Genomic DNA, 144,179 nt, shown 5'->3' on the forward strand with positions numbered 1-144,179 from the left:
AAATGTTTCAAATTTCTTTCGTTACTTTCAATGTTTCAATGTAAATTTTCAAACAAGTCAAAGGATTCTATTCTACGAGGGGTGTATTATATTGTTTTACACTTTAATTTTTGTACGTCCGGATATGGTTCACATTTCACTTTTGAAGGTGGTGACGTGTAACTAGTGTCTTATTCCACCCTTTTGTAACAGCACACGCACAGGGGCCAACGATTGCACTCGTCATAGCAATTTCGTAACAACACTGTCAGCGTGGGTGCGGACAACATGGAAAGCAACCTTCAGGGACAGACCCAATTAATACTGAGGTGATGATAATTGTACTAATGAAAATATTTATTTCAGTATATACGACTTGGTTCCTATGGAAAGCAGGCGTGACCACTGCAGAAATTCATCGGCGCTTGGTGGCAGTCTGTGGAGAATATGCACCGTCACGGAAAACAGTTTACAACTGGGTGGAAGATTGGAGTACAGGGCTAATGGTAATGGAGCCATGTCTCATCACCAGTCACAAGCCTAGCCATGAAGTCGGCTGGATCTTGATCATGGCGTTATAAAAGTTCCCTGCACACGTCCACACGCCTCTTCTTTTCGTTTGCAGACACGAGTGTAGGCGCCCACGTGGATCACACCTTCGCCAACTGTACGTAAGTGGCCGTGAACGATACGCTGCAGAGTGTTTCGGCTAATTCCTGTGGCTGCCTCCATTTCCGTTAATGTGATGCATTTGTTTCCTTGAGTGGCCTGTTCGACCCGGGCAATGTCATTCAACTTGGTATTGGGGTGACTATGATTTCGTAAAATTGATCTCTTTTGTGGAACATGATATTTTTCTCAATCTAGTCACCTCTGTAGTATAGGCTTAGCCTCTTTAACTTCGGTCCATAAGCCCAGATAGGGTTTTTAAGAGCTTTCGAGCGTATTTTCAAAGGAGCAAGTGTTCACATCCTGGCATTTTTATTTACGGCCAATAATTTTACCTTTTATATTTTACTGAGGCAATTATTGCTTGTTTAACTATTCTTAGACTGTCGAGCGAGTAAGACCGTGTAAACTGTTTGTATTTGATCAAACGTAAAACTTAGGTTGTGCCTTGGAGAGGCTTCCTTGTAATAAGTTTGGAGAGTAGTCTTCTAGAGAGTTAGTTGTGTGGAGCAAAGACGCTCTTTGGAAATTTGTAACTTGCGAGCTTCAAGCTCATTCTGTAAAATCACTGTATGCCTAATTGTGCTAGGCTAATCTAATATTCTTACTAGATCTCACGAGCTAACCTTTATCTATCCAATTGTTATTTGATGCTGTCCATCTAAGTATCAATTCATAGGAAAAAGGAAAGAATTACAATTTCAAATTTTAGAGTTTTAAATTATACTTTGATCTTTTCTCTGTCCACCCATCATGCCCGTACATTCTTACACCTCTGTGCTCCACGGTATTATCGTAACAACATTTAAAAAAATATGAATTATTGTAAAGAATTCTAACTTTTCGTATTGTAATCTTACTAATCTAACCTCCAATTACTTAAGCATACGTATATTTGAAGCCACTACAGTGTCAATACTTTGTCTTTTAGGACTTCTTTGACATGCCGAAACGACATCGATTTGCTGCATTCATATATTATCAATCTCAGTTGAGATTGAAACTACTAGAAGGACAACTACGCCCGTGATTGTTTCATTGAAGATGGTTATTGTAATCTTCTGGGTGGTATTAGAGACAACGATAATGATGTTTATGTTCATTTATATCTTGTAAATGGTTTACGTCGTCAAATTTACTAGACTTCCCACGTACGATACAAAAGTACTAACAATGAATCTACAGCGAGTTTCTTATAACGGTCGGCCGGCGGGCGCGCGGTTCCTGCCTGCCGTTGACTCGACACTCCCGGCATAGCAAAAAGCACAGCACTTTCCTCAATAATAGTTCTGTGCACGACATGAGAACTAAAATTATGAAAACTAAGTAACTACTTTAAGACAGCAGATGTTGGAAATATTCTCCTATATCTACACATTTTGGGCATCGTGTTAACATTTTCCTAGCTTGTCATGCTGAGTCCTTTGAAACATCGTTTTCTTATCCACGTCTTCATAGGGATTTTGTATGAGTATATTCCAATCTTTCTGCGATTTTGTTTATCTTCATTAAGATCGCTTTTTTATTCTTCGCTTCTTATCGAGTCAAATTCTCCTTCTTCTCAATTCGTTAACGAGTTTCTGCACGGGATCTCTATGTGGAGGGCGTACACCTGGAAATTATGTTATGAACTGTCTAACGACTTCCCTGAAGGACTTTATGTACACATAACTACCGTACATAAATACCTTTCCCGGTACATTGTACACATGAGGAGGCATAATGAGAATTATAACCGGAACTAACACTTCATAAACCAACAACATTTGGAGCGAAAGATTAACACCTGTTAAACGTTCTAATCACGGAGCACAAGTGTGAATGTGAGGGAATGTATATGTAGGAAGAATATGCAGTTTAAGATTCATTAATTATTTTGGACATATACACTTATGTCAGGAGCCTCCGTGGCTCAGACGGCAGCGCGTCGGCCTCTCACCGCTGGATACCGTGGTTCAAATCCCGGTCACTCCATGTGAGATTTGTGCTGGACAAAGCGGAGGCGGGACAGGTTTTTCTCCGGGTACTCCGGTTTTCCCTGTCATCTTTCATTCCAGCAACACTCTCCATTCTCATTTCATAGCATCTATCAGTCATTAATATATCACTTTGGGAGTGGCGACCCCATCGTACTAACAGCCTATATATGCTTCATTCATTACATCCCTGACCCGGTCAATGACTGGAAAACAGGTTGCAGGTTTTCTTCACACTTATGTCACCGCAAGCTTAATAAATATGGGTATGTAATATCCTGATAATATTTATAATTTCCCATGGTAGTTGTATGTGTATTGCCGGAAAAACCGCAACATCTTCAAGGACTGTATTCAGTGGCACCACTGCATATTGAGGGGTTGTTGTATTAGCGATTCACTTGTCACGATAAAAGGCGATCAGGAGGCCTGTCCGTGCGCACTTTGTTTTGACTCTGCAGGCAGTAACTCTGGTGAGGTTAGAAGTGAACAGTGTTTGCAACATTTATTCTAGGGTACAGCCATGCCCCGCCGATGACTACGTGCAGCTATTTAAAAGGGGTAGCGTTGTGGGCCTGCGAGAAGCTGGATGGACGTACCGACGGATTGCTGCAGATGTTGGGCACAAAGTATCGGTGGCGTGCCACTGCTTTCTGTGGAACATTCCCACATCCGTAGACCAGGTTCCGGACGTCCACCTGGTACAGCTCACGGTAGCTAGAAGAGAGACGGTAGGTGTCACGCGCAGCCGGCCAGGAGCCTGTGACGTCAGCGGACCGTGGATCGTCTGCCAGGCGCTGTAACTACAAATCAGTGTGCGGAGCGCCCGGCTTATCTTCCTTATCACAAATACGTTTACGTCGTAATATAATTTTTTTCACACGAAAACCACTAAGATATTGCAAAAACTATTATTTTTATTATTTTGTATGTGTGCTTTCGTAAATATTTCAGACCTAATTTAAAACCCAGAATAGTTTAAAAATGATGTTTAAATGCGTCATTACACCGGAAATGTTAGTATTGACAGTTCCCAATTACTGTACTTGAAGGAACTTAACATAAGTACCCTATACACGTACAGATAAAATAAACCAAAGCTTAACAATCAAGAAATTATATTAACCGAAAAAGTCTAAATTAAATACACAAGATTAAATACTGCATGTTGTTACTTTCCTGAAAATAGTAAATACTGCACTAACGTTATTGCTTTTTTCTTACTGTTACGGGGTTACCCGTGGACGCAGAGGTGAAGGAAGGTGCCGGGGTGAATGGGTCTAACTACAAAGTCAAGAATGGAATTTAAAACTTTAAGAAAGGTTAAATTTTCTTTATTAGAATTTAAAAAAATCAACAAATAACAATATAACAGGTCCCATAGGCAAGTTGGAAATGAGTCAAGTAAAACACAAGGTAGTGAATTCTACAAGTCCTGGGCTTCAAACCCCTCGCTTACATTTCCTGAGCTACACGGTCGAATTTACAAAGATCACAACTTTACTTAAGGGCAGAAATCCCCTAATACATGGAGGCCTTTCTCCAGCAATTACAAAATCCGGCCTCCCAGAGGCACTTTTACAACAATTGAAAAAGGGCTAACGTGCTCTCAGTTCTCAAGCCTACACAAAGCAATATCAGAAAATTTTAATTATTTGCCATCAGGGCACAACTTACATAATTTGAAACAGGGGTATCTAGTACCCAACCTATTGGGCCGTAGCAGAAAAGAACAGGTTAAGTAAATGGCCCGAAACACAAATTGAATGGAGGCGAGTACTTGCACTCCTAGATATGATTTCTTAAAACCTAAGGGGCACTAGGCCGATGAAACAAGGGCTATTCCCAAACTACTGAGGTGACTCGTATAAGAATAAATTAAGACATTACGGAAAGGAAGAAAACCAATTACAAAACGTAGTCACCTCAAACTAATGTGAAGGGGAGCTCGAGAGGGTACATCACTCTCTATCCCCGAGTTACAGTTAGAGATTTTATGAAATTTTTACATTAGTAGGCAAAACTTACATTTCAGAGAAGTTGGTTACATAGTTACAGTTTCGGACCTTTCCCTCAGGTTAAACTGCGGAGCTAGCAAATGTAAGATGTTAGATGGCCATTATCTTGCTGAAGAACTGCTGCCTGATGGAAGAGGCGCCTCCCACCTCCTGCTTGACACACACACACAGTTAGACGATGATGAAATGGCCAAGACGCGAGAAAATCCGCAGTTTATAAACCCTCGGGGAAAGTTCGAGACCTTTCACGATAAACCAGCCACACCCTCTCAATTTTATTGGATAACATCAAATGTGACACTCAGAATCGAGGAAGACGCCTGTGGTAGGCAGAAAATTGATTACAGAAATTCATGATTGGCTAAATTCAAAACTTGCGGAGAGAAAAGATCAATATTGCCAACCCAAAAATGAATGAACATAATTTAGTAAAAAAAACTAACTTATGAATACAACAGTTCTTCAAATCAAGGTTCTTCCACTTCGCACCAGTGTGCATGATAGTTTTTTAGCAGTGACCTCTTTTGAAGAAGGTCCAAACTTCTTGATGACTGGTAAACTTAACACGTAGAATTTCATACAGCACATGAAACTTCACAATAAGAAAATTATGTCCAATAACTGTAGTTACACCTTCTCAGTAAAGGTTGAAGTAGGTCTAGTTTCAAGTTCACGATTTCTCCAGTAGAGGAGTTCTTTTAGGCGAAAGATTTAAATGTGCGGCTTATAGGTGTACCTCCCGGTACAATTAATAACAAAATCAGTAATAATAATAATAATAATAATAATAATAATAATAATAATAATAATAATAATAATAATAGTAAATATCTACACAACAAAAATAACATTACTACTAATTTAGACCTTTCAGGACTTAATTTTGTTCATTTTCTTCGATTTTTTCCGTGCAGCGTCAGAATGCGCATCCGTAGTCCAGTTTTCATTCACTGACCTCTTGAGTGCCCTCTTTTTATTCAGTTCTTTCATTCTTTCATTCTAATAAATGAATGAGTTCTCACAAAACACGTAACAGCCAAGTCGTCGACTTCACTATACTTAGGTCTGATGATATTTATCAGTTCATTCATCACTCTTGGGCACTTCCTTAGACCATTTCCAAGGAACCTTTGAAAATATTTTTTCTAGTTCGCAAACAGCGTCGAACCACTGGGGAGTTGGATTCATTAGGCCTCCTCTAGACAAAGCCGAGATCCTGTCAGGGTTCCTAATATTAATGCATTTTCCAGTTTTTCCTCCGTAGATGAAGCTACTGGTGATTCCTTTTTTCGTAACTCGGTATGCAATATACCCCGCCAACATTTTCAATAAACCCTTATCTTCATTATGTAAGCAATCTTCGAGTTTGTGCTGATCAGTAGTAAACTGGTCTATTAATGAGTCAACTATACAACTGAAGTCTTCATACTCTGAATCATAAATTTCCAAGTTAGTTTCGACTGATTCTATGGTGTCATTAGTAACAGCACAGTCTACTTGGTCGAGGACATCTACAGTTAATGTTTCACACTCTTCCCTGTTGCAGTTTGCAGTTTTAATTAAGGCATATACACTTTTGCTCAGTAATAGGGACTTTATTCTCTGGGTAACTGTTGTGGGCAGGGGGTGGTCATATAAAATATACGATATAGCCTTAGCCACAGTGCCAGAGATAAGTTCAGCAGCTTTTCTTACGTTTTGTCATTCACTGCCAGTTACTAGTAAATGTTGTTCTGTTATTTTATGAGTGAATTTTAAGTCCCCAATTTTCTGGTAGTGTAATAAGTCTACAAAGATATCGTGCTTGAGTGAAATCACTGACACCAAAGATATAGACTGGTATTTACGCGCCGAACAATGCGTAGTGTAATGGGAGGGACGGGCCAGTGACGTCACGACCACGACAGTCCATTGCGCATCCGTCTCGTGACACCCACCGTCTCTCTTCTAGCTACCGTGGTACAGCCGCACTTCAAGATCGGTGGCCGACCGAACTTCATCCAGGAACAAAATCCGGTCACATGTTGCACCTGCTGTATCATCACGGACCAATGGCAAGCAGGATTACGATCACGTATGCCTCTGGACAGGCTACCGCCGACACCACGACAACTCCAAGCACGGCTACGCTGGTTTGGTGAAAGAGTTGACTGAAGAGGGGAGTTACGAGAGTAGGATGGTAAATTCTCCCTTTATGATTCATAAATTACATGTAAATTTTCCATTAATATTGCCGTTTTCATTGCCGAAACTATCGTTTATTTTTCCATGTCACTTGTGCCTACTATATCAGTTTCATGCCAACCGAGCACCCCTGGGGTGTCTCTTGCTCTCCGCTGATACTTTCATAATAATTAGAAATCATATAAACCATCATTCGTTAATTCCGCTGGCACAGGAGCTGGGTGTATATGTCGTCTTCATCATCATTTCATCCTCATCACGACGCGCAGGTCGCCTACAGGAGTCAAATCAAAAGACCTACACCTGGAGAGCCTAAATCCCCGGACACCTCCGGGCACTAAAAGCCGTACGCCACTTCATTTCACGTCTTGTAGGTATTATAATTAATTAAAAATTATATCACCTGATGATGCATCGAAGAACCTATATTATTATATTAACATCTGGGAACTAGTTTCTCCTTTGCGGCAATTACTACTTGACTTCGGATATCAATCAACATTACGAAAGTTCATTCCCTAAATTTTAACACCAGCTGGCAGCAAGCAGCTACTACCACAACTGCTTTAACACCACACCATATGCAAAACAAACTACCCACCTCGGCCATTCATAGTCCTGGCTCTTCCCCTGTTAATCATTTCTGAATAGAATTCATACCACATCCATGTCATTTGCAAGTCGTCCCCTTGATAATGTTTCTATTCCTTGAGTCCCTGTAAGCTAATTCTACAAGCTGTCCTCTATCTTTCACGAGTAAATTACTTCAAATTGCGTTCGCTACATTTCCAATTAAGTTCCTTGCTCGAGGAAAGAAGTGAGGAAGTATGAGAACTTGGGGGAGAGGAGTCTGAAAGGAAAGTTGCTCACCGTTATTGAGATTAGTGGCCTCGCTCTTGCCTTACTGGCCTGGAACGCACTCTTAAAGAGAAAATGGTTAAGTCTCCGTGCACAAAATTAATTGGGTTGTAAGCAATTAAGGAGGTTACCCAGGATTTGAGTATAATATATTCTATGTGCAATTATCGTCTGAATTAAAAGCTGTAGAAAACGTCGCTATTTCCACAGGACAATTTGAGAAAGTATATTTTTGACAAGGTTGCCAAATTTTGGGGCTGTTAGTATTTTGGAAGCAATGAGAAAGTAATCACAAGCGACAACTAAAAACTACTGTGTTATTCGCGTAAAGATTATTTATTAACGTTCCTTCAATTGCCACTGAAGGAACGATTGTTAGCCGAATTAATCTTGGAAAATGATACCTGATTCACTAAACAGGAAATGAAATGCTAAGTTTCTCCTTTAGTTTTAAATTCATAAATGCCGACCAACTTACCCAGGAATTGAAACATCATCTTAGGTGGAAGGTTGTGAGCTACACATAAAGCTATTGTGCGCTGAAAACATTGTAGAAGATTTTATGTGTAAGTAAATTTAGTTGCACAGTTCTGTCAGACTTTTGAACAGAAACTGTCTGTACTTCTATACAAAGCAGTAACTTTTAAGACTCAGGTACTGAGTACTTATCCAGTAGCACCAGCGAACTGACTCTTAAAAGCTGTCAATTTGAATATCTGTTAAATAAAATTCCAGGTGAATATCGCTCCACGCTGGAGAGGAATTTCAAATTGTACCTGTAATATGAGTATCTATATATATAAAGCAAGATGTCCTGACTGACTGACTGACTGACTGACTGACTGACTGACTGACTGACAATCAACGCACAGCAAAACCTACTGGAGGTAACTGCATGAAAATTTGAGGACATGTTCCTACCATAGCTTAGATGCGCACTAAGAAAGGATTTTTTAAAATTTCTATTTTAAAGCGGTGAAAAGGGGGTGAAATGTGATTTTAGTTTTTGTTGAATTTTTCCGTTTCTGTGAAAAATATTGTACTTATATTCATTCATATATTTATTTCCATATATCACAAATACTATTTCAAAAGAAATTTTAAAAATTCCGATTTTAAAGGGGTGAAAAGGGGTGATATGTGGTTATATATTTGTGTTCAATATATCCGTTTTTTAACAATATCGTACAAATATATTCATTCAGTCTCTCAGATCGTCTCAATAGTATAGCAAAAAACTTGCATTTCTTGAAAAGTCAACGGAAATATATTTCTTTTCCAGATTATCCAGATTTTCCAGATGAAATACTTCACCTGCGCGCATTAATCTTTGGCTTTTGTCAATTAAAAATGGCCGCGGCACTTTCCAACATATAAGTGTACGCGCCAACTCACTCTGCTGCCGTGTATTTTAAGACTGTAATAAACCAAATCCTTAAAGAAAAGAAATTACAATTAATACATATACGAATGTTTGTGAGTAAATTCATGACAAGCTGCTTTACGGTGTGCTGATAGCGCAACAGTTAAGTCAACGGACTACAGACTGCAATAATTCAGGTTCGAATCTGCCTGTTAACAGCCTTTTTTTAACACAGGAATATTGTTTTATCACGGAGATTTATTACAGTTTCATATTCTGGCAATGACTTATGCAGCCGCTTACAGTTTAAATGAATTGTTTCATCAGTACAACTGGTAAAACAGACTATGCGAAAGCAGTACCAGTTCGGCGCGCGCATGCGTCATTAGCAAAGCTGTCTATGTTTCGAAGATATGTCACTCATATTGACGAAGGAGAGACCGGAGGCAACTTGCATAATATTGTCGACCAGTAATGAAGTGAGTGTGATAGAACTCTTGACCAATAAAGGTTTGAACCTTGGCAATCCTTGCTAAAAACTATTCCTCCTCAGAGGAGTACCAACATATCATATCAGAAGATTCAACGTACTGGTGTATGATATTTCAAGCAGACAGACAGACTGCAGCGAAATAACGTCTTTTTCACGCACACAGCATAATGGCAGTAACTTATCTAAACACTAGCAAATGTACCCGTGCTTCGCTACGGTATTCTACATTGTATTCGAATATCGAAGTAAATACTATACATACCGTAAATAAGATGGTTTTAAAATTGCATGTCTCTTAGCGTTATCCGAGAAACAGCTAGGGAGGTTCCCAATACGGTGTTTCCAATGTAAAGTGCTTGTTACGGATTTGTGATGATAACGGCAGGCTCACTTCCCTACTGCCATTCACAATTGAGTTGGGAAGTTTTCATTATAATTGCAGGCCCCATCGCCTACTGCGCGGTCACAATCGATTTGGGAGTTTTCGTTATAATGGCAGGCCCCCTTTCCTACTTCCAGACAGATTACAGTTTTCATTAGAATGTTTGGCAACTTCCCTACTACCAATCGAAATTGAGTTGTGCAGTTATAATTATAATGACAGGCCCCTTTTCCTTCAGCCAGCCAGATTACTACCAGTCACACCAAGTTGGTGAGTTTCCATCAAAATAGCAGGCCACTGTGCCTAATACCAGTCACATTTTACATGGATACATTTGTTTATAAGGGCAGGTACCCTTGCCTACAGCCAAACACAATCGGGTAGGGGACTTCTAAACAACAATGCATGGTCCCTTGCCTTCTGCAAGAAAAAAATCGAGAAGTGAATTATTCACTACAATGGTAGGCCTTCCTTACTAATGCCAGTTTCACAGGTGTTGGAGAAGGACCCCATTCCTACTACCAGTCAAAGTCGGTGTGGGGAGTACTGATTACAATAGCAGACACACCCTTTCTCGATCGCTACAACACGACATCAGTGAATATATATAGGTCGACATACGAAAGTATATGCATGCTTAAATTATTGCAGACCTTCATTTACAGATTGACTGCTGCAAAACGGTACGTCATATCGACAAAGGGTTGTACCATAAGACGTCAGATTTAGCGGTCTAAATGGCTGGTCGTATGATATCTGATCTATTCATGGGTCAGATTGAGTTAGAAACGTTGAATAGGGTAAAATTTTTGTAAGATTATCTCACATTGCATTACTTTTCAGATAATTATGTGACAGCTACATACATAGCATTTGGCTCACATATAGCTACTGGGTGGGCCAATTTCGTGTAGGGTTTGATGATTCGGTCTTTCTTATAAGTGATTGAAAGTATGAATTATGCATGTGAAAAGTCCAAATTTAATTAACATCAAGAAATAGACAAAAATCAAACGTAAAAGGGATACAGATACAACAAAAAGTCATAAGACCGAGGTTGTACATCACTCCAAATTGAACGGAGATTGTGACTTCCCTTATGTGATAGGACTTCACGAAGATCTGCACCATCATTAAAATTTCCTCCATATTTCGATATTCTTCGGGGGAAAAATGAAAAATTTAAAGCTCTTGCAGGCTAAAACGTATAATTTTGCCAAATTTCTGTTTTCTTGTTCGTTTGGCAGATTATGCCGCAATGTGGATTTTGGGCGAGGAGGGTTAAAATTAGGACTTTCAGGAAACTAAACCAAAAAATTATGCAGATGGTTGTTATTATTACCCCTTAAACGCGTAGCTGTGCGAACATTTCGCCAAAATAGTCAATGTACAGGCACACAGTCGTTAGGATTTTATATAGATAGATAAGGAATCTGCTCCACGTACAACACCTTTTGGTCTATGTCTGCTGGACTTACCCTGCAAAACCGACCATTCATGATATCTCCCTTATTAATCTTTCTGTCGAAAAAATACACATGAAAAAAAGTTTTAGAAATGGATTTCCAACTAATTTGGTCGATTTCCAGTCAGGTTGGTCATGTACTGTATATATTGTGGAAGAGTAAATTCACCATTTCGGTTCCCTATAAACTGCCAGTCTATTCCAGGAACAGGAAATGTTATTGACCTTTAAAATCTACCTTTGGAAAGGTGGATGCTAAATATAAACTTTGGTTCAAATATCTTCAATAGTTTTCAAGTTCTAAGAAATACGCTCAACACGCGCCCGTTCTTAAGTCCGGTTAATGATATCTCCCTTATAAATCCTCTTACCGAAATGATGCACATGAGAAAAAAGGTTTAAGAATTAATTTCCATTAAGGCAGGTAGATTTCTATTAAGTTTGCTTGTGTATATTTTGTGGGAGTGTAAAATCACGGTTTCTGTTTCGTGCAAACCCCCCCAGTCATTTCATGGATTTAGAAACAATATTTGCCCTGAAACCTACCCAAGGACAGGTGGATTCTAAATATGAATTTTTGTGGAAATATATCCAGTAGTTTCCAAGTTATAGACAAACAGAAAAACAGACACCAAAGCTAAAAATATGCAGATGGTCATTATTACACCTGAAACGCATAATTGTACAGAAATGTCGCCAAAATAGTCAATGTACAGACACACTCTAGAAGTGCAGACCTTTATTTCGAGAGTTACTGCTTTAAAACTCTGCGACATATCTGCAAACGGACCTCACCATCAGACGCCTCTTTCAGTGTTCTACATGGTTGGTCCCATGACATCTTCTCGTATCTCCTATATTTATGAGTTAGATTGAGTTAGAATCATTGGGTGTGAAATTTTGTACAGCTTTCGCATACTACTTTATATTTGTGATACTTATGTGACAGATAGAATCATAAAATTTGGCTATGACATTGCCACTGGTCATGCCAATGTGCGTGCCGAATGTCATGTTTCTATCTTTCCTATAATTGTGCCAAATTAATGTTAACATATACGTGTGAAAGTACAAAATGAACTTGAAAACGAGAAATACAGCTCTATTTAACGTATAAGGAATAGAAATACGATAAAAAGTCATAGGACCAAAGTTGTAGATCTCTCCAAAATGAAAGGCGAGTGTGCTTTCTGATTTGTGATAAGACTTACAGATTAGCCACCAATTATCCCGAAACGAAGGTGTGCACCGTCGTTAAAATTACATCCATATTCCGATATTTTCCGAGTCCGAAAGTTATACATTTGCATAGCTTAAAATATTTCCTCAAAGGAAAGAGTGTCAAGCTTTCGGGATTAGCACTCGCATACATACGGTCTAATTAAGGAAAAAAATAATTCAGTAAAGAAAGTTGAAATTAATAGAAAATGGATTAAAACTGAGGACAGCCGGATGACGACAAATATGTAAATACCAAGTTAATGTATTGGAAAATCAAATGCCCCTCAATAAATTATGCTGGTGTGAGTTATGGATATAAGAAAGAGGTAACAGAGGAGAAATTTAGGCGCAGGCATTCTTAGGTCAACAGGTAAGATGACTAATGGTGTTATTACTTAAGATATTCGAGCACGGATATAAACTCCAACGATATTCCGCCAATATCCAGCAGAATGGCCGATTGACGCCCTCTCTTGCCTTCTACCCAAGGAACAACCATGAATTTAAAAGTATGATGAGGAAAATGGCAATACGGTACTTCCCTGCTGGCAAGCAGTCAGAGACGTTGCCATGGTAACCTGTAGGTTCGTTGTCGGTCTGTCGGTCACACACGCAGACCATGATACCCGCAGAAAATAGTAAATTTCTCCGTCATTTGAATAGTAAAGTAAATTAATTAACATAACGAAAGTTGTTTATAATGAAGAGACGTTTCACATACGGTCAACAGAGTTTACAGGAAATCAATAGTATAAGAGAAAATGGAGGAAAACCTTTCTGGTTTTCCTATAAATCCCCGTCTAAGCAAAGATTTTAAAATGAAATGCATATAGAAACCTTCCTCGGGGTGAGTATACTCCAAATATGAAGTTTGGTTGAAAGCTATCCAGCCGTTTTGCCGTGATGCTGGAAAAAACAAACAAACAGGTAGACACGAAAAGTAAAAACCACCGATTCGGTCTTGAGTTGACCTAAAACGGATAAATATCTGAAAAATTGGCAAAACAAACGAAATTACAGACAGCGGACCCCCTACAACTTTATTTATAAGATTAATGGTGAATTGTTGCCACGTAATATTTTTTCTATTGTAGATGACGGTGCGTGTCTATTTAGATCTCTTTCTTACATTTTATATTCTACTCAGCTACGGCATAAAGAAGTTCGTGAAGCTATTGTTTCGTAAGTTGTCTCCACTTTGTCCGAAAATCAACTTGGTAATAACTATTCCTCCTCAGAAGAGTGCCGACTTTTCGTGTCAGGAGATTCAACTTAACGTGCAACATGTGAGTTAACGGCAGCAGGCAAAATATTTCCATTCCGCTTTGAAGTTTATTGTGATCAAAAGTTATACTGGACATTTAGTAATGAAGAAATACCGTAAAAGGATTGCGACTTACTGGTAATATCTCTAACGGACATTTTGAAGTACTGTATTGAGCCGTATCCTGCCGGCCCATAATAATAATTAGAGTATTATTTGACCCAATATGTAAACTTTATTCATAAAAGTTACAGTCTAATATGTTAAAGCATCGTATCCAAAGATAGTTGATACCGGATGTTGAGCAAGACAGTGAGTCGCTGGACATTGCTTCATATTTCCGTATGACCGTGAGAAAGGATGGTGTAACCAAGCGCGGGCCTGGATCGACACGTGTATTAGATGCTGACCAAGCAATATATTTCAGCCAATGGAAATTAAGGACTTGGGAAACGTGGAGGCTACACCGCGCCAAATCTTAATTCCAGAATGACCAACGTGCTCAGCTGCTAAAGTCAGTTTCTGTAGGTAATCGGTTTTCCACAGTTTCAGACGTCAGATATATTTGGAAATGTAATATAAAAATTGGTGGAAGAGATTTGCTAGTGTTTGAGCTGTGTTTTGTAAATATATCACAATAAGTAGTGTGTCATCATATACGACGAATTCTCTGATTGGTGGTTGCTTCAGACACCCGGGAACCCCAGTATTAATGGCGTCACCGAAGCCTCCTCAGTAACCCTGTGTCACTCTGTGTTAAATGCTTGGATAGTGCGGAAGCACAAACTCTGATTGGTGATCGTGGTTAACGTGGTGTTATTCCAGTAACAGTAACTGGTTCTCAATGATACTTTAAATTGTGCAGTTGGAAAATTTTAATGTACTTGAATAAATGGAATAGTATAATTTTAGCAAAGACGGTGTTTAGTGACCGCTGTGTAACAAGTGTAGTGGAAACGTGCTATTGTTTCACTACTTCGCGACGGGCGCGTTTCCGCGTGGAACTTCCGTAACGAACCGTCTGCTGCTTTTCAAACTGTATTTTTACCCTTTAAGTGAAGTGTGTAATATATATGTGAATCAGTGTGTTTAGCTGATCTTTTAAAGAGAAAGGGTATTTCGGCTCGTAGCATTAAGCAGTGAAGTCCTCTGTGTTTCCAGTGAATTATTTTCCAGCAAGATGATGGCCACAACCGTAGAAGAAGGAAGTGCATTCCCACATGTTAATGCTGTGATTAACATGGAATAAATCCCTCAATTAGCGGGGATGTAAGCTGCTATCCTGGTATCTCGAGGGTCGTCGATTCGGTTAAGGCGCATGTGTTATTTATGGCATGATATGTAAATTATGTTAAGGTACTAGGGCAGTGTAGATAGGATTTATAACTTCATGTAAAGTAAGCCTGACGGCATGTGTTTGTTTAATTTTGTTATTATGATAGTTTCGGATACGAGAATAATGCATGTTTATTTTATATTCATTTTGCTTTATGATTAGATGTTTGGGAAAATGAGGGATTGATAGGATTAGTTGTTGTTTATTTACATATGTTACTTAGCGTAGGATATTCCAAGTTTTCCTTAAATATATGCTAGAAGGGCTAGATTGACAGGTTCATCTTTATACAACGTTAAACACGTATTAGTTCATTTTATTTCGGTTATTCAGAGAGACAGGTATAGCTATTCTGCATGATGCATGGTTTTACAGAAGCTGATTGAAAGAGCTGCAAAACGTCGTTGTTAAAATAAGATCTTTGAAGTTAAGTTGGATTCTGTTTGCCTGATGGTCTGCAAAGGACAGGAACTGCGTCTCATAATTTGGAAGGCCAATGGGATTCATGAGAAATAATGAGATAAAGATTGCATGCTGAATTATAATGTATTGGTGCAGGCTGATTGTATGCCTGACAAGATAAAAAGTATTGTGCAGATGTGTGTGCCTGCCTAGTGTCTTCTGAGTGTATATTGTGATCAGAATGGACAGTGTTAATTCCAGACTATTGAGTCTGATGTTGTTAAATGGCCCAAGCATGCTAAGAAGGAATGAATATACGTGAGTTTCCGTGTAGCCGATGAAAGGCGTTATCTCATGGCAAGCTGATTTCTGGCCTGTGTTTATCTGTAGGTGTGAAGGAGACAGTATTTCCTTGTGGCAGCCTCGGGAGACAAAATCCAATCTTTAGCATAGTGGAGTTCAACATTTCTTTTCAGCTCGTAATCTACCCGGAAGTACATGACGGATGACCGCGCTGTTGAGCGCTCAAACGCAGCAGAAGGAGGCAATGTTGCCCATTGCTTTCTTCATGATATCAAGGGTTATTTATATGTTTTTCCCTTACAAGATGATGTTTTACATTGTTATTTGTGATTGTATGCCTTGTCTCGTTGTTTTAAAAGGGAACAGCCCGAGTGCTGAAGTATTGATGGTTTATCTAGTTCTGTCTAGATCTTTCGCAGTGAACCGGGATTCACATTAGAATCAGTGTAGCATTTAAGACTTTACTCGATATCCGATGTAAATAGATGTGTCTAGTTTGATTATTTGAATTGTTGTAAACATAGTGTAGGATTTGCCCCTAGTATTTTGCATAACTTACATAGCGTCCATTGCGTCTTAATTATTTTTCTTTTCGTCGTAACTTTTCTTTATAATGTAACTTTTATTTAATTGTAATTTCGGCGACTCTCGGGATTAACTTAACTTTGAAACCGTATCGTTGGGATGCGACAGTGTGAAACTCCATACGGAAATACCACATGTCAGTGTTTGCGTACACTTGTTGCCATAAATTATAAACATTGGACTATTAGAAGAAACTCAGTCTTGATGTATATAGTGTTCTTTGTTGAACTTGATTTTGATGTCAAATTTGGTATTATCATTCAAGTAACGTTCTAATTTCGACTTATTTCTAATATTTTGAGTTCATTTTTTTACAAATTATTTTTCTTGATTTAATTGTTTTCTTGGGATCTGATCGGGGATATTTATCAATAAATCCATCTTACCCCTTATGATTGTTTCTCATTCGTGTCATACCTCCATGTCCTGTTATTGATTGATATTTTAGAGTAGAAATTCGACTTTTTATCCTGACCCAACCGACAACCAACCCACACTCTGCCCAACCCTGATTTAGTCGGATGTTCATACAGGAATGGAGGCATCGTCCTAGTGGGTATTTACCCCTGGGTACGGTACAGTATATGAATATCTGTGCGAAGAAACAAGTGCTTCATTCGTTGTTACAAAAGTTTCTGAAAAACGTCGTACTCGATATTCAAATGCTACGAGAAAAATACAATTTAAAATAGCAGCAGCCACATTTTTACAGAATAAAATCCTTCCGCACATACCATTGCTGCAATTAAATACCAAAAGAAAAATCCCGAAGTTCATAGAGCAGCAGCGGACACGTACCCGAACAATAACCTCAAGGTTCATAGAGCAGAGGCAGTTGCGTACCAGAAGAATAACCCCAAGGTTCATAGAGCAGCGGCACCGACATACAAGAAAAATATACCGAGTTTCATAGAGCAGCGGCAGCTACACATAAGCAAAATAATCGCGAATATCACAGGACAATTTAAACGCGATATGAGCAACATCACCCTGGGGTCCGAAAACAAAGACGATTGCGTCCATGTAAAATTAAGTTTCGTTCCGGGATGTCTTACGATCCTGAAATTAATTAGGAAGATAACAGCTTGATAACGACTGGTACAATGATCCATAAATGCCAATTCTGTAATACTCTCAAATGGAAAGATGAATCATCAGGCATGTGTTGCGATTCTGGCAAGGTTCAGCTGCCACCACTCTAATCTCCATCTGGACCATTGTACAGTTTTTAATGGGTGCCCATCGAGATCATGGTCATTTTTGATCGAAATAGAAAATATACCAGCTGTTTTCAAATGATATCTTTTGGTGCTAAGCAAGCATCCAACCCGGCTTTATGCCAACATTCGAAGTACAAGGTCAAATTTAGCATTCCATAGGCAGTCTATTGCCAAATGCTCATCAAGATACTGGATTTTTGCAGATTTACTTTAATGAGACGGCTAGTTAAATAAATTAAGCATTGCTTACATATTTTGATGCAGAAGAAATACAGTATAAATCGGTCGGCACGGTATTACAAACGGACGATGCTGTCAATTATCTAGTAGAATTCCTAAATACGCTTAATCCTCCAGGATTCCCATCTCACAAACTAAGTTTGAAAGTAGGAGCACCTGTAATGTTGTTTCGTAACCTCAAACCACCTAAGTTGTGCACTGGCACTAGATTACATGTGAGCGGGTTAAAAAACTAACAGAAGCTACTGTTATTACAGGGTGTTCTCCAGGAGAATTTCATGAAACAGCGAACTCGGAATACACGTGAAACTTTTCAATTCCGGCCAAGGCCGGGACGGGAAGACACATCATTTTCACATAAGGTTGGTTCGGTGGACTTCAAAAGAAAATGGGAAATAAAATAATATAATGGGACATAACTCAACTATGACGCGAGCGAAGCCGCGGGCAAAGCGCTAGTATGAGTAGATTAACAGTATTACTGTTCCCAAATCTTAAGAATCTCACCACCAACCACAAAGGATAGACTCACCTAACTTCCATCATGATACGCAGCTTATCATACTTGAAGTACTGCTCGAATCTTTTTCTCTGGTTACACATGACAATTGTTGGGGTGAAAGTAGAGTCACGGATAGATTATTGTACAAATTTCCTATAATCTATGCTCATATTCGTGAACAGCAGTTGCAAGTTTTCAGCTCTCTTTAGTGACAGTCGTTATTCAGTTAGCTTGGGGCTGTTATTTCTTCTTCCTCTTCTTCTTCTTTTCTAGCCTATTTTAATCCACTGCTAGATATAGGCCTCTTCCATATGCTTCCATCGTCTTCGGTCTTGAGCCACTTGGAACCAGCGTGTTCCAGCCAACAACTTTATGTCGTCGAGCCTTCTCTTCTGGGGTCTTCCAATGCCTCTCTTGTGTTCCCATCTGTTATAACTACATCTTTAATTTATGTATATATCGAAAAGGGTACAGTGTGCTTCTGAAATACTCAAAACATACGTATAGTTGCTACGTAAATATAACCTTTAAAATGTTGGAATTTTTACAACAGTTCATTTATAAAGTTACCATTCAGTAAATATTATGAAAACTATAGCAATTGGATTGATGAACTAGTCAAAACATGTGTGTAACATTTCTTCAAAACCACCGAAATCAACAATATAATATCCTATTTTAGGTACGATTGGTCACATAAAGTCTACTTCGCGGTCTCAAAAAGACAATGTTAGCCGGTGATGGAAAAATTGCGCAGAGAAGGATGATGGAACATTCGGTGGAGAGAAAAGTAACTGTCTATGAATAGGAATATGATGTATTGGAAATACGAGCTGAGTTTCATAAATAGGTCACAACCAGACAACTAGAGGAAGGCAGCACATTTTACTATCGACTAAATTGATCAAACTACTATTTACAATTCTTTACAAATTCATTCACATTCGAGTTTTCCACTTCAAACCGTTTGTACTCGTGAACGTGGTTGAACGAACAGCCCTCCTGTTCTCTAATACGGGCTCTCACAGCGCAGCATTGTTCCTAGAGCAATTCACTTCAAAAACCACAACACTTCCCGTAATCAACATTGTCATACTTGCTGACTAGCGGCCATCTCCTAACTCACTCATGTTCACACGCGATTGACTCGAGGCGGAATCTAAACTCTCGCTGGCTTCACTCTTTACAAAAGCCATTTGAAGGTCCTTGCAGTTTCCATTTCCCGATCATTCTGGGTTCTTTCCTCATTGTTAGCCAGCATTCAGCTTCCTTATCGCAAGCCTCATCAATTCGTCGGGTGTATTGTTTTATTCCTTGCTAGCCTCGCACACTCTATCACCGCTGAGTCGACATTATCACCTCTTGCCACTATTGTAAACTTCCGCCGCCGCCCCCAGTCCCAGCATTCTCTACCTTCATTTTAACATTATTCATTATTTTCAATATTTTCTTTTTCTTTTATTCTCTGTCTTTCTATTCTTCATTTATATCTTTACTTGAGGAACCGGAAAATGTCCATTTTGTTGGACTAAAATTGGCATTCTGAATCAAAATTTAATAACATACTTTATTTCGTCTCATATGCCCTAACACTTCAGTTTTTCTATTACAAATTATTTTGGATTTACCAATTGTAGATATTTTATCACTTTCTACTCCGCAGTCAGTAAAAAACAAACCCCATAGCACTACAGCTCTGATGATCCTTGCGAAGTGTGACGTGCGGTAAGCGTAGTAAACGTGATGAATCCAATAGCTTTATTCTTGACTTTTGAGACCGGGGTCATTATCTCGCCGTCAGATAGCTCCTCAATTATTTCCGCGAAGGCTGAGTTGACCTTAAACTAACCCTTAGATCCACAATTGGGAATCTCGTTTTTAATTGTTTTCAACTTATTGGTGAAATTCAAGTCCAGTATCAATCATACTTTAAACAGTTGTCAATAATAATGTCAATAATAATGTGACTAGTTATAGGTCACACTAATACAGAAATATTAATTTTCTTGAATATGAAACTTATTGCTTAACAATTAAACCACGTATAAATCTTCCCCTCCTTTGCAGGGTATATTATTTAATATTATGTCACCCTCCTATTGGTATTTCTGAAACAATTTCATGCAAACAATATAAATTTTAATTTCACAATAGTTATTTAAATAAACGATGCTGTTAACTATAAATTTGTAAACATCGAGAGTTTCATCCACTGTATTTGTTCATCACAAGGCAAATTTGTAATAAGATATTTTTCAAGTTTTCATACACAAAAAATTCCAAGTTACTGAATTAATTCTTACAAGAAATCACGTAAAATATACCAAGACACAGTCAAACTTATGAAATATTAGGAATGTATGAACAATGAGGAAAGGGTGACATATGATCGCTCAAAAACAAATTTAGTGCATGCATTCAATATTTTATTATACTTCATTTTAATTATTATACATATAAAATTCACATCCCATATATCATAAATACAAAGCATGTGAACTCCCACAGTTGATTCTGAGAAAAGTGTGCATAAGATGAACTTTACCACGCACTCATTCATTTTTTGAGCGATTGCATATTTCGAAATTATCCTCTAAATGTGTTCAGTTTTCAAAACACCATCTCTAATATGAAGATTTGTGTGGTAGGTTCCACTATTGCAAAAATGCTATTTTCGTACTGTTACTTAACAGTATCAATATATGATTTGTTATTTACTGTAAGAGAGAAGTTCGTTCCCAGTTGAAAATATCTTTACATTGGTCTATTTATAGATCAGCTTCGCTGAACAAAGGTCAGGACAGAAGTGAATGACATGGAAGTAGTGAGCATGATTGCAAGAAAAAATAAGTGAGAACAAGGGCAAATGGTACTCACAATTAAGAGATAAAGCCTAAATACGTAATGAACTGGATGGATTAAGTGAAGGGATCAGCGCTCAGATGCCATTCACTTAAACCGCAGCGGTGTATATATAACTTAGGAAATTTTTATAGAAGGGTTATAGAGGGGTACATTCAGGGAAATAGGGTAGTCTAGGGAGCGGTGATAAGAGAACAGGAATCGAGAAGTCAATTAGGGCTGAGATAAAAAGTTAGTGTTGAACTGTAGAAGTATTGTAAAGAAAGGAATAGAATTAAGTAATTTAATAGATATATACTTACCAGATATTGTAACAGGAGTTGAATTATGGCTCAGAAATAATATAATGGATGCAGACATTTTCTCACTGAACTGGAGTGATTATCCCAGAGATAGGATAGGACTGATAGGAGGGGCAGTAATCAATCTGGCGAAAGAATAATTTGTAAGTGACGAAAAATGTAAATATGACAAACTTGAATTCCTAGGTGTAAGGCTCATCTCTAAAGGTAATAGGCAACTTGATGTCTTTGGAGTGTACAGGGAAACGGTAGTTCTGACGCTGATACGGAATAATTTGATAAGATAATCAGCTATGTGTGAAACGATATGGAAAGGAACGTGATAGTAGCGGGTATTCTCAATTTACCAAATGTCAAATGGGAAGGTAATGCGAACAACAGGATGCATGACAAACAAATGGCAAATAAATTAATACGGGAAAGAAAGCTGATTCAGAAAGTGATGGAACCAACTAGAGGGAATAATAAATCTGTACGTGGTGCTGGTAAAACCAGATGATCTCTGTAGAGAAACCTAAGTAATAGATGTATTAGTGATCACGAAGCAGTTTTGGTCGTAGTTAAAAACAAATGCGATAAAAAGAAAGGTATTAAATTAGGACTGTTAGGCAGTACCATATGACTGATAAAATAGGCATGAGGTAGTTCAAAAAAGTAACTATGGTCGGTGGAAAACGGTAAATAAAACTTCAAAAATACTCTGGAGTGGGTTTAAATTAATTGTTAACGAGTGTGAAAACAGGTTTCTACCTTAAAAGGTGGTAAGGAATGGTAAAGACCCACTATATCATAATAGGGAATTAAAGAGACTAAGAAGGAGGTACAGGTTGGAAAGAAATAGAGTTAGAAGTGGCTGTGGATTTAAGGAGAAATTGATGGAACTTGCTAGGAAATTATATCTAGCGAAGAGATCAGCTAAGAATAACACGATGGCAAGCATAATTGGCAGTCATACAAATGTTAGTGAAAATGGTAGGGTATGTATAGGTACTTTAAGCAGAAACAGGTTCAAAGAAGGACATTCCATGAATCATTACTGAACATGGGGAGTGTGTATACGAGAATCATCAAAAGTCAGAAGTATTCAGTCAGCAGTATGTAAATATTGTTGGTTACAGGGATAATGTCCAGATGGAGGAGGTGTCTAATACTAAAGAAGTATTAAAATTTACCTATGATAACAACGACATTTACAATAAGATACAAAAGTTTAAAACTATAAAATGAGATTGAATTGAAAAGATTTCTTGGGATATAGTACAATATCTGAAATACTCATTTGATTATTGTTTGCATGAAGAATACCATATACCAAATGAATGGAGGGTTGCTATTTCAGCCCCTCTGTATAAAGGAAAGTGTGATAGACATAAAGCTGAAAATTACAGGTCAGTCAGCTTGACATTCATTGCATGTAAGCTTTCGGAAAGCATTCTTTCTGATTATATTATACATGTTTGCGAAATTAATAACTGGTTCGATAGTAGGCAGTTCGTGTTTAGGAAAGGTTATTTAAGTGAAACTCATCTTGTAGGATCCCAGCAAGTTATAACAGATATCTTGGATTCACGATGTCAAATGGGCTATAACGCGATTGACCTATCTGAGGCATTTCATAGGGTACATCACGGGAGGCTACTGGAAAAATGAGTGCAATTGGACTAGAAAAAGTAGTGACTGAATGGCTAGCTATAATTCTAGAAAACGGAACTCGGGGAATTAACGTAGCTTTACGTAATTCTGTAATCATTATCAGGGAGATTCATCAAGGCAGTATTATTGAACCATTATGTTTTCCTATATTTTTGATTTAAAAATTATATGAATAAAAGACAGGAATCAGAGATAACGCTTTTTGTGGATGATGATATACTGTATAGAGTATTAAATAAAATACAAAATTGTGATCAACTGCAAAAAGATCTCGACAGCAGGCAATGATATGATGATGAACGGGGTTAAAAGTCAGGTTGTGAGTTTCACAAATAGGAGAAGTCCTCTCGGTTTTAATAGCTGCGTTCATGGGTGAACGTTTCTTATTGAGATCACTGTAAGTACCTAGGTGTTAAAATAAGGGAAAATCTTAATTGGGGTAATCGCGTACATGGCATTTTAAATAAAGGGTGCATGGTATTGAGTGTATTTAAGGATGTAAAAGGGAGGGCACATAAGTCTCTGGTAGGACCACAACTACAGTATGGTTCCGGTGTATGGGACCGTCACCAAGATTACTTGATTCAAGAAATGGAAAAAATCCAAAGAAATGCAGCTCAGTTTGTTCTGGGTGATTTCCGACAAAAGAATAGCGTTAAAAATGTTGAAAATTTGGGCTGGGAAGACTTGGAAAAAAAGAGATGAGCTGCTCGACTAAGTGCTATGTTCCGAGCTGTCAGTACAGGGATGGCTTGGAATGACATTAGTGGACGAATACGTTTGAGCGGGTCTTTAAACTTTGGAAAGATCACAATATGAAGATAATGTTGGAATTGAAGAGGACAAATTGGGGCGAATATCTGTTTATAGGAAGGGAGTTAGAGATAGGAATAACTAAGGGAGATGTTCAATAAATTTCAATGCAGACATTTAGGAAAAGGCTAGGAAAACAACAGATAGGAAATCTGCCACCTGGACGACTGGCCTAAATACAGACTGAAAAATAGTAATGCACGTATGAACCAGCTTGGGTAGTGAGGTCATATGAGGTTGAGTGGAAGAGGGCAGGTTAATAGACTCCTCCTGGAAGATGAGAGAAGCAGAAAGAGACAGATGCTATGATAATAACACCCAGATTTTAATTATTTGAAGACATGATGTGTCGAACTAAACGAAGCCATACAGTTTGTTTCAGCTAGATGATTATAGAGGCGCTATCTTAACTCATAATGGCTTGCAGAATATCTATGTATGACTGCATACATGGTGATTTATGTTGGGTGAGTACAGATATTGACGCACACTGCACAGTGCACGCGTAGGCTCTGTATTCAATGAAGAGGTCGACAATTCGAATCCCTATTGAAAATAGTATGGTTGGTGGAGGTTTCTTGCCAAAATGTGGAATGCGTGCCTATCCCATATCTAAGGATTGACAAAATTTGACGCCCGACAGCGCCCAAACTATGAATTTCCGAACATGAATTCCTGTTTGAAACATTATCTCTTTGCCGTCCCACACAACATACCAACCGCCTTCGGTGTTGCTTTGCATCACGGTAGGTATGTGTTGTACCAGCTAGCTTGGAAGGCGTGTACGGTCCATGCTTAGAATGCATAGAGAGATAGAAGTTTTCGAAATATACTTTTGAAATTGAACTGTTTGGTCATTTATAAAAGAAGACAAGTTACATATCACCTCAGCCAGAGTTGTAAAAGAGGAGCGAATGTCGTTTGTGTTGTGGTAGGCGATGTCCCTCATTTCCCCACACCATAGGTCAGCTCTCTGTATCATGGAACGATGTGATCTCCCACGATGACTAGAACTTCTGGAAGTTCTGGAAGATCGCAGACGGGAGTCTAAGTTGCAGGGTTCATTCATTCGATACGATTGTGTGCACTCCATTGAGTTTTTGTGCAGTTTGAAATTACATTGAACGGTATGAATAATTCCCATGAAGGGAGTAAAGGAAGTTATACCGTGTAGAATGTCAAGAGAATCTGTCACGAACATTTTTTCACTCTAACTGTACAATGAAAGTATAGGGATTATTCTGCGGTTTGAATGATAGTGGGATCAAACGAGCACTCAAGTGCAAAATTCGTTGCACTTGGAACAGTTTTGAAAATATCACTGGGCACAGTTTTAAATACATTTGAAGTAATGATTCACTTGTGCGTTTCACAGCACATGAAGTAAGAGGACACAAATGCGTGAAATGTTTCGTTACGTCCTACTATTGTCAGAATTATTTACAAGTCGGCGAGACTACAACAGGTTAAGTAGACATTTAGTTCCGTTTACACGCTCTTGTGACATGGCACTTGATATTTACAGAATGTGAATTCAGATCCGTTCACACGCTGTGATAACACAATGATCATATGGGGTAATAATTACGAAAGTAAATTGGGTTTTGTTCACAGAGACCATTTTGTTATATCTATTACTACAGATAGTATTGTCATGACCTTCAACTACTTGTACGAGAAAATAATTTCTCTTCACTGATTAAATGTTAATGTTAATCTAAGTTAAATTGCACAGTTCTCATATAACTTGAAAAATGCAAGTCGGACGTACACTACTCAAATTTAAACTGATAGAAAATATTCGGTCAACTTTATATACGATGGATTTCTGTTGAAGTTCACCGGAGCACATTTGTAGAATTTCTCCGTGGACTGTCCTACACTCAGCCAGCAAGGCTACGCTGTGGAATATCACACACTCACTCTTTCTCTCTGTCTATCGTGTCTCCTGGTCCTCGCTTTATACGAAATCAGCTGGTCGCGTCACGAGATTCCCCCATAAATTCACCATACAATAACTTCGTCAAATTTCCATGGATTTACTTGAGCCTTGGTAATTATGCATAGATTATCATTGGCGATACGGTGATGTAGTCCAAATCGTGATGCTAAATTTATTTATTGAGTTATCAAGAATGGAATGTATAGAACTTTCTGTATGACGTAGCCTGTCCTTGACCGGCCAGCACCGAGCTCGCTCCTCGTTGCCAGCTGCGGTCGACTTATCTCGCGCGGAGCGGGTATTTTGAACTTTAAATACTCCGAGACGGGGCGGTGTATCAGCATCCTGGTTCAGTATGTATGTATGTATATTTACTTGTGCATTTTAACAATAGAATTTCCGGGCTTGCAGATCGAGGTGCATTTGGATTTTATACCTCCCAACGTTTAACCGAGTATGGCGTTCTGCATTTTAACCCGCCTCCTATATAGCCGTGACTACGGCCCATAAAGCCTAAATTGTTGTATGACTTGAGTGTTCTGTTCCCATAGCATTGTATGTAATTGTATACACGTTAACATTAATATAATTGTGTTCTCAAAATAACTGGACTTCCTCATTAAATTTCAGAAATAATAAGTTTGGAATTGTCTTGCTTCTGAAAAAAAGAATAATAACTAAAAATTATGTATTTGAAAGAAAAATAACAAATCTCAAAATCATGATCATTTTTTAGAAGTCTATCATTATAAGACAGATTGGTATAACGTTTTTATTGATTCATTCATTCATTAGATTCTTAGAATATTGCATGTAAACTAATTATTATCGCCATAAACAACACTGGTTTTAAATATCTACATGGCTAATAATACAACGCATCAAGACTAATTCTGTATCATCCAGGAATAAAAAGAGTAATTTAAATTTAAATTACGGTATTTATATTATTTTTCACACAGTATATCATGATCATATTTTACAACGTATTTTGTATCTTACAGTACAAAATCAAAATCACTACATTTGATGTTATTAAAATCATAGCAATCATTTTTCTAAAGAAAGCCTTATTTCTAATATTATGCATGCACGTCGCATGTCCTTTAAGCTTGTTTGATAAGGTCACGGTTCAGGAAGATGAACCATGAAATCTCTCGGGAGCAATACAGACATTTCAGCTATCCTGCTGCGTTTGTAGGGCAGTGCGCTGGTTACATCCTGATATAGGCATAGCTAATTACGTGGATGTATTGAGTAGACACCTACGAACATTCTTCTCTTCATATGTCACAGACTGGTATTAGTACTGGTAGCTTCAGAATAAATTATAGACTATAATCATATGAAATTCCCTAACGACTCACCATGAGGAGAGGCTGACATTAAAGACATTCCACGTTTCATTAAAAGATATAGGCTATGTCTTACATATTCTGAAGAAGGACTTTCTCCTTCTGTAGAAATTGTTAAGATATCATATTCCTATTCTTATTCTTCTACGTGCCATGCTCCCTCTCCCAGACGTTGCGGATCACCACAGCTAATGCCGGCTTCCGTAGCGTAATGGTTAGCGCTTTTAGCTTCCGTCCTTGGAGGCCTGGGTTCGATTCTCGGTATTCTCGTCGATTTAAGACTGGCAGGAGGGATGATGTGAGGTCAAATGGCACATGCAGCCCACCTCTACTCTGAGTGTTCCTAAAATGAGTTGAACCAAAATAATTGGACCTCGTGATTAAATTTCCGAAATAACATTTTTGGAACTGTCTTGCTTCTGAAATAAGAATAATAACTAAAATTTATGCCGTATTTAAAGAAAAATAACGACCCTCAAAATCACGATCATTATAAGAAAAGTTTACTTACCACAGGTAATGCTTCCTGGTTCAATGTTCTGTATACAGTCTAGTCTTTGGTACTGCTACGGCAACACAGTCTACTTCTAATTATTCCTTTCTTCGTCGGCTATACCCTTCAAAACAAGCTGTATGGCCTTTTATTTTTCAACACGAAGTACATATCGCCAGTACACTACTTTTCGGTTTTGATAAATAGTAGTTATCTTTTTACAGAAAGCACGTTGTACAACCTGTTGGTTGCTTATTATGTTGAGTCGAGCAAACTGTTGAACCCAAAAATGATGACATTTTGTGTAGCTACATTTCGAAACAACATCATAACTGTGTGCGGTTTCAAAGCCCATGCCTCTATATTTACATATTAACCCACAATTAATCTTATACCACCTATCTTGAAGAATTAACCAAATTATCCTTTGAAACCCATATCTGACAGACGTTATGGAAGATCCTTTTATATGATAGGCTTTTTTAATACTTCATTGTGAAAAAAATGTAATGGGCCATTCAATTCCCTTCAAATAACTGTAGACCACAGTCTTAATCTACTTGAAGTTCTAGTAAATTATTTCCTCAAATATGATGGGAATATTTGTGGAACCGTCCCTTGGAAATTATTATTATTATGAAAGTCCAAATTACAGACATCTTGCTTTTAGACTGTTGAAATATTTCAGTGCACCCCAATAACAACTAGTGCATGAGAGAACGAGAGTCCCCTCGATCAACTGCACAAGTCATTCAGTTTCACCTAATTCTAACATTATGTGAGACTTTCAACACACCGGTGTTTATACTTATCGCAAATAGTATAGGGTTTTAATTTCTCTCTTCAGCTTAGTCATTTTCTAACAACTATTTGAATTTTCACGAAACTAAAAGGGATTGAATTACTGAACACCAATTCATATTTTCAGCTGTACATATTTCAAAAAGGTATTCTTTGGAATACCCACAATCTTGTTTAACTAATCTTTAAAGTTTATATTTTTCCTATACATATGAATCTTTCATGATCTCTTTAATTACAATTGCGTGCTCATCCGGGTTATATTGTATCTAAAAGTTGTCTACGTTTCCAATAAACTTCAAAAGTCTCTCCCAAGGCTCCCAAGCTTGAACTGCATTTTAACTCAGAATAATTGAGACATAATTTTACTAACGAGCCAGATATATCCAACTATGGGAACTAGAGACTAGTTGACTAACATCTTAGAAATATTAAGAATGCCGCAGTTTAACTTCAGAGTCACATATAAAATAATTATATGGTTGGCTAAATAACGAACCAAAGGCCACAGAATGAATAACATTTTAATATAACGATGTTATTTGTTAAACGTCACGTGAACAACTAACGAATTTTACGAAACGTCAAATTATCGGTCTGAATTTTGAAAAATGTTCCTTTCACGCACTACAGAGTCCACTGGCATGAATGTGATTCATTTTAGTAGTCCTAACGGATTCCAATCTTGTAAAACTTCGGTGTAAGAGGAGAGTACGTAACTACCTCGGCTATTTTTTACACAGGGAGTTAGCTTGCTGGTACTGTTGTGTAGGTGTAAGTTTCCATTTGGGGTATGGTAGATACGAAACCCTCTGCTAGCAGCTGCAAAATCGTTTTTCCCTGTTTCCTTATATTCACACAAGAAAAACCCCGTGGCCATGTCCACTTCTTTGTCCGTCACAGCCCCCTTCCTGTTAGATTCAGTTCCAAAAATCAAACGCTATTTGTATTTACGTCGCACCGACTTGAACAGATCTTATGACGACAACTGGATAAGGCAAGGCTAGGACTGGAACGGAACTGAGGTACAGCTCCAGCATTTGGAAGGTGTGAAAATGGGAAGCCACAGAAAACCATCTTCAGGGCTGCCAACTGAGAGGTTGGAATCCACCATCTGCCGAAGGCAAGTTCACAGCTACGTGACGTGAACCACATAGCCAACTAACTCGATATGGCCCCCTTGGTAACAGGCCTGGAACGATATCACTCGGCCATCACTTTCTCAATCTCTTCCCCTATCCCATACAGAGAAAATTGTAAGTGTTCAAAAGGAACAACAAACAGCTTGTTTCAACCTCCAATTTTGACAGCGGATGAGGAGTTGATGCATGTTGAGAAATTGAAGGTGAACAGACAATAGGATGCTGCGTCCGAGAAACGCCCTCTCAACGATCAATAGCTCACACATGCGATTAAAAGGGTTGTTTGCTTTGCGTCGCTAGCGTTATGTTTGGGGAGGAAACCACAGAGCATTGGGGATTTCGTGTCCGGGAGACGTACTGCATTATCTGATTTAGAGAAGATTTCCCTCCTTCCATATCATTGTTTACCAGTATGCACAGTAGCTTAGTATAAGAGATATTTCTACACTGTTTACTCTGAGTTATACGATACGCGAATTCGCTGTATACTTTAAGGTACTATTTCTTCTCAACTCCTTGCAAGGCGTTCTTCTGATCTCAAGTTCCTCAACAGTCATAAAACAACAGGTGTATTGGCCTACACTTCTGGTACGAGATCATTGGGTGGTGATCGTGGTGGTGGAAGTGGTGGTGAAAGTGGTGGTGATTGTTTTAAAAGTAAGTAAAACTAGGCAACCATCCTCTATGTAACACTAATCAAAGATAAAAATGGAAGTGGTCCTGCACTTCGATAAATGAAGGTATCGGCCAAAGAAAGAAGATCCACGAAGGGCGTGAAAATAAAAGACTCTACAGGTTTTCACATGTAATTCTGCGGGTGTAGAAAAAGAACAAGAATTGACCAAGGGAGGTCAGATAGTATAGATTAAATTGAGGAGTTAACACGTGTAAGTGGAAACAAGGCCAAAGCTATGGGCTCCTTGGTCGCCAACCCATGCTCCCAAGTTAAGAGCCACTGAGACCGCTTTTAGTCACCTCTTATGTCAGAAAGTGGATACCGTGGGTGGGGGGGAAAGGCCATATCTCCAAAAATATGGTTTTATTATTATTATTATTATTATTATTATTATTATTATTATTATTATTATTATTTTGCAGAAGCCTTCATGGCTCTGGCGGCAGCGCGTCGGCCTCTCACCGATCGGTTCCGTATTTCAAATTCTGGTCATTCCATGTGAGATTTGTGCTGGACAAATCGGAGGTGGGGCAGGTTTTTCTCTGGGTACTCCGGTTTTCCCTGTCATCTGTCATGCCAGCAACACTCTCCAATATAATTTTATTTCATTAATCATTCATTAATCATTGCCCCATAGGAGCGTGACAGGCCTCGGCAGCCGGCACAATTCCCGTCCTCGCCGCTAGAAGGGGGCTACATTCATTCCATTCCTGACCCGGTCGAATGACTGGAAACAGGCTGTGGATTTTCATCTTTATTATTTTGCGACTTGATTTACGTAGTATTAACACAGTAAAGGTTTCCTGCGACGAAAGGATAGGAAAGGGCTAGATTTGGGAATGTAACGACTGTGGCCTTTATTAAGGTGTGAACATGGGAAATCAACTTCAGAGCTGCCGACAGTGACATTCGAACCCACCATCTACCGGATGCAAGCTTACAGCTGCGCAACCCTAATCGCGCGGCTAAGTCGCTCGATATTCTTACTAGGGCTGGGATTTCTATGTAAATATGCAGGTATTATTTCATTAATTGCAGTAAAAATGTTATCGTTTACTTACAAATAAAGATTTGAAGTAGTTGAAAATGTATTTCAGTTACCATATTTCTTGATATTTCTAGGTATAGTCATACATTTACATAACGCCTGCAGCAGTTAATGGGTGGATTGAGTAGCTCATTAACTGTTGTTACCGGTCCCAAGTCCGGATAAAGGAGGAGGGTTGACGTCAGGAACGGCATCCGGTCGTAAAAACTGGCCCCAAAACCAAAATGATGGACGGATATTTCTCAAAGTAAATGTTCCCGAGTAATAGTCTTCCAATCGGATCTCCGGGGAAGACGTCTTGAGAAATTCAAAGAAATAACAGGAAGGTAAGTAAATTCGTGTCCTCATCACGAGGTGCTGCAGCTCTTTTCAGGCACACCCCCATTGGAGATGAGCTGCATGTACCAAATCCACCACATGCCAGCCCTCCTGCCAGTTTTAAATTTCTGGCAGTACCGGGAATCGAACCCGGGCCCCCGAGGACGGCAGCTAATAACACTAACCGTTACGCTACAGAGGCGGACAACAGGAAGGTAAGAGTAGGAGTGAAGTGCAAAATCAAAATTAGAGGTGGAATTTTAAATATAGGGACTATGAAGGGAAAGAGTAGGGAGTTTGTAGATATGATGTACAGAAGGAAGGTGAATGTCCTGTGCATACAAGAGACTATGTGGAAGGGTGATAGAGCAAAAGTGTTGGCAGAAGGATATAAGTTGTTCTGTAGCAGTGCGGACAAAGAGTCAAGAAATGGAGTGGGGAATATCTTGGATAAAGATTTGAAGGAGGAAGTCTGTGAAGTTAAAAGAATCAATGACAGAATTGTGAGTGTAAAGTTGATTATTGGAGGAGACCTTGTCACAGGTTTGAGTGTACAGTATATGCTCCTCATTCAAGATGTTCTGAGGAGAGACGGACACATTTTGGAAGACCATAGATAGCATAAGAACGGAAATTCCAGACAATGAAAGGATGATAATTGGTGGAGATTTTAATGGACAGGTTGGTGAGAGGAAAAGTGGTGAAGATAGAGTTCATGGTGGATGGAGTTACGGAGAAAGAAATGCAGAAGGGGGCAGGATTGTGGAATATGGAGTAGCCTTCGACCTAACGATTGCTAGTACCAACTTCAGTCAGAGAAGAGAACAACTTGTAACTTATAAGAGTGGAGACCATAAAAGTCAGTTAGATTTCTTCTTGTACAGAAGGAAACACCTAAAGGAAATAAGGAACATGAAGGTCATATAGAATGAAAGTGTGGCAGTGCAAAACAAACTCGTAGTGGCCAATTATGAGATGATAGTGGGAAAAAGACGTAAATATGTCAAGCAAGGAGAACAAAGAAATAAGTGGTGGAAACTGAAAGATGAGGGCCTGCGTGAAGAATTCAAGGAAAAAGTGTTAGGGGAACTGAGATTATCAGAGGATGTTTAGGAGTGGTGGAGTATCAATAGCTGTGTTATAAATAAAGCTGGAGAAAAACTGCAAGGTGTAACATCTGAAAAGGGACCACCGGAAGATAAGGGGGCATGGTGGTGGAATGAGGAGGTTCAGAAGGGGATAGTATTGAAGAAGGGTGCTAAGAAACAATGAGATTTAACGAGAAGACACGTAGACTGGGAAGCCTATAAGACTGCAAAGAAGAAGACCAAAAGAGCTGTGGCAAAAGCGAAGGCTGAGGCAGCGGAGGAAGCGTATGTAGAGCTGGAAAGAAGTCAGGATGACAGGCAACTTATAAGGATTGCTAAGGCAAGAGATAAAGCGTCCAAGGACATAACAACAATAAAGCAGGTGGAGGATGAATTAGGTGTAGTAATACACATTCAGGAGAAAATATTGCAAAGATGCCTGGAGTATTTTGAAAGACTATTGAATGAGGAAAATGGAAGGGAGAATTACGGTGATATAGAGGTAAATGAAGTAAACCAAACTATAAGTAGGGAAGAAGTGAAATACGCCGTAAAGAAAAAAGGCAGTTGGCGCGGATCATATTCCAATAGAAGCAATGAAAAACCTGGGAGAACAGGGCATTGATATTATCTGGGATTCAATGGGGAAGATATGGGAAGGAGAAAGAATGCCACATGAATGGATAAGTAGTATATTTGTTCCCATATTTAAGGAAAAAGGTTATATTCAAAACTGTGCAATTATAGAGGGAGAAAGCTGATGTCCCATACAATGAAGACTTGGGAAAGGATCATTGAGGTGAGATTACGTTTAGAAACCAAAGTTTGTGAAGAACAGTTTGGATTTATGCCAGGAAGAGGAACAACTGACGCAATATTTTCACTAAAGCAACTGATGGAGAGATACAGAGAGGTACAGGCTGATCCACATATGGCTTTCATTGATCTGGGGAAGGCGTATGACAGAGTGCCCATGTAAGAGCTACGGAGAAGTATGAAAAGTAAAGGCCTGCCAGAAAAGAACGCGATAGTGGTGGGAGAGATGTATGAATGTGTGACGACGTTAGGAGTAGTGTAGGTACAACGAAGGAATTTTTAGTGAGAGTAGAACTACATCTTGGGATCTGCTCTCTTTGAACCGGTAATAGATGTGCTGGTTAAAGGATGTAAAGAAGGCTGCGCCATGGAGCATGATGTTTGCCGACGATGTTGTACTCTGCGAACCGATCCGAGAGAAACTACAAGAAAAGCTTGAAGAATGGAGGAAAGCTCTGGAAGAAAGAGGAATGAGGATCAGCAAAGAAAAGCAGCTCGATTTGTTCTGGGTGATTTCCGACAAAAGAGTAGCGTTACAAAAATGTTGCAATGTTTGGGATGGGAAGAATTGAGAGAAAGAAGAAGAGCTGCTCGACTAAGTGGTATGTTCCGAGCTGTCAGCGGAGAGATCGCGTGGAATGACATTAGTAGACGAATAAGTTTGAATGGCGTTTATAAAAGTAGGAAAGATCACAATATGAAGATAAAGTTGGAATTCAAGAGGACAAACTGGAGCAAATATTCATTTATAGGAAGGGGAGTTAGGGATTGGAATAACTTACCAAGGGAGATGTTCAATAAATTTCCAATTTCTTTGAAATCATTTAGGAAAAGGCTAGGAAAGCAATAGATAGGGAATCAGCCACCTGGGCGACTGCCCTAAATGCAGATCAGTATTGATTGATTGATTGATTGATTGATTGATTGATTGATTGATTGATTGATTGATTGATTGATTGATTGATTGATTGATTGATTGATTGATTGATTGATTGATTGATTGATTGATTGATTGATTGATTGGATCACTGTTGGGCAGCAGCCAGTCAAGCAAGTCAAACAATTCACTTACCTCGGTAGCATCTTATCACAAGATGGCAGTGTAGATGTCCACTACAGAACTGACAAAGCCTCAGCAGTCTTTCAGCGTGACCCATCTGGTCTGCTTCAACAGTCGATAAAAAACAAAACTCAAACCTTATAAAACAAGGTCAACACAGAATATATGTGTGGTAAAGAAGCACAAGGTCTATGTGTTAAACTTCAAGAAGAATAACTACCATTGGTCAGGAAGTTTAAATATACGTACAAAGTGATAGAGGTCTGAAGGCTGAAATACAACACAGAGTAAATAATAGATTAATTAATTGGAAGAAATTGAGTGGAGTACTGTGTGATAATAAGGTTATTTGCAGGATGAAAGGAAAGCTGTATAAATCTGTGGTGAGACCTGCGATGCTTTATAGTGCAGAAACGTGGCGGATCACAAAATCCCAAGAGAGAAAAATGGAAGTGGCAGAAATGAGAATGTTAAGATGGATGAGTGGAGTTACAAGAAAGGATAGAATAAGGAATGATTACATCAGAGGAACAGTGAAAGTGGGACGCATAGAAAAGAAGGTTCAAGAAACTAGGATAAGATGGTATGGACATGTGCAGAGAAGAGGGGAGGACTGCGTGGAGAAAATAATTGGAAACCTGGAAATCGAAGGGTCAAGGAAGAGAGGAAGACCTAAATGAGGTGGAAAGACAAGGTAGAAGTGGATCTAAGAGAAAAAGGTTGGAAGAGGGAAGACATTTATGGAAGGGAAGAATCCAACAAAGCAACGCTGACCCTACGTGATGTGCGAAAAGGCTGAGAAAAGATTAAGATTTCGCCCGCAATAATAATTCGTATTTTCGTTGACAGCAGAAATACTACACTAGGAACGGGGAGAGCATTCCTGAGGCTAAACTAATGACGATGCGCTTACACTTTCTCGACTTATGCTGCCTAAAATATTAAATATGTCTACAAACTATATGAGTAAGAATTTTACAGCATAAAGTGTTCTGCCGAATAGCCCAGAAGAATATGAATATTGTATGTGTGAAAGGTAGCCCTCCTTCTAATTTTGTATACGGCATGTATCACAAATTATGAAATCATGAAACGATTACAATAAATAATACCCTCTCCCTAATCTATGATTTTCGAGATTAAGGGAGACGGGTATCTTGAATCTTGAAAGGTAGCCCACAACAACAATTGTGCTGATGCATTTTATAGTAAACGTTTACAGGTGCATATTTTTAGCATTACTGGAGAATAGGACATAAAAACTATCCAGTCTGTCAAACACACAAAATTACAATAAAAATTATAACACTACAAACATACCTGTAAGAAATTCACACTGTTACACAAAGAATGACATGTTTCGGTCTACAAGAACATCCTCAGATTCTATCAAATCACTTAAAACATGCTTAAATATGTACAGTATTGTTTACGTTGCGTAAACTTGTCAATGATGGAGAGGTGATAATATGAACAAGTATTAACAAATGATGATTTTAGAAGTACTCAACCAGCATCGTATCAACATAATGAAAAACAAAATTCTGTACTTATCTGTATTGCCGAAGCTTAGTCCGCTGTCACCAAACACTATTTCACGACTGTGATAAAAAAAAAAGGCTAGTGGAAAGTTCTTGGGCAAAGTCTGTTTTACCGCGGAGAGGGGGAGGCTACTGGAACGTTGTGGATCCTTCCTATTGGATAGGGTAGGGTCAGTACTTTCACCATGTTAGAATCTAGCATACTGTGCCATGGAGAGGGGATGGGGAAGTAGGGGTGGGGCGATGTGAGTGTTGTGGAAAAAATGAAATGGCGTATGGCTTTTAGTGCCGGGAGTGTCCGAGGACAAGTTCGGCTCGCCAGGTGCAGGTCTTTTGATTTGACACCCGTAGGCGACCTGCGCGTCGTGATGAGGATGAAATGATGATGAAGACGACACATACACCCAGCCCCCGTATCAGCGAAATTAACCAATTATGGTTAAAATTCCCGACCCCGAGACTCCTGGGCCCATAGGCCAGCACGCTAACCATTTAGCCATGGAGCCGGACAGTGTTGTGGAATCTTCCTTCATCTACTGGGTACGGGGCGGGGGCTGGGGGAAAAGGCTGTTAACCTTCTTCATGTAATAATGTATTTATGTATTATGGATAAATGTAAGTTAATGATTGAATAAAGTGCGGAATTGAAATGGAAAGTATCTATGAGCCGTTACTTTTACGGTAGAAAATGCTAATAAAACCGTTAAGCGCTAATTTAAACAGGTATCTAGACAGGATTTTTACAGGTATGTTTATAGTGTTATAATTTTTATTGTATTTTTGTGTGTTTGACAGACTGGAAAGTTTTTATGTCCTATTTGACTAAGTCGACATTGGGAAGTATGGCTTCCTTCTTAACAAATTACTGGAAATATTATTGGATTATTATCTCCCAGAAGTTTTCGCCTAACCGCTGAAATTCAAGGTTTGCTATTGGTTTATTAAAATCTATTTCGCTGCAATATCTGATACTAGTACACCTTTACATTCCACATAATGGTGTTTCACGGACCTCAAAGGACACATTCGCTTGGACTGGAAAATCCTGGTTGTCATGGTAGAGCCTCGGTTGAAAGTTAGTACAGTGTTTACGTAAAGAAAAAAAATGGTTGATTTGGTTACATTCTGGGGTAAATGTTTTAAACAGTGCAGTTATACCGCTGATATCAAGGTAAACTATGGCAAACGCAGTCCATATTCATAAGTGCACTATGTATGGGATTAATAGCCGGATTTAGAATGTCATAACGATCACGATGCACAAGACTAAATTGTCAGGTTATAAACACTAAAGTGAACAAGGTGAACCATTGCTGTTACTTGCAAAATGTATTTACCAAGGGTGGTTGAATAGTTTGGTTAAATCGCATCTGATGCCGATGGCTTTGCTGTTTGACTCCTAAAAATATTAACCATGATGATCGGCCATTGCATAATTAATACACAGATCCATAATTTACTTGCTAAGAAAATTCAAAGTCACGGAAAAGACTTTCGATCGCTGCAAACGGTGCGGTTAGAATCCTTCTTAATTCGAACGCCGGCATGTAAGACATGTACCGAACAACCAACTCAGTCGGTAAGCTAATAAGAAGTGAGTATTTCACTCAGCCTTTTCCACATAGTTTTAACACATACGAATCATATAACCTATTATAAACGTAGCTTACTTTATTCGGGAGCCCTCCTCAAGTTTTACTCCTGCCATTTTTATATCACCAAATCGCTGATCATAATAAGTCCCTCTAGCATAAGGATTTCTAAACTTTCGACTTCTATGGCTCCCTAAGGAAGACGAACTTTACTCGCTCCTACCAGAGTTGTAGGTAGTAGGTTGCAATAACGTCGTATGCAAATTGTATATATTTTATGACACACACAAAGACATGTTAGATTTTAAAGGAGCTTCTCTCACTGATTTCTACGAACCACGATAATCATATTTTTATTATCGGATACTTAAGTATATCGGCACATTCACTTTATTGTAATAAAACTGAACTAAGTGCCTTATCCAAATTTAAACGTGGTCAGTACAGTCAGATAGGCCAAGGGCCGATTATCGGGCATGCTGAGTAGGAGTTTACATGCAGTAGAGTGGACAGTTCCTTTCCACTCGTCTTCTTGCCAATACCCATCCAAGTGACGGTCATGTTCTATGTTACTTAACCTCGGTGACCCCACGGGAACGAGTGTTACTAACTGGTTACACCATCGGCACTTTGTTGTATTAACGCCTGAATACCAAACTCGCAAACAAGCGGAAGGAACACAAGTTTCAAGAGAGTGAATATCATGGATCCCATCTTCATGGTGCAGGTGTTCCTTTTACCGGGACGCCCCGATGTCGACTCCCGGTTTGTTCAAATGTTGTTCAGGGAGTGAGGGACGGAAATATTTTTTGTTTAGATTCCTGAAGCAGATATATGATCCAGTGGAACTGGCTACATAGGTGATGAAGTCTTAAGATATACCACGTGAATTTCTAATACCTGGAGGTCATTTGGTAGTACAGCAGTTGTCTTATGCTATGTAAGTGATTAATGAGCTTCTCGCCTTGCGGATTTCGTCTTTTAGGACCATGTGTTTGTAACGAACTGTTAAACATTATGGCGCATACTGTAGTCATTTTTGTCAGTAGAAAGTGTTATCAATTTTCCTACGTTTTAATGTAGATTATCCTGGAATGCCTATCTTAAATTAGAATTCTAGACATCTTGGAGATACAGTAGGTATAAGCAGAAACAAATTTCAGAACGATACGGCAATTTGAAAATCTCAGAAAACTATGTCATTATCAGTATGTAAAATATCTACTTCTTAACAAATTCAGTACCACGATAATTATTTTTTATTATCGGATACTTAAATATGCCAACGGCCGTAGCCGTGTTGAAACACCGGATCCCGTAAGATCTCCGAAGTTAAGCAACATTGGGCGTGGTCAGGAGTTGGATGGGTTGCCACGCGCTTTTGGAGGGGGGCGGGTGAATGGAGGAGCGGAAAGGAACTGGCCATCCTACCACACGTAAACTCCGGCTCAGGAACACCTCTGTGGAGGTTCGGACCTGCCTTCGGGCAGAATAACCCTTACCTTACCTTAAATATATCGGCACTTTGACTTTATTGTAATAAAACTGAACCAAGTGCCTTATTCAAACCTAAGCACGTTCAGTACCGTCAGATAGATCACCCTGGAATGTCTGTCTTAAATTAGAATTGTAGACATCTTGTAGATACAGTAGGTATAAGCAGAAACACATTTCAGAACGATAAGGTAATTTGAAAATCTCAGAAAACTATGTCATAATCGGAATGTAAAATATGTACTTCTTAACAAATTCAATCCCTGAACTTTCCAGTCACAGCCTGAGATCTGGAAACAATCGTGTTAAATTAACACAGGCGTGTCAATGTTACCAGCTGACCGACAGCTCTGCGTGCCTGAGAAATAGCTGTCACGAGCGCTAGCCCACGACGTCATCAGACAGAGCAAGCCTGAGGGGTGTGCATTAAACATTCGTAACTACGGTACTCGTATACGGGGTATTTAAATAAAGATGTCCGATAGAGCAAAAGGGGTTGGTGGTGGTCAAAACGAGAAGAAATGCTCCTAAGGACACATGTCCGGAAACAAATACCTGTTGAGATACGCGCCATTCTACCCGCGTGGATGAGCGATGTGTTCGGTGGTGCAGGCGTGTTCCCGATGAAGGTCTTTGCAGGCGTCGGATGTTCAGTCATCGTTGCGGTTGTGCTGGGAGTGCAGTGCTGTACCCAAACCAGACTAGTGGTCCCGTGCTGTGTGGACGACGTAAACAGTGCGATGGGGGGTAATGTTAGACGTGGTTTTTTGCTATGGATTTGCCAACGGTAGTGAACGACAGGCCCGTATCATGTACGCTAGACGACATCAACACCACAACATTCCACTGAAAAGATTTTCGCTCGGCTACTCCAGATACTTGCAGAACGGGTTCATTTACTTCCAGGACAACGGATTGCAGTAGACTAAGTACCGTTTGCACACTTGAAATGGTGGAACGGGTGTTGCAACACGTAGAACGAGATCCTCAAACAACTGTACGAAGAATTGCAGCTGCCGAAGGTATGAATCATGCTCTTGCGTGGCTTGTTATACGTGAGCAGTTACTGTATCCGTACCATGTCCAAAGTGTGCAAGCTGTTCGGCCTCCTTACCGCCCTGCCAGAACACAATTCTGTCAATGGCTTCTACGACAGAAGGCGGAGGATCCACAATGTAAAGTCTGCATTTTATTTACCAATGAGGCAGGATTCACCAGCAATGGCATCTTAAATTACCACAGCACGCACGTGTGGGCGGATGCGAATCCTCGAGTAGTCAGGGAGTCGAGGCATCAGAATAATTTTAGTCTCAATGTGTGGGCAGGAATTGTTGGTGGAAAACTAATTGGGCCAAGCATTTTACCGAACAGTTTAACAGGTGCTGTGTATCATCGATTACTGCACGATGAATTACTCGGACCGTTGGAGGACGTTGGGCTTCTAGAACGCCAGCGCATGAGGTTTATGCATGACGGGCACCATTCCATTCTCTGTGCATCATGCGACAATATCTAATCCAAACATTTCCTGGGCGATGGATTGCTCGAGGAGGTCCAGTAGCATGGCCTCCCGTTCACCGGAACTCAATCCATTGGATTTCTGGCTATTTACACGCACTGGTGTATGCCACACCGATCGACAATATTCAGATGTTACAGAAGGGTGTGACCAATGCATGTGCGCATATCCGCGAGCAGCCAGGCGTGTTGGACGCGTTCGGGATTCCTTGCGAAGAAAAGCCTAAGCATGTGTATAAATGCGTGGTAACCATGCAGAGCATCTCCTGTAAAGTACAGATGGTATCCGCGGACATACCGGGTGATATCACCGCTCCTGGTTGTTATTGATGGTTGCTTGCACAACGCGTGTTCTGAGCAACGTGTGTGACAGTCATTTGTTCATTAGAAGTAGGTGGTAGGATCACGTCCATTGTGTGACAGTCATGGGTTCATTAGAAGTAGCAGGTAGGATGACATGCATTGTGTGACAGTCATGTGTTCATTAGAAGTAGCTGGTAGGATGACGTCCATTGTTTGAAGTGTAAATACGCAAAATAAATAAAATGGCTCATATCTCAACGGGTATCTGTTTCTGGACATATGTTTATAGAAACATTTCTTCTCGTTTTGACCAATCCCAACCCGGGATGTTCCCGGACCCTCTGGGAGTGGGACATACTGTACTTTTCCGCCTAACTGAAACCCTCCCTGCGACTTTTTACCTTTGAGTAGATCATCAATGTGTACTGTGAAAAACAAGGGCGAAAGATTACAGCCTTATATAACCCCTGCAAGTATCTTCAACCAAACCTCAATCTACCATCAATTTTCGCAACGGCCCAATTGTGAAAATAAATACTCGCACTGAACGACAGCCCTTAAGGATACGATGGTTATGAAGGTGCTAGGAGTGGGAAGGAAGCAACCGTGACCTTGATTAAGCATTAAGCATTTGTTCAGTGTGGAAATGGGAAACCATCTTCAGGGCTACCGACAGTGAGGTTCGAACCGACTACCTCCCGAAGGAAAGACGTGACTCAAACCCCGTAGCCACTCTCTAGGTGATGCATCACGTTATGAATGAGGTCACTAGGAACATATTGTCGTTTCGCCTGCAAAAACCGCTAAGTGATAATATTTTTGGAGAACTACTAACGCGCAGGACATATATTATGAAGAGAGAGTATTTCTTGGCAATATTCGCGCAATATTGAACTTTACATGACAGAACTTTATCGGCCAAAGTTCTAAAATATTTCACATTGTGGTTTTTGCAGGCACAGCACAGTACTGTTTGTTGATAAAATTGGTATTTGAGTAAAGAATAAGAGATGAGTCCAAGAATAGCTTGATGCTGTAAATGAGAAAATTGTAAGAGAAACAGCGTGCAGAAAAACTAAATATACGTAATGGTACTGTACCACACGTTAAATTTTGGAGAGTTACAAATACTTATATATGGGAATCAGTTGGAGGATAAACACTGTGGAGAGAACAATAAGAAGTATTGAATCTCAAACATAACTCATTTATATTTCATCTTGGTTATGGAGGGTTTTGCACTTTGCAGATTCAAATATTCATGATGGACAGCCACACACAAAGTCTCCAAACCTGAAATTACCATAGTATATTTTAGTATTCCATTTCTCAGCAGCTGCAAGCTTAGCGAACGGCCTCGTGTAGAGTCGAGGATCCTGGTTGCGATCATTGGCCATTTGATGGCAATTCAGTAGGGTCATAAAAACTCGGCCTGTCCCCTAATTACTCCCTGGTTGTCACAATATGGGGTTACACAAACAAAATCGATCCGTCCCGCAGGTATCCAGGCAGGCAGGTCGTATTCCATAACGAGGTTGTACAAGACCTCAGCGAGTACTATGCTTGAAGGAAATTGAGGGTAGGGGCATTGACACTAATTGTCATCTTTTTTTATTCCATAGGCTATAATTCAGCAATTTTCACAGATCTTCTGCAGACTCATATAAAACAACAATATCACCGGCAAATGTCAGAGTTTTGATTTCCTCTCCTTGGATTGTGATTCCCCTTCCAATTCATCTTTGATTTCCTTTACCGTGAGCTCTATATAAGTATTGAAAAGGAGAGGGGGCACTGCAACCTTGTCTTATTCCGTTATTGATTGCTGCTTCTTTTTCCTTTTTTTCGCAGCCCTTAATTCTTATCAAAATCAACTACCGGGTTAATGTTTAAAAGTACAGAGAGTTGCATAAAATCTCTAAAACGTCGACGGAATGACTACATAGCAACTCTCCAAAGAGTAAGGTAAGGTAAGGGTGTTTCCTGCCCGAAGGCAGGTCAAAACCTCCGCAGAGGTGTGCCTGAGTCGGAGTTTACGTACGGTAGGGTGCCCAGTTCCTTTCCGCTCCCCCATTCCCTTACCTCCACCAACAGCGCGTGGCAACCCATCCAAATCTTGACCACACCCAATGTTGCTTAACTTCGGAGATCTCGCGGGATCCGGTGTTTCAACTCGGCTACGGCCGTTGGCTCTCCATAGAGTCAGTTATCGAATTTTGCACTTATCTTTCACAAGACCGCCGCTGATAATTTGAAGTCCAAGAGCCGGTAACTATGTGGAGAGTTACTGTGGATATTATACCAGATTTGTACATATGTCTTATGTCTGCACTGCTTGAATATTAACCAGATACGCGGTTTTTATACCATAAGAAAGAGACGAAAAGGCTGAAAAGCATCAAATTTCCCTATGGAAAAATCAAATGATCATAAATATTGTCTCTAGGTCATGGATATCCATCAATGGTTGTTGATTTCAGATGGCCGTCAGCCGTAAGACACAGCTTGCATGGTTGCTAGGTTGCGCTTCCGTCACATATTGTCACAGCCTACTATTTCGTTTTGTCGCCATAAGACCTATCTTTGTCGGTGCGAAGTAAAGCAACTCGCAAAAAAAAAAGAAAAAAATCGTAACACAAATCTTCGGATGACCCCCAGCTCTAAGATATATTTATGTCAAAAATATGAAACTGGATATTACACCATGAGAGCAGCGTTGAGTTCCGATCAGGAGCAGATGGCGAAGAGCTCTTACAACTCTACCCCCCAACAGAAACAGAGAAGAAGGTATCTCAAAGGGAGAAGGAAATTAAAGGAAGGTAAGGATACTAACAACGAATGAATGACTTATGGAGCTCGACTGTTCGAAAGTGTCATGTAGGTATGTGAAATGTGTATCTTGAATATCATCGTATAACTTCTTCCTTCATTTTCACAAAACCATTTTTATGCAGATTTCCAAAGTCAAAACAAAACATCACACGCAAATTTTGACGTAGCATAATGATTAATATGTCAAAAAGGTGAACATCTGCTAATTGTTGTATACTAGGATCTTTGGGATAATTAGAAAATCTGAAATATGGCCCGCCATTTAAGTACCGACAAATGATTCGTATTCCTCGTAAGAGTATTTTTTGGCATGACAATAAACACAGCACAATGACAGACACTTAAGCGTGCCTGGAGTTGATCTCAGGGGACTAGTTTTCTCATGGCTCGGCTTTCCTTTGGTCATAGATGAATGATTCTGAACATAAAAATTTCTTGATAAATGCTTAATAGAATGGTGAAAATAACATAAAATTCCATCCAGTGGTTCTTGAGATTAGCCGTCACAGACGGAGAGACATCTAGACCGGCCTGAGCAAGGATTTTTTATGCTAGGTAGAGATAAGCTCTGAACGTATACTTAACGATGGCTTACGATAGCTATGGCCATGACATTGTTCACGCTTTCGACCACGTAGATCCTTCAAAATATTGTCTGCGTTAAAAGACTTGTTGAGAAGCTTTCAAAAGGTAACTCCTGTCAGAATGATTATTGTATGTTACAGATAATGCCTGTAATTTGCATTCACTTTGGTTTCTCTGAATGGATTATATCCTTTATCAGTATATCTGTGAACATAACTTACCTACTATCTGCAGTCTATGAGTCTTTCATTAGTGATTACTCAATAGTAAACTTTTCTTGACAGACAAGTTTACAGCGCAAATATTTACAGAGAACCTTTGAGCAGGAGAATATTCAAACGTACAGACATGACGTCAACTTCAACCATACATCCTTCCCCTTGTATCACCTACATAAATATACATACCTGCAAACATTTACTCCTCTCAATAAATTTACTGCTACCGAGCAGAATGGCTATGGAGTCAAGCTCTGCATTCGGAAGAGGCCTGGAAGACCGTCCATTGTCCTGAGAATGATTTTCTCTGGTTTCCTATTTCTTATTTCCAAGAAAATGCCGGGACAGTTCCTATCCATAGCCCATAGCCGATTCCTTCTACATTCTCCACCACTTTCATTCTTCATCTTCATTAGTTCTTCAACCGAGGTTGGCGTCAGGAACGGCATCCGGTCGGAAATTCATCTCATCTTATCGCTGAGCCCGTATCAAGAAACGGGACTAAGGCGTAGACGTATCATAAATGTACCTACTATAACGATGATAATTTTAAATATTACAGATAAACGAACAAGAAGAGTGGAGTATGGTACGTGCTTGGTATGACGGACCTGCAAATATTGTAAAGACAAGAAATAAAATTTTGCTACATGCGTGCCCGCCTATTTCAATTTTTATGTTTGATTTAAATCTCACCTGATAAAATATACTATTTAAATACAGATAAAAAAATAATTATCAAACATGAATAACAGTGTAAGGACCCGAATAAGTAAGGAAAACAAGCAAATAGTTTGACGCAAGCGTTAATATCGCGATCATAGCTACGTGATTAACGGTCTTGAGTATAATAAGAATGACACGGACATATCCATTTTCAAAAACTTCATTTTACATTGTCAATGACAACGCCACTTGACTGTTATGTACCTTATTTAAGTAGGCCGTATAAAGAATTAGTTATTAGTTATATGAAAATGAAAACCTATAACCTGTTTTCCAGTGATTGACCGGGTCAGGAATGGATGAATGAAGCTCCATCTTGCAGCGAGGATAGGAATTGTGCCGGCTGCCGAGGTCTGTCGCTCTCCCCTGGGGCAATAATTAATGACTGACAGATAAATTGAAATGATAGTGGAGAGTGTTTATGGAATGAAAAATGACAGTGAAAACCGGAGCACCCAGAGAAAAACCTGTCTCGCCTCCGCATTGTCTATCACTAATCTCACATGGAGTGACCGGAATTTAAAACACGGTATCCAGCGATGAGAAGTCATCGCGCTGCCGCCTGAGACACGGAGTCTCTAGTTAGTAGTTATACCGCTCCATAAATACGAGTTCTGTGTCTATGTTTACTAAAGTATCTTTATAACTTTGAATACCATCTACATAATTGAAATCGTAACAACCGTGCGTCCGTACATTGACTATTTTGGTGAAATTTTCGTACAGTTATCCGTTTCAGGTGCAACAATGACCATCTGCATATTCTTAGCTTTGGTTTCTGTTTGTCTGTTTGTATATCTGAGCTCTTATAACTTGCAAACTACTGGATATATTTATACCAAACTTGATACTTAGAATTCACATGTCCTTGGGTAGGTTCTTAGGGCCAATATATTATTTCTGAATACCTAAATTTACTGGGGGTATATACGAAACCGAAACCGAAACAGTAATTTTGCACTCCCACAAAATACACACATCCAAATTTATAGGTAATCTACCTCCGTTAAAGAAAATCAATTTCTAAAACATTTTCCTCATGTGCATCATTTCCATAGGAGGATTATTAACGGAGATATCATTAACGGACGGTGCAACAGGCTATGTCACAGTGGAATGTGACCGAAAGTTGTCGAGCTGTATAATTCAGACGGTAGACTTAAGCGGTGTCCTCAGTAGCGAGCCCGGCCCTCGTCGCCAACGGTGTCGACATATACTGTACTGTATAATTCTTATAGGGCGAACGGAGTAGACTCCGTGTGCTTTCAGGGAGCTCCAGGATATACATCAGGGCCTCTCAAACGCCCAAAATCTCACGCGTGCAGAGCGAGGCGCAAGAGCTCCGTGCACTGTGCATCGGTGCCGCTCGGTATAGCTCGGATCAACGCTTCGTCTCTTGGCTACTCGGCTAAGCTCGGCTCTACTCGGCTATACTCGGCTCAACTCAGCCCGGATTTGGAGCGCTACGGCGCAAGTGGGGCAGAGGGAGACAGGCGGAGCGAGCGAGGGAGGCGTGAGGAAAGAGAGAGTAAGCGCTATTGCTCCAAATCGAGGAGTGGGGGGTCTGCACTCTGGTCAACCAAGCCAAGTCGTCTTTTGCACCGTGCACAGTGCATGCACCACGCGCATGCACCCTGAGAGGCCCTGATATACATGGTACTGTGCGGTGAGGCGGAACAACTAGCCATTGTGGACTTTGAGTACCCTGTTGATAAGCACGATATCCATCATCTAATGCCTCTTGCTCCACACCACTATTTACACAGATTATGTACGACGTTGTTAAATAAAGACAATTTTCTTTGTGTGCACAACATCGCACTCAAATTTTACATTGATAACTGTTAGAGGATACCCCATGTGCACGATGGGTATATCTTTTATCAAGATTTCATCCTAAGGACTACGTTAAAGATAATATTTTAGAACGACAAAACACTATCACGATTTGTAGGAACTAATGAACAATGGCTTGTATGGTATAACATGTAAAATGTACTGAAATATCAAACGTTTAGTGCTTTAAAAGCAAAAATCAATATTTATTTGTGAGTTCCAAAATACACTAGTTCATTTCAATAAACCTCAGTTAGGATTTGCAATCTTAGAATTCACAAAATTAGAAGTTAGAAATTTATCACTTCATCTTTCAAGGAAGCAGGTTTAGTTTCAGCTCAGTCCAGTGGTACTGGGAGCTACTGCATATTAAAATACGAAAATCTCCTCTCGGTAGATTTACTAGCACCTAAAAGAACTCGTGTTGGCCAATATAAAATAGTGGGACTGGAAATCGATCAATTATGTAAGTTTTTAATATCCGAGATGCTTTTATCGGTTTCTTCCCTTTGATCTTATATCGGAATGATTATTTCCTGTTGGCATTTACACCATGGCAAATTAATATGGTTGTAACCTCCTTAATCCTAATCAGTGCTCACCATTTTCACTAATACTCTTAAGTACTATATCACATATTTCATCTTCCACAAAAGGGATGGGGTGGTTTATCTTGTAGATCTTAATTTCTGGCCGGGAATGGTTTTGAAAACTGGCCCTCTTGGCTTTACCTAAATTAAGCTTTCTTGTAGACCAGACAAAGTATCTGTATCAACATCAGGGTTTAGGTTTCTAATTCTGAATGAATCTAAGTTTATCGATCGTATTCCTACCTAAGCATCTGACGGTGTATTTGGTTATAAGTGGATAAGGTATTATGAATAAAATAAATAATAAAAAAGGGTGCCACGCTTCGGCGTATAGTACATGCTTGCGGCTGTCCTGTGAATAACATATCCAATGTTATTATAATCTTTGTTTGCTGGAGGGGGCAATGTAGGAACGCACGTGGTTGGTTGAAAAGGATGAAAGAGAAAATGTGGCATTTGGCTTGGGGCTTGAATATAATGGTGAAATGGCTGAGCATCCAGTGCTTTGGCTCTTTTTAATTTTTTCATTTGAATTGAATTTATACATTATATAAACGCAATAGAGTGCCGTTTACAAGAGTTGTATCGGTCGAATCAGTTAAAGATGTATCTCTGTAACATTTGGGACCTCATTCAAGAGAGAATTTCACCATCGATTCTCTCAGTTCAAATAGATTATACTGGGTGAATCACCCACCTTTCTCCGGATCTATGCAATCCGCAGTTCATGACCTAACTTGAAAGCTCCCTTTCCAACAGGACAAATACGACCTAGGCTATTATGGCTCGGTGGATAAGAGAACCCGACGCAAAATCGGAAGTTTTAATGTTCGGATCCCACTGGTGTAGGATTGGCCAATTTTATTCTGTACTTCAAATATGTACTGAACACAACTTAATACATTGATAGTTTATGTTAAGCATCCTTTTTTCTAATACGTGGCCTGAAATACGCACATCCGTTGCTAACACACTATCAATAAAGAGGTGCTCTCGTGCTCTCATCCCGAGGTGGTGCAGCTATTTTCAGGCACAACCCCAATGGAGGTGAGATGCATGTACCATTTTAACTACATACCAGCCCTTCGGCAATTCTTATATTTCTGGCAGTACTGGGAATCAAACACGGACCCCCGAGGACGGCAACTAATAGTTGCTGTCGAGGAGTGTCACAGTCTCGTTATCAATGGAGTGCAGCTGAGGACGGTGCTGTGAAGTATGTGTCCTGCCGTGAATACTGGATCAGCGTGCTACAGTGCCGTCGGAGTGCTGCGTGTGGGCAGTACAGCTGAGCGACGAGGGACAACAGTGTAGCTGTATGGTGTGGACTGCGATTAGTGTGCGAACTCTTCACCACATACAGATTTGTGAGACTGTTTGTGCGCGCGAAAACTGTGAAGTGAGCAACTGCCTTAGCGTCCAGGTGGCAGTATGTTAATGTTTTAGCTTGTAAGTGTGTGAGTGAATACTTGTGTGACCGTACAGTGAGAAAAGACAGCGAGGGAGCGCTAACTAGAGTGACTGTGTGCCAGTGTAACAGTCTAAGTAAATATTAATTAGTTAATACATCTTAGATAAAACACTACCATTCGTGTATTTATTTAAATAATGCCCATCCGCACTTTACAATACTGATGCACCACTCCCATTCATTTTTCAGCTAACAGTATATTTTGGAAAGCGATGTCCTTTAAATTTCAGGTACATACTTCTCGGGGACAACAACTAAAAATATAATATAGGTAAAATGTTGACGGTGGATAGGAAAGGCCTAACAGTGGAAAGGAAGTGACCATGACCTTAAATTTAGGTACAGCCCCAGCATTTGCCTGGTGTGAAAATGGGAAAACACAGAAAACTCCGACAGAGGATTTCGAACCCACTATCTCCCGGATGCAAGCTTGAAGGTACGCCCCACCTAACCACACGGCCAAATCGCCTAGTACGTACATGTTTACCACAGATGGAAGTGGTATGGTACTAGCAACTTCCACATTTTTGAGGGATGAAATAATTTTGAGAGCCCATTTTAGTAGGGTTTTTGTGGGGTGGGGTAGGGGGGAAAATTCACATTGCTCTATTGTCAGAAACAGAAAAATGCTTAAGTTATTGAATGAAACATTAAGCAAAAATAATACTAAAGAAACACCAACCATTATAGTATGTACGCTCAGTCAAAGAGAATGGGGAAAGAAACAAAAAAAGCGCTATGCTATTTGCTTTTACGTCGCACCGACACAGATATGTCTTATGGCGACGATTGGATAGGAAAGGCCTAGGAATGGGAAGGAAGTGGCCGTGGCCTTAATTAAAGTACAGCCCCAACATTTGCCTGGTATGAATGGGAAACCACGGAAAACCATCTTCAGGATTGCTGACAGTGGGGTTCGAACCCACTATCTCCCGATTACTGGATACTGGCCCCACTTAAGGGACTGCAGCTATCGAGCTCGGTAACAATCAAGCGAGTACACCTTGGAAGTCTGATAACAGAGGATGAAAAAAGCCTAGCAGAAGTTAAAAGAAGGGCAGCAATGAGTAAGAATGTTGTCCTAAATAGGAAATATTGGGTGACCAACAAGAATGTATGGATAGAAACACTAACAATTTTCCTGATAACGTTCTTTTGGAGCGTGCATCTCTACGGTAGTGAACAATGACACTGAACAAGCAAGGAAAAGGCAGGCTAGAAGCAGTAGAAATGTGGATATGGAGAAGAATGAACCGTGTAAACTGGATAGAAAAGAAGGGCAATAATGAAGTATTGCGAGAAGTAGGAGAAAGTACGAGCCTCGTTAGTGAAATCGTGGGGAGGAAGATGAAGTTCATTGGTCACATTGTGCGGCACAGTGACTTCTTCTCCAACATCTCTGAGGGAAAACTGGCTTGGAAGAGAAGAAGAGGTCGACAAAGACAGAGCTCCTTCTTTTTTTTTTTTTTTTTTTTTTTTGCAACTTGATCTACAGGATGAGTTGTAGATCTCACTCTGCGCTGAAAAGACCTGCTCAGGACAGAAGACTACCATTCCAGTGACAAGACATGGCTTTTAGGATTTGATTGATTGATTCATTGATCATTCATTCACCGGATTGATTGTTTTATTGACCATGCTTTCAGTGGATTGATTGATTGATTGATTGATTGATTGATTGATTGATTGATTGATTGATTGATTGATTGATTGATTGATTGATTGATTGATTGATTGATTGATTGATTGATTGATTGATTCATTCATTCATTCATTCATTCGTTCATTGCACTTTAAAGTCTTTACTGAAGGCGCTAATTCTATTAAGTTGCACGGAAGAGTTATAATTATAACTCATAAAGACATGTAACTATAATATTTTTAAAACAGCAGTCTACATCAGCACACAATACTTAATATTCAAAGCCGCCCTCCAGTATTTAAATTCCATCACCGCTGATTACTTTTAAAATACATTTCATATTAAACAAACTGTTGTTTAAAAACTTTATACTTATATCGATTTAATCATCAGCGCTGTTGGGGACCAAGTGAGTTGGCGGCGCGATTAGGGTCACGTGGCTGTGAGCTTGCATTCGAGAGACGGTGGGTTCGAATCCCACCGTCGGCGGCCCCGAAGATGGTTTTCCATGGTTTTCCATGGTTTTCCATTTTCAGTCTAGGAAAATGCAGGGGCTGTGCCTTAATCTCCGCCTTGGCCGCTAATTTCCCAATCTTAGGTCGTTCCCATCCGTACATTCGTTATTTTAGTGCGACGTTAAACCAATAGCAAAAAACTGTTAGAAAATTGCTTTATCATTTTGTGAAGTTTATAACTCATAAAGAAAACTTCACCTAAATTAGTTGCAGAAATTTGAATTTTAAATGCGATTTATTGATGTCTGAAGAACTAAGGAAGACAGGAAGCTGATAGCCTATATAGAATTAAATTTGCCTTGTTAAAAGGTGAGGAAAGTTTGGTTGTCTTGGAACAAATGGGCCTTAAAATACGCAGTTTCACGTCGACGTGCCCTTTATTTGCACGTCAGTATCGCATTTGTTGATTTCTGGCGTTTTTTTTGTTTTTTTTTGTTTTTTGTTTTTTTTTGCTAGTTGCTTTACGTCGCACCGACACAGATAGGTCTTATGGCGACGATGGGATGGGAAAGGCCTAGGAGTTGGAAGGAAGCGGCCGTGGCCTTAATTAAGATACAGCCCCAGCATTTGCCTGGTGTGAAAATGGGAAACCACGGTAAACCATTTTCAGGGCTGCCGATAGTGGGATTCGAACCTACTATCTCCCGGATGCAAGCTCACAGCCGCGCGCCTCTACGCGCACGGCCGGCTCGCCCGGTTCCTGGCGTTTAGAACTAATTTCAACTTTTATAATATTGTAGCCTATGAGAAGAAGCTCTACTAATTATTTTTTTATCCGAGTATGATGTTTTATCGGCCGTCAGTAAGAAAATAAAGAATTGATCAGACAAATAATAGAAGGAAGGCTAATATTTATTGAAAATAAAATTAACAACATCAGTGTAAGACAATAAAAGAAGACAGAAAACGAGGTAATTGAGATGGTATGAGGAGGGAAATAAATCTAAGTATGCCTGTCCCGCATTTGAAACTCAGGAACAGGCCTAGGCCTTTCCCATCCCATCGTCGCCATAAGACCTATCTGTGTCGGTGCGACGTAAAGCAACTAGCAAAAAAAAAAAAACGCCAGAAATCAACAAATGCGATAGTGACGTGCAAATAAAGGGCACGTCGACGTGAAACTGCGTATTTTAAGGCCCATTCAAATTTCTGCAACTAATTTAGGTGAAGTTTTCTTTATGAGTTATAAACTTCACAAAATGATAAAGCAATTTTCTAACAGTTGGTGGATATCCCAACAGCGAGCCACTTATGTAGGTATATTGTTTCAATATCTCACTTCGAAATCCTTGTTTCGACTTATCTTTTCCAAGGACGTTAAACCTGGTCTGAAATTTGGAACGTCGTTCCTTCAGTCATGTGAGGTCCACTGAAGATTCGGCTGTTGTAATAGACAGTGACTTCACAAATGATATTGGTGAACAGTGTTTCTGAACTCGGTAACTCTCATATTTACAGGTCATGTGCGTGGGTTACGGTCTCCTGGAGTCATAAAAGACGAAGACACCTCCGTACAGGCCATGAAGACCCTTGGAGGAGTGGAAGGTAAAGGCTTCCACCATTGTTAACTGCGGCACGTGATGGGGTAGAGTGGTTAACTCTACGCCCGGCCGCCTTTGCCCCCAGGAATTAACCTGGTACTCATTTTTGGTGTAGGCTGAGTGAACCTCAGGGCCATATGCACCTCCGGAAGTGGAAATCTCGTTTCTTAAATTTTCTACTTCCTGACGGGGATTCGAACCCACGTCCTTCCGGGCGAACCGAGCACCTTTACCGCCTTGGCCAGGCAGCCCCTTCTCCTGGAGTCATAGGTTTTTAAAATATCTCTAGAGCTCCTATTAAAATTAAGTCTATCGTTATGCTAGACATTGGTCCAATTTTAAATCATTGTGTTGTTGCTTTCTTCTCATAGGCCATTTGAAAACATTTGGATATATTTAGCTTATAAAAGTGTACCAAGTACAGAAGAAAATCGGTGAATATTATGTAGCGACATTTTACTGAGACAACTGGCTAAGAATGATTGACGCCAGAGCTGCGTAGACGCCATAGCGTACTGTATTCAGAGGGTCACTCCAAAAGAAATGTCTCACTTCATGGCATGCACAGAAAGTTGGCTGTGCGAAAATCAGCCTGTCTATCGTAGGATGCTTGTGGCAGCCTATAAGTGATATCTTCGATATTCGAATATTCCTAGGGTATATGGCATAACAAAACAATTAAAACGATGATGGAACCTCCTTATGGCAACCTCGAGTCGCTAGGCGACCAGCCACGTAAGTTATTTTGCAATAATTAACACCAACAACGTAACAACCGTAGGAGTAAATTTAGTAAATAGGTTTATTTACTTATTTACGTGACACAATCGGACACTTGTAAATGCAATAGTCACTTGTCTTTCATTTGCTCCAATTCAGACATGAGCCGGGTAACGTTGCCTCGATAACCCAGCAGGGCAGTCCTTCCCACGACCCAAAAACGATTTACTTTCATCACGACCCCTATTTTTGTTCTACAATTTTGTTAGTTTCGTATTACATTGTCATGTCCTTTCGACACGTAACGTCTCTTCTGTGAGTCATATTCGTCCCGTCTAACTGCCTTATACAATCTCGGAACAAGCGCACCTAAGTACGTCTGCACGGTAAAATTCTAGTCTGGCACGTCTACTGTGCCACTGTGTAGCAGTCGCCACGAGGGAGTCGTTATCTTCAAACCACGATGTTGACAGTTTCTCGTAGAGAAGAAAAGAAGACTGTCTGCAGCAAACACTGCACGAGAACAGTTTGGATAACTTAGTTGGTGACAAGGTATCGTCACTGAAGGAACAGTACCGTGTATCTGACAATGCTCTTCCTATCCATTACTTTCCTTAAGACTGCTCACGTCTCCCAGCCACATATTGAAAGACAGTTCAACAGAACAATTTGCATTGTATTCATTGACCTATTATTACGCATAAATGAAAATTAACTACCATAATGTAGGAATGTATTCGCATGACGTAATTACGCATCTCTGCAGTATGATGTGTTTAAGGTTCAGTTTCCTTTACACACACGCATAGTAAAATGAACACAACGAATATTCCTCTGATGGACTGCATATCTACATGTGTCTGGGAGGTGTGACCAGCCTTAAGGAAAATAATGAGTAGGAAAAACATTTTCAGGTACGAGGTATTGTTTTGTCAGAGACGATATGAAACAAGGATGCAACATTTTGAACTAGAGACGAACAGGCAGTCAAAGGAGTGGTATGTGAAATCGACCCAAATCAGTACACGCAGCTGTGAGCTTGTATTCGGGAGACAGTGAGTTCAAAAGCCCCACTGTCGGCAACCCTGAAGATGGCCTTCCGTGGTTTCCCATTTTCACACCAGGAGAATGCTGGGGCTGTACCTTACTAAAAGCCACGGTCGCTTACTTCCCACTCCTAGCCCTGTCCTATCCCATCATCGCCATAAAACCTATCTCTGTTGGTGCGACGTACTGCCAATTATAAAAAAAAATGGAAGAGTCACATTCAACCGAAGGTGAAGGCTGCCAGTTTTGGGATAAGGTGGTACTCTAGATAATGAATGGATCAGGGAACGACCATTAATTTTGATGCATGTATGGTGACCGTATGTGAACGTTTCGACGAAATCGTGTTTAATCACGTCGACTCCGTGTTTTGCTTTGGCGCGAGAATTCCCGACCACACAACAGACATAAAATTAAAGATGCCATCCAAAAATAGAGACATTGCCACACTCACTAATAGAGCTGATTTAACACGCTACAATTACAATTCCTTTATTAAATTAAAGGACTCGCTTCGCAAATGGAGGTTTGAAGTTTTGACACTTCTCGCACCAGACATTGTTGACCTGTCGAAGAAGCATCTACCCACTTCATTTCTTTGGGTCGCAGCAGGATGAACTCCTGCGGTATCAGTCCCTGGAAGGACCTCGAAACCTGCTCTTAGAAGAGCTGAAATTTATTTCATTTCCGGCATCTTTTCTCAGCTCCCAGTCTAATGTATGCAGAAACAAATGTCTACTAATATCACGTCCTGTGGCAGATAGGTGATTTCTCAAATGCATCTTGTCTTCTTCAACTTCATTACATCTTTCAGAGTAATCATCAATGTGTTCCTATATTTATAAACACAGTGAAAAATGCACCTGGCTTACGGCAGGAAAGTAATTGCACTTTTTGTTTGTATTTTTCACTGCTACTGCGAAGTGTATTCTCAAAACTTTTGCGGCGCATTCGTCGAATGCTATGTTGCTAATCTCATGTCTTATGTCCCGGCAAATTAATGAGTTCTGGGAAAGTTTAGAAATACACCGAAGTAATAATATCAATCAGCACCACATATAGAATATTTTCCTCTATTTCTGGATGAGAGTTGTGTGTATGTTGTGTGATTAGCAGGCATTTCCGCAATACAGTTACGAAATGGCCGTTCAGTGAAAAGTAAATTATAGTCACCTCTAAAACTGCATGGAACTTCTGAGTCGTCCTTGGAAATCAATAGTAAGACTGCATCTGACATCAAATATCTTCATGGCTAATTGTATGGGATGAATCTCCCAATGCTACTGAATATGAAACATTGAACGTTAATAGACTCCTCAGAGGTCTTACGAAGAGTAGCATTCCTTTTGGAGGAAAAGTAAAGGTAATTTCAGGAGATTTTAGGCATATATTGACAAAAATTCAAAATTGCATGAAGTTTTCCACAATTTGCTCAGAATTAATGGTATTTCCGTTGTTTGTGAACAAATCAACAAGACCGGATGAATTAGGATTCTCCAATTCGTTACTTCAAATTGGTAAAGATTACTGTCACGACACCTGTATTTGTATAGATTCGAGTGTCTGGATAACTATAAACATATTATATTAAGAAGAAAATTAGACCCTGGGCATTTTCGTACTTTTCGTAGTCACTGTTGACCATCCAGGGTAAAAAAATGATGAAGGCATTGTTTCACAAATTGCTTGAAGAAAATTTTAATCTCCAAATGACGTAAGGATTGTTTATAAATTTGATACTAATACCCTCCCCCAAAATGATGATTCCGATTAAATAAATGATAAATATATAAACATTATACTTGTACCTAAAACAATTAAGACATACGTGACCGTGAAGAGTTCAACCTTCTTTTCCTACCGCTTTTCCCACACCTGTGGGGTTGCGGGTGCGAACTGCGTCGCACATGTGGCTTTGGCCCTGTTTCACGGCCGGATGCCCTTCCTGATGCCAACCCTATATGGAGGAATGTAATCACTATTGCGTGTTTCTGTGGTGGTTAGTAGTGTAGTGTGTTATGTGAATATGAAGAGGAGAGTCTTGGGACGGACACAAACACCCAGTCCCCGAGCCAGAAGAATTAATCAGAAGCGATTAAAATCCCCGACCCGTCCGGGAATCGAACCCGGGACCCTCTGAACCGAAGGCCAGTACGCTGACCATTCAGCCAACGAGTCGGACATCGTGAAGAGTTCAATAACGGAAGTAAAATCAGAACTCCTTTGGTTTCCATTAGAATTTCTGAATAGTTAGGAATTAGGCAGTTTGCCGCCACGTACATTCATATTAAATCCTAGTGGTGCTGTGATTTTATGAAGAAACATAAATGCTTCCTAAGGCCTTTAGAATTAGCACCATTAATTGTACCAAATATGGATATGACAATCATTATTAATGAAATGATAGGTCAAAAAACTCTCATTCTATGAGCCTATCTAACACCAATTTTTCGTTCAAAAATCGACACTTTCCTATTCGTCATGCTTTTTTGTGTCACGATTATCAAAGCATAAAGGTAAACTTTAGACTGTATTGGTATTTACTCATGGCAAGTTATACAGTACTTTTGCAATGTCTCGACTGCGCTCATTCAATAAATTTTAAAGGACAGGCAGTACCTATAGGTCGTACTACTCGCAATACAGTATATAAAGAAGTACTTTGAATTGAGCACCGACAGCAATTAATACGAAATCTGTTACTTGCCATTTACAAAAAACTAACAGTTATACATTATTCCTGTCATTACAAATATGCTGTTTATTTTTACAATGTTAAAAAGAAGACAACCGTCGAACATCGGGGGGTCGGTAGGTAAGGTAAGGGTTATTCTGCCCGAAGGCAGGTCCGAACCTCCGCAGAGGTGTTCCTGAGCCGGAGTTTACGTGCGGTAGGGTGGCCAGTTCCTTTCCGCTCCTCCATTCCCTTACCCCCAACCAACAGCGCGTGGCAACCCATCCAACTCCTGACCACGCCCAATGTTGCTTAACTTCGGAGATCTCACGGGATCCGGTGTTTCAACACAGCTACGGCCGTTGGGGTCGGTAGAGTACACGTTTAATTCGCTAAGTTTTAGTTTCAGTGTTTGATGACACTGGAAAGCATCCTTATTATCTCACAGAAATAAGTGCAGTTTTTTAATCTTAAAATTGATCAAAATATAGAATGAAATTTCTCTAGGTAACGGAAAATCATCCGAAATTCGAATGTTGGTTATGTTATGTGGAATATTTTGACATCGAAATAGATCAGTACAGAGTACGCCTAAATTACACCAAGAGAAAGTATAAAACATCCCACGTCGTTTATCAATGTTTGTTGACTCGAACAGAGTTTATGTAGTGACCCTCATTGGATTATCGGTTAACGGCGATGAGTTCGAAATCCTCGTATAACACAATGAACGATATGTCATTGCTTTCTTTCACAATATCGTACATTTGCTAAATAGTAGTGATGGACTGTTCCACCATATTTCACGACCGTAAATTCTAGCTTTAACTGCAGTGCTATGCATTATTGATCACCTGTTTTACTTCGTCGACTAACGAGCCCATATTAGAAGAAATAACTCCGTCACGTTGTACAATATACGTTGTACAAATGTACGTGAAATGTAAGTTCGTTGCCTACAATCTGATATCACATCAAACTATAGTGATACTAAATGAGAGATATGATGATGTGGAATTTTCAAGAAAGAAATTAGCAGCGTTTCAGGTTGTCAGCCCCTACCATTTTAATGAATATCAAAAAAAGGTGGCAAAGGTTCCAAATGAGAAACTGGGAATATTATTCTCAGGTTTTATCCAGTATTTGGGAGATAGTAGGTTCGAACCCCACTGTCGGCAGCCCTGAAGATGGTTTTTCGTGGTTTCCCATTTTCACACCAGGCAAATGCTGGGGCTGCACCTTAATTAAGGCCACGGCCGGTTCCTTTCCACTCCTAGCCCTTTCCTGTCCTATCGTCGCCATAAGACATATCTGTGTCGGTGCGACGTAAAGCAACTAGCTAGGGAAAAAAACTCTCAGGTTAAGAAGAGGAAATGATTAATAAGGTTTACCGATGTTATGGTTTGATGAGGATGATGATGATGCTTATTGTTTAAAGGGGACTAACATCTAGGTCATCAGCCCCCAATGGTACAAAATGAGACGAAGTGTAATGACAATTTAAAAGTCCAAAATCCTCCACTGATCGGAATTCAAAACGTGAATTCGAAGAATGAATGGATGGACATGATTTTAAAACAATCAGTGGATTCGACCCGCAACTCCCCCACATTCCCAGAAACCAACGTTAAACAATAATATTACTGACCAAGGGACTGCCTCTAAAGCGCAGTACTGAATTGATTAGGCTTGTAGTCTTTTCTCGCTATTTTGCTTTACGTCGCACCGACACAGATAGGTCTTATGGCGACGATGGTACAGGAAAGGCCTAGGAATGGGAAGAAAGCGGCCGTGGCCTTAATTAAAGTAGAGCCCCAGCATTTGCCTGGTGTGAAAATGGGAAACCACGGAAAACCTTCTTCGGGGCTGCCGACGGTGCGATTCGAACTCACTATCTCCCGGATGCAAGCTCCTAACCCACGGCCAACTCGCCCGGTAGGCGTGTAGTCGAAAGGGGGCAAATCCAAGTCATCTGCCCCTCTTAATGGTACTTACCGCTAAGAAAGTACAACCATGGTACTTGTCATGTTGCGGTACTAATCAAAAGTAGCGTAGACTCGCGGTATTCCACACACTGTGGTACTACTCACAGGTAATGTCATGTGCATATATAACATAGACCTGTGTTGTTTCTCAAATTGCGGCTTAATTTACAGGCAACACAAACCTATGCTGTTCATCACATAAGTGTACTAACCACAGGGACTCGACCATCCATTGGTGTACCTCACATAGGCAGAACCATGGTGTCGCTCATATAGTGGTAATAATCACAGGTACTGTAAAAGCCGAAAGCACACACTGTCGCTACTAATCACGAACCTATTAGGTACCTAACATAGTTGTACTACGCGCAAGTAAAAGTGACCCATGGTGTTCCCCACGTGGTGGTACTAATTACAAGTAGTCTCGTGGTTCTAATTCGATCACCCCTTGGTCGCCCCTTTTAGTTGCCTCTTACGCCAGGCTGAAGATACCGTGGATGTATTCTTCGTCTGCGTCCCCCACCCACAGGGGTATGTTATGGTTTTGTCTCGGTCCTCATATGATATGAACGAGTTGCTAAACGTGGAGGCTATGATCAAAGTACGCGGGCTGTACATAAATTAATGGCAATATTGACAGAACTCAATGTTTAATGAACTAACAGTACAGTTTGAATTACATTCCTTCCATGCAGTGACCCGCAAACTGTTACATTTTTTCAAATGTCGGCAAGCCGTTGGGGATCGTTGGCAAGGCGTTCTCTGTTGATGACAGCGACGGAACGGAGTACAGAAAACACATCAGGAAATGGGTGGCCTCGGACGGGCCCATTCAACTTCTGAAACATTTCGAAGTCACAAAGACTCATGTCTGGTGAGTAGGGAAGATGTTCCAAGACCTCCCAATGCCACCATTGGATTAAGAGCTTGGCATTGTTTGCACCATGACAACGTCCCTTGTCCAGCAACACGGCAGGGTGATCGTATCGCAATAAACATGGACGTTTGCGCCGCATAGCCGAACGCAGACGTCGCTCCAGATATCGGCAATAGTAGTCACTGTTGGCAGTTTGTCCATCATTATCCTTACAACATACTTAACGTTGCACTGACACAGGTAGGTCTTACGGCGACGATTCGACAGGAAAGGGCTAGAAAAGGGAAGGAAGCTGCCGTGGCCTTAATTAAGGTACAGCCCAAAAATTTGTCTGGTGTGAAAATGGGAAACCACGGAAAACCATTTTCATGGCTGCCGACAGTGGGAGTTTGTTCATCAGGTGCAGCATGCATAAGAATAACAGGCTTATAGTCGTATGCTACAATCAGCGTAAGCTTCACCCCATTGAGTTCCGGTCGAAATTAACGTGGATTTGGCAAACCTGGGTGACACCATTCATTCGATTAACGCTTTAATTCAGGCCCATAGGCTCGTGCCCACGTCTCATCATGAAGTGTAAGAGAAGTAGAGTGATACCAAGACGACAATGATTTACTGATATTCTAAGAATTTAGATGGATGGAACTAAATGAAGTGGAGGCCGCGGGTTCGATTCCCGGCCAGGTCAGGGATTTTTACCTGGACCTGAGGGCTGGTTCGAGGTCCACTCAGCCTACGTGATTAGAATTGAGGAGCTTATCTGACGGTGAGATAGCGGCCCCGGTCTAGGAAGCCAAGAATAACGGCCGAGAGGATTCGTCGTGCTGACTACACGACACCTCGTAATCTGCAGGCCTTCGGGCTGAGCAGCGGTCGCTTGGTAGGCCAAGGCCCTTCAAGGGCTGTAGTGCCATGGGGTTTGGTTTTTTGGTTTGGAACTAAATGAAGATATAGACATAGTGAAAAGTTCCTATGGATATAAGCTCTGCATTCGGCAGACGAGTGGGTTTGAACCGCACCGTCGGCTGTCATGGGAATGGTTTTCTACGTTTTCCCATTTTCACTTCCAGGAAAATACCGGGACAGTTCCTATTGACAGGCCACAGCCTATACCTTCCACCTCCGTACCCAATTTCACTCACCATCATTCATGTCATCTTCATAGTTCCTCCACTGAGAAGGGCGAAAACGGCATCAGACACTTTCCTCTGTATTACCAATAATTTTGAATGAAATATTGTCGAAAATGTTCTTAGAAACAGCATATTTTTAAAAGACTATTTATTTATCCACACGCTAGCCGGTTTCAAGCAATAATCCAGGCCTCAGTTTTCTGAAATACAGTCAAATCTCAATATCTCGAACCTCCATTATTCGAATTTTCAGTATCTCGTAACTAACATAAATTTCCTGGCCGTTTGTTCTATTCTTCACGTGTATTTATTTCTCCGTTACTCAAAATTCGTGTAACCGAATTTCGAGATTTGTCGAAGCAATGATCGCCTCCCTAGAAGCGAAAAATACTCTGTAACTCGAATTTTGTGCAACATTAACTATTCAATACGGCATTTGTTGTTTGTGAGGAAGATTTCACAAGTAAACAAAGGTTTACAGTGACGCTGGACGCTAATATGACGGGAACCGAAAAACATCTAATGATCAGAAAATCAGCGAAGCCTCGCTGTTTCTCGGGTGTGAATTAATTACCGGTCACGTACGAAAGCAACCCCCGAATTTGCGCATGACAAGCTCCATCTCGGCTACGTGGTATTGACGAGAAGTTTCAACGTGAAGGAACGAAACCTTAACAGTAACAAACAGAAGAGACTAACGAAAGGTGTTAGCGGAGGTATGTTTCTTGTTTCACTGCTGTATGCACTGTTTTCTGAAAAGTTACTCTAATAAGGGTTATAATTAAAGTGATGCCGTAAAATGGAGTCTGTTTGTATAGGCTATTTTTAAAATGCTGTTAAAAATAATGTATTCAGTATAAGTCCGTAGATACACGATTCAATTATGTGCTATACATGTTCCAAAACGGTATTCACTATATCTCAAAATTTCGATAATTCGAAATAAAATTTAGCTCCCGAGGTGATTCGAGATATCGAGGTCCATTGCATATCGATCATATGCAAGTATGTTACTAGTTTGTTTCAAGGGGATATTTACTGAAGCAATCACTTAATCAAATATTACTCTGGTCACTAATGTGTTACCTTGTTTTCTTGCTTTCCACAATTGGAAACTGCTTATAATAAAATTAACCAGCCAGTGAGCAGCTCCATTAACAGTGCCACATCAATCAACCATCGTTATATAGTTCTCTTAAGGCCGCTACACATGACCCAGTCTGCTGGGCCCGATCTGCAGGGTCCCTGCAGATTGGGTGATGTGTAGGTTTGTTGGGACCAGATTGGCCGACAAAACTCTTGTCGGGTGGTTGGTCGGGGCGACCACACAATCTCCCAACTTACACTCCGGAAGTCTGCCGATAAGCTAATCAGTGCAGTGAGCAGATTCAGTTAGATTAGTAGTTCACAATAGACAATAATATAGTTTAGATTAATTTAGTTTATAATTTTAGGTTAGTTTCTTCTCATATTTTCTGCTCATACGTAATTTCAGAAATAAATACTCTTACATTAAAGAAATATATATTTTAATCACTTACTTTTATGTATCCCTTCAGACTATTGAAAATAGCGCAACATGTTTCTGGAATGATTTTAGACAAAAGCTGTGGTAAAATGAAATGAAATGGCGTATGGCTTTTAGTGCAGGGAGATCCCAGGAAGGGTTCGGCCCTCCAGGTGCAGGTCTTTTGATTTGACTCCCGTAGGCGACCTGCGCGTCGTGATGAGGATGAAATGATGATGAACACAACACATACACCCAGCCCCCGTGCCAGGGAAATTAACCAATGATGGTTAAAATTCCAGACCCTGCCGGGAACCGAACCCCTGTGATGAAAGGCCAGCACGCTAACCATTTAGCCATGGAGCCGGGCAAAAGCTGTGGTGACGCGGCTGCACTAAATTGCAAATCTCTGTAACTCGCTCAAGTAGCTAAAAATCTTAAGAGTCACGATTAATCGCTGTTGAACACTCACATTTTCCCCCTTTATAGTGTCTTGTTTCTTTATTAAAGGCGCCACCAGGTAGAGCAGGTCATTGAAAGTGTCGATATCCATTCGCAGAAAATTTCTAAAATCGAATAATTCTTGTTCTTTCATAATATTTGTATGACTAAATTTCTTTCTCTGTAATAACCACTTTTTAGCCCAAAATTTTCTCTTTCGTATCGACTTCAATGACAACAAAGTTAATGCAATTCCTATTTTTTGAAATTTAGAAAATGAAGGAGCCTTGAACACGCGTGTTACAAGGCCAGAGCGAGCCAGCCTACTGCAGATCGCGCCCAGCATATTGTGCCGTGTGGAGAGCAGCACCCGATTTACCGCGCCAACTACCTGCAGATCGGGCCCAGCATATTGTGCCGTGTGGAGAGCAGCACCCGATTTACAGCGCCAACTACCTGCAGATCGGGCCCAGCAGATTGTACCGTGTGTAGAGCAGCACCCGATTTACCGCGCCAACTACCCTGCAGATCGGGCCCAGCAGATTGGGTCGTGTGTAGAGGCCTTTAGCGAAAGTATCAGTGTTGTCCGTCAATTTAGCTCCTTTATCACCAGTAACGAGTGAAGCTCCCACATGTTTATCGCATGAAGATCAGGCAGGCAGTTTTCCTTTCACCATAGCAAAGTGTATCCTCACTAGTTTAATAAATCAAGCTGAAAAGACAAAGATTGGCCTAAATTGTACTTAGTTCCATTCTCCACCGATCGATGCAATTATAGTGGAATGACTATAAGTCGCACCGATTCAGTCAAGTTATTTGGCAGCAATAGGATAAGAAAGGACTAGGAATGGGAAGGAAGCGGCCGTGTCCTTAAATACGGTAGAGCTCTAAAATTTGACTGGATTGAAAATGGATGATTCAACGCTAACATTCGCTACAAATGCTAACGCTCCTTGCCAATTCCCTAATATAACAGAACTGCATACAGTGGACAATTTGAACAACTGCACATTACAGAGTAAAACAGAAATAATTTATTAGAAAGAAAACGGGACGAGGCATGCCTAGTGCCACGGAGATTCTTTCGAACAAGTGTCCACAAAGTTTTTTCAAGAGGAAGTGGAGTCTTTCGTAAAAAATATGCATTCCTTTGAAGTGAATACAATAATGTACATATTTAGTGGAGAATATCTCATAATCCTCCACCGTCAGAAAAACTCTTAAACTGACCATATAATATATTTAAAAAATTCTTGCACATAATTTCTTGACTCATTCCATTGCTTCAAAAAGGTCGGTGATATATGAAAGTCTATTTGTCCGTCACTATTAATGTCGTGCTAGAATAACATCATGAGAATCTGGAACTCTATATTGAGTTGTTTTCTTGTCCTCCAACCGATTTTCCTACAGACTGATAGGATCGTGTTTACGAAACATGCCGCACACTTAGTTTTGGCCTGTTTTACGGTCCTATGCCCTTTCTGACGCCAGCCATGTGTGGAGGGAGGAATTCATTACTGTGTTTGCTACGGTGTTTCTTTGAGTTGTGAGCTGTGTGTATACATGGAGAGTTGTGTATTGAAATTTCACAGTCCCCGATGCACAAGAATTGACCAGATGAGGCTAAGTTCACCAACCCGACCACAAATTGAACTCAGGATCCTTTGAAATCAAGGACACTGACCATTCAGTTAAGGAGCTGGACAAGTCCCCAGATGGAGTATTAACACAAACTTAAAGCATCACAACATTTTTCGCGAAATAACCACCGTTATTTTTAAGTTCTAAGCATCCTTTTCAATAATTTTAATTCACCAAAGAACAAAGACTCTATCAATTTTTTAAATAAAGTAGCCTACGAAACGTATGGTAGCTAAAGACCCGACATGAACGCGAGAAATAAATAAAGAGTTAAAAACACGAAGCTCCCAGAAAGGATCCATAATGTAATTCACTGACTGAGAATATTAACGTATTCAAGCTATTAAGGGCTTTTCTATCATGGAATCATCAGTGTTTCATCCTGGTCAGACAACGAGTGCAATAGATCTAGTTATGCAGATATGAAGAAGTTGCCATAGGATACGTTGACATGGACGCCTGCATTATGCTACTGAGTTACCTCATGACCCAAACAACTGCAACAGAATTGCTGTTATTCATTTATTATTCATTTTTTTTTCAATAGCAAGGATTTATAGTTTCTAATTCCTACTGATAAAAAAGGGCCAATATACATATATATATATATTAGAATTTAGCTTTACGTCACACCGGCACAGAGGGGTCTTATGGCGATGATAGCTGCCTCTGTGGATCAGCGGTAGAGTGTCGGCCTCCGGATCCCAAGATAGCGGGTTCAAACCCGGCAGAGGTAGTCGGATTTTTGAAGGGCGGAAAAAAGTCCATTCGACACTCCATGTCGTACGATGTCGGCATGTAAAAGATCTCTGGTGACACATTTGGTGTTTACCCGACAAAATTAATTAAATCTCAGCCATAGACACCCAAGAGAGTTTCGGTTTTCTCGGTCTGCCATCTAGTGGGGGCCTAGAGTAAAACGGAACGTCTAAATTGACGAGCAGACAGCCAGATGGCGTCAAATTGAAATGTCTGCACACGGTAGCTGAGGCCATACGATTATTATTATTATTTATGGCGATGATGGGATAGGAAAGGGCTAGGACTGGAAGGAAGCGGCCGTGGCCTTAATTAAGGTACAGCCCCAGAATTTGCCTGGCATGAAAATGGGAAACCATCTTTAGGGCTGCCAAAAGTGGAATTTGAACCCACTATCTCCCGGATGCGAGCTTACAGCTGCGCGCCTCGGTAAGTCACCCAGTGGGCCAAAAGAAAGAATTCTGCTTATGTTTTGTCATGAATGCATCAACAGAAAAACTGCATGATGAAGAAAGTGCATACAGAAAGTGCGCACCCTGTAGTAACAGCAAACATCCGTATCTCTTTGCCTGCGTTACTGGACCACAATGGCGACTTTAGTAGCGAGTATGTACTCCCCTGACTTCATAAAATTCGTATGTTTGCTGTTACTACAGGGTTCGCCTGTTCATTTCACGTTTGTAATCTGATAAATGGACTGTCTAAAAAGCTACATACATCTCATCAAAAAGCTACTCATGCCTGAATCACTATAGCGAAAGAGAGTGCTGGTTTTAATGCAACACTCTGTGACCGAGTGGTTTTATAATCGTACCTAAGCGAATGATTAGGCATGCCAGGGCTGTACGCGGTTTGGCTGTGTGTAAATGATTTAGAGGATATGTTAAAAAATATACAGAGACTCCTTTACAGATCGGTCATATTCAGCAGATTGTTGCTGATAGGATAGGTTTTAACCATAATTATTTGGCCAGAACATTGCGAAGATACTGGGAAATCGATAGAGTGAACGACATACATTATCATTACACCACTTTCCCAGCAACACCAGCAGGGAAGTTCAGAGAGATGTCACCCGAGTCGTAAGGGTACAGGTGCCGATAAAACTGTATGCAGAAAGCTGAATCAGGTCGATATGCCATCAAAGATATGCATACGATCAGTTCCACTACGTGCATAAAATCGGGTTCATTGAAGAAACGAAGTTCAAGCTCATCGTAACTGGACGATTGAAGAATGGTGTCATGTGTTCTTCAGCGATGAAACCAAGGTAGCATTTAAACCTGATACTTAACTCATTTACAGCTTGGACGCCGTCTACAGAACAATCATGTACAAGAAATCCATCAGTATCATGATGGATAAGTCATGTTCTCATGTGGCGCCATGCTAGATCGCACACTCCTGTCAGCAGCACATTGAAAAACCCATGATACGTTCGGGAATTTCTTCAATCTATCGTGAAACCGTACATACTAGCAGTGTTGAACATGCCAATATTATATCACATCAGCAAGGGGTTGTGTTACGCTACCCTAAACAGGAAAAGTATCGTTCAGATAGACTGGCCTACCAAACTGCCCGAACTTAATATCATCAAACATGCTTGGGAAATGCCTAAGAGGGCTATTGTACGCCGTACTCATCTACATGCTACCTTAAAGGAAATAACGGAGGCAGTTGTTGACGAGTGGGACCTCTTGCCACATGTGGACCACGATACCACGATGCCCAAAAGTTCATACGAATTTTATGAAGTCAGGGAAGTACATACTCGCTACTAAAGTCGCCATTGTGGTCTAGTAACGCAGGTAAAGAGATACGGATGTTTGCTGTTACTACAGGGTGCGCGAATGAATGCACTTTTGAGTTTTAATTGGATAGACAAATGTTGCTCGTTGAGTGGATTTTGTTCCTTTTTGGGCACGTAAGATAAAATTCTAAAATAATTTAATTGTATAAAGTCCACCTGTTCAATTCACGTTTCTAATCTGATAAATAGACTGTCTGAAAAGCTACATAGGACATGTTTCGACCTAGCCTAGAGGTCATTATCGGCTAAAATAACAAAAAGGAATACATATACAAAAACAGTGATACAAAAAACTTGATATAAAGTACAATCAACAAATGCAATGGAAATCCGTGTTTAAAATGATGTTTTTTTTAATTGTCATGCTACTGGAAACGGAGTGAATTTAAAAAAAATCCGTTTCCTTCCTTCATGGAGAATACAAGTAAAGCCAGAATTTCCTCTTTCCTGCAGCCCTGTGCTTGTTTAGATCAGACATATTATTTTTAAATATTTCATTTAGCCAACAAATAGTTGTATTAAATACCGTCGGACCCACACTTACAACTCAATTCATCCAAGTGTGAAGCTATGTACATTTTAAGCGCAGATTTCCATTGCATTTCTTGATTGTAATTTAAGATTGAAGCAATGCATATTTTAAATCTAGATTTCCGTTATTTCATTTGTTGATGGTGTTTTATCTCAAGTTTTTTTTATGTATGACGTTTTTGCATATGCCTTTATTTTTTATGTTATTTAATGATTATGATGATGCTTGTTGTTTTAAGGAGCCTAACATCGAAGGTCATCGGCCCCTATTTATGTTATTTTAGCTGATGATGACCTCTAGGCTAGGTCGAAACATGTAGCTTTTCAGACAGACCATTTATCAAATTTCAAACGTGTATTGAACAGGTGTACTTTATACAATTAAATTCTTTTAGAATTTTATCTTGGATATATAAAGTCAATACGAAACCGGAATGAAGTCCTTTTTTTGGGTGTTCAAACGTGTTTATGCCTAAATACATATGTATACTTCCATATCTTTATAACGAACATGCAAAACCTTTGCTTATGTGTGTAGTGAGTGTCATAATTATATTTGGCAAGTAATTTAATGGGCATGGATTTCAAGAAAAAAATTGTGCTGAAGCTATCGTATGCAAAATTAATTCCCGCTGCTTTAAAGAATACGCTTTGCTTGCTTTGAAAAATAGGTTCCGGTATGAAGGGTCATGTGAGGTACTGTATATTTTTTATCTGTAAATTACCTCATTCATTTAACCTCATCTCATTGTGTTTATTTTGTATTTTTATTTTTAACGGCCATATATTTACTTTATTTGAGTAACTGGAAGCATTTTAGTTAATGGCCATTGTTCACGGCCACTGAATAATGAAAGCAGTTTAAATTACATTAAAAATTATGTGCCACCATAAACATCACTATGAAAATGACACTTATTTAATTTATCTGCGGGTTGGTCTTCCTGTACAGATTTTGGGAAACTATACTGATGCGTGTCAAATACTAAACTATTCCTCATTTTAGCGGGAGAGGTTTAGGCATGCATATATTAGATTCTAATCGTTTTGCTCTATCTGTCTGGAACTCTTAGCTTGCACTGGAGTCTCATAATATATACTATATTAAAGTTAAAATCTCTCATACCGGCTTGGAATCGATCTCGGTGCCCCGAGGACCGAATGCTAATACAATGGCCATTCAGTCATGAGCCGGAGATCAATTCCCTAATATTATACATTCCGGTCTTCTTGACGAACTTCTATTGCTCTATCGTTGTTTCAATACTTGCATAAATACCAGGGGTAAACACATTCCAAACACCGAACGTTAAACTGTTAATTTTCTTGGCTTGGTAACTCGTTATTCGAGCTGTCCACAACATTCCTATAACTCACACACCACATCACCCTTCATCACTCAAATACTCAGTTTTCCATACACAGATGACTCTCATGGGAGAGTCTGCCGTACAAGGACTTCACAAGACTAGCAAAAACCACATGAAATTGTTATTATTAAAGATGGAAGATAATAATAATAATAATAATAATAATAATAATAATAATAATAATAATAATAATAATAATAATAATAATAATAATCTTATAACATGAGCTACTGATTTTCAGACCTTCTGACTTGGTGTTATCAAGGCTATAAAACAACGAAAGCGGAAATCATTTTACGTAGCAAGACTTTTGATCCTCCTTCAAACATAACTACCTTGGAATCAAACTATCAAATTTAGGAACATAAGTGGGATATTCTACCTATGATCTACCGAGACAGTTAGATATCGGCGTCTTACTCCTTACCGTGCTGTTCTTTTGATGTCGCAACCATGCGGAGTGGCTCAGACGGTTAAGGCACTGGCTTTTTGATCCCAAGTTGGCAGGTTGAACCCTGACTCAGACTGAAGATATTTAGAGGTGCTCAAATACGTCAGCCCCATGTCGGTAGATTTACCGGAATTAAAAGAACTATAGGAGTTCAACTCCTTGGCTGAATGGTCAGCGTTGAGGCCTTCGGTTCAACGGTCCCGGGTTCGATTCCCGGCCGGGCCTGGGATTTTAATCACGTCTGATTAATTATTCTGGCTCGCAGACTGGGTGTTTGTGTTTGTTTCAACACTTTCCTCTTCATGTTCACACTACACTACCGACCACAACAGAAACACGCAATAATGATTACATCCCTCCGTAGAGGGTTGGCGGCTGGAAGGGCATCCGGCCGTAAAACAGGGCCAGATCCACATGTGAACCCGCGACCCCACAAGTGTGGGGAAAGTGGAAGAAGGAGGAGGAGAAGAAGAAGAAGAAGAAGAAGAAGAAGAAGAAGAAGAAGAAGACTTCTATGGAACAGAATTCCGGCACCTCGGCGTCTCCGAAAACCATAAAAGTACTTCGTGGGACATAAGTATTAAGTGATCGGTAAAACAGAATAGATACACTCACAAAGACACTTAAAATGTTTGATTTATAATGAGCGAAGTATGATGTAGACTGAATGCTGGAACTACAAAATACGTTTATTTTCCCTCATCAATTCATCAAAACAGACGGCTATCTTTGATCTGTTATTATAATTAGTGTCGTCTTCCTTGGTTCTGCATTAACAGGACGGAAGACGATGTTTTCTTTTATATTAAAATTGTTAACTCACAAAGCCTAAGTGTTGTTACCTTCCTAAAGAGATTTTAGAAAATGCTCCCAAGGCACATTAATTTTTACACACTTTTTGCTGATTATTCGACAACAGGTATTTCGAACCATGTACTGTCCCCATTTTGTAGGTGCATGAAACAATTGTATATAATTTCCAGAATGAGCTCTGTAGTTGATATAAACTTCTGGATCTTTGTTCACAGAGTTTGGCCTTTACACATGATTGAAAATAAAATGCATAAGATATTATATCAGGAAGCCTGTAGACTCTATATTTTAACTTATTACTAGGGTCCGGATTTTTTAAAAATGCATATGCGCATATGCAAATGCATATTTTGAAGGTTAGTGCATATTTTAAACGTAAGTGCATATACAGATATATTTTTCTCTTATGTTGTGATCGATTATCCACGATTTCTGAACGAAATGAACAATCTAATGAACTCTATACGTTGTTCATCCACTGGCAACACGAGAAGACTTTTCCGATCAATGTCGCAATATAAGTATGTAGACGCGTAATGACCCTTTTCACAACAGGTATTTCCACCGGAACCTGTTTTCACAAGATGGGGAACTTGGTTATCCGCAGTATCATTCTACCAGGAGAACTTGAATCAAGTAAAAGGTGTACTTAAAAGTATTGATGATAGTCATACTGCGTGTGTATGTGAAGCAAAGTGCGCATTTGAATCTGAAACTGTATAGGCCTATAAATATATGAGTTTCATCTATGTACATTATTCATCACTTTAGATGGCGATTAAGGACCTAGAAACTCGCGGTGCACCCCTACACGAATCCCCTCAGTTAATTCAAAACACCATTAGTTCTTTAAATTGTGTCCCTGATGAAACTGGAGAAAAAGTTAAAAGGAAACTCAGTGCGGTGTTGGACTCAAACCCAGGACTGAAGGAGTTAAGCAACTACATAAGTGAAATCAGACAGTCTTTGCCAGAATAAATTTCCGAGCAGTCAGTGCTAGTGTACAAATCTTGCCCAGTTGCGTCCGTTGACATAGACCGATCTTATTCAACGTATAAATTAATTCTGTCCGACAACAAAAAGTCACTGACCCCTAAAAATATTGAAAAACAGTTAATCATTTTGCATGTAATTAAACTGTTTATCAATTTAGCATTGAGTTAAAATTAAATAATACTTTTGTGAGTGTATTTTGTTTCATTTTAGTGCATATTTTCGTGCATATTTTCAACATTTTAGTGCATATGTACATGCATATTTTTGGACTTTTTAGTGCATATAAATCCGGGCCCTACTTATTACATGCACATCAAGCCCTCAAAACAAATTGAAGTAAACGAGACATCTGTTCTTTATCGGTGAACAGACTAATTACCTGATGTCAAGGAAATTCAGTAATATTCTGAACAGTGTTGAGAGTGACAGAAATTTCACAGACGAAGTCTTAGAGCCTGGAAACTCGAAGTGAAACCCCGCAAGAAATGAAGACTTCGAATAACTCTGTCCTGCCCTTTCTGTCCCTAGTTATGCGAGACCAATACCTTTCTAATCTATTCAAGGGAGTGTCTCGTCACGACCCAGTCGAAGTGAAGATCACCCGATGTTGCCAGTGATCGCAGATCAGATCTCGCCTAGCTCTAATGGCAGAACTCTGTTAAGCCAGTAATGAAGTGTTCTATCTCCTTGCTTTGTCGATCATTTCGCATGTCTTGGCAACCCCGGCGGGTATGTCGCAGAAACTAGGCCTAAATAGCCAGTGCTACCGGTTATTATACGCCGAGTGTCACACTGTACTGAATGTGAGATTTTCGCTGCCTTTGTTGGAATCCAATCAGAAGTATACTATTTCCATGTGGTAAGTAATGAGAAGTGCCATAAACAAAGTTCTTCATAACAAAAGTAGAGCGACAGCAAGAGCGCGTTCACTGTATGTTCTCTCGTACTCTCCCTGCTCTCTCTGTCACACCAGCTGACGGAATTAGCGCTTATATCGCTTAGCTTCCAGGGTCTTACTTCAACATGTGCTATGTATTGACAGGACGTTTCTTGACACACACACCTTGGGTTTGTTCAATCAGTTTTCGAAGATAGTTAAGGTGTACGAATTGTACGGGTGTGGACCAAGAAATGAGTATGATAAACAGATTAAGAAATATATAGGATGCAATAGTTATGCAAAATGAGGTTAGCACGGAATAGATTTGCATGGATAGATACATCAAACGAGTGTCTGAAATAATGGCTCAAACAACAACCAACAACGGAAGCAACGTATATCCATTGCCAATCATTGCATTGTCAGATACAGTGCTGATTATTCCAATAATAATAATAATAATAATAATAATAATAATAATAATAATAATAATAATAATAATAATAATAATGGTAATAATGTTAGAGACCTTGGTTGAATATTCAGCCTACTGCTCTCCGGTATATATTGCTCAGATTCATCTCCCGGCCTGGGCATAGATTTTATGATTGTATAGTTAATTTAACTATTTTTAGCTATGGATTTGTTGTTTGTGTTCCTCTTTAATACGCAGCTCTTCATCAACACACAAAACTCCGCACTATTAATCATCGCAGACACATGCAATAGTAAATACGCCCCTGCATTTCGATTGACGTCAGGAAGGGCATCTGCCGATCAAACTGAACCAAATCCTCATCAATAGCCGACCCCAATAAATTGATAAAAACGTCAGGAGTAATAATGCCTTGAAACACAAACACCACTTCCTCGTTTTCTTGTTTTTTGTCTTTTTTAGAGTGAAATTAGACCTATAACTAGTACATCATCAGTATTACGATCATAGTGCTATGATTTTCCTTCCTTACTTTGTGCTTTCTTTAACTCTCTTGGTGCGAGGCGATAGTGCTAGCACCCGCCCTTTAAATTCCCAGAGCCGATCTGGTCGGCCTTTAACAATCCAGTCGGAAAATGCCAGAACCGTTTACATCGGCCAGCTTAACATTCTGTGATATACATAATTTTGAGGCAACCTATAGTGACGTGCATACTTTTGTTACAGCCTGTAGGTAAAGGGGCTACACGTTATTGTGTGCCTGGTCTTGCTTTGGCACTTCTAAGAGGGTGTTATGCCTTTCACAAGAGTCGTTTCCTGTGTTTACAAATACCGCTGACCGGTCAGTTAGAGATTGCTCCTTGCAGTGAGTGGATTTGTGACAGGAAAATGGCATGTTGTTCAAGTGAAATTTTTTCAGCAGGTATTGATGACAATAAATTAATGTAGTATTTGGAACTGTGCGAAGTTAACGCGGATGATTTATCGGATAGCGGTAGTGAATTTAGTTCAGAGAGTAGCGACGAAATTATACCGGACACGTTCGCAGAATCACCGCAGCTAAATAAGAGACGTTTAATTGTGTCTAACAGCACTAAAACTATTCGAAATATGGTGGTAGATGAAACCAGTGATAACGAATATGATGATGATGTCTCTGGAGAACATTTTGTGGAAATTTGTCACAATGAACCCGACAACTTTCCTTAACCTCCTGTCCCCTTCAAGGAAGTTCTTGGACCTAAACATGCCCTACCGTCTGATTCTCCGCCCATATCATACTTCAATTTACTTTTCACTTACTCTTTGCTAAACCTTATAGTCACATATAGTCCTCTATCATTACCTAAATGCCTGTCTCCGCGGGCCAAGTGTTGTGTGCCTGCTTCTCACCCGGAGGTCATGGGTTCGATTCCCGCCCAGGTCAAGAATTTTCGCCTGGTCCTGAGGGTTGGTTCGAGGTTCACTCAATCTAAGTGACCCTAAGTGATTGTAATTGAGGAGATATCTGAGGGTGAGAGGGCGACTCCGGTCTGGAAAACCAAGAATATTTAGTGAGAGGATCCGTCTCACTGACCATGATTCACCTCGTAAACTGCAGGTACCGAACTGAGCAGCGGTCGCTTAGTAGGTCAAAGCAAATAACGGCTTTAGTGCCAGACATTTCTTAATTTCGTAAATTCTGTTGTATTGTAAAAGTATTTTTCTTAAATATACTACAAGCGAAAACGAGAAACTATTTTTTTCTGAAAACAAAAAACTATAATATCAACTACTAATTTTCACTTATTTAATAATTCAGAATTATTTTAATACTGTGTTGTCCGCACGTAAAAAATGTGTTGTCAGTATTTGCCAAACATCGATACATACACGCGAATTTTATCGGTGAGTAAAATTGTCTTGTTTTTATTAGTGGCATATGTTTGAATTTTTATTTTTTACGTTTTTATTTTTTTATTTTTCTCGTTCAAATTAGTTATTCTATAGAATTGCATTTAGAAATACATTTTACATAATTACGTATATTCTTTTGTATCGTAAATTATTTTTTCAAAGCTGGTATTGAGAGAGAAAGTGCGAAAATATTTTTCTCTTCCTAAAAATAAACGTTATCGACAACTATAAATCAACAATAAAACGTCTTTGACTCTTTATATCACACCAAACCAGTTTCTTATTCTACGTAGTGAATATGTAGAAAATTTCATGCCGGTATTTGCTATACACCGGTAGATATACGCGAATTTAAAAATACATGTATTTCCACTGAAAACGGCCTGCCACTTTACAGTAGTAGAGTGGAGGCGGAGCTCTGGCTTCTTCCAGCTGATGGGCTCCAAGAGGGTTAAAACTGAAAAAGTGTTCCTGCGAGTTCATCATAAAATGAAGTTAATGGTGTTATTGTATTGCCATTAAAGTAATTAATCTTTTCTGGAAGAAAGGTCATGTTGGTGTTAGTTATTTTTGTTGAGGTTGTTGGGTGAGTTTTATGATAGATAGATAGATGTGTCAATTCCCTGTCGATATCTTGTAGTGGGTGGGCTACTGCACTTCTTATTATTTGACTCTTCTGATACGTGTAAAATAGTGTGCAAACATAGAAAAGAATGAAGAAGTAAAAAGCGGTAAGCACGTATTAACTTGCTGCTTTGACCCGCTATTTCTTACATACGTAAATAAAAAATGTTAACAGTAGAAAACAGGCAGCTACAGCCCATGTAGTTCAGGCAAAGTAGCAAATTCAGAGCCTTATACTTTATGACAGCCAGTTAGAAGGTATACATTGAACCGCCCAGGATCTTCGACGTGTTTGTCTTAGCAGAAAAGGAAAAATCACACTATGAAATGAATGCCCCTTTCAAATGTTTGTACGGTTATTTTTCTGTCAGTCATAAGTTTCTTTAGCACCTATATTTATCTGCTTTTCCCTCCATTATATTCTTAAATCTTAATACTACACACTTGAGAAATTTGAAATTTTCCTATCTGCTTGGGTCACCATTGTTTCATACATTCAATCTTCCACGTCATTTTATGTGCTGTATACTATTGCATCCCTCGTACTTTAAGTTCTTGGTGTGTTCCTTCCACGAGCCTGTTGTGAATTATTAAACATTCAAATGATCGTGTTGGCCGTGCGGTTAGTGTCACACAGCTGTGAACTTGAATTCAGGAGGTAGTGAGTTGTAACCCCACTCTCGGCAGCCCTGAGGATGGTTTTCCATAGGTTCCCATTTACACACCAGGTAAATGCTGGGGTTGTACCTTATTTAAGGCCACAGCCAATTCCTACCCTCTCCTTGCCCTTTCCTATCCCATCGTCACCACAAGACATTTCTGTGTCGGCGCGACGCACAGCAAATTTTTAAATATACATATAAAATATTACGCATGCCAAGTTAAACTCTTCCCACGGAGGACATGTTCTTGTGAACATACCTCTTCTAAGTTATTAACACACTGTAGGACGAGAACTGCAATTTTTAAAAAATTTTAACCACCCTTCGATTCTCATAAATTTTTTAAGAACATCGAAGTAATAGGGCCCATTTCAAAGCATATATCGCACGTTCTACAATAGTAATAATATGGCGTAAGCTATCACGTCTGCTGTATACCAAAAATAAAAACAAACACCATGGCACAACAGCCACTAAGGGCCGTGGCCTACCGAGCGACCGCTGCTCAGCACGAAGGTCTGCAGATTATAAGGTGTCGTGTGGTCAGGGTCTAAAGGCGAGGGCGTATGGTAAGACCCCAAGTAAGGTATGGTTAGGCCTACAGCATATGAGACCATCACCAATATCACATCGACGAGAACTGGAAAAAATACAGAGGAAGGCTGCACGATTTGTTATGTATGATTTACGACGAACGGGTAGTGTTACGGAAATGTCCAAAAATTGTTGAGCTGGGAACACTTGGGAGTAAGGAGCCGAACAGGGCGACTAAGCGGAATGTTCTAATCTGCCAGTGGAGAGATGACTTGGAATTACTTTACTGAAAAAAATAAGTTTGAGTGGAATTTTTAGAAACGGGGAACATCATAATATGAAGAAGCGAAAATAACACTGAAATGTGTATCAGGATATTTGATACATTCACCTGGCCAGGACGGAAGGAAGTATAGAGAATTTTGAAGATCGAAACATTGGAGCACCGTTACTTGTGGTTTCTACCACAGACTTTGAAGAAGTAAAGCAGCTACACGAATGATATGAATTCAAAGTGCTTGGCAAGGGGATGAAGTCAAGGGAGCTTTGGAAAAGAGCTGCGACAATTAAATAAAGATGTAGGATTTTAGGCAAGTTGCTCCGTATTGTGTCAGTATGATCTATATTATTATTTATTTATTTTTTTTGCTACTTGCTTTACGTCGCACCGACACAGATAGGTCTTACGGCGACGATGGGACAGGAAAGGGCTAAGAGTGGGAAGGAAGCGGCCGTGGCCTTAATTAAGGTACAGCCCCAGCATTTCCCTGGTGTGAAAATGGGAAACCACGGAAAACCACTTTCAGGGCTGCCGACAGTGGGGTTCGAACCTACTATCTCCCGAATACTGGATACTGGCCGCACTTAAGCGACTGCAGCTATCGAGCTCGGTATGATCTATGTCAAGCGTTTCTTGTGAGAGAGGATTGTGTTTAATGAACATAATAAATAACACTGAAATATATCATCACTCTTGAGATACCTTTCCTGCAGGTACTTTGCTAGAACATGCACCAAAGATTGTCTGTCAGCTTGAAGAAAAGACCTGGTACTATAATTCTACCCTTGTAAATTGCGCACTCATAACTCAAAGGAATTACAAATATTTGACATTCAAGGTAAATATGAAACTTTGAACTTTATCCGGTAACGAATGTATTACAATATCTTTTAAATTCATTAACAACAACAACAATAATAATAATAATAATAATAATAATAATAATAACTTACAACAGATGGTAAAGGAAGTCGAAGATGAATTTGGAAACGAAATCAACATCCAAGGAGGAGAAATCTAAACTGTGAGGTTTGATGATCATACAGTTATTTTATGAGTCTGCGGAAGATCTAAAATTACTGAGTGATATACGCACAGTCTCGGAAGAGGAGAACAAGATGAAAAACATATAAATACAAAACAAAAGTGTCAGCTCCGTGACTAAATGGTTAGCGTGCTGACCTTTAGTCACAGGGTCCCGGGTTCGATTACCGGCAGGGTCGTGAATTTTAACCATCATTGGTTAATTTCGCTGGCACGGGGCTGGGTGTATGTTTTGTCTTCATAATCATTTCATCCTCATCACGACGCGCAGGTCGCCTACGGGTGTCAAATCAAAAGACCTGCACCTGGCGAGCCAAACATGTCCTCGGACACTCCCGGCACTAAAAGCCATACACCATTTCATATCATTTCACAAAACAAAAGTAATAGAATGAAGTCGAGCCAAGTCGGGTGTGCAGGGAATCTTACATTAGGAAATAAAATCTTAAAGAAATTAAATGAATATTGTTACTTGGGTAGTAGAATAACAAAGGACAGAAGTAAGAGGGACATAATATTCAAACTAGCACAAGCAAACAAAATGAATGTACTCACTTCAAACTTCGATATGTCATTTAGAAACATGTTTTCGAAAGCTTTCGCCTGGAGCGTGGAGCGGTATGAATGTTAAACATGGACAACTCAGAAGGATAGATAAAACAAACTTTGAAATGTAGTGTTACAGAAGAATGTTGAAGGTGAGGGGGTTAGATAAAATCACCAATTCGTGAAACGGGAACTATTTGGCCACATTTGACGAGGCGAAAAATGATAGAATATATTATGTTAAAAGGTGGTGGTGATCGCTGTTTTAAGAGGAAGTACAACTGGGCAACCTCTCTCTATTAACACTAATCATACATACATACATAGCCTATATTATCATTATATACCGTTATGCCTTTCGGCGTTCAGTGTGCAAGCCTATGTGAATGTACTAAACGTCGCCACAATCCTCTATTTGCAACTAGTGCTGTGGCCTCATTTAGTTCTATAACTCTTATCTTTAAATCGTTAGAAAATGAATCTAACTATCGTCGTCTTGGTCTCCCTCTACTCTCTTACCCTCCATAACGGAGTCCATCATTCTCCTAGGTAGCCTACCCTCCTCCATTCGCCTAACAAGGCCCCACCACAGCAACCGGTTTATGTGTACAGCTTCCATCCATCGAGTTCATTCCTAACATAGCATTTTTCTCCTCATTCCGAGTACCCTCCTGCCATTGTTTCCACCTGTTTGTACCAGCAATCACTCTCTCTACTTTCATATCAGTTAATTCTAACTTATGAATAAGACATCCTGAGTCCACTCAGTCTTCGATCCCGTTAAGCAAAGTAGGTTTGAAAACCGACCGATGGAAAGATAATTTCGTCCGGAGCTGACTTCCTTCGTACAGAACACTATTGATCGGAACGGCGAGCTCACTTCATGAGTTTCACTACACCTTCATTCAATCTCACTAACTATATTACCATACTAGCAGAACCCACAACCTAAGTACTTGAAATTACCTACCTGTTCTATCTTTGTATCACCAATCTGACGTTCAACTCTGTTGAATTTCTTATCTACTGACATAAATTTAAACTCCCAAAGGCTAATTTTCATACCATACTCATTGCACCTATTATCATGTTCCAAGATATTAGACTGCATCCTTTGGGCACAATCTGCCATTAAGACGAAGTCGTCAGCATAGGCCAGACTTCTTACTACATTTTCATCTAACTGAATCCCTCCCTGCCACTTTATACATTTCAGCAGATGATCCATGTAAACTACGAACAGCAAAGGTGAAAGATTACAACTTTTTTTTAACCCCTGTTATTACCCTGAAGCAAGAACTAATTCAACCATCAATTCTCATTGCAGCCCAATTGACAAATTGAATACCATTGATTGATTTTAATACTCTACCATTAATTTTATAGTCCCCAGTATGGGGAACATCTTTTCCCTCGGTACCCTGTCATATGCTTTCTCTAGATCTACGGAACAAACACAACTGCCTATTCCTCTCGTAACAAATTTCAATTACCTGGCGTATACTGAAAATCTGATCCTGACAGCCCTTCTGTAGTCTGAAATCATACTGATTTTCCTCCAACATATTCTCTACCACTTCCAAGATGCCGGTGAATACTTTGCCTGGTATACTAATCAACGTGATGCCTCGATAGTTGTTGCAATCCTTCCTGTTCCCTTGCTTATAGATAGGTGCAATTACTGATTTTGTCCAATCTAAAGGCACCTTACCAACACTCCATGCTAACCTTATTACTCTATGAAGCCATTCCATCCCTGCCTTCCTACTATACTTCACCATTTCAGGTCTAATTTCATCTATTCCTGCTGTTGTATGACAATGGAGGTTATTCACCATCCTTTCCACTTCCTCAAGCATAATTTCACCAACGTCTATTCCTCCTACCCGTGAGTTTGGTTGTTCACGACACCACCACGAAGATTTCCTTTTACGTTGAGAAGATGTTCAAAATATTCTCTCCATCTCTGCAGCGATTCCCTGGGATCTCAGTTGACCTGAATTACCCAAAACACTGTTCATTTACTGTTTACCTCCCTTCCTAATATTCTTTATCACTGTGCAGAAATGTTTCCCTGCTGCTTGACCTAGCCTTTCCAGGTCATTACCAAAATCTTCCCACAACTTCCTTTGGATTCAACAACAATTTGTTTCGCTTTGTTTCTTTCATCTACCTCGTACAAACAATTCGCTGTCTGCATTGACACTCGTTTGGAGCCATGTCTGATAAGCCTTCTTTTTACGTTTACAAGCTGCTCTCACTTCACCATTTCACCACTATATTAGCGTTTCCCCCTCTTTACCCACAGTCGTTCATACGCATTCCCTTGCTGCTTCTACTACAACATCCCTGTATGACACCCATTCTCTTTCTATATCCTGAACCTGCTTACTGTCCACTATTCAAAACTTCTCAGTAACCATATCCATGTACTTCTCTCTAATTTCTTCTTCCTGGATATTTTCTACCCTTATTCGTTTGCAGACAGGTTTCAATTTCTCTATCCTAGGCCTAGAGATACCTAGTTCACAACAGATCAGATAGTGGTCTTTATCATCGAATAATCCCCGGGAAACGCGTACATTCCTAACAGACTTACTGAATTCTAAGTTGGTTATAGCCTATTATGGATCTGGTACACCTAGCCTCCCATGTGTACCGGTGAATAGCCTCATGCTTGAAGAATGTACTCGTAACTTCTAAACCCACACTGGCACAGAAGTCCAGCAAACGCTTCCCATTCCCACTAGCTTCCTTATCATCCCCACATTTACCAATCACCCTTTCGTATCCTTCAGTTCTATTTCCAACTCTCGCATTGAAATCGCCCATTAGGCTGCTATTAACCCTGGGCGACTAGTGATGCAAATAGTATCTCCGGCGAGTCACGAATCATTGGATCAAATGGGACCTATTAGCCGCGGACGATTAGTGACGCAACAGAGCAACTAGCCGCCGGTCGTCATCTGAGCCAGCAACTGCTCTGGCGACTCGTAGTTGCTCAAATGCGTGATGTGGCATTGCAGTAAATGTAAGCTATTAGCCGTGGGCGACTAGTGGCGCAACTAGTTGCCCGCCGTACCTGCGCGCTCATACGGAACATCACTCGAGTTTGTGCTCTCCACCCACATACTTCCTTAGCTTGTTGGTGTCATGCTGTGGTAGAGTGAATATTCTACTCGTTCATATGCATTATCATATTGTGATAGTTCTTTTAATGAACATAGAAACATCAAATAAACTAGCATAACAAATGAAGAAGATGACAAATCTATTTGAAAGTCAAATACTGATAGTGAAAGTGCCTGTGCGGTTTGGATCACGTAGCTTGCATTCGGGAGATAGTGGGTTCGACCCCACTGTCGGCAGTCCTAAAGATAGTCTTCCATGATTTCCCATTTTTTTACCAAGAAAATGCTGGGGTTGTACCTTAATTAAGGTCACTGTCACTTCCTCCCCACGCCTAGCCTCTTCCTATCCCATCGTCGCCATATGACCTATCTGTACCGATGCGATGTAAATCAGCTTGTAAAAAAAGGGAAAACATAAAGAAAGAAAAAATAAGAAAGAAAGTCGAATAAACACTGAAGAATTAATGCTTGAGGTAGAAAAAATTGGCCATTTGAGATTCCAGCACTGAAACTTACGCAGACAAGGTAGAAAACTGAATTCTAGGAAGAGCATTGAAAGAACTTCATTCCAGAATTCGAAGAAAAACCCCTGGGCGAGAAGAGTGTTTTAGATAATTTTTATACTACTTGTAATATACTATATCCATGTGTCAGTGTTAACATAGTAAAATATTAAATCAGTGTTATAATGGTGGAACGCCATATAATAAAATGTGAATGTGAAATGGAACCAGTGATTATGGAAGAGTAAGTCGGAGGAAGGCCGAATGGGCCTCTCGTCCGCTATGCCTGCCGAGGATTACGACCACAGATGAGTACTAATATGTAAATTTATTTGGGGATGTTACCATGATTGGGAAGGGAAACAGTTTTATTCTTGACTTGGTTATTTCATGTAACAAATGGATCGCTTCTCGAGTCCATTCTAAATTTAGGATAAACGGACAGAATTAAATTGTAGTATTGTAAATGTCGGATCAGATAATGATTTACTTTGTTGTACATATCCTATCGTAGGTGTGGGATAGTGATTTAAGTCGTGCATGTATTATAATAATAATCTAGTCGAGCCTTTCCTCGACATTTGATTTTGTGTTTAGTGTTCAAACTGACCAAGAGTTTGCTTTTTATGTCAGTCAGTTGGCGATAATTTGTGTATTAATTTCAATGGAAAATCCAGCCACATGCAGTGCCAGTGTTTCCCGTTGTGTATTTTTTTTTTTTACTTACGTTGACAAAATTTGTAGGGAATGTCACAAACTACTACTAATAATAATAATTCATGAAATATCGTATTCAAATGTGAACAGTGAGTAATGGACAATATGGTAAGATAAGCGGGAATCATGAATGACAGAATAGTTTTTCTAAATTGGACTTTAAAAATTGTGATAATTAAAATTTGTGAAATAATAATTATGAGTAATTATGCCAGTGCTAACAAACCTTAAACGCTAGTAAACGTACTGTTTAAATTACGCCTCTAATATTTTTTATAAAGGTCAGATATTTAATATGCAAGTATTAGCAGGATCACATAGGCGTAATAGTTACGTAATCATAATTGTCGAATTTAGGCTAATATCATTTCAGGCTTTTGCGATTATTTGTGGAGAATGACCTCAGAATTAAATCAGATGGGAAGAGAGATGTTGTAAAAATCATGCCGTCATAATATAAATATGTCGTACGAGGTCGTCGATGAGAATTAAGTCAGTTGAATACTCTGTGATTAATAATTGAATAAATTTATGTTGAGATATGAAGAGAGATGAATTCCGTATGGGGACACTTACCGTATAATGATGCTGTGTTGAAAGATATTGTGATACGAAGAAATGTATGAAATTAATGATAAACACAGAGAGAATGAATGTACGAATACGGGAAATGTAACAGAGTAAAATCTAATTATGTAGAGGGCAGGATTCGAAGCCGAAATATTACGTACGAAATAAATGGACTGCGCGTCTGGTCGCTTTGAAATATTACGGACCCCAAAGGATTAAAGAGGTTCAGATTCCACATGAATGATCTATGGTGTGATGGTTAAGAATGACGAGTGATGATAATCATGATGACCGGAATAATAATAATAATAATAATAATAATAATAATAATAATAATAATAATAATAATAATAATAATAATAATACCCGTGTGGGGATTTACCGGTTACCTCCATCGGGCGCTTCCCATTGGAATTGGGGAAGCTCGCTGGCTCTGCCACCAGCAGAGTCAGAGGGTAGTAGGGAAATAAAATACCACCTTGAAAAAAAAACTGGTCCCTTGCCAGGGTTACGGCGAACACTGGTAAATGACCAAAAGCCAGAAAACATCTTGAGGCAACCTCAAGGGCTAACAACCCTAGTTGTAAAAGGATGGGTAACCGTCCAAAGCAAAGTCAAGTTAAAAAGCATGATGGCACAACATTTCAAGAAACATACCCCAGGGGGTAAATCTTCGGATAAATCCCTCATCGTGAACGCCACGGCGCACGAGTCTCGTTCGGATTCTGGGGGAGACTCGACATCATGCAAGAGACGAGTCGGAGCGTCTCGGTGTACCCCGAAGAGTCAAAAACTCAGGCCAAAATCTAAAACCTTTCTAGCAACTTTCAACATAAATTCACTTACACAAACTGGCAAGCTGAAAACCCTCACCAAAGCTTTTCACGAAAATCAGATATCCATAATGGCCCTACAGGAAACAAGGTACCCAGATGAAGAGATCTTTGAATCCGAAGGCTACCGATTTGTCAAGAGCAAAGCGCAAAGAGAAATCCTCAATGGAGCTGTGATGCTTGGAACCGCGTTTGCTGTTAGAACCAAGATCCTTAAATCGGTTGCAAATTTCGAACCTGTGAATGACAGATTGTCTATACTCACAATTAAATGCGCGAACAAAACCTACGCCCTAGTTAACGCACATACTCCTACAAACGATAAGAACAAGTCTGATCCAGATGAAGTTGATAATTTCTGGGACCTACTGGATGAAAAATTAAACAAAATCCCCAAACACCATGTCAAGCTTCTTTTTTTTTTTTGCTAGGGGCTTTACGTCGCACCGACACAGATAGGTCTTATGGCGACGATGGGATAGGAAAGGACAAGGAGTTGGAAGGAAGCGGCCGTGGCCTTAATTAAGGTACAGCCCCAGCATTTGCCTGGTGTGAAAATGGGAAACCACGGAAAACCATTTTCAGGGCTGCCGATAGTGGGATTCGAACCTACTATCTCCCGGATGCAAGCTCACAGCCGCGCGCCTCTACGCGCACGGCCAACTCGCCCGGTCAAGCTTCTTTTGGGTGACTTCAATGCCCAACTAGGTCGTGAACAGAAGTACAAGAAAGTTATAGGAAATTACCCTGCTCACAAAAGAACCAATCCCAACGGCAAAAGACTGGTGTCCATTTGCGAAAATCACAACCTGCAGGTCATGTCGACCCACTTTCGCCATCTACCCAGAAAGCAAATGACTTGGCGTTCTCCCGTCCAAGCTCTCGGAGAGTTCCAAATTGATCATGTTGCAATCTCCAGGAGAAACAGCACTGAGATTATGAATGTCAAGGTAAAGAAAGGCATCAATGTGGCCTCAGATCATTATATGTCTCTTATCAAATTCAAACCAATTCCCGCAAACACAAGGATGACAACCAAACAGATCACACGCTTCGACAATGATAAACTTCGGCAAAGGGTCGAGGAGTTCCAGGAGAAGGCTAGACCAAATGTCACTGACTTTAACAACGCCAAAAGTCTCCTTCTTGAGGCCGCCAAAGACGTTGCAGAAATCAAGAGAGGCAAAAAACATGCCTGGTGGAATTGTACCTGCGAATCAGTCCTCCAAGAAAGACTCAATGCGTGGAAACTGTACTACTCTACGAAATCAGAAAATGATCGGGAAATCTACAAAACACAACGTGCCCAAGCAGCTAGGGTGTTCAGAACTGAGAAACGTAAACACGAAAAATCTCTCATTGAAAAGACAGAACAAAACTTTAGAAAGAATGAAAGCAGAGAGTACTACAGAGCATTCAAACGCAAACTCACTGGATATAAACCACCATCTCTATGCTTTGAGCGAAAGGACGGCACACTGGCGACATCAAATGAAGAAAATTGCAGCATTCTGGCAGATTACTTCAAGAATTTACTTAATTGCTCTAAACCTCAAAGCGCCATTGAGACCAAGGAACCCTTACTCAGGTACCCAAATTCCAGACCACCCGACAGAGATGAAATCAAGCGCCACATTGCCCGTCTCAAAAATAACAAAGCGCCGGGGGAAGACTCAGTAGTAGCACCGATACAAAATCCAAGGTGAAGTTCCACGGATGTCTCTCGCATTCCTTTGACATTAAAATAGGAGTCCGACAAGGTGATGGGCTATACCCGATACTCTTCAACTGTGTTCTTGAAAAGAACATCAGAACCTGGCGGGTGAGACTACAGGAAACCAACTACAGTCCATTGAGAATAGGAACCAAATCCAAGGGGATCACAACAGACTGCTTAGCATTTGCCGATGATATTGCTGTTCTCTCAAACGACATAGAAACCGCTAGAGCTCAAGTTGAAATTTTAAAGGAAATTGCCGAACAAACTGGTTTGAAGATATCGTTTGAGAAAACAGAAGTAATGACTAACATCAAACAGGCTCCACCAAAACTCCATACAAAATACGTGGACATCACCCGAGTAGACAAATTCAAATACCTGGCTGAGATCATCAGGAAAAATGGACTTGACAAAGAAGCACTTCAGGAGCGAGTACGCAAACTGGAAATAGCCTACCAAACATCCCGCACAATCTACAACAAAAAATGCCTTTCCCAAAACACCAAGTTACGTCACTATGAAACAGTTCTGAAGCCAGTAGTTCTATATGCAGCCGAAACCCCGTCTCTAAATGCCAACAAAGGACTCCTTGAAGAACTGGAGAAAAGAGAACGCAAAATTGTGAGAGGAATCTTGGGATCAAAGTACAGAAATGGAATCCATCAAAAGAGATCCAACAGGGAAGTCTACAGCAAATTAGAGAAAATTACCGACACAATCAGAAAAAGACGGGCACGATTTTACGGTCATCTGAAAAGAATGGACGGAAGAAAGTTAACTAAAGAAATCTTTCACTTTTTTGATTCAAACCCCAAAACCACAATTCCCTGGTTTAGAAATACCAAAGAAGACCTGCAAATGCTACATATCTCAGCTGAAGACGCCCTTAACAGAGATCTCTTCCGCAAGATAATGTTGACGAACGGGCTAAACCGAGACGAGCAGCCGAAGAGAGGAGCGTAAGCAGGTCCACTCACAAAGAATGAGGGAAATTTGGGCTCTAAAGAAGGCCAAGTTCAGTGTCAAATGCAACAAGACTTAACGTGGTCCCTGATGGCCACAGCGAATTATATAATAATAATAATAATAATAATAATAATAATAATAATAATAATAATAATAATAATAATAATAATAATAATAATAATAATAATATCGTATGGGTAATATCGTGATGATAATAACAGTAATAACATTTGTATATTGCGTTCAGTAATAAGAATGATTATAATCATAATGTGGCAGTGTCAGAAATCGTATATAATAACAATAGACGCAATAATAATAATAATAATAATAATAATAATAATAATAATAATAATAATAATAATAATAATAATAATAATAATAATAATATCGTATGGGTAATATCATGATGATAATAACAGTAATAACATTTGTATATTGCGTTCAGTAATAAGAATGATTATAATCATAATGTGGCAGTGTCAGAAATCGTAGATAATAACAATAGACGGAATAATAATAATAATAATAATAATAATAATAATAATAATAATAATAATAATAATAATAATAATAATAATAATGTCCGACCGGAACAAGTTAAAGTTACGCGGACGTCATTTGTATGATTACCCTAAATTGACGTAAATAATAATTTCATAATTCTAATAATAATAAATTAAATAACTGACGACGATATCCCTCAGCATAAGACTTTGAACGGAGATAATAATCATATGTTGATTCGGAACCAGACGACCTGCCGTACGTCAAGTTACTGTAAGGACCGGTTTGTTTATTTTGCTTGAGGGGCGAGAGGAGGTTATCGTTCGGTATTCCCGCTACACCTCGTGTTATCTCAGTGTGACATTGACCTGTCGAGCCTGGCGATATTTAGATCATGAGTCAATATTTGTCGTGACGAATTTAAATTGGCATGGCATCAGCTGGATCAATTATAGGGTCCGTCCGTGAAGTCCAACTTCCCTAATCATCGCAGCTTTACTCAGCCCGATATGCCGACATCGAGAAATGTAGATATTTGTCGAAGGTACTCAATCTAAATTTGATCGGGAAACCGACGATAAATTTATTATCGGGCTCTCGATGTAAAGAAGACTCGTCTTTGTTGACCATCAGATCGTACGGACACTGGTTCGATCCCAGTGGGATCAAGTCGTGAATTATACCCCGAATTTGTGTTTCTTTTTTCAGGACGGACATTATAAATGTATTGTCACCACTTGCGGTGAAGCAAGATATATTATAACTTGATGTGTTGTAAAACCAATGTTTCGTTTATAAATTGTATTTAAATTCGGGGCGCCGGATGGCGCAAAAAAAACTGCTCCTTCTGGCATTTATTTTCAAAGGAAACCATTCTCATAATCTTTTACTTGTAGGTAGATATTATGCCCCTGAAAATTTTAAGTGTCACTTTCTAGTCCTATCATGGAGTCCTTAAATTCATGTTTACGATTGAGCGTCCCCCACTTTATTTTTTGCATGCCCCGTTCAACCCTGTGTTAGCTGATGCCTCTACATTTATACTGAGATTTATGATTAAAATATGAACCGACACCCCTGAGATTAATGCTAGTCTGGGACTCAGAGGGTGGACGGGTCCAATATGATATGGTAGTTATGTAAAAATTAAAAGAAAAGCACAGGATAGGGTATCATGGAGCGCTGCATCAAACCAGCCTATGGACCAAATAACAACGGCGTTATACATTAAGACATACATACAGAAACATATGTTTGTTGTATTTATTTGAGGGATGCTATTTGTTATATTAGACCAATCTGGGGAGATTTATTAAGTCTAAACGGCATATCCAGGAAGGATTTTCCGCAGTGTTAACAGGTATTGTAAGATAAAACATACAATACGGGCAAACACAGAGAAGAAGATCAAACAAGAAGACGTGGAAAATAACAATAAAGATATTTGTCTTACGTCCCACTAACAACTTGTGTGGTTTATGGAGATGCTGAGTTACTGCACTATGGCCCAGCAAAAGTTCTTTCAAGTTCAGGTAAATCTACCGACACGATGGCATATTTCAGCACCTTCATGCATCACTTAGCTGACTGTGAGTTATGATTGAAGATAGCATCTAGGGCTCAGAAGTGTTGAGTAAATACAGAGAGGTACTGCATTCACATTCGCCAGCAGAAATGTTCCTAAATTTTGCATAGATAGGGTAATATTTACATACTTTTCGCATAATAATTTGAACATGTAGATCTTCTAAATGTGAGATAAAGAACGATCCCCCACGCGGGCGTACAAACTAAAGCTCAAACGACGCATTCAAAAGAACGCTGACAGGAGGGAAAGAATTACTTTAGATTCAGAGCAGTCAAGTCCATTCATTCAACCAATCTATTTTTTCTTCTTCCTCTTCCCGCTCTACATCACAAAGCACTTGAGAGAGAGACTTCAATTTTTCAAATGAGACTCGGAAATGTTGAGCGGGAGTAACAGGGCGGTCACGATTTGTCTGGACTCAGTTGGCTCACATAAGGTAAACCATATCACCATTATTCTCTCTCTTAGGACACATGCGCCTTACAGGCCTGCATTCAGCCTGATCCTTACTGGAAGTCAAAAGAAAAAACTAGCCTTACTCGGTTATAGTAACAGCACCAAGTAAGAAGGGTTTTTTTTTCTTTGCTATTTGTTTTACGTCGCACTGACACAGATAGGTTTTATGGCGACGATGGGATAGGAAAGGCTTAGGAATGGGAAGAAAGCGGCCGTCGGTATTCTGTGTAAACATTACTCATTTTTTCCTGTATCCATCGTCCAGCCACCTTACTGGAGGCCTAGATCTAGAAGATGCGCCTTTGGTTCAGAGGGCCACGGGTGCGATTCATGACCGGACTGGGGATTTTAATCGTGTCTGATAACACTTGATGTACACTTGGACGCTGGATATTCGTGTTCAACTTATGCACAACTTCAAATACATACAAGAAAACCACCTCAGAAACACGCAATAGCGAAACGAGGTGCGTTTTTTAAAGCAAGTGCCTTCCGTGGTTTCCCATTTTCACACCAGGCACATGCTGGGGCTGTACCTTAATTAAGGCCACGGCCGCTCCCTTCCAATTCCTAGGCCTTTCCTCTCCCATCATCGCCATAAGACCTATCTGTGTCGGTCCGACGTAAAGCAAATAGCAAAAAAGAAAAAAAAAAGAAAAGAAAAGTAAGTGCCGACAATTCCTTTCAAAGGAACACAACTTTATTATGAAAACATGTTCTTAACTTTATATTCTATACAACTTATACTACTTCTCCACACAGTCACCAGCATTATTAAAAGACGTATCATAACGGGGCACCAACTTTTGTATGCCTTTGGCATAGAACGACGCCACCTGTGATAAAAGCTACTCAGAGCAAAGAGAGAGAAGGCTATTTAAAGGCCAAGCACAATGTCTACTCTGCCTGAGAGACTGATTACCTCAGATCGAGTAGGAGAATTTCAGTCGCCTTGACAAAGAATACTGCAATGTATTGGAAACGTTAGCAAACTGTACGGAATGTACGCAAAACCACAATACGGTTCAACCCGGAAGAAGGACTAAATAACAAGACATTTTTTTGCATTTTACATTTCCATCTAGGTCTATAGTGAACTAAAATATCTATAATTAATACGAATTATTCTCTGGAACGAGTAAAGAAATATTCCTTACCTTTGATACTTTGATTTGGGAGCAGAATGTTATTCATAGTCGCAGATCGGCAATTAAAGTGTCAGCAAAGCCATTTGTCCGAGATAGGCCGATGAAATGAGGACATGTACGTTCCCTGGCAGCCTTATGTTCCCGAAAGTGTCGTTAAAGAAGCCCCATGGCTATCACAACCCTACTCCCGTCTGTTATCGGACTGTAGCTTAACAGTGACGTTAACCGCATAACCTTGTAGCATAACAACCACATGAATTTAACTATAATACGTCACAGTGGAGCGAGAGAGCGATCGCACTTTGCAGGGAGGGAAGGGAATAGTGGCGTTCGATTGTCATTACGAAGCTCTCCTCCACTACGCAGTGAAGTGCTGAATGCGGTACAGTATTTAAGGAAACAAAACGCTATAATCGCAAGAAAACCGACCTTTTCAAGATATTCCGATTTGGTTTGTACTGCGCTCGATAGGAACAGTCAGTTTTATAATGCATTATAAAGTGATTAAGTACAGTACAGAATGGCTGTAGATTATTAATGGGATAATTTAGTAGCGGAGTTATTTATTAGCAAAATCATCACAAAACTTTCATGAATGCAAGGTAGGTTTGCATCATCATCAAATAACTCGTAAATAATTAAAAGTTTTATTTACGTTTATTTTAAACAGAGTGCAAATCAGTTTAATGATTACAAATGCAGTAGAAACTATCCTATGTGCACAGTAAATATAAACATATCCAACAACAAGGAAATGCCGAACGATATAGCTTTCCTAGAAATCAAAACTCTAATCAAGGTCTGGATTCAGTTTTAAAACTGTTTAAATTTCGTAGAGAGTATCGGAAAGTTAAACGTGGAACACATCAAGGTGATTCTAAATTATATCGTAAGAATCATAACATAAGGTCATAAACATTTTATGTCCACATAAGGCCAGTTCGGAGTTAATACCATATTTAGATGTCTCTCAAACATATCTAGCTAATTCACAATTATAGTATGTCCAAATAATAGGGAACATGCTGATTTCCAAGGTGCAAATATTGCATGCAGTAGTTAAATCAACAACTCTACGAATGTTGTATGTCCCGTATAATAACATTAGCCTTTTTTTTGTTATTTGCTTTACGTCGCACCGACTCAGATAGGTCTTATGGCGATGATGAGGCAGGAAGGGGCTAGGAGTGTGAAGGAAGCGGCCGTGGCCTTAATTAAGGTACAGCCCCAGCATTTGCCTGGTGTGAAAATGGGAAACCACTGAAAACCATCTTCAGGGCTGCCGACAGTGGGGTTCGAACCCACGATCTCCCGAATATTGGACACTGGCCGCACTTAAGCAACTGCAGCTATCGAGCTCGATAACATTAGCCTAGGTATGTCAATTTGGCTTTCATGTCACTTGAAGGCGCAGATATTGTACGTCCGGACATACTATTTTGCTGTTGAAAATTTCAAGTTCTTACTGCCTAGATGGAGCACAAAGATTGTATGTCCTGGACACTGTTCTGAAAGAAATAAGACATTTTTATAACTGAACAGCGATTATTTAACTTTATTTAATTACTTATTATTCATACCTTGTTATTTTATTAAGAAAAGAAAATGATTTAATAATAAATGAAAACGAATATTGAAATCAATTCCTTTGAAAAATACAACGTTTGTGCTTTGAAGTTCTATTTCACACTGTTAGTGCTAAATGCTGTATGTCCCAAATTTCCATTAAAATATAGTGAACAATTCCTTTACTGATGCACAATAATGTGGTCCGTTTGTTGAAATACAATTACAAAGAAATAATCTACAGAGCAATAGCACTGGCTACAGCTATATTATTTGTCGTAAGTAACTGCAACTTCATAAACTTCCAATTTGAGTTTTCTCAGAATCATGTTTTTTGGACATACAATGTTTGTGTACTAAGCCATCGATATTCAGTGTTGGATAAACAATATGTGGAGAGGTTGGTTGAGATTCTTGCCTTCTACGCACAAAGTTTGAGAATCGAATCATAATTCAATCATCTGCTTTTTCAAGATTGCTTAAATACGAGACATTCGATAGTAGATTTATACGCACATTAAAGGATTCCTTTTTAGGGAAAATTTACAGTAATAAGACGTCTGATTTTACGAACCGAAGGAGCGATAAATTCATATCATGGAGAAATACATTTTTTTCCAAAGAATACAAAAGTATTGTGGGTGATCTAAGTTATACCTTCTAAATCTACCAATCTACCAATTTACCTGTGGAATACGTCTGTTAATAGCTAATAATTTTACTTTTCGCTTCTTGTTTCAGTCCGTATTGTCCTTTATGATATAGGTAGTTAGCTTTAGACGCTGGTTTTTCGCAATTTATCGCCAGAGTTGACAGATGTTGCACGTTTCATTATTACGTAATTCAGCAGGAAATTTCGTAGTCAATTTTATAAACCTCCAACTTATTTATAGTGAGCCACAGTGATAAAATGCATTCTGTCTTCTATTATGGGCTATAAAAATGTGTTACCCTCGTTAGCTTGTACTCTTTGCTTTGACAACATGAAGGTGACTGAGGTATGAGAAATGTTCGTATGCCATTCCTTATGCGGCCAGTCTCTCGTCTGAATGGTGTGAGTGTCGTTCATAGGATAGAATTGGTGTGTGCATGTCAGCAGTTTGACAGACATTTAAGCAATGATATATTCCGAACCACTGGGTAATTAAACAGAAAACTGCCCAAATCTTAATTTTCCTCGTACGTCACTTCAGTGACGCTTAGGCTATCCGTGAGAGTTGAAGGTTGAGCTTTCGAAATGAGGACTCAACATACACAAACTTCTATCACAAAGTCGTACAGGAATTTCATGAACCTATACATTCATCATAGGGGCTGCCTGGCCGAGGCTGTAAAGGCGTGCTCGGTCCGCCCGGAAGGACGTGGGTTCGAATCCCCGTCAGGAAGTCGTAAAATTTAAGAAATGGGATTTCCACTTCCGGAGGTGCATATGGCCCTGAGGTTCACTCAGCCTACACCAAAAATGAGTACCAGGTTAATTCCTGGGGGCAAAGGCGGCCGGGCGTAGAGCTAACCACTCTACCCCATCAAGTGCCGCAGTTAACAATGGAGGAAGCCTTTACCTTCCACTCCTCCAAGGGCCTTCATGGCCTGTACAGAGGTGTCTTTGTCTTATACATTCATCATACATGTATGTTTGAAAAATAACACCGGCATGCGAAGGTTTTCCGGCAAAAGTAATTGTATGTGTTATACGTTACATTTCGTGTCCTTTGCTGCCATTTCTTGATGGATACAGTACTTTTGTATCCATCTCTTGGCACAGGCCAGAGTAAAATGTAGCTTCCACTGAAGTCCCAGTCTCATCCATGGCTGTGACAATATGGAAGCTGCTGGGGTATGGGTGGTGCTGAGTAATGACATTCAGAGCACGACTAGTGCATCTGAGTGCTATGAAAGGTGTTGCTCATAGGGTCAGTCGTGCTGCAATAGCACTTGCTGACCCAGTGAGGAAAGCAATGGCAAACTACCTCACTCCTCGTCTTGCCTAGTATGCCTCATTTTGGTGCTGCCATTGGTTTTTGCGGTTTCCTTATAACCGCATAACCTTTGGTGGTGCTATTTGAGGATCCAACCAGCCTCTGGGCTGTTGACCTAACAGACAGACAGATGTAAAAAATAATACCAGTTGTTTCATATCTCGTACATATTTGTCACAAGTCCGTCTCATGTTCATGCTAATGGAGCTTCGTTGTTGTAAATGAGGTTTTGATTGGTTGTATAGAATACAGGCATGGACATGTCTGAGAGAAAATATTGTATGTGCTCTGTTTTTTGAGGGAAGAAGGTAGTCATACAGGAACACCGGAAAAACAATCAGAACAGTTGTAGTTCGCGCATGCGCAATGTCAGACAAGGCTAAAACGCCAAGATCGCGTTTCTGCGTAGTCTGAGAGGAGAATCTGTGAACGTGTGTCACGACTTTGTCTACAAGTTACAACGTGCACTTGAAGTTGATTGAGTAAATAAGTGAGTTAGCTTGTGTTGAAATGGCAAGGAGTAGTGATGTTCGGAGGCGAAAATGTGTGAATATTCCCAGCTCTTTCTGTTTATGTGGACAGTATTCAATTAAAGGCCAGGACCGAAATATTACGCTATTTTTAAAAAGCCTGTACTTGGCATATTTTAATATGAAGTTAGGTGATCAGGTGAGGTGTTTCCGACTCGTTTCCTAACTTTTAAAACATATAAAACCCCATTTAAAATATAAAATATGAAAATTAATATTCATTAAATAAAATACACAATCGTCGAACCTTGTACTCATACTTACTTCTTACCTGCTTACTTACACATACCAGTATGTTATTTGATGGGCGCCAGCTACCACTCAGTGCAGCAATAAATAGAATGAGAACCTTGACTATCTCTAGGGTGTGGGGTAATAAGCTTACTTTTGATAACATACCATATAAGTTCTGGGAAAAGGAGATTGGCGTTCGGATTCCCCATTAAATAAGAGGTTAAGTCATTCTATTCTGGAAATGAAACGAAAGATTAATTTGATAGAACAAAATATATTCTTTAAATTGTATAGAAAAATAGTAAGTCTTGTTGTGATAAAACAGATGAGAATATGAAATTATGACATTGCAACTGAAAGAAACTAGGCATGAATTTAAATTCTTCTTGACCGGACATTTAACAATTATACACGAAATATACGAGTATCCCTCACTTGTTCACTTGACTGTACCTTCAACACTTTGAGTGTAATTACGACGTATTCCTTTTATCTGGTGTTTACTGTAGATGTGTCACGCCTAATTTGGTGATATATCCATGTGACTGCTTCTTCTCCATATCATATGATTTCTTGGTAAGTCTGTATTGTAGGACTTCATTGCAAGTGTATCCTTCTATGACTCCATGGTAAGCCTTTACGTCCGTATCTTCAACTAGGTGACAGACCAACTGTAGTCTCACTCTCTCAATGACCAATGACTAATGGCTCACTGAGTCTTCTACATCTCGTTCACTCTCGTTGACTCTCGTTGACTGACCGACTGAGGTCTCTCCATCTCGTTCACACTCCGATCAACTGTAGCCTCTGATTCCAATTGAATAATGACTCGCTGATTCCTCTCCATCTCATTCACTCAATGACTGTTCGCTTATCCATTTGACTTCTTCACTGTACACCTTCAGTTTAATTAATGACTGACGCTACAATATGCAGCCACCAATTACAGACATAGGTTGACGCACCTACGTAATCTCCAGAAATAACTATGATCTACTCCCACCTCGCGACAAATATTACACCCTATGGTGAAATTGCCTGGGGAGGCCTGGCTTACTCAAAGAAGCTGAGCTCATCGCTAAATACGCACGGTGACGTAGCCATGACGTAGCAATGACTCTGCAGTTACTCCAGCAGTATTGCACAATGTAGCAATATCACATCCAACATCTGATATATAGCAATTCCTACTGTACATGTTTTTAGTGTTAATCTACACACACGTATATATACATACATTTAACTACAATCATGCAAGCGACAAGCATTGCAGAATTGAATTGAATAATAATGACAATACAATGATAGTAATCTCACAGATAAAATAATAATAGTATGGACATAATAATAATAATAATAATAATAATAATAATAATAATAATAATAATAATAATAATAATAATAATAATAATAATAATGTGCCCGTTCGCATCTCGTAGACCATTTACAAAATGGCGGCGTAGGAAGGTATGGCCCATGCGATCTATTAAGGCAATGAACTTATTAATACGGCATATAGGAGACCATGCACGTCACGGAACGGACTGATTTGGAAGACACTGCAGGACAGTAGAGGCCCATTTTGAATTGTTTTGAAAAAATATACCAGCGGAATGATTGTTTAAAAGATATACTCTAAAACTTTCAACTGCAGAAGTAAGACGCAAATACAAGCGAAGCTTTACATCTGAAGATTATCCTAAACTCCTGAGGAAGATATTGACTGTTTTTACAATCGGCGATAACATTTGATAAAATAATTTACTGGCGTATGTTATAAAAGAGACGAAAAATTATAGAAATAAGCAATTCGTGGTGAGATACGTCTGACTTGGATCCGGTGAGCATCCACTCTGCGATTGAAGGAAAAGGACACACCATATTGCAGAACTGATAATTTCTTATGAGAAGAAATTTACCCCTGTGGTTATAAACTTAATATCTATATACGGAGAACTTATCCCAACCGAAGAAAACTTCGTCGTTTAGAATAGCAGTAGAACTATGGAATATATCATGACTGATTGCTCCGCAAAAGGAATTTTCTACGCTGACTGCAGATTTGGAATGATGACTGCTTGCTAGATCTACATGATGGACTGAACTGGGGATGAGCACCGGCCAGCCAGAGGACCGGACGATAAGGATTAGACCGACCAGCCAGAGGACCGGCCGATGAGGATTGGACCGGCGAGCCAGAGGACCGGCTGATGAGGATTGGACCGACCAGCCATATGATCAGCTGATGACCGGGAAGACGTTATCCAACCGGAGATCCAGATCCTAACAGAGGGTCTAACCACAACCAAGGAATGGAGCGACAACGAGACCAAATATAACATCTGACGAGCTAAGTCCATACATTTTTTTAGTAGAGTAGTTTCTTGCAATCTACACCCACAATCTAACTTCGGCACGTGCTGAATAATTGGTGATATTTATGAATTAATTAAGAACGTGTGTGAAACATAAAGTGAAGTGTGAGATATTTAAGGCTATAAGATAAGATGGCAGTGTAGAATTAGAATTCTATTATATTATATACAGGCTACCGCACTTGCATACATTCAGTAGAAACTAGCATGAGTAAATGAAATAAGTGTTACTTGTGAAGACCTAAATAGCAATGAGTCTATATAACTAGTGAAACTTCGATTAATCTCGTTTACCTGTACAATGATTACGTCACGAATTTACCTGCGCGACACTGATGAATATAGTTAAGTTACGTATTCCTTTCTTCATAGAAAGAGGGCATTGAACTCAAACTGTTGTTTTTAAGATAAGAGGTTATTAAAATGCGTTTATTACAAGGCAATTCTAAAATGTTTGGCATATAGTTTTGGGTGTAATATGCATACGGCATTAAGTATGCCGGTGGTATGATAATGTATATTGGAATCATGTTGAAATGTGGTTATTTATTGGAGCATATTAAGGAATATTCGGAATGCAGATGTTTATTTATGTTCTGCGGTATGAGATAGAATTGCTATTCGCCAAGGAAACGTTGTGTTAGATTTACATGAGGTGAGTTTCTGTGCCATATGGAAAGAATATGTCAAAGTGAGAACATCGCGCAGATGACCATTTTAAGGTAAGATTGATATGTATTTTGGTAGAATTGTGATTCGTGACAGTTTTGATCTGACATTGGTAAATGGCATGTACCGAGTACAAGAGAATTCTTTAACATACGTTTTACTAGGCTCGTGACTAAGTATACATGTGATATTCTTTGGTGCGGTGATGTTTCAATATATTACGTATTAATTTCATTCTGTACTGTCCATACGAGTTGAGTAGTTCGTACATATAAGAGATATTGAGTAAGAGCAGTTAGCTAAAGCACATTGAGCCGTTGGTGGAGGAGTGTGTGGATCGGAAACTACTTGAACAGTTAGATAGATGTTCATTTCTTTTCACGCAGATATGATTTCAATTGAAGTGTTTTATAAAGAATAGGATAATGGTTAGTTAGGAGCCATATGTCGTAGGCTCTAGGGAGGTATTGTCTTAGCCCGTAAGTTGTTATTTATGCGTATTCAAGATAAGTGACCAAATAATCAGAGTTCAGATTTATGAATGGAAAATTTGGAGAGCAGTTTTACGATTTCACACTCACGCAAGAGTTTGTTTGGGAAATACATACGTAAAGATATGATCAGATTTACATTCGCAATCTGACTTTATCCCATTTAATTTTTATTACGTTTCAATTTAGCAAACCATCCATTTTTATCACAGTGAGATGACTTAAATGTGGTGAGAATAATTAATATAATTATCGTGACGGTATTCACAACGAGTATTTATATGGAGACCGTAATTGCTCAGTGATCTCTTGAATATAATTTGAGTAAATCAAATACATTTCGGAACATGGCTACGAATATAGAAGTAAATAACTAATATGAATTTGAACATTAAATGAGAAAGAATGTAAATAATTTAAAGCTTAATTATTTTACTATTATTTGAGCCAGCGCTGACTCTAATCCTTTATGCTTAAATATTATTAAGTTAATACTACCCAGAATTCACATTAACATTGAACATGATTTATTCAATAAATTTTCTTATATTTTTCTTTTAGAAAGTGACTGTGTTTGAATTCCTTTTGGGTAACGGCTAGTTTGTAAGTTAGCTAATCAGTTTTGTGGATATAAGTAATTGATGAGTTTGACAAAAAGAATGAGATTCTTTTTGAGGTTTCCGGCCACAGGTCCTTACTTGAGCGTATAGGTATTCCCATGATGTGCATCTCAACAGACCGAGTCTCTTCCGAAACCACGTAAAAAACTAACCATATAAAATCACAGATTTTATGAGCGATAGAGAAGAAATTGAGTTACCGGGAGAACTTGGCACTGACCGCTCGATAGGCGGGTGCAATAATAATAATAATAATAATAATAATAATAATAATAATAATAATAATAATAATAATAATAATAATAATAATAATAATAATAATAATAATAATAATAATAATACATATATCACCTTGTAACGGGATTTGAACCGTTGTACAGGACAAGTATTTCGCACCCCATATTGTGTGTAAAACGTGTGTAGATAACCTGCCGCAATGGTACAGTGACTTTTAGCCGTCAATGCCATTCGGAATCCCAAAGGCTTGGCGGCAACAAAGAAATAAATTTGACGAATGTTAATTTTATGTATATAAAGTGTCCGGGTTCAATACGAAAACCAAAAGCACATTTTGTATCCGTTCCATCTGCCATAACCCCCGTACCACACTGACCCGAAATTCCTGTCCAAAACCACCAATACAATTACCAGAGAGTGTGTCTTCGTCATCTTCAAGTGCGAGGATGGTGATGATGATATCTTTGTACCGGATGTTGAGGATAAAACTCCACGTCTTTATAATCAGTGTGACTAAAATAATTTGGTGCGTGACCTAGGCCTCCCTGAAGAATAGAGTGAAATTTTAGGATCAATATTAAAAGAGAGAATTGTTTTACCTCCTGGGACAAATTCATATTGTTAGAGAAATCGGGAGGAAGGATTCCGGCAGTTTTTCGTCCGCGAAGGCGAACTTGTGTTTTGCTGTGATAACCCTGACTTGATTCGTCGCCTTCATTGATACCGGTAAAAGAAGTCTCAAAGGTGTTCTTCTGCACAATGGAAATAAACTTGCTTCAGTGCCAGTCGCCCACTCAACATCTCTGCGTGAAGACTATCGCAGTTTAACTATGGTGTTGCAGAAACTGAACTACAATGAACACAGATGGTTAATGTGCTGCGATTTAAAAGTGTGCTCTATCATATTAGGGCAAATAATAATAATAATAATAATAATAATAATAATAATAATAATAATAATAATAATAATAATAATAATAATAATAATCGTATGGTCTCAGCTACCGTGCGCAGACATTTCAAGCTGACGCCATCTGGCTGTCTGTTCGTCAATTTCGACGTTCCGTTTTACTCTAGGTCCACTAGATGGCAGACCGAGTAAACCGAAATTCTCTTGGGCGTCTGTCGCTGAGATTTAATTAATTTTGTCGGGTAAACACCAAATGTGTCACCAAAGATCTTTTTCATGCCGACATCGTACGACATGGAGTGTCGAATGGACTTTCTTCCGTGCTTCAAAAATCCGACTACCTCTGCCGGGTTTAAACCCGCTATCTTGGGATCCACAGAGGCAGCTATATTAGGGCAGCAAGGAGGATATACAACGTTCCCGTGTTTTCTGTGTGAGTGGGACTCTGGAGACAGGGATCGCCACTGGTTAGCGTCTGAGTGGCCCAAGAGGAAACAGTTCGTGTCGGGAGAAAACATTGTAAATCTTCCATTAATTGATCCTCAAAGTGTGTTATTGCCCTCTTTACATATTAAATTGGGAGTTATGAAGAAGTACGTGAAGAGTTTGGATGGAGGTAGTCCCTGTTTTCGGTACCTCTGTCAGAAATTTCCAGGGCTGTCGGATGCCAAAATTAAGGAAGGTGTTTTTGACGACCCCCGAATGCGGAATCTTATGAAGGATCCGATATTCAGTGTGATTATGAACGAAACACAGCTTAAGGCATGGGAATCATTCAAAGATGTTTCTAGCAAATTCCTGGGTAATGTTTAAAATATCAAGTACCAACAGATTGTGGAAGCCATGCTGTACAACTTCAAGAAATTGGGTTGCCGCATGAGCTTAAAATTACATTTCGTACACAGTCATCTGGTTTATTTTCCTACAAATTTAAGAGCATTCCGCGAGGAACATGGCGATCGGTTCCATGAGGATCTAAGAGAAATGGAACGACGGTATCAGGGGTGATGGGACGTCTCCATGATGTCAGATCACTGTTGGTGTCTAGTGCGAGATAACACCACAGATGAACACAAACTCAAATCAACACAGCGTTCATTCACATCAATGTGCAGCAAACAATAGTGTTCTTGTAATAAAATTCATACGTTCCAGCAATGAACATGTTACTTTTTTGTATATTCGTTACAATTACATCACGTCCCATTAAAATTACATATATTCTCTATTATGGTGTCTTCTATCGAAATTACAACAATACATCAAATTTGGATTTCAAATATTAAAAAAAAAACTCTACGCGATGGGCAAAAACGGTTTACATACTTGAAGTCAGGGTCAATCATCTATTCAATATTTCGTCGGAGATAACTTTTTTTTCGCAGGCCGGTGTAATTAGCACTAGCATTTTAGTTATCGTGTGTGTGTGTTGAGTCATCAGTCCATAGACTGGTTTGATGCAGCTCTCCATGCCATCCTATCCTGTGCTAACCTTTTCCTTTCTACGTAACTATTGCATCCTACATCTGCTCTAATCTGTTCGTTATATTCATACCTTGGTCTACCCCTACCGTTCTTACCACCTACACTTCCTTCAAAAACCAACTGAACAAGTCCTGGGTGTCTTAAGATGTGTCCTATCATTCTATCTCTTCTTCTCGTCAAATTTTGCCAAACCGATCTCCTCTCACCAATTCGATTCAGTATCTCTTCATTCGTGATTCGATCTATCCATCTCACCTTCAGCATTCTTCTGTAACACCACATTTCAAAAGCATCTATTCTCTTTCTTTCTGAGCTAGTTATCGTCCATGTTTCACTTCCATACAATGCCACGCTCCACACGAAAGTCTTCAAAAACATCTTTCTAATTCCGATATCAATGTTTGAAGTGAGCAAATTTCTTTTCTTAAGAAAGCTCTTCCTTGTTTGTGCTAGTCTGCATTTTATGTCCTCCTTACTTCTGCCATCGTTAGTTATTTTACTACCCAAGTAACAATATTCATCTACTTCCTTTAAGACTTCGTTTCCAAATCTAATATTTCCTACATCACCTGCCTTCGTTCGACTGCACTCCATTACTTTTGTTTTGGACTTATTTATTTTCATCTTGTACTCCTTACTTCATCCATATCATTCAGCAATTTCTCGAGATCTTCTGCAGTCTCACATAGAATAACAATATCATCGGCAAATCTCAAGGTTTTGATTTCTTCTCCTTGGACTGTGATTCCCTTTCCAAATTTCTCTTTGATTTCCTTTACTGCCTGTTCTATGTAAACATTGAATAGGAGAGGGGACAAAATGCAGCCTTGCCTCACTCCTTTCTGGATTGCTGCTTCTTTTTCAAAGCCCTCGATTCTTATCACTGCAGACTGATTTTTATACAGATTGTAGATAATTCTTCGTTCTCGGTATCTGATCCCTATCATCATCAGAATCATAAATAGCTTGTTCCAATCAACATTATCGAATGCCTTTTCTAGATCTACGAATGCCATGTACGTGGGCTTGTCCTTCTTGATTCGATCCTGTAAGATCAGACGTAAAGTTAGGATTGCTTCACGTGTTCCTACATTTCTTCTGAAGCCAAATTGATCTTCTCCCAACTCAGCTTCAACTTGTTTTTCCATACTTCTGTAAATAATACGTGTTACAATTTTGCAGGCATGAGATACTAAACTAATGGTGCGGTAGTTTTCACACTTGTCAGCACCGGCTTTCTTGGGAATAGGTATAACAACATTCTGCCGAAAATCAGATGGAACTTCTCCTGTCTCATACATCCTGCACACTAAATGAAATAACCTTACCATGCTGGTTTTTCCTAAGGCAGCCAGTAATTCAGAGGGAATATGATCAATTCTAGGTGCCTTGTTCCTATTTAGGTCACTCACAGCTCTGTCAAACTCTGACCTCAAAATTGGGTCTCCCATTTCATCAGCATCAACAGCCTCTTCATGTTCCAGAAACAAATTATCTACATTGTTACCTTGATACAACTGTTGGATATGCTCCTGTCATCTTTCTGCTTTGTCTTCTTTCCCTAGAAGTGGCTTTCCATCTGAGCTCTTAATATTCATGCACCTATATTTCCTTTCTCCAAAGGTTTCCTTGATTTTCCTGTATGCAGCATCTACCTTTCCCAGGACCATACAGCCTTCGACATGCTTGCACTTCCCTTTCAGCCATTCTTCCTTAGCTACCTTGCACTTTCTATCCACTTGATTCCTTAATCGCCTGTATTCTTTTCTGCCCTCTTCATTTCTAGAATTCTTGTATTTTCGTCGTTCATCAATCAGGTCTAGTATCTCCTGAGTTATCCACTGATTCTTAGTTGATCTTTTCTTCCTTCCTAACATTTCTCCAGCAGCCCTACTGACTTCATTTTTCATGACACTCCAGTCTTTCTCTATTATGTTTCCTTCAGCCTTTTCATTTAGTACTTGTGCAACATGTTCCTTGAAACAATCCCTCACACTCTTTTCTTTCAACTTGTCTAGATCCCATCTTTTTGCATTCTTTCCTTTCTTCAATTTCTTCAACTTCAGATGGCATTTCATGACCAACAAGTTGTGGTCAGAGTCCACGTCTGCTTCTGGGAAAGTTTTGCAATCCAACACCTGGTTTCTGAATCTCTGCCTAATCATAATGAAGTCTATTTGATACCTTCCAGTGTCTCCAGGTCTCGCCCACGTATACAGCCGTCGTTTGTGGTGTTTGAACCAAGTATTGGCAAGGACTAAATTATGATCAGTGCAGAATTCAACCAGCCGACTTCCTCTTTCATTCCTTTGTCGCAATCCAAATTCTCCTACTGTACTACCTTCTCTTCCTTGACCTACCACTGCATTCCAGTCTCCCATCACAATTAGATTCTCGTCACCTTTTACATATTGTATTAAATCTTCTATCTCCTCATATATTCTTTCAATTTCTTCATCATCCGCTGAACTAGTAGGCATATAGACCTGCACTATTGTGGTGGGCATTGGTTTGGTGTCTATCTTGACGACAATAATTCTTTCACTATGCTGGTCATAGTAGCTTATCCGCTGCCCTATTTTCTTATTCATTATTAAACCAACTCCTGCATTTCCCCTGTTTGATTTCGTGTTGATAATTCTGTAGTCGCCTGACCAAAAATCTTGTTCTTCCTGCCAACATACTTCACTTATACCTACTACATCTAACTTTAGCCTATCCATCTCCCTTTCCAGATTCTCTAACCTACCACAACGATTCAAACTTCTAACATTCCACGCTCCGACTCGCAGAATGTCAGCATCCATCTTCCTGATGATCGCCCCCTCTCGTGTAGTCCCCACCCGGAGATCCGAATGGGGGACTAGTTTACCTCCGAAATATTTTACCCGGGAGGAAGCCATCATCAGTACATCATTCATACAGAGAGAGCTGCATGTCCTCGGGAGGTAGTTACGGCTGTAGTTTCCCGTTGCTTTCAGCCGTGTAGCAGTATCAACACAGCTAAGCCATGTTGAGTATTATTACAAGGCCGTATCAGTCAATCATCTAGACTGCCGCCCTTGCAACTACCGAAATGCTGCCATTCGTTAGTCTGGTCTCTCAACAGATACCCATCCGATATGGCTGCACCTGCGGCTCGGCTATCTGCATCATTGGGACACGCAAGCCTCCCCACTGCGGCAAGGTCACGTGGTTCGCAGAGGAGGTTAGTTATCGTAGTCAACAAAATCAAATTTTGGTCCTGCCTAGGAGGGATTTCAGGCCGGGTTCAACCGCTGCCTCACTCTCTTTGTATCGATGAACTGTTGTAAACGTGTTTGATGATGCTCCTCAAGTGTCTGATATATTCGTATAATGTTGAATGAAACGAAACTAATCAGCTGTAAAATGTTAAGAGTCCTCTAGTGACCATGGGAGAGAATGGACCCTTGTAAATGACGGCCGTAGTATCTTGTGAAACATCGGGCACATCAAAACGAAAGTGGTCCACGGTCTACAAGCTAGAAAATCTTCCATTAGAGTCGTGACGCTGGTTTCAGAGCCTAAGCTGCTACTTGAAACCCGTCATACGCAGAAAATTACAGGCCGAAGATACTCGTGCACTAAATATTCTGACCGCAGAAATATTGTACATAGGTAATTATAATATGCCTTTAAGCGTTCAGTCCGGAAGACCATGATCATCACATTTACGCTTCTTATATAGAAATAAATAATGACTAACCAACATCCGTCCCATTTTGAAGCCAGTGACAATGCTTCTCATCTACACGCTACCTAAAAGGAGAATATTTCGGGAATGAAGCTTGTGTGAACTTTTTAAAAGCACAAACACTGTGCGAGTAACATACCATTTGCACTCTCTGATTTTTTTCAGGACTTCCAATCTTCAATGGATCGGACCTCTTTCCTTTTACCACTCTTGTTTTGTTTGGAACCGGGCTGAGTTGTTCAGATGCTTGAGGCGCCAGCCTTCTGAACCCAACTTGGCAGGTTGGATCCTGGCCCAGTTCGGTGGTATTTGAAGGTGCTCAAATACGTCAGCCTCATGTCGGGAGACTTACTGGCACGTAAAAGAACTCCTGCGGGACTGAATTCCGCCATCTCGGTGTCTCCGAAAACCGTAAAAGTAGTTAGTGGGCCTTAAGGCCAATAATATTATTATTGTTTTCCTTGTCCAACCCACGTACCATTTCTCTACCGGATCAGGTATGAGGTGAGATGACTTCCTTGTGGCGGGATGCCCTTCCTGGAGGAGTTAATGAGATGAAATGAATGACGTGAAATGGTGCCGGCACATAGCTTACTCCTGTGGAGTATCACCAAGGGCTCTGCTCAAGGCTTAACGTCCCCATCCGACGGACGAATCAACATCAACAACGTCATATTACCTCAGTCCACATGAGCACTACGGAGAGGTTTGGAATTTAATTCAGGCTTCTGGCACGCAATCTATTGATTACAAATTGTATACCACCACCTCCCCTACTCTGCTGGCCAACATTCTGATGGTAAACATTTTATCGACCAACGGGACTCGAACCGGCTACCCACGCTATCAGACCGTTTAGACTTCAACGTCTTCACGATTATGGCCACCGGGCGTCCTTTTACGCCTCTAATTAACGTTAATATAAGATGCTTGACCAGTTTTACTTACTTTCCTCTTTAGACTATGATCATCACCTTTACCAATCGCCAGGCTATTGGATTTGCGTCTTCCTGTTCTACTTCTCTGCCAGTTCTTGTTCAGTTTCGCTATTACTGTATTTATGAGTTGAAAGGGCTAGAAAACGGCTCATTCTCTTTCTTTGTCCTCTTGTTTTCCAGTCTGACCCCTTCAATCGTTTACACGTCCATATGCATCTCTCTCAAATGTCGAATGATGCTAGACCTAGCAAAAGAAAGTAAGCAAAAGCAGAACAAAGCCAAAGCCCGACGGTCCATAAATATCGTTACAGAAGTGGTAAAATAAATACTTTCACCATTCGTGACCTCGTTACTAAGTGGGGTCGAGTGCCCAGCCGCCTTTGTCCCGAGAAATGAATCTGGTACTAATTTCCAGTGAGGGCTATGTGAAACCCAGTCCGCATGTCACTTCAGAAGTTGAAGACCCGTTCCTATATATTTCGACGGGGAATTAAAACTTCATCCTTTCGGATGATTTGAACACCTCTTTATTCGCACGGCTATCTAGCAACACTAGTTATCCCGCCCCTTCAGATTTTCTGTATTATTATTATTATTATTATTATTATTATTATTATTATTATTATGGACTATTTAAAATGTCCATTAAAGGAATTATTTCATACTAATCTTCAATTTCTCAGAGGAAGCAACGGGGCAATGCTTAACGCCACGAAGCCCACAGGAATACAGCGAATGTTATGACTGCTACGATTATATTTGGATCAGACTGGCCTATTTTTGCGGCGGTCCAGCATTGTATCCGTGGTGTTCGAACCAAGCTCATGAGTGCGTGATATACGTCGCGTGCCTTGACACGCCGACCTAGTCTGGGTCGATTTTTATACAGGGTCTCTGTTCTTGTCCATATGTATGTGTGCTTGCCTGTATTGTCTGCCTGAGTGCGGTTTATAGTACTCTCCGTATCTCGTACTTTTAATTTTTCTTTCTTTTTCTTTTCTGTTTTAATTTTACTTGCACGGTTTGGGCCCGTGTGATGTGCTATTTTATATTTCATGGTCGTTATCTGCTCTATTGTCGACGCTTGTGTTTAGTTTTGTAATTGTGGCAACATCTTCTTGAATATTGCTTCTCCTCCTTTGGGAGGCTGTGTTTTTGCGTTGTTGTTGTTGTTGTTGTGATGCGCTAGCATCGAGTTGACGCTCGTTTGGAGCACGGGAATACTAACTTTTGATACATGCGCGGTTCGTATTTATACGATTATATTATCCCATGGTTGTTTCATTTTCTGGTTCCTTTGGTAACTTGTCCCACGTAACATTTGCATGCATTTTCGGAGCAAGTCTTCATTCATATGTGGTCGTCCTGAATTGAATTGGGCGACTGTGTGCACTCTCGCTGAGAAACACACAAACCTACTATGTTAATGAACATGGTCCTACTCGATATGTGTTTTACCTGAAGTTAAACTTTTAAAAGCAGCTTCCCATTTTCTTGTTTTCATTTTAATATTGTGTGTTAATAATAAACCCCATTTTTGATCCATTCTTTTATTCATAGGGGTTATGGGTTCTTGCCTTTCTGTCCTTCTCTCCCCTTTTTATCTACGCGCGGGTCCAGCTCCGAACTGTCTACGTTCGTTCCAGTCCATCCACCGTAATTTATGAAGAGAGGTAAGTGAGGTAGGTATTTGTGATTATGTCATGTATCTTGATGTGTTATTGTGGCGGCTGGGGGTGTGTGACTATACCAACATCAGATCCATGAAATATCTGACAGGAAGTGTAATGATAATAAGAATAAGAATAAGAATAAGAATAAGAATAAGAATAAGAATAAGAATAAGAATAAGAATAAGAATAAGAATAAGAATAAGAATAAGAATAAGAATAAAAATAAGAATAAGAATAAGAATAATAAAAATAATAATAATAATAATAATAATACCAAACTCCAACGAGGCAAGTTCTTCCCTCGTAAAAGTATGTGGTCTCCCTCTCTCTAAGGCCCAGACTTCCTTCTGCAGGTCAACATCGCTCGTCTCTTCGCCACATTTGACCTCTACTCCAGGATATTACTGAGAGGGTGGAACTGCCCCAAGTTATGTGCAAGTTTCCGGCCGGAGCTGTTCCAGACATCTAAATAGAATGGAGTCTGTGGAAAGTTAGTTGGGCCAAGTTAGATGTAGCGAGTGCTGTAGCGCGCTTCCTACTATTACGGTGTAACTTGGGACAACCGAAACGCCACTAGCAGAAGTCGGATTACTTTGCTGATGAAATATCACTTCCTAATAGTAAGAGGAAAGGAACAAAGGGATTTGTACAACCAATAGCTTGACACAGTCGAGAAGGAGATCTACATCGCTCCAATATCTGTTAATTGGAAACTCAAAATATGTATACCTAAAATAAAATAATATTCCTCACTGTGATGGGGTTGCCTTCTTCACCGATTTCGTATTATCTGTTAACTTTATAATGACTCTGAAACTCAAATTAGCGTATTTCATGTGACTCTGACCACAAAAATGTTTGCTGTCCCAATTAGTGTGGTGATTATTCGTCAGCATTTTATACGAATAGACGAATGTCTTATGCCCTCCTTTGTGGTGTACAGGTTAATGTGATTAGCTGCCATTCACAGAGACCCGGGTTCGATTCCTGGCTCTGCCACGAAATTTGAAGATTTATAGGGACTGGAACGGAGTCTATTCAGCCTCGGGAGGTCAAATGAGTAGAGGTGGGTTCGATTCCCTCCTCATCCATCCTCGAAGTGGTTTTCCGTGGTTTCGCACTTCTCCTCCAGGCAAATGCCGGAGTGGTACCTAACTTAAGGCCACGGCCGCTTCCTTCCCTCTTCCTTGTCTATCCCTCCCAATATTTCCATCCATTAACAAGGTCCCTGTTCAGCATAGCGGGTGAGACTGCCTGGGCGAGGAGCTGGTCCTCCTCCCCAGTTTTGTCCCCGACCCAAAGTCCGAAGCTCCAGGACACTGCCCTTGAGGCGGTATAGGTGGGATCCCTCGCTGAGTCCGAGGTAAATACCAACCCTGGAGGGTAAAAAGATTAAGAAAGAAAGAAAGAAAGAAAGAAAGAAAGGATAAAGAGAGATTCAAATTTTTATCAGACCTAATTTTAATAATGATCAAAATACTAGCTGTAGTATCTGTTCTTCGTGAGGATTTATGAGCAAGGATGCAAGTGGTCAGATTACGGTGGCCCGGAAGTATACAAGGTGATCTACGTACAAAGAGATCCCATCATGACATACGCCTTAAACATTACCTGGGACACCTATCGAAGAATAACGTAGCTACACTAGAGACAGTCTAGGCCATTTATCTTAAAAAACGCTCCTTCGAGACTAACCTATGAGCTCACAAGACAACCGTTCTATATAGAACTGCATTAAAACACCATTGCCATCTACGACACAATACCAGTCATTACATAAAGAATTGCAGGATCAAAAAGGGAATATATGGTTATATTTTTTTACCAAACAGACAGCATGAGGACGCCAGAATGGATGAATTCTGAATACGACTGCGGCACACCGTAAAGCGCTTCTTATTAAATGTTCATAAAATCGTTGAAAAAGGTAGGTAACACAATATGACAACGACAGGCGTATCAAGGCCAGTTATCTGACCTATTTTTAACAAACGCTGTGGAGCAGTGCGGGTTCTCTAGTTTGTCATTAAATATTTTTTGACATTTTAATTATTAAGCAGAAGATCTCATCACGCTGTATACCACCCTTCATGGAAAACTATTTTGAGCCAATGTGACATTGATATATTTCCGCTTTGTACTCTGTTTGCACTGTTGTTATCATATGTAATTGATAATTACTCAGAAAATATTTACTGAGCGTCATTTGATTACGCAGTCGGTTTGATGAATATCATGTCTGAAAATAACAAATTGTGTGCATGTATATGTTACATGCAATCGATAATCTATAGTTCACATGGCAGGCTGATTCCGCACTCACAGGCCTGGAATATATTAAATTTTAAAATTTCATTCCCTGTCCTTTGACATGCTACAAAATTCTTAGTCCTCGTTCGTTTAGAGAAAGCCTTAAAATGGGCTCTGCTTGTTGTCTATCGCAGACAGAGGTTAATTACACAACTTCTTTCCCAATAAACGAAACCACATACCGTATAGTTAAAATTGCGCTTTCATACATTGATCGTTTGAATGCTAAACGTTTCTCCCCTTAGTGCAACAAGTTGTGAGGATTGAATCGAATCTCAGCCAAGTGCATTTCAGAGTTCTTAAATAACAGAGGATTAATTTGGGAAATCTATTGCCACGTTAAAGGAAAGAATAACTTCACCGTACATCAAAGCTTTTCAGAAATGTTAATAGTTTAGACGACTATGGCAAATGAAAGCAACTCAAATGTTACAACAATACAGGTGATAAAATTTTCATTAGATTGTATACCAGGGTTGCACACAAAAGATGCAGGATCGGAACCACTGATAATTACGGAGCTGCACAATTAAATGGCTCACTACTGCCAAGGCCACTGTAGAAATGTTCCTTTGCAGCGCGCCGTGGTTGTAAAGGAAAATTGTATAAAAAATACATTAACTATAATATCTATACGTTCATATTAATTTACATTATATTACGTGTTCAGCTGTACATAGGTTTCTACGTTACTTTTTAAATAGAATTAAATTCATTTAATACATAAATAAACAATGATATACTAAATGGGGAAATAAGTGGATTAGAGATACTTTTAAATTTCAACGTTTTTCTTGGTCTTTATATCTATAATATTTCAACATCTGGTGTGACACGAACCGAAGCCTTAAATTTGTATTAGAAATATAAGTTCTCAGTAGACACTTCGTAAGTTTCATTATGGAAACGGAGTTCGGGCCCATGGCTCAATTGTCAGCACCCTTGTCTTTGGTCCAAGGGATCCCGGGTACGATTCCCGGCCAGTGCGTGGATATTTTAACCTTCATTTGTTATTTCCTCTGGTTTGTGGGCTGGGTATTTTTGGGCCCCATCATCATAGACGCGCAGTTCGCCTATAGGTTGTCAACTCAAAAGACCTGAACCAGGCCTTTCCGGAGGCCTTAGATAAGTACAAATGATTTTACAGTGCCCACAGTCCGTAAGATATGTTCTTTTTTATTTAATGAACGGTTTGCCCGAGGTAGGAGCTTGAAGTAGAGTGTGATGTTTGTTAGCTAGGTAGTAGCATTCTTTGCCCCTCGGCTTATACCACCCCCATACCATGCTTCAGCCAGTATGCATGCGATATGTGTAAGAAGCTTTTTTTTAATTGTTTTTTGCTATTTGCTTTACGTCGCACCGACAGAGATAGGTCTTATGGCGACGATGGGAGGGGAAATGCCTAGGAATGGGAAGGAAGCGGCCGTGGCCTTAATTAAGGTGCAGCCTCAAAATTTGCCTGGTGTGAAAATGGGGAAACCACGGAAAACAGTCTTCAGAGCTGCCGACAGTAGGGTTCGAACCCACTACCTCCCGGATGCAGAAGCTCTTCTAAGTACATCACTGCATTGCAGCGGTACACAATACTTCACCGCGGCTTCAGGACGTATGCATGCGTGATATGCAAGAAACAATTCTGAGAACATCACTGAACTGCAGGTTCACGTAGTATTCATGTGTAAGTCGTATGAACATGTTCTACGTAGCGAACGTTTTCATATCAATCAATCAATCAATCAATCAATCAATCAATCAATCAATCAATCAATCAATCAATCAATCAATCAATCAATCAATCAATCAATCAATCAATCAATCAATCAATCAATCAATCAATCAATCAATCAATCAATCAATCAATCAATCAATCAATCAATCAATCAATCAATCAATCAATCAATCAATCAATCAATCAATCAATCAATCAATCAATCAATCAATCAATCAATCAATCAATCAATCAATCAATCAATCAATCAATCAATCAATCAATCAATCAATCAATCAATCAATCAATCAATCAATCAATCAATCAATCAATCAATCAATCAATCAATCAATCAATCAATCAATCAATCAATCAATCAATCAATCAATCAATCAATCAATCAATCAATCAATCAATCAATCAATCGATCAATCAATCAATCAATCAATCAATCAATCTGCATTTAGGTGGCAGATTCCCCGTCAATAGTTTAGCTAGTTTCTTATGAAACGTTTTCAAAGAACTTGGACATTCTTCGAACAGTTCTCTTATTAATGTATTCCAATATCTTACTCCTCAGCTTTTATATGAAAATTTACCCCAATTTATCCTCTTAAATTTCAACATTTTCTTCATATTAAGATTATTCCTACTATTAAAATCTCCGCTCAAGCTTATACATCTACTAATGTCATTCACGCCATTCCTCTATTGACAGCTCGAAATGTAGTTGAGCATCTCATCTCCTTACTCCCAATAATTCCCACCCTCGAGTTTGCAACATTTTCGAAACATTGCTCCTTTGTCGGAAATCTCCGAGAACAAATCGTACTGCTTTCATTTGGGTCGTTTCCAGTTCTCGTATCTAGTAGTCATAGTGTGGGTCCCATACACTGGAACCGTATTCTAATTGTTGTCTTACCAGAGACTTATACGCCTCCTTTTCTAAAAAAAGAATGCTATTTGTTCGGATCGTCCACCTATAGAGATCTTTTGCCCCTACTTGCACCATGTGATACGAACGTGCGTTTAAATGTAATTGCGGAAATGTAGAGTGTTGAATGTGAGGAAAGGAACGTTAAGGACGACACAAACACCCAGTCCCCAGGCCAGGGATATTAATCATTTACAATTCAAAACCCCTGAACCGGCCGGGAATTGAACCCGGGGCCGTCGGGTGAAAGGTGGACGCGTTTCCCCCTATATCGCGGGGCCGGACAACCTTCTCCTTACTGCAACCCCTAAATACTCACAAAACCATGTGAAGAGCTCTGTAACCTTTCTTAACAACGGCGTTAATATGATCACCCCCAATGAAGATCATTCCTTATATTAACATTTAGCTACTTACAGTATTCCCCATGAGGTACTATCACCCCATCAACACAGTGATTAAAACTGTGAGGACTTTTCCTCTTGGTGAAACAATATGACTTTTCATCCCGTTTACCATCCCACCATTTTCCGCTGTCCATCTCACAACACTGTCTAAGTCCCCGTTCAGTAGCTCAAAATCCTGCAACTCACTTACTACACTATACAGCATAACATCATCCAAAATGTATGCCAACATAGTCCTAAGTCGTTCATCATTAAATACTACCTGAGCTACAAACTTCTTTTTTTTTTCCTAAAATATTTGAAACAAGACATTATTTTGACGTCATATGTACTCAGGGCGCCACCAATAACCAGCAGGAATAAAATTGTACTTATCTCCCAAATAACCAGTATATTAGGGACGGCCCGCTTGCGGGGGTTACGGCGACAAACATGCAACAGAGCTACGAGTGTGTGAGTGAAGGAACAGTGGACAGCCATGAGCGAGGTGAGGGCTTGCATGGATTATAAGGGTGAACTAGACTACTGATCCATGAGACTCAATGAAGGAGCCTGAAGCCTTAAGTAGGTCAGCAGTTCACGGCAGAATAAATGTATTCATGAGACTTCCAGCACTTGACATGATGAGGCAGTCGTTTGTCAATATTGTCATTAATTTATTTCGCTCCTCGCTCGTGAGATGAGCTCTTCCATCTTCAACCGTGAGATCTCATCAATTGCAAGGTGAGAGATGGATCGGGGCTGCAAACTGTACCTATCATTTATGTTGCCAACTGTAAGCGACTTACAATTCATAGCAAAAAAAGAAAAAAAGTGTTGAAGAGGAAGAATACTTGAATTAGCTTTTCCTCAAACAAACTACTTATCACCAGAGCCTCATTAAGGTTTATGATACCGTGGGAAGACTATGAAGTGGTTACACCCCTCCGCCCCTCCACTGCATCTCAATCCCATTTGTTAATGAATGATAATCGCCAATTCCAGTTTTCGATCGGGAGGGATTTCTCCCATAACCCTCCAATGGAGAGTCATCCCATTATTCACCACCTGACGCTAACCTCCATACAGAGGAGTTAAGAATACAGAAATAATCGGCGAAGTACACGAAAAGACCCAGCCCCCGAGTGAAGGGAATTTATCGCTGGAGGTAAACATACTTTGACCCAGCTGGAAATCGAATTCAGTACCTTTGTATCGGAAGGCCAGCACGCTAACCACCCAGTATCAAGGTGAAAGTCCATTACATACGGCGACCACTAACTTGGGGTTAGCTGAAGAAAGAAACGATTTTTGAGTAGGATATGGCTGAGACTTTTCAGGTACGTAGGCCTACCGTTCCTTTATTTGCCTGGAGTTGAAAAGGAAAGCCATTTCAAGAAAGGTCAACGGTGGAATTCGAACCCATGGATCTGTGGAGTTTGGCTTAGTACTCAAGACCCTACCGCTGAGCTAATCAGGTCGGATGTTGAAAATAATAATAATAATAATAATAATAATAATAATAATAATAATAATAATAATAATAATAATAATAATAATAATAATAATGAATATCCACTCGTAAATGTCATCTTGGTTTGTCTATTAATTCCGTTAATTCTATAATATTTAATGCATTTATAAATGAGATAATTCTAACGTTTCAACTGCCATGAGAAGTTAAATTAACTATGTAAGTAGATGTCTATTACGTTTTATTAACAACAGTGTTACAAAAAACAGACATTCCTGTATTTGATCGAGAGATAATTTATACAAACTATTTCACTAAACTCTATGCTGGCTTTAATTTAAAATTTCTCCATTCCTTGCACCCCTAAATTCCGCGCGCCCCTGAGAATGTGTCCAGATATAAAAGCTACACTGCTTAGAATCGCAATTTTATCATAACATAAGAATGTGTAACTGTTTGATTCTTCAGTCTGCGGAAACTAATTTTGAATACATATATATTTATGAACAACCTGAAGAAGAAAACATATGATAACATAAGTAAACCTGTTAGAATATGTATTTTCTTTACAATTTTCTTTAATCGCAACTACACAGATAGGTATTATAGGGCATATGGGATAGGAAAGGGCTAGAAATATGAAGGAAGCGACCGTGGCCTTAATTAAGGTACAGCTCAAGCATTTACCCTGTGTGAAATTCGGAAACCACGGAAAACCACCTTCAGGGCTGCCTATAGGCGGGGGTTCGAACCAAGTACTAAACGTACGGTTCAGTGTGTCATTGACCTAGCCAGGGTGTGGGTTGTGGCGTGGAGGAAGGTTAATGGACTGACGAGCCAGCTGGACTCACGCCAACGACAGTGAGGATATCATTAAGATAAGTTCCAAATTTCAATTTTTAAATGATTTAAACATAATTTAAACATAAATGTTTACACCCTTCTAAATATTTTCGAGTGTGATTTGATAGAATCTCATGATGTTCTTTCAAGAGCAAAACATACCATTCTATTTTAATTAAGTTTTATCTTTTTCAGGTATAATTCTGTTACCAAACGTTTTCTTTTCTGCCAAACTGAATAGAGATGGCATCAGATATCACAAAAAATAATGAGTTTGAAGAAATGTATCCATCATGTGCCCACTTCATTTTTATCTGTTTGGGTTGTACATAATATTTTAATTCATTAATATTTTAATTTACTAGGAAAAGTGTTTTGTAATCTTTTTTGATGTATTATGTGTCAAAATTTCGGAGCCGTAATTATCCTCGTATAATAATAATATGAAGAAGAAGAATTGCATGTGGCCTCTGGAGAGACCTGGCGCAAGTCTTTCGAGTTGACACCTGATAGGTGACCTGCACATATTTGAGAATGGCGCGGTACCTATGATGAATTTTAATGTTGAAGACGGCAAACATACCCAGACTTCGAAATATAGGAATTAACCAATGAAGGTTTAAATCCCCCAGACAAGAGTCTAGCACGCTAATGATTTGGCCACAGAGTCTGTAAGCATTACAAGAAAATGAAAGTTTTAAAATCGGAATGATTTCTGGACAACACGCATGAATAATGTGTTATATATCCCATTGCAAATGGGAATGTCCAATTAACTTAGCAAGTATCGTCTGGACTCTCTATGCCACAAGCGGATGAGGCAATAAGGCCGCCATCTTGAGGTACAAAAATCACCTCGACACCTGGCCATCAATTAGTGTAGCTCTGGATTCCGGAGTGAAACACGTCGTGTGATGGGTTGCCAAATTTGGTGATGGTGATGATGATGATGACGATGACGATGATGATGTTTGTTGTTAAGAGCCTAACAGCTAGGTCATCGACCTCTAGGGTAGAACTGCAACGAAAGGAAACGATAATTAAAACTTCATAATAACTAGAATATAAAACGAATGTCGAAAAAATGACGGTGAATTCAAAACAGTCAGTGGATCCAGTTCAAAATGCCTTATTTTCCGAGATGAAGCTTGTTGTCCAAAAGGGTCCAAAATTCAGGTGACTGGCTACTCATAATAGTACTAATCACTGGTAAAGCGGAACCGTGCTATCCCTCCCATAGTGGTACTAATCGCAGGCAACGTAGACGAACTGTGTTCCTCGCATGGACGTACTAATCACAGGTAGTGTAGACCCATGGTATGTCTAACATTATGGCACCACTCACAGGTAACACAGACCCACGGTGTTCCTCGCACAAGGGTACTACACACAAGCAACGCAGACCCATGTTGCTCCTCACATAGTGGTACTAATCACGGTCGCAGGCTAGATCCATGGTGTTCTCCACATAGTGGTACTAATCATAAGCCATGTATACTCATGGTGTTGTTCACATAGTAGGAACTATTATCATAGGCAAAGTAGAACCACGGTGTATCACACGTTTCGGTACCACCCACAGGTAACACAGACCCATGGTGTTCCGCACATAATGGTACTATTCTCAGGTAACGCAGATTCATGGTGTTCCTCACATAGTGGTACTAATAACAGGCAACTTAGAGCCATGCTCTTCCTCATACTGTGGTACTACTCATAGGTAAGGCAGACCCATTCTGAACACAGTGGAACCAACACATTCGAGCACAGCGTTCGGCACGTTCTTGCGCTAGACCAGGGATTTCCAATTCGTAAGGTCTCGAGGGCCACATTGGCAGCCTTAGGCAGGATCGTGGGCCGCACTTCAATCATACGCCGATTTTCGTAGAATTCCGCAAACAGAACAGAGGTACCAGTATGACATAATATTCATAGTCCAAATGAAACAAAGGTTTAATAATTTCAATTGCTTACAACACTCTTTTACAATTGCATAAAAGAATGAAATTAAAAATAAACACTACTATACGCAGGAAATTGAATTTTGAAGAGCACCCATCAACGTCAGTTCATTTTAAGTAATATTTGACAAATTACAAGAAAGAAAAATATACCTAAAGACAAAATGAAATTAATAATCTAGTCTAAACAAAAGGAAGGACAATTTAGTCGGATTAGTGTAAAGGGAACAATTTATTTATTTAACGTATGGCCCATAAAACCAGGATGAGTACAGAAATATATTATATACATATTTACATACCGGAAAACAATGAACAAGAAAATACTCTTTACAACTGAATGTCAAGATCATTGATCCACTGTATTGTTTCTGGAGTTGCCATCAGAAAATCCACTTTGCTCCCTGTGACAATATGGTGTATGGTTTGTCGTGCAGCTCCGCAGTCACACGCGGGTGTCGGCAACGTGTTTCATTTAAACAACATGTCTATGCATCTGGCGTGGGCTGTTCTTATTCTGTTCAGAGCAGACCATGTTTTACGTGGTAGATGGAATCCATTTGGAAGTTTTTCATTCGAGAACATATTGTGCAGGTGGATCTCCGTTGCTGCTTCCCGCCGTCTTTTCCACTCTGTAGTTGCTTTGTAGCCTATAGCAACCATGTCTAAGGCGTTACGTAAAAGGGTGGCATGAACGTAATCTGTTTTGGTTTATACTTTGTAGATCTTCATGTACAGGTAGATTTTTATTTTTTATTTTCTATACGCTCAGCCATCTGGAGTTCCCACTTCGGGTACTTTCATTTCTAGCCAAGCCCTGCATGTTCTATAAATTTGAGCGAAATCGATGGTGACGAGTAGGGAATTCCCCCTTGTTAGTCTCACGGATTCTCAGTATTTGTGAACGATCCCTTCAAAAATAATATTTTTAAATAATAAAAAACGAAGGCTTTTGAGGACAGTGCTGAAATGCTGTATTCTATTTGTCGACAAAATTGAGTTATATCTTGATAACAGTTTATGTTTGAAACATAAAATCTGGATATAATACACATATTTCATATCTTGTATTGCTTTAATTTCTTGTGTTTAAAGGAGCACTGCATACAGAAAATTTCACGTGGATAGTATGTTAAACAAATTGAAGTAGTGGAAAAGTTCAATGTAATTAGCTTAATGGACAACTTCGTGAGCACCAGCATATTTCATTTGTAATGAAGTAAAAGGAAAAGTGAGAAAAGGGCCGTTAATTTCAATTTAAACGACACGAAACCGTAGGTTTATATGGACAAGGAAATGAAACGGTAATATGAAGCACTCGGGAGGAACAGAGAATATACTGATAGTCTAGCGCGTTAGTCATCATTTTTTCGACTTCAGTGCTTCACTTCCCAGACGTTTCAAACAATAAAGAACTAAGATTTTAGTACATTATTTATTTAAAGATGTTGAGAAATTTAACAACTAAGCAGATTGTAACATTTTCATGATTATGATCTATGATTTATTGGCTGAACGCAGAACAGTTCATTATTCGTTAACAATTAGCGCAGGTATTAATGAATTTTATCCCTTTTCCCAACGACGAATATTACAGTTTGCTACTGGAAAGAAGGCTTTCTACAACAGTAGAACATTGAATTCCATACAGGTAGGACTTTGAAAGAAACATTCAAACAGATGTCTTCAGTCATTATTATTATTATTATTATTATTATTATTATTATTATTATTATTATTATTATTATATTCGTTGTAAATATGAGCCTAAAATAAAACAAAATAAATTTATCTTAGTTACAGTTAAATTTAAATACGTTTAAACCTTCCCTTTCCCGGCTGTTTCGTTTCCTTTTACCACTTATGTCCCATATGATATTACGTTTTAAATTTCAGTCCCTTGTCAGTTACATAAACAGTTTATTATATTACTTATGTCTAATTCCTATTTACCGATTATTTTATTATATTTCTTAATTGCTGACCAAATAAAATTCCTAAGTTATTGCATTATTAATACTTGGACGTGCAATTACTCCGTTCTAAACCTGACAATCCCAAGTTCAGATCCTAGAACATAGGGTGGAATTATGTGACAGGAAGCGTATCCAGTATAAAACTCCAGCTAAATATCAAACTGAGCATCTGTTTTTCCATCTAACTCGCATAAATATATCAAGATAGAATTGAAAATTATTTCTTAGCAAAATTAGACCCCTGAATTTTATTAAGTACACGGTGTGAAAGGAATGATGTCCGCATATTTTTAAGGGAAGGGACAAGTGACTACTATTATTTCATTACCCTCGAGTTGGTAACCAAATTCGTTACATCTTGAGGCACATTACGATTCAGGAATTGTGCCATTGGGAGATGCTATGTTTGAATCTCGAAGTTGATAGCGGCTGTCAGTCCTAACAATACCTGGCGAATTTCTTCAGAATGACGATCATCCAAACAACTATTCCACTTAGTCATTCAAAATTACGTTATTGTTTTAGAATTTCCCAGCGTGAATGAGAATGGTACGAGAGTCACTATTTTTATAACTAAATTAACAAAGGAAGTACTAAGACTTAAAAAAGATGGAATGCCAGACAATAAATAGGAGATGAAAGACCCCGTCAAATATCTAGAGATGGATATCCTCACAGAAGGAAACTGGGTCAAGGTACTGGAAAATTACGACATAATGATGTATTTTCATCTATGGTACATTATTTTGGAAAAAATAAGTGAGTAAGTACATACACCTTGCTGTACATCTTCTCTTTTCTTGCGAGAGAAATGTATATAAACGCGTGAAAGGAGGATTCCAACCCGACTGCTCCCTGTACCGCATGAAGGTGTTTGGCGGAAAAGTTAAAGATCCAATACAAGAGAACACTGCAGATATACAATTCTTACCGAGCAACTTTTCTGCGTGGGTCGAGCAGTGTAAAATCTAAGTAAGTCCAATGTAACCACTAACAAAACAAAAACACAAAATAATGTGTCTCTTTCTCCACTGCATCTCTCACACCTGGTTGGGTCGTGGGGGTGATATGCAGTATGTTATGCATATGAATTTACCCACGTTGTGCCTGGATGTCCTCGGTCGACCAAATACCAAGCCTATGTGGACTGATGCGTCCAATTATTACGTGTTTCTATGGCATGCGACACCATGGTTTTATCTGTGTAAGTGAATGGGATTGTAGACAAAAGCAAATACTCAGTATATGAGCAACAGGTATAGCCCAGATATGGTTACAATACCATATACGGCTGGGAATCGAACCCAGGACTCTCTGAACTGAAGGCCGATAGCTGGCCAAGTAGCCATTAAGATGGAATAAATATCATTCATCAGATTATCTCACACTAGCAGAAGTACCCATTCTTCGTACGGGTTATCAGAAACTGGTTATAGTTACTCACACTATCGGTGTGACTTCATTAGATATTTATATCACTGGTGTATTTACTTAAGTACGTAGAAATTATTCGTCTTGTTTGGAATTATAGTGTATCTTCTTCTTCGTTTCTTCATGGACGGCCCTAAATATTAGTTTCTAATCAGCGTCGACCTCTAAGATCTTTTGCTACCATGTTTTTCCTTCATTCTCACCTAGATATACCTGCTCCCTTCACAAAGCTGCAGGTTTAGTGTAAGTATACTTCCGCTAGATAGTACCACAAATAAGTATAAATATTATTGAATGTATTTGTTTGATCCGACATTTCGTAACTATTACAAATGATCAAGGAAATACGCGATGCATAAAAGAAACTACTATAAATCTCAGGGCTTGTCACTCATGTCGCATATCATATAATGAATCTGAGTATAAATATTGAGTAATTTTTCAAGTCATAGGCGCACCATCTTGACAATTGTGTACAGTATATACCAGGGTTAGCCAACTGCGTGTACATGTGATGTCAGGTAACACGTCACACACTCTGCTCGGGCAGCGAAACGAAGTACTTACTACTTTAACTGAGAAGTGAAGGCTGGAGGGGCGAGGGGAAACACAACGTCATTCGTAGGGGGAGGCCCAAGTGCTGCAGGTACAATGCGGTATGTATAGTACATATTTCTCTCTAACTATTTTACTGTAACGTAACTTTGTTATGAAGTAGCATAAGAGTTATAAAGCAACTTTATTTCTACATAGACAAACAAAACATTTAGCTGTAGCATTCCTATCATTTTCAACAAATAAATATAGATCTTCCCATAAAGATAAAAAGATCGGATGTGCCCGGTTCATCCATACGTACTGTACCACTACCACCACCAATACGTATGGCACTGCACGTGTTTACTACAAAGCGAGGCTGCCTCTTTGTCTCACTCTACGACAGCGTCTCCCCACCTTCTGCGCTCATACGTCACACGTGCTCTCCGACGTCACACGAGCCCTCTTACACCACACGCCAGCCAGTTGGCTGACCCTGGTATATACGTTTTCATGGTTACAATGATCGTAAAAGTGGGCCAAAATTTCGGCACTAATAACATCAGTGAGCCTACTACTCCATGATTTGATAGAAAATAGTTTAAACTATAGGTAACAGACTCCGCAAAATGCTGAAACCTAAGCCAGTACGTAAAAACGGAGGCACGTGGGCAACCGCTGGTCGCTTTACTACGGAGATCTCCGGGGCTATTATTTTTATACTTCACTCCCTTTCCATCCCCGCCCAAAGGAGTGCTATGGGCGTCTTACACAACAGTTTATTTGTTTCAGATAGTAAGTCATGTGTATCAATTTTGGTTGGCAGCTATGTCCAAACATACATGCATAATCTAGCTGCTGTAGAATCCTGGAGCTGACGTCGCCATGGTTACGGCCGTTTGTTTCTTTATCCGATTCCTAGAGCAGGGGTAGTGTGGTTCCAATATCTCCATAACGGTTGGTTTTAGGGTCTTCAAACATGGTTTTCGGGCCCGAAGGTTTTACCGAGTTTTGTTCTTTGCGTCAAAGGGCTTAAAATGAGCTTTGTCTCGTCCTTGTACAACAAATTTGATTTCGCCTATATTAGCCTAATATTTTAATATTTTATATCTCCCCCCCCCGTCACCCTCCCCTCGAATTGTTTTGAAAATAAGATACAGCCCATGTTACTCACTGACAATGTATCTTTCTATAGGTGAAGTAATTTTTAAAATCGGTTCAGTTGTTTTTGAGTCTATCCGTTACAAACAAATATACAAGTTTTTCCTCTTTATAATATTAGTATAGAAGTATAGATTACATCCCTACACATACGGTTGTCGTCAGGAAGGGCATCCAGCCGTAAAATAGGGTCAAATCCACATGTGCGACACAGTTCGCAGCCGCAACCCAAAAGGTGTGGGTAAAGCGATAGAAGAAGAAGATACTCATTTTAAAAATTCACCCGCTTTTTTATTCTTTTCACCCCCTTAAGTGGATTTTCCAAAAAGAGTGTGTTAATTTTTAAAGGAGATTCCAAGTACCAATTTTAAAGTCTGTAGAATCTTCATTTTTTGAGATGTATGTATCCTCATATAAATAATTCAACTCCTTCCTCACTTCTCCCCCCCCCCCTTAAGTGTATTTTCTGAAAACGAATATTTGTATTATTTTGTTTTTAAAGGGGATTACAAATATCAAATTTCATGTTTGTAACATGTTAGCTTTTTGTTATTTATTGTAGATAATTTCGCTACTGTAGAATCCTGGAGCTGACGTTGCCATGGTTACGGCAGTTCATTACTTTATCCGACTCCTAGAGCACGGGTAGTATAGTGCCAATATCTCCATAACGGTTGGGCTCACCGAGTTTAGTTCTTTGCGTCCAGAGAATTAAATTGAGCTTAGTCTCGTCCCTATACGACAAATTCGACATTTTACCTATATTAGCCTATTATTTTTATATATCCCCCCGTACCCCCAACCTCGAATTGTTTTTAAAATAAAATACAGCCCATGTTACTCACTGGCAATGTAGCTTTATATAGGTGAAGTAATTTTTAAAATCGGTTCAGTGGTTTTTGAGTCCATTCGTTACAAACAAACAAATTTTTCCTCTTTTTAATATTAGTATAGTATTCCAATATCGATGGATCCGGTACAGTCTCAAAATATCCGAACATGAAATTGACAGAAAACAAATCCAAATATCCGCTAGAAACATGTAGCCAAAATAATTAAGGTATTGAACCTCAAAATATCCTAGAAGTGTAGGTTGCTGCGGAAGTGACAGGGGCTTTAAAAATAAACAATATTAAAGCTGGGCACCCGTATTCCGCTACGGTGAGGGTAAATTTTTATTTCTATTCATTTTACTTGATGGATTTTTAGACTACTTCCAAAACCAGTGGTTTGACAATCAACAAATGCAACTTGAGGTGCGGAAAACGTTACCGAACTAACAATGCCGTTGAAGGGTGGAATTCAGAGTTCAACCGTCTAACAATAAAACCTCATCCGTCTCTTCAAATTTTTGGTATCTTGTTTGAAAAGAAAAAGCTGAAACATCTGATTTTCAAGTAGCCAGAATGGATACACGATGGTCCGAAGAGAAAAAAAAGTTACATTTTAGACTAAAGAACCAGGAGGTCTACAGATAAATATGAGGAAACTGGGGATATCAAACGTTTTTAGAACAATCTCTTACGTCATCAAACTGAACTGAAACGTGTGACAACATTCTGACGAACAGAATGTAAATATTTTCGTAGTAGAATTTGTAAATAATTAAGGTACATTTAAGAAAATAGGACTACGCCTTAAAATTGTGCGGGTTCATGGTGACCGTCACGTGAGCTACCAGTTTTGGAAGAGGGCACGCAGTCCAGGCTGGTGCTAACAATGAACCTTTCCGCAACTTTTATTATTACAATAATACTTGCAAGCTGCCTAAAAAATGCACTACCATTGGAAAATCGAATATTTATAGACTCATTGTCCAGATAGAAAACGGTTCCGTTAAACCGTGACGTTCAACTAACTAATTTCACAGTTTTCGAAGACACAGTGGTGCCGGATTAAGAATGCAGAATTTCTTTTTACTTGCCAGTTAATCTACTACCAAAATGCTGGCGTATCTGAACGTCTTCAAGTACCATCGAACCGAGTCTGGATCGAATCCGCAAATTTGCACAAAGAACACCAGCGCTCCTACCGATTGAGTCACTCCATATTTTAGGTTTTGGCTTTGAGTTTATGGTGAGATGCCCTTCACAACGACATGAATTTTCAGGTAAAAGTCCACTCTATGTTTGACCAAGTTTCGTACCTCGCATATCTGCGTGGAATACCAGCAGTTAAGCCTAAAACTATTTCTATCAGTACATAAAACTTTAGAAATAAGTTGGACTTGAGAAGTGGTTTTATTATGATGTATTTACTAGATTCAGAACCTGTACAAATTTTAGCATTACATAATTGTGTAAAATAACGGAATACTACAAAATAACAATTAACAATTCCATGTCTAAGGGCAGAACATGAAATAATCTTCGCCCAGGATCGGCCGACAGCAAATGTATTTTCTGCAGCCTTCATTAACTCTCAGCGACTAAATGAGGACAGAGTGGGCATTGGCATAGAGGACTCGTTGTCTGTTCTCCTCCACAGTCAGATTGTGTTGGTTCTTTAGAATAGCCCCATTTTACAAACTTGTTCTTGGATTTACCAACACCTGATCTCCAGGTTAACCATTCCAAAAGGTAAACATTCAGCAAATTTCATCCGTGTTTAAAGTGGTCACATCTAGCAGCCCTCAGTTGTTCTCTGGCTCCAGTTAGGGCTGAAGTTTTATCGAAGCAAATTTATCTGGATTTCAGCAGAGATCTTGGTGGTCGATGGCCATGGAGGGGGTGTAAGTGATTCATTTCTGCCTTCTTCTCTCAGGATCTGGAACTATCTTCCGCCGTGTATCAGGTGGAGCAATACCTGCCATGCAATACACCTTGTCTATAGGTGTTGGTTTCAGACACCAGTAATCGGACTGACATTTTTATTTAGCACAACATCCACTTGCCTTACATGAGCGGAGCTATGCCATGCATGACATGCACACTCCCCTGCAGAGAAACGGAGTTTCATGCCGAAAGTCCTGATGACTACAGGTTGGGCTCCCCAATGACTGCCAATGAGATTCCGTATGATAATATTTCGGACTGAGACTTCCTGCTTTACATTGAGACAGTGTTACGATATGCTAGAGATCTGTCTAAAGCGACGCCAATGTATTGTGGCATAAAGGAGTGTTCTAACTCGGTCCCCTCTCAATTAATTTCAGTTCTCTATTTGCCTGATCGTTTCGGAGGTGTAAAGCACAGACCTGAGTTTTCTGAGGATTTGGCTCCATATGGTTATTATTACAATATTATAAAATGTATTCAATATATGACGTGATTATATATTATTTGAGTACTTACATTATTAGAAGAAGCACTAGGGATAATATGCACACTGGAAATAGTCAGTATACATACCTGTAACAAAGGAAAGAAAAAGTTCAGCGACTGTGACGTTAATGAAATAAAGACAACATAATATGAAACAAATTCGTTGTGCAGAAAGCAAAAATGTCACCATAAAGACGCAACAGACTATGTTATTAACTTCACATCGCGATGAAACCATTTCCTATTACGTTATCTATATCACCGCGGTGTCCACTACAGGAGAATGAGGCAACTTTGAAGTTACGAGAACCAAGAAACGAATAATTTGTATACCCTTCTGCGGTTACGTTCGTCTCTTTCAAGGCTTTACAAAACATACAGAGAGACGTAAATTGCATCTTTCGTTTTGCCATGTTACAAGCACGGCAATTTATGTATATATTTTATTATTAATGTGTAATAGTGAATTATGTGAGCAAACAACGAGGCAATCATAATGCTACTATGCCATAATTAATTTCTAGTATCATAATGTATATTTCTGGGTTATCCGACTCATTGGCTGAATGTTCAGCGTTGAGATCTTCGGTTTAAGTGGTCTCGGTCTCGATTCCCGGCCAGGTCGGGGATTTTAATCGCGTCTGATTAATTCTTCTGCCGCGGGAACTGGATGTTTGAGTTTGTCCCAACGCTTTCCTCTTCATATTTAGAGAACACCTTAGACTATCAACCACCACATAAACACACAATAGTGATTACATCCCTCCATATATGACTGGCGTCAGAAAGGACATCCAGCCGTAAAACAGGGTCAAATCCACAAGTTCGACGCAGTTCGCACCCGCGACCCCACAGATGTAGGAAAAGCGGTAACAGAAGAATAAGAATGTATATTTCTGGGTTATAATAATTAAGTAAGGAATTTTGTGATTTATATGTCAAAACTATGTATATATGTTGTAAGAATCGTACAGCTATTTTCTGGGATATTTCACCTCAGCGTATTTGTGTACAAGAAGTATTGGGCTGTAATCCTGGGTAAAACGATGGCCAGAAATATCCTCGGAAATTCATGTGCGTGTACAATGAGATGTAAAGTAGGTACGAAAAGGTGAAGACTGTACCGGGTGAGTCCGCTGGCCTGACTTTCTGTTGTTAGGCATCCCAACGAACGTCACTGGTGGTGTAATGGTCGATTCTCCTTTGCCGTATACCAAGCAACAGTCGTTCTCAACACACATTGTATCAAACTGGCAAACGGTTTTGTACAAAGTACGTGCCCATTATAAGCTTTGAGTAGGGTATGAAATGAACGCTAAAAGCGATGGCATACTGATGGCAATTATGAAGCGGAAGTAGTTCCCCATCTAGTAAGCTTTCCTGTAAACTGCTAGGTGGAGTCACCGTGGTGTTATGGGTTAAGTGAAGTGCTGCTAGTACAACTGCGGTTGATAGTTGTGTTCGAATCCCACTTGAGCCTGATAAATTTATTCGCATTTTGTACTTCGATAATTATCCACAAAGCCAATGTATCATACCCTCACATCGTTTGTTGGTTTTTATTTATTTATGTATTGGTTGGTTGGTTGGTTGGTTGGTTGGTTGGTTGGTTGGTTGGTTGGTTGGTTGGTTGGTCGGTCGATCGGTCGGTCGGTCGTTCGATTGTCGTCTGCGTAGAAATCTTTCGTAGTACAGGCGCTGTGCTTCCTGTGCGCTCTGTCTTGCTTCATCGTAGACGAGGAACATGTCAACATAATCATCTCTCGAATAGATGGCAAAGAAATGACCAGCACTGCTAGGCTACACCTAGCGTCAGGCCAGTGCATATTGAACATGCGTGCTGCATGCTTTTTGTCGAATGTGCCACGAATTGCCTTATGTTAGATCCTCAAAGCTTAAAATGTGAAGAAATATATTTAGCTCGCCTGGGATTCGAACCCACTTACCAACGGTACATACTTTACCACGCCTGTTCTTAGTTCATCACACCACGGTGACTGTCACCTGGAGCTTATCAGAAAGCGTACTTGATGATAAACTACTACTCGCTTTACCAAATCGCACACATTTTCTCTCAGTATGCCATCGTTTTTTTTTTTTTCTATTTGCTTTACGTCGCACCGACACAGATAGGTCTTATGGCGACGATGGGATGGGAAATGCCTAGGAAGTGGAAGGATGCGGCCGTGGCCTTAATTAAGGTACAGCCCCAGCATTTGCCTGGTGTGAAAATGGGAAACCACGGAAAACCATCTTCGGGGCTGCCGACAGTGGGGCTCGAACCCACGATCTCCCGATTACTGGATACTGGCCGCACTTAAGCGACTGCAGCTATCGAGCTCGGTACCATCGTTTTTAGCGTTCATTTCATATCCAATCGAAAGCTTACACTTGACACGTACTGTTTGGTGTAAAACTACTCACCGCTTTACATATTCACACACGTTAAATAGCAGTATGCCATATACTTTTTACATAACCGTATTTGAAAATTATATCTAGGTGGAAAGTAATTATGCTGTACTGTACAATTGCGAGCTTCTGTCGTTGCTATATGTGCGATGTGCTGTATGGAAAAGAAGATGTGTAATAAGAATAAGAAAAACAAAAACACCTAGGGCTCGAGTCGTGGGAGGTACCCAGATGGAACCGAGAACACTGGCCCAGCCAGGATTTGAACGTGGAACCGTAGAGACCGAAGGCAACTACGGTTGACCGTTCAACTAAGGACCGGGATGTATTAGGGATATATATGAAAAACCAAACTCTATGGCGCAACAGCCCCGAAGGTCCCTCAGATCTAGGTAAAAATCAGTGGTCTGGCCGGGAATCGAACTCGAGCTTCCGGGTAAGAGAAAGGCACGCAACCTCTACACCGCGGGGCCGAAAGTAAAATACATGAACTATGCTAATAGTAACATCCGTATCTTGCACACATGCGGATGCATTGAAAACCAAATATCTTCAAGAGGAAGGACCCTGCAACTACAGTCAATAGTGTGACACGGTGTGTTGTTGAATGAAGCGACACAAATTTCTTTAATTTCTGATAGATCTTAAGGCGAGGTTACTGCTATGGTCAGCACTTCTAACAGCGAAGCCACTCCATGTAGGAATCGAATTGGTTCTTGATTAAAAGGAACACAAAGAATAATAATTCAAGTTCGGATAGAATACTGGTTTTACGAAATACTTATACCCATATACAACCGGAATTATCGAAACCGTTATTACTACAGGTAAAATACATCCAAAATCGGTATTTTACTACCGGTAAATAAAGACTCCGGACAAATATAATCGTAAAGAAATACGTTATCGTCGATTGAATTCATACATTAGAATACCAACTACGGAAAGTGCTTCCAGAGTAAAAGTTCACGAAAACAGGTCACGCTATTGAGCCTAGCCAAAGCAAGCCGAGTCCAACACGAAAGTAAAAAATATCCTAGATATTAAACAAGGAAAATAAATGTTTAATTATGAGAGGTTTTTTTTGCTAGTTGCTTTACGTCGCACCGACACAGATAGGTCTTATGGCGACGATGGGACAGGGAAGGGCTAGGAGTGGGAAGAAAGCGGTCGTGGCCTTAATTAAGGTACAGCCCCAGCATTTGCCTGGTGTGAAAATGGGAAACCACAGAAAACCATTTTCAGGGCTGCCGACAGTGGGGTTCGAACCTACTATCTCCCGAATACTGGATAATTATAAGAGGAAAGGCCTTGTGCCTCCGTATTCATTGTTTGCGTGTGCCTTCACAATCACACTGAGGCTTCACGGCGGAATGTCGTGAGCATGTATTCTAGATTGCAATGATAAATACACAACAACGCTTACTGTAAACGTAGACTCGTGTCCTCGTCCAGAGTTGGTGCAGCTCTTTTCAGGCACACCCCTATTGGAGGTGAGCTGCACGTACCATTTTAACCACATACCAGCCCTACTGCCTTTCTTATATTCCTGGCAGTACCGGGAAACGAACCCGGGCCCCCAGGGACGGCACGCTTAATGTAGATTAGTCCTGATTAACAAGATATATTATATCACTGCGTAAGTTGCAACAATGAGGAGAAATTATGTACAATAATGGCGAATAGTGTTACGATACTTGCTTGAGCGGATCGAGCTGTCGTCTGTATGCTCGTTGCAAAAATGTACCTCCGAATTTCTTCCATTACTGCCCTAGAAATAAATTAGTCCGCATAAGGCTCGTATTAATATTATTATAGGACTATTATCAGCAATTGTTCTTCGCGGATACATCCGAGCACAGATTCGCCTAAAACATAGCAGAGTAAGCCTGCGATGTGCAGAGATTCTATTATTATTATTATTATTATTATTATTGTAATATTCAGGATGCACAAAGCTTCATGTATAATTAAGGATCACTGAATGCTTGCACCTTCCTGGGTGACCCCCACGATTTCCGGTTTGGGATTGTGGTTGTGATCGCTTAAACAATTACAAACAACGACGCGAAGTAGGTCAGTGAAAACCACGTATTGCCAGGATTGATGGGTCTGTTTGTCGGAGCAATGGTCGTACTTACTGAACCGTAATGTCTTATTCATTTTTCTTAATTGTTCGTGGTATTTGCTATGCTAGTGGTAATTTCTGAGGTCAGAGGAACCGTCATGGCCCATCTGGAATTGAACCTTACGTAACGGAATGAATACAGTGGTTATTATATTTAAACATATAGAAGATGGTCGAAAACAGCGTGAACCAGATGTATGAGCGTTAGAGAGTTGGCCATACTGAAGAATAATATTAAAACCGATATTTCGCGCCGTTGACATTTTAGCAGATGCTGAAGTTAGCACATTAGACCGCCTGAAAGGGGCTTTAAAGACGGAGTTGCGAAACCTGCATTTGGGTTAAGACCGGCTTGTGAGCAGCAATCGAAGAAAACTTCGCCAGAGGAAGGATTTGAAAAAGGACCTCCGAGCTAACAGGATCGTACCATAGCAAGAACGCTGCGGTGACACAGACAGAAACCTGCGGCGTGTTTTTGTTTCGTGAGAAGTTCTCGGCATTGGTAACTGCTAGGCGGTCGGCCATTTACGCAAATGTTTATTAATCAGCCATGTGATATGCATTCATATTGCAACGCAAGCCTTCTTCAGTTGGCGATCTAATGTTGGTTTTAAGCCACGTATAGATTTAACAACACTGCCTCATAAAGCCCATTTGGCTTGTCCGCGAAGCGACCTTATTGCCTAACTTTACCATATGATGAAATGACAACGGCCCGAAATATCGATCTGTTTTCAAATTACAACCTGTGACAATAAATAGTCCTGCACTGTCAACGTAGATGAACAATGCACGACAGTGACCTTACTGTCCTTCGAAATAGTCCCCTCCCATAGCTATGCACTGCTGAGGTCGGTGATACATGTCCTGGAAACTTTGCAAGAAGGTTTCTTTTGGGATGGTGTTCAAAAGTCCCGTCACGTTTCGTTGGATGTCAAGGATATCGTCAAATCTCTTTCCTTTCAAAGCGAGTTTGATGCGTGACTTTTCGCTTCTGACCTCTTTCCGACGAGGGCCCGGAGAACGTCATTCCATGCTTTGCCGTTTCGTTTCAGGGTCGTACCTGAGACATCAGGTTTCATCCTCAGTGTCAATACAGTTCAAGAAATTTGGTGTCGCATCCGCCGTTTCGACAAAATCCTGTGAAGCCTCTAAACGTGCCTGCTTCTGATCGTCAGTCAAGTGATGTGGCACAAGACGAGAACACGTTCTCCTCTTCCCTAACTTCTGGGTAACGATTTGTTGTACGGATTCACGGTTAATCTGCAGTTCATCCGCTATCATTTGGACAGTTAATCGCCGATCGTTCTCAATGTTGTCACTGACGGCGGTTGCCGGTCTTCCGCTACGGGGGTTGTAAGAAACACTTTCCCGGCCTCCTCCAAAACGGGAAATCCACTCGTACACACACTTTAAGGACAGTGCTTGATCTTCATAAAAACGTACCAGCATCGCATACGTTTCTTTCGGTGTCTTGCGAAGCTTGGAACAAAACTGCACATTGACCTTTTGGTCGTTCATGTTCCTGTCCACAGTTCAGAATCAACACCAAACAGATCCTACACGGCACACACACGATGCTCAACTTAACAACGTTGGGAGCAGGTGGTCAAAACCTGCTGCTACGCAGGTGCAGCGTTGTGTGTCGCCAGCGTTGCCGGATCGAACGTTCTAACTTCATTCACGGAACTTTATTGTCACAGGTTGTATTTATCAGTATGGAAAACAATTCAATGCTCATATACCCGGTTGACTTTGTTTACGACCATCTTACATAGAACCGACAACTTATGCATTCGGGAGGCGAGAGGGTTCGAACACCGCCATCGGTTTTCTGAGGATCATTTTCCGTAGTTTCCAGGTAAATGCGGACACAATTCCTATTCATAGACCACAGTCAATTCCTTCTCCTCCTTGCCCTCTTTCACTCACCATCATTCCTTTCATCTTCATTAGCTCCTCGACTGAGATTGGTGTCAGGGAGGACATCCGGCCATAAAATCATGCCATATAATATAATTTCACGTAATGCCTGACCCCGTATCAGGAAGTGGGAGTAAGGGGTAGTCATACGTATATAGGGCTGGCGACATAGATAATAACGGACGGTACAACCAAGAGTGGCAGCACTGCAGAGTTTGGTGTTTGCAGTAACAGATCAAAATTCGGACATGAGAGTCACTCGTTTGCTAAAGTAGAGGAAAATATTGAAACAACATTCGCATTTTTATGGTTACGTCAGAAACGAAAGCTGTCACGAAATGTGCCTGTGTTCCACAGTAATGCACGTTACCATGATGATAACGCAACAATGGACACTCCGTGTCCCGTTTTCGCTGGGATGTTAGTTTTTGAAGCTTTGGAAGACCAGTATCCAGTGTCCATCATTGTGGAGGGTATAGATAAACTGGTTTAGATTTCGGTGAGGTGCCTGAAGAGTGTGCGTGTAGTCTCTCTCAAACTGTCATTAGTAGGGGGCGGATTTCTATGACATAAAAATGTATGAAATATGTATGCATTTATGACCCCAAAACATAAAAAATATTACCTATAAAATTCAAAATATGACTTAATTAATAGCATCTACGTTACATAGAAACACTTTTATTACGATTGCTACAGGCTGCAATTTATTTAGAGTTTAGAAAGTTTCAATTCTTCGAAATCATTAACCTAAAATCAACTAAAATGATGAATATGTCTTGAACTCGTTAAGGTTACACTGCATACTCCTAGTCAAGGACGGACTCAGTGGAAGACATAAACACTACAGTTACTTTCACTGTTCAATATTCAATCAGTATACACAAAACATATGTTATATGAATGAAACTTTCATACCTGATCTAGTCTCCATTATCAGAATTCTTGCAATTTATGACCACATGCATCTTAAGATTGGTGAATGAGAATGCCCTCCTGTTGTCGCTGAGTATCGTCTTTTAGCGATAAAAACTTCTTTCGACATCACACGATGTAACAGGAGCGTACTTGAATAGAGTAAAATCACTTCGAGAAAATTCCTGGAAATCTGCAGATGAAGGGTTTCTACAAAGAATATCACTTATTCCACGCAGGTACACAAGTCCGCTAATTTTTTTCAGTACATTTCCTAATTTTCTACACACCCTAGATGCCATTGTTCCTTTCGCATGCTTTAATTTCTGTTTAATGCACTTTACAACATCCAGTGCATCGCTTAGTTCTGCGCCTGAAACTTCCAGTTGCGTGATTGCTCTAAAATTGGACTTTATGTAAGCTAGGTCCGCTTTTAAAGTAGTGCTTGAAAATAAATCTTGTGTGGATTCTATGGAGGACGATTCTGCAGGATCAAAAGACTTCACGATCTTCTCCACGACATCAAAGTTGTTGCAATAGTACACTGCGGCATCAAGCCAAGTCCCCCATCGCGTTATAACTGGCTGGAGAGGTAGGGGTAGTGAAGGTGCTTCTCCTTGAAATTTCTGAACGCGAATTGGAGCTTTGACAAACACTTTCTTACAGTTCGATATCAATTTATCAATTTCAGGGTAGCTACTTCTAACTTCTTCAGCTGCCCTATGGAAGGCATGTGCAAGACATGTCACATGTATCATTTTCGGGTATAGCATTTTATGTCCCTTGGCTGCCTTCACCATATACGGAGCAGCGTCATTTACAAATTTAAAAAATGTGCTCTCCCGTTGCCCCGTTTGGCCACAACAGATTCAATGAATTCAATTCAGAGAACTGCAATGGTGGAATGGTTTGTCTTCTCTAGCACTTCACATGTCAGGAAGAACGTATCTCCAAACCGGTCTTCCTTCAGCGTGCCAATGATCACATTTGCTACATATCTTCTATCTACATCCGTGGTCTTGTCTATTGAAACCCATATCTTACTGTCTCCCACGCCACGCCTTATTATATCCAACATCCTTTCATAACAAGGGGTCAAATAGTCCTTCCTGGAGAGTAGATTCGTTGGAAACAGGATGCTTGGTATATTTTTCAAGAAACTGTCTGAAGCTTCAGCTGTTATGTTTCTTTAAAGAAATATTAGACGAAACCATCATCTAGCAATGTTCTTTTCTCTCTCCTTCGCCCTTCCCTCATCCACCTTCAACACACTGAATTACCTTGGTCATTAGGGAGCTTCAGTCATTCAGTTCCTTTCAATATGCCTAAAACGAAAGTCTCAATTTGTGGGAAGTTACGAAGTTTTGTTCGCGAGTTCGGTGAAAACATATCCAGTACGGATGGAGTGATATTATTAGAAATCGATGAGGAGCTATCAATATTAATGGGGCTTATGGAAGAAAGAAAGAAACAAAGAAAGTAGAACTGGCTGAGTCAGCGAAGAGGACACATTTGGATGTGCTAGGAGTAAGTGATATTCGGGTAAGGGCAGATAACGAGGAAGAGATAGGAGATTATAAAGTGTACTTGACGAGTGTTAGAAAGGGAAGGGCAGAGTCTGGGGTAGGGCCCTTTATCAGGAATACCATTGCACGCAACATATAGTTTCTGTTAGGCACGTAAATGAGCAAATGATGTGGGTAAATTTGTCAGTTGGAGGAATTAGGACTAGAATTGTGTCCGTGTATTCACCATGTGAGGGTGCAGATGAGGATGAAGGTGACAAGTTTTATGAAGCATTGAGTGACATTGTGGTCAGGGTCAATAGCTAGGATAGAATACTGCTAATGGGCGATTTCAATGCGAGAGTTGGGAACAGAACTGAAGGATACGAAAGGGTGATTGGTAAATGTGGGGAAGATATGGAAGCTAATGGGAATGGGAAGCGTTTTCTGGACTTCTGTGCTAGTATGGGTTTAGCTGTTACGAATGCATTCTTCAAGCATAAGGCTATTCACCGCTACACATGGCAGGCTAGGGGTACCAGATCCATAATAGACTATATATTAACAGACTTCGAATTCAGGAAATCTGTTAGGAATGTACGAGTTTTCCGCGGATTTTTCGATGATACAGACCACTATCTGATCTGTAGTGAAATAAGTATTTCTAGGCCTTGGTTAGAGAAAGTGAATCTGTTTGCAAACGAATAAGGGTAGAAAATCTCCGGTATGAGGAAATTAGACAGAAGTACATGGATATGATTAGTGAGAAGTTTCAAACAGTAGACAGTAAGCAGGTTCAAGATATAGAAAGTGAATGGGTGGCATACAGGGATGCTGTAGTAGAAACAGCAAGGGAATGCCTAGGAACAACTGTGTGTAAAGATGGGAAAAGGCGAACATCTTGGTGGAATGATGAAGTGAGAGCAGCTTGTAAACGTATAAAGAAGGCTTATCAGAAATGGCTCCAAACAAGAGCCGAGGCAGACAGGGATTTGTACGTAGATAAAAGAAACAGAGCAAAACAAATAGTTGTTGAATCCAAAAAGAAGTCATGGGAAGATTTTGGTAACAACCTGGAAAGGCTAAATCAAGCAGCAGGGAAACCTTTCTGGACAGTAATAAAGAATCTTAGGAAGGGACGGAAAAAGGAAATGAACAGTGTTTTGAGTAATTCAGGTGAACACATAATAGATCCCAGGGAATCACTGGAGAGGTGGAGGGAATATTTTGAACATCTTCTCAATGTAAAAGGAAATCATCCAGGTGGTGTTGCGAACAGCCAAGCTCATGGGGAGGAGGAAAATGATGTTGGTGAAATTGTGCTTGAGGAAGTGGAAAGGATGGTAAAAAAAACTCCATTGTCATAAGGCAGCAGGAATAGATGAAATTAGACCTGAAATGGTGAAGTATAGTGGGAAGGCAGGGATGAAATGGCTTCATAGGGTAGTAAAATTAGCATGGAGTGTTGTTAAGGTACCTTCAGATTGGACAAAAGCAGTAATTGCACCTATCTATACGCAAGGGAACAGGAAGGATTGCAACAATTATCGAGGTATCTCATTGATTAGTATACTCGTACCAGGCAAAGTATTCACTGGCATCTTGGAAGGGAGGTTGCGATCAGTCGTTGAGAGGAAGTTGGATGAAACCCAGTGTGGTTTCAGACTACAGAGAAGCTGTCAGGATCAGATTTTCAGTATGCACCAGGTAATTGAAGAATGCTACGAGAGGAATAGACAGTTGTGTTTATGTTTCGTAGATTTAGAGAAAGCGTATGACAGGGTACCGAGGGAAAAGATGTTCGCCATACTGGGGGACTATGGAATTAAAGGTAGATTATTAAAATCAATCAAAGGTATTTTTGTTGACAATTGGGCTTCAGTGAGAATTGATGGTAGAATGAGTTCTTGGTTCAGGATACTTATAGGGGTTAGATAAGGCTGTAATCTTTCACCTTTGCTGTTTGTAGTTTACATGGATCATCTGCTGAATGGTATAAAATGGCAGGGAGGGATTCAGTTAGGTGGAAATGTAATAAGCAGTCTGGCCTATGCTGACGACTTGGTCTTAATAGCCGATTGTGCCGAAAGATAGCAGTGTAATATCATGGAACTTGAAAATAGGTGCAATGAGTATGGTATGAAAATTAGCCTCCCGAAGACTAAATTGATGTCAGTAGGTAAGGAATTCAACAGAATTGGATGTGAGATTGGTGATACAAAGCTAGAAGAGGTCGATAATTTCAAGTATTTAGGTTGTGTATTTTACCAGGGTGGTAATATAGTAAGTGAGATTGAATCAAGGTGTCGTAAAGCTAAAGCAGTGAGCTCGCAGTTGCGATCAACAGTATTCTGTAAGAATTAAGTCAGCTCCCAGACGAAACTATCTTTACATCGGTCTGTTTTCAGACCAACTTTGCTTTACGGTAGCGAAAGCTAGGTGGACTCAGGATATCTTATTTGTAAGTTAGAAGTAACAGACATGAAAGTAGCGAGAATGATTGCTGGTACAAACAGGTGGGAACAATGGCAGGAGGGTACTCGGAACGAGGAGATGACGGCTAATTTAGGAATGAACTCGATGGAAGAAGCTGTACGCATAAACCGGCTTAGGTGGTGGGGTCATGTGAGGCGAATGGAGGAGGATAGGTTACCTAGGAGAATAATGGACTCTTTTATGGAGGGTAAGAGAAGTAGAGGGAGACGAAGACGACGATGGTTAGACTCGGTTTCTAACTATTTAAAGATAAGAGGTATAGAACTAAATGAGGCCACACCACTAGTGTCAAATCGAGGGTTGTGGCGACGTTTAGTAAATTCACAGAGGCTTGCAGACTGAACGCTGAAAGGCATAAAAGTCTATAATGATAATGTATGTATGTAAATTCAGATGAAAATTACCAAAATATGTCGTTATAATGATATTTTGTTCAAAATATGTCATAAATATATGCCATAAAACTTAAGAAAGCCTAAAGGTGCATTTATATGCCCAATAAAACCTGTTTAATTTTGATTGAAAATACAGGATTATAAGATATAATGTTAAGGGAAAAAATATGACTTGTCATAGAAATCCGCCCCCTAGTCATCAGTATACTATTATATTGATCTAGGTATTTTTGTCCAATAAAATACTCGCCGAATAGACATCAATGCACTGGACAGGGCAAGGTGAAGAGGTAATATAATATTGAGAAGCCTCTGGATCAGGCCTCAGCTGTTAAAAAGAAAAAGGAAACATACGAGCCAAAAAGCTGCTTCCAGGAAGCGTAAGAATAGGGTGCTGAGGGGCTGATGATCGGAAACCGTGTAACAACCTCAAGATCCTTTGTAGATTTTTCAGATCTCTCCGGAACCAGCTGCAGATTTGCCCAGATATCACATTTTTCACTTTAAAGGGTCAGTTCAGATCATGTAGAATCACCTCCATAACCTCAAGATTTATTAATACATTGCATTACAGCATTGCATGTTTGCTGTAACAGCTCAGAATGTTGTCATCAGAATCATGTGTCGTATGTTGGGTTTTCAGCTCGAAGGCTGGTTTGATCCTCCATAGTTCCACAACAGGGCCTGGGCGTCACTGAAGAGGCGTACTAGGGAAGTGAGGAGTGAGGTAGTTTCCCGTTGCTTTCTTCACTAAGCCAGAAGTTACTATTACATATCAGTCCGCCAAGCCCACTGAAATGCATGCACCAACCCACCCTATGAGCGATATTTTCACACCATTCATAACTGGCTGCATAAGGAATCGTATTACTAGCACCACTCATACCTCAGTCACTCTCATATTGTCAAAGCCAAGGATGAGAGTGAGACAGCTGAATGAAAGTAACAAATTTGGTATAACCCATACCAGAAGACATAGTGCGCTGTAAACATTATACCTCGCCAGTAGAGGCATATCAGAGACAGAGCATGTAATTAACCATTTCCCTTTAAACTGTTAGTTCTACTTTTCTCATCTTAACTACAGTTTCAGCTTATAAATTTAATGTATATTGGTATACTTTGTCCTAGTCGGCAAATTAAACTGTTTGGGAAGTCCAACCAAGGAGCCAAAGTTTCAATTGAACAAATATTATACAAACTAATCTCGTTTCAATCATTTATCCATGACCAAAAAGGAAGGAAAGGACACTTCGTACGGGCGACGAAGGCCGTTGGAGGATTGTAACGTTCAGGATTGCAGTGTTCGTAACCTCGAAACAAAGTGGAGAAGAGTGATTAGCTCTGTACTCATACGCCTTTGCCCTCATCTTCATTGTGCATACTATACAGGAGGACATGTGCGTCTCCAGAAGTGAAAGTCTCGTTATTTTCGAAATGTTTGAACTTTCTGACTGGGAATGGAACTCACTACTACGTGACTCCTCCACCTCGATTTGGACTTCCCGAGAGAGAGATCCTGAAGAAAGGAAAATTAACTGAAGGAAACGTCACTACACTTGAGGGATCAACAATCCCATCGATAAAAACACACAATGAACGAATCAAGTATTTAGGAATTGACTTCAATAGTGAAATTTCTCTTGACAGACATAAACTAACTGGTTCGATTCCCGGCGGGGCCGGGGATTTTAAAATGCGTTAGATAATTCCACTGGCTCTGGGGCTGATAGTGTGTGTGTGTGTGTGTGTGTGTGTGTGTGCCGTCCTTAGCATTATAAATTAAACACAGGTAGGGCCCAACATACACAGATGTTAAATTAAATTAAATGTAATTGATGTTATATTTACGCCTATTGAAGTTTATGTTTGGTAAATCAGAGCAACACCAGCCTGTATAACTCGTGGCTTGCACTATCCTGTCCAGAGGAATTTTATTCATCCTAACGAACAGAACAAATCGGGGTGGTACGTGGTCAGTGAAACTGTTCCATCAGCAGTACTGTTTGGCATTTATGAAGACGTTCACTGCCTCTCATTTCACAGCTTTTCTCAGTTGCTTTTGTTATTATTACGGAGTTTTGTGGATTTGCAGAGGTGAAAGAAGGTGCGGGTTGGAATAGGTTTCAACTACACAAGCACGAAAGATGAATTAAAATTTTAACAAGGTTATATTTTCAAAACTTAACAATGGTAGCATAGAATTTTGAGCATACAACAAATAACAAGAAGTTAAATCAGGTACACAATTTAGAGAATATTTAACCGGTTCCCATCAGGGGAAATAACAAAGATAATGAGGTATACAGCCGCTGTACCGAAAACCAGTTAAGTGATTTTTACCTATACTGGGCTACGGCCCGAATTCATTAACTTTTGAGCTCTCAGCTCACAATCACAAAAGCTACAGGGCAGAAAACCCTTTAAGTACAAGGAGCACTTGCTCCTAATTACAATGTTAAAGAAAAGAGCAGAACCGCTCTCAATATTACCAGCCTATCAAAGGCTACAACCTTCAGTTCAGACTGCCCTCAAGGCACACTAAGAAACAGGGGTATTTGATACCCAACCTACAGGGCCTTTACATGAGGAAAACAAAATATCAGGTTAAATTACTGGCCCATAATACAAGACTGAATGAAGGCGATAACTTGCACTCCCACACAAAGTTTTTGTCTAAAACCTATGTGGCGCTAGGCCGATGATACAGGGGCTAATCCCAATCTATGGAGGTAACTAGTTGGCAAATAAGTTTAAGACTTTACGAAGGAAGAGGAAAACGGTTACGAAAACATAGTCACCTCAAATTCAAAATGAAGGGGAGTTCGAGAGGGTGAAGCACTCTCTATGCCCGCTTTACAGATTAGTAATTTGTAGATAGACAGAAAAGAATTTACATTTTAAAAGAGTAGGTTACATACTAAAGGTTTCGAACCCTCCCCGAGAGTTAAACTGCTGAGCTAGCAAGAAATGAAGATGTTAACAGGCCATTACCTTGTAGATGAACTGCTGCTTGGAGAAAGAGCGCTTCCCGCCCCCTGTTATATATTCCCACACTGAGAAAGATGTTACTGAAGTGGCCCGGAGACAAGAAAATCAGCAGTTTTTATACCCTCGTGGAAAATTCGAGACCTTTCAAGAATGAATAGGCACACTCCTTCAACTTTATTGGTAGACTAGGAATTACACATGGAAACCTGAGGAAGAAAGCTATGATTGGAGGAAAATTAATTACAGAAATTACTGATTGGTTAAATTCAAAACTGGCGGAAAGAGAAGGGTTATACTCCCAACCCAAAAAATGAATGAAAGAAATTTAACAAAGAACAAACTTATGAATACCAAATTTCTTCAAAAAACAGTTCCTTCACTTCGCACTAGGGTGCATAATTATAGTTCTTAACTAGTGCCATCTAGAAGAGAATGTCCACACTTCTTGCTACAGAGCAAACAAATAAAAATCGAAATGGACATAGTTCAGAACACTTCAAAATTTACAATAGAGGCATCTTCCGAGAAACCATTGAGTTAATACAGTTTGTTAAAATTCAGGCTTCCTCCTGTAGAGGGATTTCAACTGGCGCAATCTTTGAATTTGTGGCGTGGAGGTGTACCGCCTGGTACAGTTATCATAAGTACATCCTGCTCAAATCATCAACCAAGAATGGAACCCGCCCCCTCCGTGTAAGGCCATATTAAAATCTGCAACTCAGTCAACATTACACCTCATATGAAATGTCTAGCGTTAGAAGCGCATCAAAGCAAAATTCAGAGAAATCTTCCTTAATCAAGAACAATCCTTCTCTTGAAGTCATATTTTTCGTTAACAGCTGTTCTTAATTGGTCAGAATATTGCTACTGTAGTCATGGCAGGGAACAGCAATTGCGGTCATACAGTATTGAAAAATGAAGTACTATTGTCGTACAGTTCATTGTCTAAAATATGTTAATGGGAATAACCTAGGCATCTCATCAATTCCCCCTCTACGGAAACTAGGTTTCAGAATTAGATAACAGAATTACATACCTCGATGTGCGCCTACAGCGTGGCTATATTATTACTGTTCTCCACGAACAAAGGTCGAATCTCTCTCTCTCTCTCTCTCTCTCTCTGTCTCTCTCTCTCTCTGCCAAACTCATTCATGAAAAAAAAACTGTTTATCTACAAAGCAATAATACATGAGTACGCAGAACAAAGCTGTGACGTGAGTTCTGTCTTGAAACAAACCTCCACGAACACTGGTTGACATGCTGAAATGTTACTCGACATGGCGGAAACTTGGAAGCGGAAGCAATCATAAATACATTCCATCTCAGTCGTGCATGTCACTCATTACTCTATGAGGAAGAGTCTATCAAAGCCAATTTTAAAGTACAGTTGAGCTTTTCGCTCCATCTATTAATTACCTTGAGGGGCTAGGACTATATTAGTAAGTAAAAACAATTGTATTAATATATGTTAGGAAAATGAAAATAAACAAACTTAAGTAGAACTTTGTAGGATAGCCAGTTAGTCAACTGAGGTCGATGGCATTTTAGAGTGTCTGGCATCACTTAAAATCCATTGCAATTCATAAGACGTTAAATAAATAAATAAATATATAAATAAATAAATAAATAAATAAATAAATAAATAAATAAATAAATAAATAAATAAATAAATCGTAGTAAGTGAGATAAACGGGAAACCTGAAGATGGGAGGAAAAGATTATCGTTTTTACGGAACCTCCAACAATGGTTCGACGTCCACAATACAGAAAATCTGATGCAGAAAACACAAAATACGAAAATGACTCCATATAATCATGAAACTTGTGGCAGGAGACGGCACTGGAAGGAGGACGAGGAGAAGGAGAAAGAGAAGAAGAAAGGAGAAGAAGGAGGAAGAATAACCAAATAACTGACTACATTGAAATCTCCGTACAAAAGATTATCGATACTACGATGATCACCTCTATAACGATAAAAATATCCTCTTTCCAGCATTAATCTCATTGATTCAAAGTAAAATTCAACTCGATTTAATGATACTTCCTATAATGAAAAATTTATCTATTACGATTTCTTTTTCAGATCCCGCTAACGTGCTTTCCTTCCGGTACTAACGGTAATACGAACCGTGAAAGAGTCAGGAAAACGAGTCGCCCTCATTTGAAGAGCAGAAATCTGAAGGAACAATCGTTATTTCCGGCAGGAGTTATTGCATCTTGTAAAGTACTCACGATTTTTCCTTACATTTTTTTTTTTTTTTTGTGACCTGGAAAATCATTTGGTGACTCTCGGTGTAATAAGATCGCTGCGTGCTTCCCTGTCTGTAAACAATATGAAACAGACAGTCATTTCCGACGTTTGCAGTAGTATTAAGCAGTGCTGACGACAATAATAATGCTGTGAATACGTATTGCAGTTCTCTGCTAAAATGAAAAACAATTTTGAACAAACAGAAGAAAAATTAGTTACTATAGTAAATGAGAGTGCACCGTATGCAGTTGCCAACTGAACACGAGGTAGGGAGTTCTAGTTTAAATTTTTGTGTATTATTTGTGTTTTGTGCTATCAAATCTCGTCTTTGTTGTAATTAAATGATATAAATTGTGAGGTAATGAATTTAGTTCAGTTTTAGGATGTTTACCTATACACCTGTCGAAATAGGAATTAATTATAGAAAAATTCTCAATATAACGATAACTCCTTGTACAATGATACTTTCTCTAGTCCTTCCAATGTTGTTGTATCGAGCTTACACTGTATCTAAATAAAGACTGATATAATTTGTCTTACGTCCCACTAACCATATTTACGGCTTCCAGAGCCGAAATTGTAGCCAGTAAATCTACGTACGTGAGGTAGACAAATACAAAGTTTAAAATCCTCTACCAGTGTCATCTTATAAGCACTTCAAGTCTTTCTTGAGTGTGAATGGGATGCATGAATTAGAGTTAATATGATTGTTTATTGTTACG

This window comes from Anabrus simplex, chromosome 1, assembly GCF_040414725.1.
Source record: "Anabrus simplex isolate iqAnaSimp1 chromosome 1, ASM4041472v1, whole genome shotgun sequence".
Taxonomy (NCBI): Eukaryota; Metazoa; Arthropoda; class Insecta; order Orthoptera; family Tettigoniidae; genus Anabrus; species Anabrus simplex.